The sequence below is a fragment of the Danio rerio genome, chromosome 21 (genome assembly GCF_052040795.2).
Source record: "Danio rerio strain M-AB ecotype USA chromosome 21, GRCz13ab, whole genome shotgun sequence".
Taxonomy (NCBI): domain Eukaryota; kingdom Metazoa; phylum Chordata; class Actinopteri; order Cypriniformes; family Danionidae; genus Danio; species Danio rerio.
The window spans coordinates 31,085,001-31,228,972 of NC_141041.1; the positions used below are offsets into that span (position 1 = coordinate 31,085,001).

At 36.7% G+C, this 143,972-nt stretch overlaps 8 protein-coding genes across 64 annotated transcripts in view; 4 read left to right on the top strand and 4 right to left on the bottom strand.

The window, feature by feature from the left end:
- Positions 1-3,153: 3,153 nt before the first annotated feature.
- Positions 3,154-5,330, top strand: bada (BCL2 associated agonist of cell death a). 2 transcript variants are annotated; one of them, XM_087301712.1, is made up of 4 exons: positions 3,154-3,522; positions 3,664-3,800; positions 3,901-4,115; positions 4,197-5,330. In XM_087301712.1, the coding sequence occupies exons 2-4, from the start codon at positions 3,668-3,670 to the stop codon at positions 4,284-4,286; spliced, it is 438 nt and encodes a 145-aa protein (XP_087157838.1). In that variant the 5' UTR covers positions 3,154-3,522; positions 3,664-3,667; the 3' UTR covers positions 4,287-5,330. The 2 variants fall into 2 exon arrangements, with proteins under 2 accessions (XP_087157838.1, XP_087157839.1); XM_087301713.1 differs by having other exon boundaries at positions 4,200-5,330.
- Positions 5,331-6,947: 1,617 nt separating this feature from the next.
- Positions 6,948-9,478, bottom strand: zgc:110782. The gene is given in 2 exon segments (NM_001013485.2): positions 6,948-8,018; positions 9,419-9,478. A coding segment is annotated over 1 exon segment (864 nt). The 5' UTR covers positions 7,902-8,018; positions 9,419-9,478; the 3' UTR covers positions 6,948-7,037.
- A 2,401-nt stretch (positions 9,479-11,879) lies between these two features.
- Positions 11,880-15,668, bottom strand: zgc:77262. Of its 4 annotated transcripts, none has more exons than XM_087299434.1 (3): positions 15,591-15,668; positions 13,477-14,449; positions 11,880-12,705 (listed from the first exon to the last, which is right to left on the bottom strand). In XM_087299434.1, exons 2-3 carry the CDS (start codon positions 14,366-14,368, stop codon positions 12,647-12,649), a joined length of 951 nt encoding a protein of 316 aa, XP_087155560.1. In that variant the 5' UTR covers positions 14,369-14,449; positions 15,591-15,668; the 3' UTR covers positions 11,880-12,646.
- Positions 15,669-17,779: 2,111 nt separating this feature from the next.
- mark2a (MAP/microtubule affinity-regulating kinase 2a) lies at positions 17,780-78,409 on the bottom strand. 50 transcript variants are annotated; one of them, XM_087301440.1, is made up of 19 exons: positions 77,281-78,409; positions 52,139-52,294; positions 48,744-48,797; positions 48,350-48,398; positions 48,027-48,092; positions 45,919-45,989; positions 44,345-44,401; positions 43,998-44,234; positions 43,179-43,298; positions 40,159-40,258; positions 39,396-39,508; positions 36,754-36,874; positions 36,543-36,667; positions 36,370-36,458; positions 30,880-31,017; positions 27,321-27,581; positions 25,700-25,726; positions 22,282-22,317; positions 17,780-19,376 (listed from the first exon to the last, which is right to left on the bottom strand). In XM_087301440.1, the coding sequence occupies exons 1-19, from the start codon at positions 77,329-77,331 to the stop codon at positions 18,941-18,943; spliced, it is 2,307 nt and encodes a 768-aa protein (XP_087157566.1). In that variant the 5' UTR covers positions 77,332-78,409; the 3' UTR covers positions 17,780-18,940. The 50 variants fall into 50 exon arrangements, with proteins under 50 accessions (XP_087157566.1, XP_087157563.1, XP_087157557.1 ...); XM_087301437.1 differs by having other exon boundaries at positions 22,282-22,320; XM_087301431.1 differs by having other exon boundaries at positions 40,123-40,258.
- A 4,414-nt stretch (positions 78,410-82,823) lies between these two features.
- si:dkey-175m17.7 lies at positions 82,824-93,624 on the top strand. Of its 2 annotated transcripts, XM_087301420.1 has the most exons (5): positions 82,824-83,106; positions 86,368-86,425; positions 87,711-89,869; positions 90,468-90,773; positions 91,272-93,624. In XM_087301420.1, exons 3-5 carry the CDS (start codon positions 87,727-87,729, stop codon positions 91,535-91,537), a joined length of 2,715 nt encoding a protein of 904 aa, XP_087157546.1. In that variant the 5' UTR covers positions 82,824-83,106; positions 86,368-86,425; positions 87,711-87,726; the 3' UTR covers positions 91,538-93,624. The 2 variants fall into 2 exon arrangements, with proteins under 2 accessions (XP_087157546.1, XP_087157545.1); XM_087301419.1 differs by lacking the exon at positions 86,368-86,425.
- Positions 93,625-100,373: 6,749 nt separating this feature from the next.
- On the top strand, positions 100,374-105,846 carry si:dkey-175m17.6. Its single transcript, XM_087301571.1, has 4 exons — positions 100,374-100,464; positions 101,231-102,349; positions 102,534-102,787; positions 103,416-105,846. The coding sequence occupies exon 4, from the start codon at positions 103,419-103,421 to the stop codon at positions 104,742-104,744; it is 1,326 nt and encodes a 441-aa protein (XP_087157697.1). The 5' UTR covers positions 100,374-100,464; positions 101,231-102,349; positions 102,534-102,787; positions 103,416-103,418; the 3' UTR covers positions 104,745-105,846.
- A 2,327-nt stretch (positions 105,847-108,173) lies between these two features.
- sart1 (spliceosome associated factor 1, recruiter of U4/U6.U5 tri-snRNP) lies at positions 108,174-132,245 on the top strand. The gene is given in 20 exon segments (NM_001002673.1): positions 108,174-108,618; positions 110,212-110,266; positions 110,370-110,425; positions 111,079-111,205; positions 111,328-111,433; positions 111,521-111,598; positions 113,658-113,757; positions 113,889-114,031; positions 116,355-116,561; positions 116,654-116,766; positions 117,824-117,969; positions 118,122-118,246; positions 119,563-119,727; positions 119,817-119,927; positions 120,091-120,178; positions 120,290-120,380; positions 125,257-125,392; positions 125,478-125,567; positions 131,800-131,921; positions 132,006-132,245. Coding segments are annotated over 20 exon segments (2,334 nt in total). The 5' UTR covers positions 108,174-108,362; the 3' UTR covers positions 132,025-132,245.
- Positions 132,246-134,892: 2,647 nt separating this feature from the next.
- hif1al2 (hypoxia inducible factor 1 subunit alpha, like 2) overlaps positions 134,893-143,972 on the bottom strand; it is a 23,249-nt gene continuing 14,169 nt past the window's right edge. For 2 of the 3 annotated variants that reach the window (XM_087299619.1, NM_001012371.3), the window contains 3 exon segments: positions 136,735-136,807; positions 136,329-136,449; positions 134,893-135,617 (listed from right to left, as the gene is read on the bottom strand). In XM_087299619.1, the coding sequence (XP_087155745.1) occupies positions 135,349-135,617; positions 136,329-136,449; positions 136,735-136,807 (463 nt within the window). In that variant the 3' untranslated portion in view covers positions 134,893-135,348. 3 annotated transcript variants of the gene reach the window in all.

Below are 143,972 nucleotides of genomic sequence, written 5' to 3' on the forward strand. Positions count from 1 at the left end.
AGTTTGGATCAGGAGTTTAGTAACGCATGTGTTTATTATGAAACCAACTTCTGCTTAAAAAAAAACAGTCAGCACAGGAGCGTGCCATCTCAAAAATAAGCGAATTTTACATAGTTTTTCTCTAGATGACATGTATAATCTATTTATAAATAATATTGTTTTGTTTGCGTCTAAACATAGCGACCATCCACACTAAATATTCTTTTTTTTTTTTTTTTGCTATCGTACCATGAATATTTTCTCAAATTAGCATTAAACGTGGAGCTAACAGATTACTAGATAAAATAAGAACTTAATCGGTTGCCATCAGCCGAGTCCTTGCCAGAAGCGGCCCGGACTCTACAGACAGACTCGGGCCGGATATGGTTGACCGGAATCGGGCCAGTGCTTTACAGCCGCATCACAACCGCATGTGCGCGAGCGAGCTGCGGGCCGCACTCGGCCCGGATAACACTCGCCGATGCCGAGTCGGAGCCGGAGGCGCCGGAGGGCAGCCGAGCTCGGGCCGATTACTGCCTGCTATCTGGGTTAGCAAACAGTAGTGGTCTAAAGGTGAACAACAGTTTTATTGAATATTTTGTTAACTAGGTAGCAGAATTTCTTCTGATGACTTATGCTTTAATTAATAACGTTGCCATGAAAACATTTACGAACATGTAATCTTTCATACGCTGATAAATGATTGTTTAAAAGCTTTGTTGAATTATTCTACTGGTAGTTTACAAAAAAAAAAAAAACTGAAGTTAAATTTATTGTAAGTAATTGGTTGAGGAATTCCATTCCTCTTTTCAAAAAAAAAATCAATTACAATCTTAAATTTGATTGATTTTGGGTGAAACTCTTGGCTAATTCTTAAGCATTAATAGCACTTTTTAACTTTTTTCTTTCAGTCTAACTTTTATTTTCAAGCCAAAATGTGTATTAAAATTTGCCACCAACATGGAGTAGAGAGTAAAATGTCGATAAATTATATTCAGCATAATCTTGATTCAAATGAGAGATGTAAATTGTTATATGGCATGATATGCTGCTTAATTTAAGCTATTGGACTTACTAGATTTGACTGCATTGCAATCATGATGCAGTGATTTCTAACAGTTTCTGCAGTTTAAACCGAGCATCAGAATGGGGAAGAAAGGTAATTTAAGTTACTTTGTCCGCAGCATGGTTGTTGGTGCCAGACGGGCTGGTCTGAGTATTTCAGAAACTGCGGATCTACAGGGATTTTAATGCATGACCATCTCTAGGGTTTAGAGTGAATGGTCAAAAAGACAAAATATCCAGTGAGTGGCAGTTCTGAGGGCGCAAATGCCTTGATGATGCCAGAGGTCAGAGAATAGCCAGACTGGTTCGAGCTGATAGAAGGCAACAGTAACTCAAATAACCACTCGTTACAATCAGTATGCAGAAGAGCATCTCTGAACAGACAACATTAAACCTTAAGGCGGATGGGCTACAGCAGCAGAAAACCACAACAGGTGCCACTCCTGTCAGAAGAGGAAAGTGAGGCTACAATTCACACAGGCTCACCAAGGAGACTATAAAGGATTGGAAAAAATTTTGCCTGGTCTGATGAGTCTCAATTTCTGCTGCAACATTTGGATTGTAGGGTCAGATTTTGGTTTTAACAACAAAAATGCATGAATCCATCCTGCATTGTATCAACAGTTTAGGTTGATGGTGTGATGAGGCATATTTGCTTGGCACACTTTGGGTCCATTAGTACCAAATGAGCATCATGTCTACATCCCTGAGCTTCCTGAGCCATGTCCATCCCTTTGTGACCACAGTGTAACCATCTTCTGATGGCTATTTCCAGCAGGATTACGCACCATGTCATAAAGCACGAATCATCTCAGACTGGTTTGTTGAACATGAAAACAAGTTCACTCAAATGGCCTCCCCAGTCAACAGATCTCCAAAAGAGCACCTTTGAGATGTGGTAGAAAGGGAGATTCACATAATGAATGTGCAGCCAACAAATCTGCAGCAACTGCGTGATGCTGTCATGTCATTATGGACCAAAATCTCTGAGGAGAATTTTCCATACCTTCTATGCTACGAAGGATTAAGTCAGTTCTGCAGACAAAATGGGGTCTAACCCAGTATTAGGAATGTGTACCTAATAAAGTGGCCAGTGAGTGTGCGCTTATAATTTATAAAACTATATATAACATATTAAAATACTCCGAATATAATTTATACAAAACATAAAGACATATTCTAACTATGTTCTTCCTATAAATATTCTACAGTAAATTCACCTTGGAAAAGTGAATTCCCAATTTTCCCTATCCACACAAAACAACAAAATGCTTATTTAGATCTATGCATTTATGTTTTAAAAGACCCATAGGCCTACTCTAAGATTAAGAATTGCTCATTCATGTGTAATAACAACATCTGAACATCTGTTATAAGGAATAACATAAAACATCAATCTATCTCTTAATTTTGTTGTCTTTGTTAAAAGATACAAAAAGAAAAGTACAGCAGCAAATGTACAGATGTACAGACACTTGACACTGTAAAAAGAAAGAATCTAACATTATACACTAACAGGTCCTATTAACCTATATATTCTGCAGGCATGAGTCATAATATACCCATCCACACAGATCTCTCCTGCCATCTACAGTTCAATCGGTGAAGTTGCGCCTAATGTGCCCAGGTTACCTAAGCAAACCTATCAACTATCAGTGTTGGCATCAAATTGGTTCGTTAGAGAGCTGATAATTTAAGACAAAAAAAGATATTTCAAAAACACTAAATCACAGCTGACCAGATGAGGAGAAAAAGTACAAGATAAGATTGATTTATCACGCTGAGTGCAACACTTAAATAAATGACGCTTTTTTTGAAATCCAATGAAGTGTTTATTTTGCACATTTGCGGTGTCCCGAAAGCGCGCGCCGTGTATCTTCACATGCTTCCGCGAGACTGGAGCCCGGATGAGGTAAACAAGTCACGGGACAGCCAAGGCTCGCGAAGCCCTATCGCAACAGTGACGTTACATCACCAAGCGCCCAAAACACCCTAGCAGCGGGCTCCGATTGGCTGATGGAAGAAGCCGAACGCCGTCTGATTGGCTAAGAGCCGGCCACTACTGTAAACGGCGACGGACAACAACAATATCCGAGCCGAAATGAGATCATACGCACCGTAGTGATAACAACAACCGGACTGGAAATTTGGCACGCTACTGCTTGCGGCGAGACGACAATCACTCCGACTAAATGTCACGAAAAACGGGATCATTTTTCCATTATTTCTGGCCGTTTTCTGATGACTCGCGTGACTCAACCTTAGATATATGAAAGTTATATGAAGTGGCAATTACAGCTATTGTTGATGTTTGGGTGTGTCACATGCCATGAGGCAATCAATATACGTTGAGAACTGGAGAAGTAACTCGTAATCGTACAGAAGTTAAGACGGAATAACATCTAGTTGCCACTACAAATAAGAGTCTAGGAGACGAACATACACACCTATTGTCCTGGAATTCGTCTCGATCCACAGGTATGTATTGGGGAAAACATCGTTAAGTAGTGTAATTTGTTTTTAATTGACTACATTTTGACCATGTGATACAAAATGTATCTGGTTATTGATTATTTGAATCCCAATGTCAATATTCTCTAACTACTCTCTTAATACCAGCACAATGGAGAACACCTCGCATGACCATCAAGATGATTCCAGCACCTTGGATGAAAAAGAGAGATCACATCTGAAAGGGACAATCAAGAACCATGGACAACATCAGGATCGAACATCGGCCAACATTTCTCCTCAAGGTGAGAACTTAAAAACACTACACTTACTAATAAATAGGTCAGTGTTGGGTGATGTATCATAGATTGACCTAGAAATATTTGCTGTCACATGCTTTTGCAGGGCGTGTGCGGCTCTATTCGGAATCTCAAGTGTATACAGTCAGCCGCTGGCAGGACACAGAGACCCAGGATGGAGCATCGGTGGAGGAGAACGGAGATGGACTTCCATTCAGGGGTCGTTCTCAATCAGCACCTGCTGCACTGTGGAAAGCAAAAAAGTATGGCCGTCAGTTGAGGAGAATGAGCGATGAATTCGACACATGGCTCGATAAAGGGGTGAGTAAGACACGCAGAATGAAATTTCATTGCTCACTAATGGTATTAATATCAAATATTAAGTTGCTTTATTTTTTCTAGGAGGTCAAGAGAGCGAACAGCCAGAAACAGACCTACCGAGGATGGTTTTCGTTCCTCTGGAGTCCCAAAGAAGAAGAGGGCAGAGAATGAAGAAGTCCTGCTTTAAGCACCAGGATAACAGTTAGTAGAGAGAAGCTGCTCTCAGATGAAGGCTGGTCTGATCACCATCATGGCCTTTTTGTAATCAATGTGCTCAAGCTATTGCAAAAAAAAAAAACAATCTGAGAGAGTGGTAAAAGTGTCGTATCGTAATTTACCACTGCAATAACGTACGTTTAATTAAAATAATTCAGTGTTATTTCAATTTAACAATCTTAAAATGGACAATCTCTCCTAAAAAGTTACAATTCATTGGACAATCTTTTAAAATACAGATTTTAAAAAATGAATTCTCTATTAAAAATTATTTATTGATATTTATTAAGTTAATATTTGGCAAAGAAATGTGTTATATGATGTATTTTATAGATGGATATATAGATGTGCGTTTTTGTTGTGCTAAAAGGCTGGAGCGGTTGTTTGCAAATTGTAAATATATTTCAAGGACTGTGAATTTGGGTAAAGTAAGTAAGTTGGTAATGAAGTACAGGTTAGTGACGGTAACAATAATACGGGTAATTTCAGTTCATTCTACATCTCAGGTTTGTTTGTTTATGCCAAACTGTTGTGGTGAATTACTAGTAAGAGTGAATGAAATCAGTTGTTCTGCTGTCTTTTACGCTGGATATGCCATCCAGAAAATTGAACATTTTAATTGATACTTTCATAGCTTTTGTAATTCATCACTGCCTTTCTTGTACATATTTTTTAAATTGTAAAGTTGTCTGTTGTCGCTATTGGATTTTCTTTCTCTTTTATAGCCCATCTGCTGGTCTTGTATGTAAAACAACATTAAATTCTGCCAAACTTGTGGGAATACAAATATGTGCAGATGGACAACACAAGTGCCGTTTCTGTACATGCAGCCTTGCAGATGCTTTATGTGCTCCGTTCCTTTTTTACACTCTTTGTACATATTTATACTTGTTGACATAGATTGAGTAATGGATGAATTGTTTAAATACTTTTTAAAACAATCAAGTTTTTATCTTTTTTCTATAATTTTGTTGTCAAAATAAAAATTTTATGGCTGAAGGCGGTGTTATTATTGGGTCAATATTTGAACGGGTTACAACCTCAATCAATCAAGCCATAAGAATGAATTAAAAATGCCATTAATCATTCAATGAACTTATAAACTGTAATGTCAATAGTATGTAGTTCCAGACATTTAGGCTAGACCACGGGTGCCCAATCCTGTTCCTGGAGATCTACTGCAGTTTAGCTCCAACCCTGATCAAAAGCATAGACTTCCATTTATACGCACCAAATCCATCAGACTGGAAATGCAAGGTTGTATGTTAAGTTTCACAGTTCGCTGCGTTGCAAAGTTCAAGCTTGGTGAACTTTGACCTGTGAAATCACATTACTTGACTGCCAATCAACCAATCGAGGATCAAAACAAGACCTTTCTGGACAGAAATTTTAAAGATGGACCAATTGTTTGCTTTATAAATTGTCTCATCATCTTGTTTAATCCCACAACTTTTCGCAGAGCCGTACTACAGATTTTCGCATTCTCAAACTCTAGTGTGACCGCAGCTTAAGTAGTACCTAAAGAAGCACCTGGTAACTAGACAGGTGCATTTGATCAAGGTTGCAGCTGAACTCTGTAAGAAGGTAGATCTCCAGTAACAGGATTGCGCACCACCGCAAAGGAGGTGATAACGTAGAGCTGGGGTGACCAACCCTGTTACTGGAGATCTTCTTTCCAGATCTTTTCCAGATTTCAGTTGCAACCTATATAAAACACACCTGCCTGTAATTATCAAGTGCCATTTGGGTGTTAATTGGTTCAGGTGTGTTTGATCAGGGTTGGAACTCTGCAGGAAGGTAGATCACCAGGAACAGGGTAGAGCACTCCTGACATAGACATTCATCTATATACAATCATTATTTCACTTTGTGCAACAAATACAAGAGTTACACAACCCAGCTCATTTCTATGCTTTTTAACCACCACCATCTTGGAAACAACATCAAACCACATCTCAGGGAAGTTGAATGTGTTGACTTTGAGAACTATTTAATGCATCATGAATAACTAATTTGGTGTAAACTAAATACACCTTAGACCACTAGTGTCAAAGGCAGTTTCTGGAGGGCCGCAGCTCTGCACAGTTTAGCTTGAATCCTAATTAAACACACCTGATCCAACTAATTGAATCCTTCAAGCTTGTTTGATACCTACAGGTTAAGCTGCGGTCACACTGGGCTTTTCCTCCCATAGACTTCCATTCATACGCACGCGAATGAGTCAGCCTGGAAACGCTGGGTCATGCGTTTCGCAGGTTGCTGCGGTGCAAAGTTTAATCTTGGTGAACTCCGACCCGCGAAATCGCATTTACTTGACCGCGTGAGAACAATCGAGGATCAAAACATGATATCTCTGGACAGAAATTGAAATCATGGAGCAATCGCTCGCTTTTAAAAATGTCTAACAAGCTTGTTTAGTCCCGCCCCTTTTCACAGCTCCGCACAACAGAATATCGCATGCTCAAACTCTAATGTGACCGCAGCTTTAGTGTGTTGGAGCAGGGTTGGAACTAAAGTGTGCAGAGCTGCGGCCCTCCAGGTACTGAGTTCGACAGTAGCACCTTAGACCTTGTTTTTATGCCGTTCAATAATACGCATGACTTCATTAATTATTTACAAAGACAATCTTTATTTGGATGCCAAAATTACTGTTAGTCATCTATTTTGGACAGGGATATACACAAATTTGTCATACAATCTTCAGGCTTAAGCTATTCTGCTGAAGTCTCGTTTACAAAAGCGTGTCCCACAATTCAGGTCATCCAGTCTCTTCATATCAGTCTCATTTAGCTTGAAGTCAAACACCTGTGCATTTTCCAGTACTCTGCTTGGCTGCGAAGACCGAGGCAGTACTGAGATGCCTTGCTGCACAGCCCACCTCAGGAGAACCTGGGCAGGGGTCCGACCACAGTGTCTCACTATATCCATAACCTCCGGCTCCCTCAGGAGAGCTCCTTTACCCAGAGAGGAGTAGGCCTGGAAGTGAATGCCAGTCTCCATGCATAAATCCCTCAGTTCCCTCTGGATCAGCTTTGGTTGACATTCTATCTGAAGGATCGCTGGGGGAACACGGCAACTCGCGAGCAGCTCCCTAATGTGCTTTGCAGTGTAATTTGAAACCCCTATGGCCTTGAACTGACCGCTGGCATGAAACTCCTCTAGAGTCGCCCAGCTCTGTGCCCGATATTCTGAATGGCGAGAATCCTCTGGGTCAAGACCCTCCATCCCTGGCCAGTGAATCAGATAGAGGTCAATGTATTCACAGTCTAGTTGCTCCAGACTCCTCAGGCAGCCTTCCTTTGCCCTCAGGCCATGGTCGGATGGGGCAAGCTTGCTGATGATGAACACATCTTCACGGATTAAGCCGTATTTGGGCAACAGCTCTTTAAGAACTTGCCCTAGATGTGCTTCATTTCCATAGACTGAAGCTGTATCAAAGGCTCGGTATCCTGCTTGAAGAGCACAGCTGACTGATTGTTTTAGTTGCTCATGGTCCTGTAGCTTGTATGTGCCCAAACCCAAAAGTGGCATCTGTGTTCCTGACATCAGTCTTACTGATGGTACTATCATTTTGATACAAGTAACAGCAATACAAATCTTTTCTTTTGTATAGTGATGAACAACAGAGAAGTGCAGATTATAATAGAAGAAAAAAGAATAATGTATGGAGTTGCAAACAACTAAGCCCTAAAAAGAAAAACAAACAGAAAATAGGTCATTTTTTTCTGGGAACTTTTTGGGAATTAAACTGTCAACAAATTATTAATGATCTGGAAGTTGCTGAGACTTATTTCAGAATGTTGATTTAATTCCTATTATAATAGAATATTGAGTATGGGGCAGGGCTTTCTCTTTGCACATGTCTTTGTAGCAAAGTAATGCTAGATGGCATGCTTAAGAATATTCTAGCTACAGCTGTCAAAACTGACGTCAACAGAGAAGAACTGCCACTCCTAATGCAAAGCAAAATGTCAGACTTTGAATAAAGATTAATAAAACAAAAACCAAAAATTAAGTGGATTAATTTGCATTGGATTAATTGTTCACCTAAAAAATAACAATGTGCACCAGCAAAATAAATATTGTAAATTTTGATTTTAAACAGACTTTTAAATCATATCATTAGAAGTACAGATCTTTTGTTTTGTCATGGTTAAAGTCAGATCTGGTATGAACTCGGGCTATTTGTATGAACTTATGTTTAAGCCATTTGTTTGCAGTAATTAATTTATATATGAATTAATATATCTTAAATATAGAAAAATAACAGTTGAATTAGTTCAAAAAATGAATATATTTTTAGATTCATTTTGGGTAGTTCTTTCCTGTATTAAAGATGTTAAGAAATAACTGTTATGCCATCCCACATTTGTCTTTTTGTCTAAGTTTCATAGACGTGTTTGCTTCAAAGCAAAGTTTGTAAGGCTGTGATTTGCTTCGTTTCTGTTTGGATTACTTTACAACAGGGGTCACCAATCCCGGTCCTGGAGGGCCGGTGTCCCTGCAGGGTTTAGCTCCAACTTGCCTTAACTCGCCTGCCTGTATATTTCAAGTATACCTAGTAAGACCTTGATAAACTAGTTCAGGTGTGTTTGATGAGGCTGGAGCTAAAATCTGCAGGACACTGGCCTTTCAGGAAAAAGTTTGGTGGCCCCTGCTTTTTGACTTCAGCGGCTTATTTAAAAAAAATAATTGGACAAAAAAAATAAAATTGGACAAGCACCAACCTTTTATTGTGAAGCACACCCATTTAAAATGGAACCCAAAAACATTTACGGTATTAGCTTTACCCATAGGAAGCTAGTCTTAATATAGGCTACAAGCTTAAATGTGATTATTGTAGACAATCCAAGATAATTATCAGATCAAACTCCCTGGACATGTTTAATAAAGTTTAAATTTAACTTGCATACCTTCAAACACCAACTTTGATCTCGTGAAAGTACAATAATCCAAACCGTATACTTAACTACAACTGACAAAAGTTACTATAACTACATACATTACTTGTTTGATAATAACTAATGACATTAACTAAAACATAAACTTTTTTTTTGTGATTAGGCAAGTTTGAGGTTTATACTCACAAGCGTACAACGTTGACAGGAACGTCAAATTATTAATTCAATCCCGCGTGCTCCTCCACTGCGCACTGACGTCACATCCGCTTGAGCAGTTCCCTATGATGCAGGCGCAGGGCTTGTTTTCGGGCAGCGGAGGGCGCGTTTATCGACGCTGTGATCATTGTATGGTCAGTTGTTCTTTTGTGAGCGTGTTCAGGGAATATGGGGTAGGGAACATTACAGGACCGCAGAAAATAGCAGAGCAATGATGAGGTAAACAAATCCACGACACAGTATTTTTTTAAATAGCCATCATGTTGCCTTTATTCACCAACAGATATGTAAAACATACATGGAAATGAGCAGTTAAGAAGCATATTAAACCCTAAATAAATCCAATTGCATTACATTTATCATTCGAAAGAACTGTCTAATCTTGAGAAAATGACACCCAGTCAATAGCTGGACCAAACTGCAGTTCTCACTTTTATTATTTCACATTTAATTGTCTACAGTAGTTCTGAACCCTCAAACCCTTTAACCCCCTGTCTTCATAAGTCAGTTCATCCACTGTTATAGGATATCATATCCCAAGTAAACTAATAATATTTTTGTGTCACTGTCAGAAAAAAACAGCTAGCTGTATTATGAGTGCTGTGTATGCCTACTTTGCATGAAACTTTATTCCATATATTTTTCCATACATATATTTTAAGACCCATAGGAGGACAGACTAAGTCAAAATACTCGTGGTTAACCCCCATAATACATCTGGGAAAATGATAATATATAAAAACAGTCATAATCAAAAGCCACAGTCTAAAATTTAAAGGAAAATATAGTTTGAAAATTAGTGTAAACTTTATTAAATTACTTTAAAATTTAACTCATTGTTCAAAACAATAATAAAATAAGAACATTTAGTATTTTGTATTGTACTTTAAAAAACTTTTAGTAAAAAAATAACACTAACTTGAGACAATTAAAAAAAAAAGATATTTTAACACGTAAGGGTTTCTCTATACATACCTGGCCCAAAATGACCCAGACATAAAATGTTGGGGTTTTTTATATCACCATTTTTAATAAATCATTTGCTTTGTGTTGTGAGGGTAATATGCAAAACTTCTATAGCAAAATAAAACTAGGATAAAGTACAGCTACTGTAAACTTTATATTTAAATTTAAAAAAATATTTTTCGATGCAACTCATTTAAATATTGTGGCGATGAATAGTCATCATTACATGTGACCCATTTCAAAAGCTTATTATACCTATATTAAATCATAGGGACAAACTTGGCACAATAATTAGTTTCCTGAAAATGACCCTGAAAGGCATGTTCACATTTTTATATCTTGAACTAATTAGATTTTGTTTGTTTTATTTTATTGTATTGTTTTTTTTTAACTTTCATTTCTAAATGTTAAAGCTAAAGCATCCTAACAGTAATAGATGGGTTAATACCAATAATGGACAATGCCGTTTATCAGTCATATAATAAGAGATTTTAATTAGAAGCACTTTCATTTAGAGGTTAAGTGGTTTATTAGATAATTTTCAAGTTCAAGTGTAGCTTAAAGCAATATTTAGTTTTTCACCTGAGAAAATGTCTACAATAGACTTATTTAATAACAGAAGAACCTAAAGTAATTATACAAAGTGAAGAAGCTTAACCTGGAAGCTTAGGGCTGCACGATTAATCGAAAAAAGATTGTGATCTTGATTCGAACCTATCAGACCTAATATTTTGTTGTTTTACCATGTTTGAGAAATAACAATAATAGGCTACTCGTATAACCTCAGAATCAATTTTACATTTATAGAATCATGAGGAAAAATTAGGGAAAGGGGATAAAATCTGGCAAAAGAGATTAAATGTAAAACCATTTGCAGAATATAGACAAGACTACAGAGTGTACACTTGTGTGGAATGTTGCTTTAATAATTAGTTGAGGAGAAATTAGGTTGATTGAACCATTTGACAGACATGAAACGCCTGCAATGACAATCAGGATTAGATGATTCAGGAATAGTATGTGACTGTTCTAATATAATCATCAGAAAAAAAAAAACTAAAACCCAACCAAATCAAAAAAGGCTCTGCGAAGCACATACAGTAACGTGCTATATAAAAGAAGCAACAAAATCCAAGGTGAAATGATACTTACCTTTACTTTTAACTCACCCATCTTGATGAGACACACAAAGCAGCTACAGTCATTGGGGAAAAAAGGGAGTATCAAACACTCATTCATCTGGGCCAAGAGTCATGGTGGAACTAAACAAAGACAGAAATTTACTAAATCCTCTGGCCTTTTGTATATGAAAGGTTCAGGCGGAAAGTGCAGTTTTAATGCGAATCTCTTTGGCACTTTACATTACACATGAGTGATCAAGTCAAAGGACATTTGTTTTAAACGAATGATAACGTGAGCGAGTGAGACATGAGGTAGAAATTACAGAGACTCGACATGAAAAACGTTGCGTCTAAATCAGTCGAAATTTTATTCAGGCGGCAAGATGACAGCGACTGGTAGAACATGAATCTGTTTTCATAGTTTTTTAATCAAAACAAACAACGAACCTGCTCGAGAGGACAGTATGAGAATGAGAGCGGTTTCGAGTGAACAGTCGAGAAAACAGGCTTCTTTCTTTTTTTAACAAACGTACAGTTTAAACAGAAGTGTACGCAAACAATAGGTAAACAGCAGTAGTACAAGTAGAACAGGAAACAACTGTTGAGTGTTCAGTAATTTTTCAATAACAAGCACGTCCATTGTTAATGTGAAGTCTTTAAAAACTTTCTGCGGAGTCGGCAAATCAACTATTTGTCGAATACAACGAGATCTAGAAATACAATGTAAGAATTGCACTACAGATTCAACGCCGGTTTTAATTTTATTAGGCGGCAGGTTGTCGTTCGCTTCCTTTGACCGGTGGAGCTTTTCCTAGGATGCGGCTGCGGATCCGAACGTTGAACGGCTGGTGGATGCGGTGTGATTGGTTAGCCGGTAGGATGTGATTGGTTGATCAGTCAGTTAGCATACAACTCCGCCCACAACCACCTCTTTACCCATTTCCTCTCTGTTCCTTCCCACTGGTCTCACATCCTCAACATTACTTCTAACAACACAATAGTAAGATCATTTGCCTACATCTAGGTAATCCAGAGAACAGCTTTATAAAAAAGAAAATTATAGAAATAAATGAAAAAAAAAATTATAGAATTTGGTTACTTAGAAAAATTTTTAAAAATTCGAATTATTCCAAAATGAATTGACTAACGCATGGGTCTCAAACTGGATTCCTGGAGGGCCGCAGCTCTGCACAGTTTTGCTCCAACCCTAATCAAAAAGCTGATCCAACTAATCAAGTTGTTCAAAAGAGTCTCAAACACCTTGAGTAGTTGGATCAGCTGTGTTTGATTAGGATTGGAGCAAAACTGTGCATAGCTGCGGCCCTCCAGGAATCCAGTTTGAGACCCATAAACTAACGCAAAAGACTCTGACAACACTTAAATACTCCAAAAACCAAACAGAAATAAACAGGTTAACATTCAGTACGACCAATATCCTGTAGAACAGACTATGCTATTCTATGTAATGCAAAAAATATGTGTATTTATATATATTTTCAAGCAATCTTTAGTTTTTTAGAAGTACATGCCAGAGTAAAATGAATGAAAATGTCATTTGCTTAAACTAAACAAAAAAACGATAAGACTGGCAAATATAGGACATCATAACATGCTATAAAACTCCGAAACACAGATGCATTTAACTTCCTATTTGCTGTTTCTTCATTGGGTGGAGGCAAATCTATTATTACAGTATTAGCTGATTGACCCGTTATCTAAAATAGCTACAACTATCACAGAATATTACAAAAAATATTCACCCCTAACTCCCTGAAGGTACGCCCCTCTTAGTTTACTCAGCTCTCCACAATAAAAAGGGACGGACAGACTTCAATGCTTAGTAGCTACGGCCGAAGCCATTGCTGTACTTGTCCTCCATATAATCATCCTTATCAAAGCCTGAGCCAACGGAGTAGCGCTGATAGTGGGAGGAAGGGGCACTAGGAGGAGGGGGGGCTGAGCTAGCACCATTGCGGGCGAAACTGCGGGCAAAGCCCGCAGGAGGTGGTGGAGGGGGAGGTGGAGGCAGGAGAGAGCGGCGACCACCGAGAGGGCTGCGTTCACGGTAATAGCGACTGGCGACAGGAGGTGAGACCGGCCGTTGAGGAGGCGGAAGGCGCCGGTCATAAGGATCCCGATCGTAAAAACGAGGGGATGGAGGGGCGTATGGGTCATGGCGGAGGCTCCTCTCGTACGGATCACGCTCATAGTAGGAGCGGGGCGGTGGCGGTGGGAGAGGAGGAGGCGGTGGAATTCGGCCACGAGGCGGATAGTAGTCACGGGGTGGCGGGCGAGGGGGGAGAAAGTGAGGATGGTCGTGCGGGTGGGGTGGATAGTGAGGTGGAGGAGGAGGATAATAGTCCTCCCCTCGGCCGTTTCTGGATGGATTACTGCGCGAGAGGGACACAAAGATCTTTTGGCCATCCACTTTGGAGTGGTTAAGCTTTGCGATGGCATCCAGAGCCTCGTTTTCCCTCTGCATGTGAACGAATGCATAATTCTTCACGATATCGCATTCCACCACCTTGCCAAATGGCTGGAAGAGCTCCTTAATTTTGGCAGCGGCAACGCCTTCGGGGACATTGCCCACGTAGATCTTGGTGGCATTGCGTACCTTGGTGGTGGCATACTCAACAGTGATGCGGGAGCCGTTGACCTCGTGCTTGTGCAAAGCGGAGACGGCCTTCTGCGCAGCCTCTTCTTCATCCATGTGCACAAAGCCATAATTTTTCAGAATGTCACAGTCAGACACTGCGCCGTACTTCTCGAATAAAGCACGGAGCTCATCTTCTGTGGTCGCTGAAGCTACATTGCCAACAAATATCTTCACCATTTTGAATGAGAAGAACAGCGGTGTGTTTTGGAATCAGTCTTTGGTTGATTTGCACATGTAAGGTCTCAAACAAGCTTCTTCCTGAGGGGAATAAAAACAGTCACATGGTCAGGCAAAATATATGCAAATCAACTTTAGTTTAAGAGAGAAATACAACCTCCCACAATTTCCCTGCTGCCACCGTGCTGCACCCTGCTGCAGTGTTTTTACTTTGATGTATTTAATAATACATTTCAATATACATTATTATATTAATATGATCCTTAAAACTCAGTGGGAGCTTATAAAATTAAACATAGATATTTGTTTATACAGAACCTTTGTTAGTCGTGGAAACAAATTAGGAATTTGTTCCAAAGACGACAATCTTCCACACTTTGTGTGCTAATTAAACATCTTATTTTAGACTAATTTGGTTACAACAGGTAAACAAATAGCAGAGCCACAATTTAGTAAAACGAGTAAACAGTAATATATCATATCAAAGTCACTGTTCATTATTTGTTCAGTCATTATAGAAACTAACAATTAATACTTGGACAAACTTATTTTCTATCATGACTGAGCAAATGAAGTAATGCACAAACAGTGACTTTAGAGGAGCTAAAGTAAACATATAATACAAGTCAGATCTGAGATACAGTAGAGTTCAAGACTAAACGCGACTGACCAATGAGAATCTCGCGTAAGTGCTTAATAATAATAATCTTCGTTGTTTCACTTTTAGGTTATTATAACGTATGAAGTTCAAACACGGTGCATTGTCTGATTCAATTATTTCACATTGTAATGTTAAACGAGCACAATTTCCGACGAAAATAAATTACTACATATCCTGAACATCTCATTTTAGTCACACTGATCTAAGTATCTCATCTCAATCACACAATGACTAAAGCTTAGCATGCTAATGCTTGTAGCTGTTAGCCTCAGATCAAGGAAGTATCTGAAAAAATATATACATCGGAAAGACTTTGTAGACATTTGTGGGACAGTAACATTTGTTAAAGTAATCATCTTACATTCTAAATAAAATCAGTACATTTATATTAAGATTTTACCGGTTCACATGAGAACAATACTCTGCATTGGATAAGATAGCGCAGCCGATGGGATATCAGTACTGCGCTCATTTAAACACTCGTGCCGTACTTATAATGTACTCGACTTTAGAAACCAATCTTGTTTAAACGTATTTAAAGGTATAATTTTGAAAACTCACCTCAAAATTGCTGCTATAGCGCAGACATGGGTGCGCTTTCTGTCAATATACGATGACGGCGGGGTCGACGGCTTGTCTGAGGGGTGGGGGAGGGTCATATGCGCCGCGAGCAGTCAGAGTGAGCGCCTCCTAACGGCCGAACCCAAAACCTGACTCAGTTCATTTCGAAGAATCATTTAAAAACGATTCAGTAATCGATGATTATATTTTACGTAATTTCGTCGATACATAATGAATTTCATGAATAGCCCATTTAACATGCTGTTGTGGTGTGTATAATGAAGTGATAGTTGAATTTATTTGTAGTTATCTTTAACCATATTGACTCGCAGAGTCAGTTTTGTTAGCCGACTCGGAATGATTCATCACTACAGCAGATGTGCAGAGGTTGCTTCCGATGTCACTTCTTTCATCCCTTCCTTTCATTGTTGAACTTAATGTAGAGCAAAATGTCGAATTATTTGGACAACACACAACCTACATATACATAAGAGCGTATTTTGATTAAGTACTTCGGATGCTGGAGGTAAAAAATCAAATAATGAATGTGTATTGTATAAATTTAATCGGATGGCGCATTAAACAATCATGTCCAACGTGATCAACCAGCTGCTGCATTACTTCACTGCCATTCAAAAGCCTCTCGATTGGCCTCATGGTACAGAACAGGCAGGGTGTGAATTACATATTGACGGTCAGGGGTGGTCAACTTTTTCAGCAACGTTATTTTGTGCTTCAATTAATCAAATTAAATAACATTTATAGTAAAAATGCAAGGTATTTATAGCATTTTATAGTATATTTATAAGAATAGTTTATGTATTCTGACCTACAATATCCTGTGATTAGCTATTTTAGGGTTTACTGTAGGACAAACTATACAAACTATTCACCTAATTTTACTTTACTTTTAGGCTATATGTAGAAACAAACACCTATTTTAAAAGACAAGTGTTTTGTGAACACTTACCATGTCTGTCGGATTAATTGACGCGTTTATGCATTCACAATGGTAAAATCCATTATAAGGGTGGTCAATTGTATATTTATATAACCTATTATTTATTTAGTAATATTAGTATTTAAGATGCAGATCAGAGCGAACCATCTCTTACTATTAAGACTAGAGATGCCCAAACTAGGGCCCGCAGGCCAAAGTTGGCTCATGGTAACCTTTGATTTGACCCGACATCCCATCAGAGAGGGCAAAGGTTGGGCCGAATGCCTTTTTACAGAGATCTTCATGTCTAATTTAATTTTCTTTCTTTCATTGAGCAAAAAAGCAAACTGAAAATAAATGTTGTGCATAAATCAGATTTCTAAAAATGTAAATGCTGTCACTTGAAGATAGAGGACAACACACAAGACATTGATAAGCAAATCAATAAAAAGTTGTAAAAGAAATCAATAAAAATGTAAAAAGCAAATCAAACTTTTTATTTATTTTATTTCATATAATTTGAGTTTGCTTTTTATTGATTTGCTTATTATAATCAATAGAAATGTATATATGTCACTTAGAGTTATACAGTAACTTCAGCCTGCCACCCTGAATCAAGTTTGGGTTTTGGCCCTTCATAAGAAAAAGTTTGGGCACCTCTGATTTAGACAGAAGACTGACCCCCAGCCCCCACATACATGTTTTCAATTACTTCAGGGGGATCAAGCGTAATTACGGTTGGTCAATACCCCCCAAACCCCCTTGTAATTTGACCTGAGGACAAACATCCCATACACACTTCAGAATCATATTGATTGTTGGCCCTTATAGTGTTGGTGTATCTGCATACTGTACATTTGGACAAACTATTGGTAAATGCTGTTTTGTCGCGTACTATATGGCCACAGACTTTGTGCAATTTTGTCTTAAAGCCATGCTACTTTCCTATTTCATATTTATACAATAAGTTGTCTTTTCATACATTCAAAAAGTTAATTGAAAACCAAATGAAAATGGCCAACACTGACAACTAGAATTATGTGACTAGTAAATAAATGAAGAATAAAGGTTACAAATGTTCAAAAACATGGGATTACATTGTTATTATTATTATTATTAGCATTTGCTACCATATAAATATGCATTTATCATCTTAAAATTCTCGGTAATAATATACTCTTACCCTAAAAATAAAGCAACAAAAGCTTAAACTACTACTAAGTTTCCAAATGCTCTCAGAAGGAAAGGGTTTAGAAAGTAAATAGTTTTATTTGTATTGCATGCTCTTTAAATCAATTAAAGAACAAAAGCACTTTAAAAGTTTCTTTAAGATGAAACAAAAATAACTAAAACAGTACACTAAAAAGAATAATGTTCATAAACAGTTGAACACAAATCATCCAACGTCTGGTTTATTCATATAATAATATTAATAATTATCTTCTCCAGAGAAAGGCAACGAAACACAGACTCATTCCAGTGCAGCAGATTGGATCCAACCAGCAATTCTTAATTACACTACAATCCACCAATAATTACTTAATTGGCCCTTAATTAGTTTCTGATATATAACCCCTGCAGTAGAGGAAAAACAAACAAACAACAACAACAAAATAAACTAATTGTCTGGGCGTAGGGGTGCGGAGAGGTGATTCACCTCCGGTGCACCGAGGGTTCAAGTCAACAATTCTATTTCAGCTCAAATAAGACACTGTACTGTGATGTAAAATGAGGCAGAGTATACAGATTAGCTACCATATCACTGGCTAGACCAGAACCAATCAGAGCTTTCAGAATTACAGCTCTACTGAATGTGCCTAGCCATTTGGGTCGTGATTTTGTGTAGTACATTCAGAGCGTCAATTCAACCGCCAATCTCTGCTCATCACAGCTAACCTGGATATGAAAGTAAGATCAAGTAATGTGGTGGTTTACCATTGTTTGTGTTTTGGGATGAAAAAGGAATAAGAACCAGGGTATGGGGGGGTGGGGTAGTTTCCAAGACAGTAGCTGGCTTACGTTCATAGAAAAAAGAAAACCACTGGCAAACATTTCCAGTTTATCAACACCAACCTCTTGTCGCCGTCTGAATTGAGGACAATTGTGAGTTCCAAGAAAAACCACAACATTTGAACGAAATTGCCACAAATAAAGACAACAACACAAAGTTTTTCGAGGGGGGGAGCTGAGAAAGGAACAGAAAACCCAAACCAAGACAGAACACCTCCCCCAAAAAAGAAACCCCCTGAAAAATGTCTATATGCACAAATGTCCCCCATGAACCTGTCTTACATCTTTTCCCCCTTTACAGCCTTGAGACTCTTCATTGCTGCCGTCGACTCTTCTCACAGTGCCTCCTCATTCCCAAAACATGGGCTCAAAATATCTTCCGCAGAAGCCGTCGTCTTCCTCACAGTTTTAGCTCGTTCGCGATCTTCGAAGCGATGTTCTTGAAGGCGATGGAGGTCCCGGAGATCCTCTTAAAGCGCACCCCATTGAGGGAGAGGCGAGGTAGTTTGCACACCTCCATCTCCCACTGGACGAAGTCGTCATGCGCTGGGTTTCCCGACATGCAGAGGAGCATGAAGCGTTCGCGCAACTCATACTCGCAGCTGTTGGAGTCCAGGACCTTCCGGATCTCCTTCATCATTTCATTGGGCTCCATGGAGGAGGTGGTCTTCATGCTCCAGGTGAAACGGAGGGAGCGTGGCTTGGTGTCTTTGGAGGCCTGGGTGGAGGAGGGTGTGCTGGACGCTGGAGAAGAGGAGGAAAAGGAGTCCTTGTTTTCGTCGCTGGGGTGTCCCTGGGTACCTTTCTCCATCTTGTCTGCTGTGCTCAACATGGGTCTTCGGTGAGGGGAGAGAGGCACAAATATGAAAATTGAAAGGTGAACATGAGGAAGACTAAGAAAGCACACAAAAAGCTCCCAGCAAGCATTCTTTGGTTTTTAAAATAATCTAAAATCTAATAGACGTCTAAACATAGTCATCTTGGCTAAAACAAGGCTAAATTTGGGCAGTGAAAATCGAATAGACGTCCAAGAATAGTCCAAAACTAGACTAGTCATCAAATAAACGAAAATTAATAACTACACATATAAAGTCTGTCTAATTTGTTGACTAGTTTAGTTTTAAGCTATTCTAAGATATCTATTAGATTTTCACAGACAGCCCAAGTTTAGCTTTGTTTTAGCCAAGCTTTCTACGTGTAGGTGTCTATTAGACATGTATTCAACACAAAATAGTTTGCTGGGCTTGGTACATACAAGATTTTTTGCTTTGACATCTTAAATCAACGATGATTAAATGTTTTTATCATCAACACAAAACACCAATGTGGTGCCATGGTGGAAGACTACAATGCAGTCAAAGTAAAGGCATCTAATCAGACATCTGTAAGATGCTTGGGGAGGGGTTAAATATATCAATATGAAATAAAAATTTAACTGGGTTCAGAAGTAATTTATAATTTTTTTACAGACCTATAATCAAGAAATATGAAGTTATGGAATACTAGTTTGTAAAATTAACAAATGAAAACACTACTGTTCAAAAGTTTGCTGTCAGTAACATTTTTGCATGACCAAATCAGTGTCTACACGCGGGGTGCCCAAACTTAGTGCTGGAGGGCCGGTGTCCTGCATATTTTAGTTTCAACTCCAATTAAACACACCTGAACCAGCTAATCAAGCTCTTTTTAGGTTTACAAAAACTTCCTGACAGATGTGCTAAAGGAAGTTGGAGCTAAACAATACAGGACACCAGCCCTCCAGGGCTCCAAGTTTGGGCACCCCTGGTCTACACTAAAAGAAGTCCAGTCAAATGTGGTTTTCACTACCTATTGGTGGGGTAGAAAGTGGACAAGCTCAAAAATGTCTTTTATATGTATTTAGTGTCTCAATACAGATTTAAACAAAATGTAAATTATATTATTTCACATGGCAATATTAGTATTTTGTTTTAACACAGTGCATTAGTAAAATATTCTTAGTGCTATACTTTTTTCAAATTTTTTGTTTGTTCAGCCTTCTTCCAAAATGGGTTTATTTATGGGTTTATTTATATTCTACACACAATATACCATTATGAAAATATGCAAAAAAAAAAATTTGAAATTTTGCAAATTTATTAAAAATAAAACACCTAAAAAAATCACGTACATAAGTATTCACAGCCTTTGCTGTGAAGCTCTAAATTAAGCTCAGGTACATTCTGTTTCCACTGATCATTTTTGAGATGTTTCAGCAGCTTATTTGGAGTTCACCTGTGGCATACACCTGTCTATATAAGGTCCAAGAGTTGACAGTGCATGTCAAAGCACAAACCAAGCATGAAGACAAAGGAAATTCCTGTAGACCTCCGAGACAGGATTGTCTCGAGGCACAAGGCTGGTGAAGGTTACAGAAAAATGTCTGCTGCTCTGAAAGTTCCAATGAGCACATTGGTCTCCATCATCCATTATGGGAAGATGTTTGAAACCTCGAGGACTCTTCCTAGAGCTGGCCGGCCATCTTAGCTGAGTGATCGGCGGAGAAGGGCCTTAGTCAGGGAGGTGATCAATAACCCGATGATCACTCTGTCTGAGCTCCAGCATTCTTCTGCGGAGAGAGGAGAACCTTACAGATGAACGACCATCTGTGCAGCAATCCACCAATCAGACCTGTACGGTAGAGTGGCCAGACAGAAGCAACTCCCCCCCCCTGGAATTTGCCAAAAGGCATCTGAAGGACTCTCAGACCATAAAAAATACAATTTTCCGGTCTGATGAGAGTTAAATTGACCTCTTTGGAGAAAATCAGGCACCACTCATTACCAGTCTAATACCATCCCTACAGTGAAGAATGGTGGTGACAGCATCATGCTGTGGGGATGTTTTACAGCAGCAGGAACTGGAAGACTAAATAGAATGGAAGGAAAGATGAATGCAGCAAAGTACAGAGACATCCTGAATGAAAACCTGCTTCAGAGTGCTCTTGAGCTCAGACTGGGGCCAAGGTTCATCTTCCAGCAGAGGACATGGACCCAATGCACACCACTAAAATATCAATGGAGTGGCTTCACAACAACTCTGTAATTGCTCTTGAGTGGCCCAGGCAGAGCCCAGACCTAAATCCTATTGAACTTTTCTGGAGAAATCTGAAAATGGCTGTACACCGTCGCTTCCAATCCAACCGGATCGAGTTTGAGTTACTGCTAAGAGGAAAGGGCAAAAATTTCCAAAGACAGGTGTACCAAGCTTGTGGCATCATATTCAAAAAGACTTGAGGCTGTAATTGCTGCCAAAGGTGCATCAACAGAGTATAGAGCAAAGGCTGTGAATACTTCTGTACATGTGATTTTTTAGCTTTTTTATTTTTAAGAAATTTGCAACAATTTAAAAAAAAATGTTTTTTCACATTGTCAATATGAATCATTGTGTGTAGAATTTTGAGGAAATAAATGAATTTAATACACTTTGGAATAAGGCTGTAACATTAAAAAAAAGTGGAAAAAGTGAAGCGCTATGAATAGTTTCAGGTTGCACTGTAAATGCTGCCTTGTTAATCATAGCAAGCAACTCAATATTCTTATCTTACAGGCCCTTAACATTTGAGCAGTAGTGTACATTTGATTATCTTAGACTGCTCATACCCATTTTGTGCTTTAACAGAACAGGAATCATTCAATTTAAAAAAATCTCTCAGTAATTAAGTAATGATTAAGTGATTTGAGTAGTACACGTTTGGACAATTTTATTAGTTGTTGTCCTCACCTGCTGGCCTCATCTCGACCCTCTCCCTCATACGGACTCCTCAAAGAAAACCAACAAGTTTAGTCCCTCAATTCAAGTTATCTTAATATCTAAATATATCTGTCCTGTTCATGTAGATTAACTGTTTAATTATGTCTTAATCCCTTAATTCCATCAGTAGAATGGCAAAAAAAAAACTTTAGCATAAGCAAACTGCCTTCACCAACTTCTGGTCAAGTTTGCTTTACAATTCTGAACTTCAGGATCAACACACACTCACATTAGCCACTTTCTTATTTGGAATTAACAAATGAGCAGACAAGTGCTCTAGAAATATGTGGAAATCTGTTTATATCCAAGACAGACGTTTTATGTTCTAACATCACTATTAAAATGACCCCCAAAACAATATGTATTAAAAAAACTTAATAAAAGCTCATCATATAGTGTCTAAATCAAGGCTACCAACTGTCCTTATTCCTATTTGCTAAAATTAAAATCTTGTCTTTCAAAGATGAAGCCAAAAATGTGCTTCTGTTGCAGGCAGTTTAGAATTTTGCCAACTCGTGTGAATTTTGTGACAAGTGACTTGAATGGAGTGCGTGTTGACTGATGCAGTTGGACGGGGAGACCAGCCACCTCCAGCATGAGGACGAAGGGACAAAAGCAGCACGTCTGTTTTAGTGCAGCCATTTAGGAACAAGCAGTAGACCGTAAGAGGAGAAAAGCAGGAGTCACCCTTTAAAACCCTCACCATGAAAACACGACTGATGTCCTCAATTCACCCTACCAGCCTCTGCTTCAATCTGCCAACTGTGAACCTACCCGACCCATAGCAAAATCAACAGTTTTTTTGGGCGAGCGTTTAGTTCCCATCAACAGAATATAAACAGAAAGAATCGTTTGTCTGATATTTCTGTATGCTCTTAGATATGATTTTTGTCTTTTTTTTTGTCAAAATTGATTTTATTGATTCTATTAAACCTTTAACGATACTAAAGTGTCAAGAAACCACTTAAAAACTACACTAGTTTTAAACACTCAATTGAGCTACAGATCACACTGATTCTCTCATGCCATCTATAGGTACCAAAAACTAAAACAATCTCCAACTCTTAGGCTACAAACTCTTAAAAAAAATTACATTTTTCAAACGTGAACTTCAAACATTTCTCTGTCTCCACTAAAAGTGTATGCATGAATAATAAACTGTGTCATAATTTGTCTCCATACTTTTGTTAACGGTTTAAAGCTTTAAAGTTTTGGTGAAATGGACTTTAAGAGGAGAGAGTGAAATGTAGAAATTCATCATAAACATTTTCACCTGTGTTCCAAAGACGAACCAACATAATATGGGTTTGAAGTGGATAATTTTTTTGGTCCAACTGACCCTATTTGTTAGTTTAGAGTCATTTAATATGATTCATTCTGACTGATTCCTTAAAGAGCCCCTATTATGGGTTTTTGAAAATGACCTTCCATGCATTCAGCTGAGGTTTAAATCTGAAAGTGCACAGTTCACTGAAACTATTGATTCTTTAACGAAATAGTTTGAATCTTTTGCCTGAACACATTAACACAGTACATCACCAAATATCTAGTACCGAATCCGCTAAAACGTGAACGCGCCTTTCCCTTTAGTACACTACACAGACACTAGCGGAGCATGGGGGATCACGGTACTGATCATGATGTGAAGATGACGATCACTGACAGATTGAGATTCGGCTGCGGGGAATAAACAATTAAAGTTCATTTTTACAACAATACCACAGCAGAGCCAACCTAGTACTGTCTTTGTTTCTGTCGTTGTTGATACAATAACCTATGCTGCAACGCGGGATTTGCCAGCCATTTGCTATTGAAGGAGCAGCAGAGACTATGATGTATGGGACTTTGTAAGACTTTGGTCTTAGTCAGTAACTGTTACAGTTCATAGGGACCCCTTTCTTCTTCCTACAGATCATATAACATGTAAGTGTCATTAAAATTGTTGCCTCATTTTGTGTGGTTTGCAAAATTTTATTAAATAGTGTATTCTAACTTGTAATCGCTCCATACGTCTTGCAATCGCATATCTATAGTAGATTAGGCCTTGTAATGCATCTCAGGTTAAATCTGAATGGAACTGTTCACATATTGCGTCCAAAATCATGTTGAAAACGCGGCGCATGCTTCTTCCTTTACTGATTTAAATGCGTTTCTGAACTCGCGATCTTGTCGTTTGTCTTTGCTATGGCCACCATCAGCTGTTCCTACACACACGGCGCAGTCAATTTTCAAAATAGTTCAACATTTGCCACTGTATTACTGCTATTACTTGGGGTTAGCGTTAAGAGTACAGTAATATGCAGGTGTTGAACTGCATTGCTTAATTGCATTACTGCACTGGACTCTCACATACTCAGTGCTACTTCAAAGCCGTGGTGGGCATTTCTCTCAGTCTCGCCCTGAACCCAGTTGACCAACACAACACAATAGACTGGGTCATCGGAACAATCACAGCAGATTAGCCTCACGCAAAGAAGGGGTTTGGGAACAAATGAATCACTGAAAGAATCATATGGGAGTCGTTGGAATAATTAGGTAAAAATAAACGAATATTATGACAATGAAAGTGTTTTTTTGACCTTCCTTGCATATTGGCCGGTTGTTAAAAGCTCCTAAAACCAAAATATGACTTTTTAAAATGCAAAATAGAGGCTCTTTAAAAGGAAAAAGGAACCTGTTCAATAATCTTTTGCTCACAAATTATACCACACTTAACAAATTTTGTTGGTTGTGGACACATCAACAGAAATAGCTGTTACATGTCTATTTATAGCAGCACACCTCTTTGATCTATCAAATGTAGACTACTGTTTTTGGTACAGTAGATTTTTCTTTAGTATTTCACAGGACATGCACAATGGAACTTTACATCATTACAAAAACCTTGCTTTTAGAATTTAGGCATTAAAAAGATTCCCCATGAGTTTTTCAGTACTTAAACATTATTCTAATGTGATAATCTATGAAAAGTGGAGGTTTGGAGAATGTATCACGCTATTGTTTAACTGCATTGTAGGAATGTAGTCATGTTGCATGATGACAGCACAGACGAGGGCGCAGGAAGACCATTCAAAAGATCTGCAGCACAATGTACAAGACCGGACTCCATGAGTTCATATGAGAAAGAAGCAGGGATGTGATGCAATTGAGGGATGTGTTATTCACCGAGGGAGGAGGAGGAGGAAGAAGAGAGGGCTGGCGGAGGAGTGAGTCAGGCAATGTACGCAGAGCATTAGTACAGAACAATACCATGAAAAGATATGCATGTTCAACAAAAATATACATGTCGGTTCCAGACACAAGACACCACAGAAAGAATATAAAGCACAAGAGGAAAAAAAAGACACTGTCTTAAAAAAAAACACGCAATGATAGCGTTATTGCCTACCTTCTGGGAAATCTGAATGAGAGATTTCTAAAAAAAAAAGATTAGAAAAAATGGTGTTTCTTACAAATGCATGAACCATTTCAAAATCTCTCAAAAATAAGAATGTACTTCCTGTTGGGATGACAGGGATAGAGGTTAAAAACAGTACTTTTAGGGTGCTTTCACATCTGTGGTTCGGTTCATATGGTCCGAACTAAGGACAACAAATGATACATTGTAGCATTTTTATGCCATTTTTGGGTCCTTTTCACATCACACTAATTTCTTTGGTCCGAACTCCGAACCAGTTGAAAAGAACCAAAATGCTGTCATATGACAAAATTGACATCAATCATTGGTCAGATGTTATTGAACGCATTTCCTAAACTGCTTTTCGATTGGTCAGAATTAACGTGCGGGGAAATGCCAATGGAACTCCTGCAAGTAAACAAACCGGCAGACACAAAATGTGGCTATTTACTATGAAGGGAAAACTGCACTGGCTGATTGTATCCCTTGGTCATAGTATTCTATATAATTTCTATACATCACTTTAAACAAACTATACATTGAGAATGATGCAGAGCTTCAGCTGGAAAACAATGTTTTAATGCATTGCAAATGGCGAAAGAGCATCGCAAGTCACTTCAGGAGGAAGCCTGAATTAATTTAGCTAAACGGCGACATGGTTATCTTCTAAAAATATTACCAACGAGGTCTCCGATCAGGTAATGTTTTTCCCTCTCTTTCTCTCGGGTTAAAACTGTTGGTAAAGCGCAGTCAACAATTTTTTTTTTTCTCCACATCCTATAACGCACAGTGCATAAGACTACGGCAGCTGGATTAGACCAAAAATCACAGTACTTTTTGTGGTTAGGCCTGTTCTAGTTTGGATCATGCTCTTACCACATTTGAACCGCTTCAGGGTTCGTTTGAAAGTGTATCAAGACGTATGTTTTTTTTAGTGCACTTTTGGTGCGCACTCGAGTCTGCTGCATTCACACCTGCCTAAACTAACCGCACCAAGAGGGAAAACGAACTCTAGTGCGATTCAACCGAACTAAAAAAGGTAAGTGTGAAAACACCCTTAGAAACCTACGAAAGGTCCTCTTAAAAGGATTTTTGTTAGCTGTGGGGGCTGAAAAGCATTTGTAGTCAGATTAAGGAATTAAAAGTCTTTATGAGTTACACTTGGGATTGCTGAAGAATCTGTGAATTGTAAATGCATTGCATGAATGATGGATGTTAGATTAGGGTCCGGTTTGCAGGGTTCCCAAACTTCCTTTGTGATATTCAGATAGTTTTTTAAATGTATAGAAAAACTGCAATTTCTGTACAAAGGTAGTTAATTTCCATGTCTATCCTAGGCATGGAAATCAATCCCTAATATTTCTAGGTATTCCCTAACCATGGGAACCCTGGATTCAGAGTTAGTTATCAGTCACTTTGCATCTCTCACACTTAAAACCATCTCTGCTCCAGCAGCCCTCAGTTTCAGAGTTCATGATCTTAGCGAATATAAACAGTGCCAGTCCAAACCATGTCGTCCTGAAAGAGGGAGCACTGGTGAATGTGTGCATGTGTAAACCTCAACTAATAGCTCTCCTAAAAGTGTCGTCTTGTGGATGGATCGGAAACTCACCTGCGTACAAATTTAGAAGTAAACTTGCTGAAGATGCCCGTCCCGGGACGGCGCACCTGGCTGTTGCCATGAGAAAGGGAGGGAGAGGCGGAGGGGTCATTGTACGCTGACGCTTGCTGGTCACGAGTGGCTCTCTGCTGGCCTGCGTGGAAAGTGCTTCTGCTCGTCACCCCTCTGGAGAAGTTGGTACGGTCGGCCATTGAGGAAATGTTGATGTTTTGAGCCGAGGGCGACACCACTGGGGCTCTCTGGTTGGCTGTGCTGTTGTGGTTTTTTAAAATGTGAAAAGAGAGTTAGCTCATTTATTCAAGTTCAGTTAAGCTGCCATTAAAATGGCATAAGTAATATTAAAACATGCAGCTACAATAATCAAGCACCAAAGCATGAACAGGCCATTTCATTATGATCACAACTGTAGCTCTTGCTGCTAATGCGTTGTTGCTGGCAGATAAATTATCCTAGTGGACAAGGGCATTTAATTTGAGATTGATTTTCAAATGCGATGGAATAAAACCCAAGCATGCAGTAGCATGTGAAATCCAAGAATAATTCCACCATTCGCTGGTCCTGCATCATGCAAGACATGTGAATAGCTGCAGGCTCAAATCAGATAAGAACCACATTGTTTTTATTATATAAAAACACACACACATACAAAAGCATACATAACCAAATAGGTTGATGTTAATTGTAACATAGCAGTCAATGGTGAATGTGTAATCAATGGATTTGCTCTTGAGTGTTTTGAATTTCAGCAGTGAAAATTAAATCACACTGAACTGAACTTCAACTCTGAAAACTGGACTGACACAGTTTCAATTTACTAGAATGTCTATGTGAAGCTGCTTTGACACAATCTAAATTGTAAAAGCCCTATAGAAATAAACATGAATTGAACTGAATTTCTGCTTAACAATATTGTGCGACCAAACAGAATAGGTAAAATTACTTGTAGGAATAATCTCTACAACTCTTTGAAATAAGCATGTTTCAGTTTTTTTTTTTTATCATTTTTCAGCCAATGCAGGTTAATGGTTCTGCACATTTGTAGTAATCCAAGAACTCTAAAACTTCAATTAAACATCACAGTTCTATGTAATCTTTAACAAACTTGAAAATAAATGCTTTTCATAATATGCATTATATTGCTGTGATGACACTCAATGAAAATGTTACAATATCTATTACCAAAGAGATACCAGAGATACCCAAAGTTGGAAGCGAGAGGGAGAATAATTGGGGTGAATGCGTTTGACAGAAATCGTCATTTCAAATTTAACATAACCTTTTGTTTCTTTGTTTTATACAAAAAACTGAAATTAAATGATTTAATTAAATGTTGTAAATGAATCAGGACTTTTAAAATGTAAATACTCTCACTTGACAGATTGAGGATAATGCACAAGTTATCTATGAGCAAATCAAGGTAAAGGCAGGAGCAGCTCGAATACTGTCTTCAGCATTGAACCCCATTGTGTTATAAAGGGAATTGTTTGCGTTTTAACAGTAATAAGTTTATTAGAAAATGACACTGGTTTAGTTAATACAGAGTTTCTGCAGGTTACATCAAGTCAAATTTAAGACTTTAAGACACTATTAAGACCAATAAGAAGGAAATTTTAGACTTATACAGGGTTAAAAAAATTCTAATAGCCCAGTATTCTCATGAGGACATCGTGTAATAATTTTTATAGTTATTTTTTTCCCTGACTTCTGTGAGGAGTTTGCATGTTCTCCCTGCGTTCGCGTGGGTTTCCTCCGGGTGCTTCGGTTTCCCCCACAGTCCAAAGACATGCTGCAGGTGAATTGGGTAGGATAAATTGTCCGTAGTGTATGTGTGTATAAGGGTATGAGGGTTACAGGCCCAGATGACAGGCCGTCCGGTGTAAAAAAAAGAAAGAAAAAAAAAAAGTCTAAAATGGAGGACTTTTTACAAATAGCCGACCCCGCAACCATACGGGACTAAGGCCAAAGAAGAAAAAGAAGAACACAATATGTCAGTGTATTTAGGACTTTTTAAGGCCTAAAATTTAGGTTTTGAAATTTAAGACATTTGAAAACTTTAAAACCCAGACTTTAAGACCCAGCTTGTAATTTCATTCAAAGCAACATTTTCTGTTTTTTAATTTTATTTTATGGAATAAATTAGCAAATTCCCCTTGTCAAATTTATTGTAATACTGTTTGCTATATATTTGTCCCACAGCCCTCTTTGGCCCTTTAAGCTCCCCCTGATCTAGACAAACAGTTACATTTGATATATTTATTATTTATATTATAAACATAAAACTCTTTTTTTCAAATTTAATGTGCAATACCATTATTTGAAGTAATATCAATATCTCCTGTGTAACATTTCAGGAGTGACACCCACATTTAAATTCAGGAGTAACTCCCCAAAATTATCATGCCAAGTGTGTACAGAGCCTGAATCACTGCTGAATTTGCAATGAGAAGAGCGCTGTAATCACGGCAATGTCATGATCCTCCATTTAATACTATGAGGGACACATTTTAAGTGTCTTTGGACTTCAGCCATTCAGCTCAATGATTTAATAAAGATGGTGTCGGCAGGTTGCAATACCTTATGAGGCTTATTTATTCTATTTACATTTAAATTTTAGTTCATTATTGTCTGTTTTTACTAGCGAAATTTGCCAAGTCAGAGTCCAAAATAACACACATCACCCTTAACAGCTATAATGCAACAATATACATCAAAAACAAACAACAGAAACCTTATAAACTGAAGGAAATCTTCAGGGAGAGAGACAAAACCATTGTTAGCATGCACACAATCATCTGTGAAACAAGCTTTTAACGTTCCAGGGTGGCAAAAACATCTTTATGAAAGATACACGAGTGGTGAGACGGGTTTTAGAAGGTATTATTTGCCCTGTCTAGTCTTTCAGCATGAAAAGAAAGGGTAGAGAGAGTGAGGAACGGACCTAAAGACTGCCAAACGACAGAAAGCAACATCACACAAAACACATGCAGAAGTGAAGAGACAACAAACATAGAATTAAAGGTACAGTTCACCCAAAAATAGAAACTTGTTCACTATTTTTTTTCCAACCTAATCACAAAAGAAGATATTTAAAGAAGGTTGGAAATGGGGATCTAATGATTCAAATAGTATATATCTTTCCTATGGATGTAAATGACTACAAGTTCCCAACATTCTTTAAAATATCATAAAAGTTAGCACTTGAAGGTGAGGGAATGTCCTTATTGGGTAAAGTGTCCATTTAAACCATGCATGTGTATTATGGGTTAGAAAGGAATGGATTTGTCAGATACGTGATGGAGACGATGTGTTTTTATGGAGGGGAAAGTGGGACGGCGGTGTGAGACGGAGTGTTATTAGTGTGACGGACCACGAGTGAGAGAAAAGTAGGCAGGGTTGTTAAAAAATAAAAATAGGTTTGTATATTTTTCGGCCCTCCATCCAACAAATCTGGCACCTCTGTCTAAGCATCTGCCTAAAATACACATCAAATAGCTCATCTTTGGAAGTCGAATCCCCCAATCGGAAAAGTCTTGTTTCGACTGCCACTTGCCTGGGCCGATGTGCATGGAGGTCAGGGGGACTGGGGTGGGCGGATGTGGACAAGGACTTGTGGTGTCGGGTGCGGGATGAGGCGGCAAGGACTGCAGCCGCTGAGGCAGTGGAGGCACGGGACCCTGGAGTGTGCAGGCTGGGGGGGAAAAGATGAATAACAACCCCCACGCATGGACACCCCCACGTACAGAGTGGAGGGAAGTGTGGGTGAGGTGTAAAGCAGACAGGTTAGAGTCAGCAATGATGGAGGGATGCTTGAGAAAGTGATGGAAGAGCACAAAAAGCACGCACACACACACAGCAGGAGATAAAAATACAACTCTGCATTTCGATAATGCAAGTTTGGGTTCTATTTATAAAAGATCAAAGCTTGTCAAAGTGGGATTAATCTTGCATTATCGCTGGAAAGCTCGCTCTGCCTCAGTGTACTGAGGGAGAATTTGAAACGAGATGCTGTGATGATCAAAAGCATCTGACAGCATGAGCCTCGTGGGCATGATGTGCATTAAAAAGCGACTCGTATCTCAATTATTAAATAGGTACAGTTCATCAACTCATCATTGTGTATTCGATAAAAGCAGATGGAAGACATCTGTGAAGGGTGATCTGCTTTCATAATGGCATTTATTATTTGCATGACCTTGCACACACACATTAAAAGTTTTTCTGAGTCAGCATTCTGACTGTCACCTTAAGCAAAGTTAAACATCAATATAATATGGGTACTGTTTTTTTGGTTTGTCACATCCCGTTTGTGTAATCTGATTAACGGGGTCAGGCAAAATAAGGAAGGAGTTTCACTTCAAATCAATCAATTAGTTTTAATTAAATGCATTAAATCGAGTAGTTGATGTACGTTTGTATGTATGCAAATTAGGGTTGCACGGTATACTGGTACTATGGTAGTATCGCAATAGCATGGCTACAAAATACTGGCGGGGCCACAGTAGTTTGTAAACTGCAGTATCGTCATTAATAGTTTATCTACAATAGATAATGATGCATGTATAAAAAGTCATTAAAATGCTCACACGTTTGTGCAACAATAAACCATCTTATTATAAGAGACTGTGAAGCCCTTTAAGGTTACAAAACTGTGTAGAATTTGCACCTTTTATGGTAGCCTATTGCACTTTTTCTAACGCTTCAGTTCGAACGCACATCTGAATCAGTTCATTTCTGTTACTGTTATTATGATTTATTAGTGATCGCAAGAATCTTTTTAAAAGAACGACTCACAAAGTAAAATTTTGAATTACTTTGGATTGTTACCTGAGAAGACTGAACAAAAAAAAAGATAAAAAAACCATACATAGCAACAGGAAACATTGAAACAATTTTGACCACTTTATATAGTCTAATTTTGTTGTAAAAATGCTCTTTTGTACTTAATTTAATTCTTTAAAAATTGTATCTTTATTTTAATGCATTTTTTGTTGGTTAGTTATCTACAAATAAACAAAAAGAATGAATAAATTTTAGGTGAAGTGATGGCAAATACTTCTCAATAATAAGGGAATTCTAAATTACATTCAAGTAGGCCTATTATAACACAAAATATAGTATTTCTGACAATTTTCTTTATAATTTGAGTTATGAATTAGTGTGGCAATACTACTTAATATCGTGATATTTCAGCAGGTATAGTATTGTAAGAATAATTAATGGTATAGCGACAACCTTAATGCATATACGTATACACAAACACACACTTTTTTTATTTAATATTCATGTAGTTTATGTAGTAGCTCTAATCCATTTATGTAGTTTATGTAGTAGCTCTAATCCATTTATTACCCTTTTCTTAAGCATAAACCTTTAAATGAAATTTGCAACATACTGTAGTAAATCTTAAATGCTTTGAAGCAGACTTCCTATTGCTCTGATTTCAAAGTGAAAAGAAGAAAAAAGGTTAAAAAAAAAAAAGAGTAGATTTTAATTGTAAGGACATCCAATGGAATAAACAATCAAATTTGAAAGAAAAAAAGGTTAAAAGTCAGCAAGTGGAGAATCTTTATCTGCAGACAAGTTTGACTCACTTGCTCATTTGTAATATTCGAGATCTAAGCCATGTTAGACAAAAATATTAAATAATTAAACTTATTTCTTTGATTATTTTAATGATAAATTCAACTAATTTAAAACTTTGGTGAATAGAACAGTTATGCAATTGCTTAGCGCAAGCAGGTTTACATAATGGTGAGATTAACATGCTAAATTCACTTGTAATTCTGTACATTAGCTGTCAATAAATTCAAAGTAAGCAGTCAATGACTTCCAAAGTGAGTAATCAATAATGACAGTAGTGAATGCTCTCGCTTCGATCCACTAAGCTATACTGTTGTCATAAATAATAACCATTATACACACACAAGCATGGCTAAATATTTTATTCTGACATAGATCTTTGTTTTAGTATCAATTTGGTACTTAAATAAAAGGCTAATTTGCAGTGGTCTAATAGCAGGAATTCATCCCAGCACATATTTATGGGACCCTTTACAGGAACTATTAGATCAATGTTCGAGGCGATTTACAATGTAGGCTTTATCGACTGTATCCATGGCATTTTGTCGATTACCACAGACAATAATTTTCACTTGTCCCCGAGTTTGTAAAAAAAAAAAATGAACTAACGCAGTTACAGTAGTTGGCACGATGCCCAGACGGTTTAAGAGGACATTTGGTGCTCACGCTTCTGTAAAAAACACTTACAGTTGTCTGCTTATATTGTGCAGTTATCCAGACCATCTTTATGGGGTGAAATTATTTTTGTAAGAGAATCAAAAATCCTGTTACAGAATCTGTAAAACTTGTTTACTGAGAAAATAACCAGATTATCATTTAGTCGGTCATAACTTTGGACAGGCACTGTCTGAAAACCCAATGTACCACATTAGACTTGCGCTAACACACTTATTTATTTTTATTATTTTAGTTTTTAATAATTTATTAAGCAAGATGTTTTAAAGTGATCAAAAAAATCAGAAAGGACATTTATAACATCCCTAAATATTTATGTTAGAAATAAATGCATTTTTATATTCAAAGGGTCCTGAAATAAAATCTATGTCAGTTTTCACTAAATGATTTAATGTCTTTAATAAATATTATTGAGCATCAAATCAGAAAACTGAAAACAAGAGTAATGATGCTTAAATAACTCTTTAACTGCCTGTCCTACCAAATGGTTGACCATATTTTGACTGTTTTAAATAATGACTGTTAAAGCCATTTAACCTAGAATGACTTTTTTAAATAATGGTTCACACACACACACACAGCATTGTTGGTCTATAAAAAAATTAAATTAAAAAAAAAACATATTCCATTGCACTACTATCCCATTCCCTAACCCCATTGTTTTTTTTAGTTTTTTGCTTTTTTTATACAAAAAAAAAAAAAAATTATGTGAAATATTTTATGGCATACTTAAAAAAAAAATTATTTTATGTTTTTAAATAGATTGGTTTTACATATACATATTTTAAGATTATTCATAGTATATGTATTTATTCCGATACATTTATCATATCAACCATTTGGTAAAGGCTGATATTTTAGAAATAAGTGGTTAATTAGTAGTTAAGAAATGCAATCTAAAATGTTTTGTTTCTTATCTATATATAAAAGCAGATATATAATTTAAAATGAATGTATTAAAAATGATGCTTTTAAAATTGAGTTAAAAAAATTGTATGTATATATATATATATATACACATACACACACACACACACACACACACACACGCACATATATATATATATATATATATATATATATATATATATATATATATACATACATACATACATACATACATACATACATACATACATACATACATACATATATATATATACATATATATATATATATACATATATACATATATATATATATACATATATATATATATATATGTATATATATATATATATATATATATATATACATATATATATACATATATATATATATATATATATACATATATATATATATATATATATATACATATATATATATATATACATATATATATATATATATATACATATATATATATATATATATATATATATATACATATATATATATATATATATATATATATATATATATATATATATATATATATACATACACATACAATTTTTTTTTAACTTGAACTCAATTTTAAAAGCATAAGTTTTAATACATTCATTTTAAATTATATATCTGCTGTTACTTTTTTAATAAAAAATACAAATTCAACCATATCCAAATGCTGGAGTCTAGATCATTCTCATTCAAAAGCTTTATCCACTTTGCTACAATTGTAATCATACAGCTTTACATTTTACAGCTATATATTTTACAGCCAGTGCAATTTACTTAAATCTGGGCTTCTGCAGGTTTCACCAAGTTAAATTTGACATTTTTAGGACCATTATGAATTAAATTTATACCTCAATGCTAAAAAGTTTTTCAAATGGCACAGATGGAAAATATTTATATTTGCCATATAAAAAATATTATAATTTATTACATTTAATAAATTACATTTGATAATTTAATAATAATAAATTAAAAATTAAAAAAAATTACTTGGCAAAATATTATAAATATTGTGCCAAAACAAGCAAGCTCTAGTTGTAAACATACAATTTGTTTTCAATGTAAACTTTCTAAAAAATATATTTTAAAACATGGACAATTGTTTTCAAAGTTTGAAAAACTATAATAAACTCAATGTATGCACAACAGTCTCTCCAGTTCTGTGTCCTCAGCAGTAAACGCATGGGGAACTGTTAAACAAATATTATTATGAGCAAAATAATGATACAATTATGCTAAATAGAGTTAAAATGACATATTTAAATAAAAAGTTAAAAGTTTTATTGAGATGGAATGCTGGTTATTGCATGGGTGGTTAAGGCCATATTGGGTAGCTATACATGATCAAAGAAAAATTAAGACCCGTTTAAAAAGATTTAAGACCTACAACACAACATTTCAGTAAATTTAAGACTTTAAGGCCTAAAATTCTGTTTTTGAGATTTAACACATTTTAAGACCCCGTGGACGCCCTGTTAAATGCCACTGACAGACATTACGTAGCAAATAACTTTATAATTTTTGTGTATTTAAAGAAACTCAAGCCGACAAGCTTTTTAATCACTTCCTTTAAATCCTAGTACTTATTCCAATTTCCCGAAGGCGTTGCAAATGTTACTGAACAGATTTCAACTTTGCGCTGTGCTCCAATGTGTTCTTGAATGTGTGCGATTGTCAATGTGTGAATGTATGTGTGTGCATAACAGGATTATGTTTCCCACGCTGGCAGGGCAACAGCCCGACAGAATGAGTCGAGAGCAGAGCGGCTTTCCAAGCGAGTCTAAATATACACATACAAGCATACACTACTTTTAACAACGGTGCAGAAAAGAGTTTGATGAGTTCTTCCAAGTGATTCGTTGCATGGAGAGAAAAAAGGCAGTACCTGTCCTTGCCATTCTGTACTCCCAGAGTGGCTCTCTCAGTGATTGGAGAGTTCCTGCTGCGGCCTGTGCCTGAGGACAGGATGCTGTTCTATAGGGCACATTGAAAAAGCACACAGAGATCAGTGACATGCTGCAGATCACTCATCGGCTCCTCAAGAGACTCTTCACTCACAGTAGAAGGGGTGGGTGTTTTCTTGTGGTCTCCAGAGATCAGAGGACTAGGAGGGACTTTGCTGGAGCTGCCTGAACTGCCTATGTGCTTACTGTCGCCCTGAGGACGCTTGCTGGAAACGGAGCCTGTGGTGGAGGGACGGGGAAAAAAGCAACATGTGAGATTTATGTCCATCTGGTGCTTGACATGGTGCAACAGAATGATAGCTTACTTTGGTCTGTAGATCTGCGGGACTTCAGGTTGGAGGTACTGCGTTGTCCCTTGTGAGAAGGTGATTGGGCGTTGTTTGTGATGTCAGTGCCGGGACGAGCCTTTATTGATAGTTCATCCAGCTAGAAAACAGAGAAAATGGGAAAATGGTTTCAGGGAAATAAGCATTTAATATATGGGATTAGCATTTCAAATCTTAATAATCACACTACTACTGTTAAAATGATCAGAAATAAGTTTGGTATGCAAATCCACAAGTTTCTAATATAAAGTCTATATACAAAAATTTGCAGTATTACTTGTAGTGCTGGACGATAAATCAATTTAACTGAATAACTCAAGGGTGTGTTTACATCGATTTGTTTGAATGAAAATCGGTTTTCACCCTAACATGTAACACTAACCTTTAGGTTCCCATAGTTCCCTGCGCATTTGCCACAGAAACACACAAACAACAGGGCCAGCGAGCTGGGAAAAACTTCGAGAAATGTTGCACACTTTGAAATTAAAAACAAGCACACCCTCCAAAAATAGCATAATTGAGGGCTGTCAGTCACATATTTACCGTCAAACACGCACATTTGAACCTGCACGTGCATGATAAGAAGTAATGCATAAGACAATGGAGAAGACGTGGATATGAAAGAAACTGGTACCGATCTGATCATGAAATCCAACATTGCTGTTTCCGGATATATGACATGACCAAGCCGCATTGACGTTCATTACTGTAAATATTAACACTGATAAAACTTGCTCACTGCACTAGACTAATGCCGAGTTCAGACTGCATGATTTTCAAAGTAGTGGTGTCACAGATGTTTCCAGACTGCATGACTATCTGGGCTAGCGTTTCACATTGCATGACTTTACTATAGGAAGAATCGCCGACAAGTAAAGGGAATTAGCCATTTCTCCTCAACGTTGATAAACTAATTTCTTTCTGTATGAAACGTCAAACAGACACGGTTGCTCCCAAGTCCTGTCAAACCTCCATTAGTTTTTCCTCTATTTCGTGGGTCCAAATAAACCGAAAATGAGCGCTTTTAACTTCTCCCTCAACCACCCGCTGGCCTGCAGCAGGTATACACACACGCACACACAAGTGAATGCTGCTCTCTCATTGGCTGTAGGCGATCGCCGATGTTATTTTCAGTCAAAACTCAATTCACACGGCATGATTTGAATCGCAGACAGCTCCAGATATTTAGCACGCCAAATATCTCACAGGCATCGGCGACTCATCGGCGATTCTCTCAGATTGCATCTTTGATAGTTCATACTGTTTGATTGTCACTCACGTGCACGAGCAGCGATTTTGTACGAATTTATACAAACAAATACAACACAGAACAAAAATGAATAAAACCTCTGAATGCATGGTCATTAAAAAAAATAAATGAAATCATCTTGAAAAAGGTCCCCATTTTAACAATCATTATGAGCTTATTTTCATTGTAAAAATGGAAAATTATATTATTATTATTACTATAAAAGTGTTGCATGCAATTATAAAGAAGTTGTTAAATTTGATCTTTTGTGAAAAAATCTAGGATTTTTAAAAAATGCCATATTACCCAGCCCTAATTATTTGGTAAAATCTGCAGTTAAAGTAACAATAATAAAAAACAAGAATACAAAAAGAACAAAGCAACTTTTTCCACTGCACAGTATGATACCTGTTGTGGTCTCTAACATAGGTTGCTTCTCATAGAGACCCAGGCAAAAAGTGGTGCCCCTTGCTGCTCCTGTATGCTAATTATGCATTTAGGTGAGCAGATAGGACATTTAGGTGGAGCTATGAAACCTGTATCACCAAAGCTACGTGACAATGACAACATAACATTATAATTAATCGTAATTATTAATACTAGTCATACAAAGCAAAATATTAAATAATATAAAAAGTACAAATGGCTCCAACAGTATGAATTGACACCTATCAGCTCGGTTTGGTTTGCATTATCACTGCAATTTAGTACAGGTTAAAAGTTGTGGGAATAATGCTAGAGTTGCACCGCATATACTGCAGTGACTTCCTGAAAAACCTTTCCAGGTCATCCTATCCAGCTATTGGCTTCCAAAAAGTCCAATCAAGATGCTGCCACTATAGATTTTCTTGTCATAGTATAAAAATCGTTTAGTCGTGTAAACCAACAACACAGCACTGGTTGTGGCTGACTGTTTAAATACATCAGGTTTGGGGTCTCAAATCCAATGAAGCTGGTAGTGACTATTCTCTCAGTGATCTGAAGTGTGTATACATCATGTTTTGGTAATGATACAGCTTAGTACAACCAACTACTTGGTGAGGTTACAAATGATTAAAAAAAGCAGCAGGTGGTAGGTATAGTGCCCAGTGGAAAAGCCCCTATAAATAAGCCATAAAAAAAAAAACAGTGCCGTTCCATGCAGTGGAAAAGGTTCTAAAATTAGAATAGTAAAATAAAAAAAAAAAAAGATCAAATAAACAAAACAACTTAACTAAATACAGCAAAAATAGACCAAAAGTGATCAAAACTACAGAAATCAAAAGCAAAATAAAAACAAGAAAATAATACAATAAAACAAAGCAGAAAGCTATTGCATCCATTAAAACTGCATGCACAAACATAAAATCACATGATCTTTAGAATAACATACCTCTGAGTTCCTATAGTCCAGTAATAAGTAAGTTGCCATGACATCATTATATTTTTGGTTGATAAGGGAGTCTTGTATCTCATCTAGAGAGTATCCCATCCGTATCATAATATCTAACAAGGTAGACAAAAGAGTTCAATAAGAAAACAGCTTACAGGATTGACAACAGTGTTTCATATTTACATAACCTTTCAACAAAACTGCGGTTTCATTGGTAGCTCATGTGCATTGTAAGGAGTTTTGGTGGGCGTTTTCCATATTTATCCTAAATATATCCTTAAATGCTATCCAGCAGTAAAAAGCTCTGCTTGCTTAAAAATGTAATTTAATTTAGTGCATCGTTCATACCTGCACTGCAAATACTGTAATATGAATAACACACCAAATTTTAATACTTCGGGTTAGAGATTATCATCCCTAATCCCAAGTATATATAATACAACTAAATATAATCATTTTGAAAGTAGCTACAACCAAAATAAAAGGAAACCTTAATCATGCACAAACCTCTCACAGACACAAGACAGAGAGAAAAGAAACAAGAGATTTGTTAGAAAGCAGGAAAGGTATTTATAACTCACAAAATAAAAAAAAAATGAATTCAGATGAATTCTGGATTAATTCAGATCCTGTCCCATCACCATGATTTATTACCCAATCAAAACCAATCTCTGTCTTAGACCCCACCCACCACCATCACCACAGCCCCGGGCCGCGTCTGCCCCACCTCTCTTCCAACCCCCTGCACTGCTGGGGTGCTGACCTGTCCTCTTAGGGTCCTTGTAGTCAGGCTGGGGTTCGATGTAGGGCTTCAACTCCTCGTCCTCGTGGCCCACATTCATCCACCGGTCCTTCATGATTTGCTGCTGAGTAGAAGCAAGGAGAAAAGGTACAAAGCAATAGGGGTCAGATGAGGTAAAAAGTAGTGTGCTGCAAAAACAGTAGGTTATCAAAGAAAAGCACATATAATCAAGACTTATTCAACAACAACAAAAACAATGGCGAAAAGCTGAATCACTCAATCAGAAAACACACCAATCTGCAAACAGTTGCTCGTGCAGAGTCTAAGCTGTAGACTGTACGCCCACAGATTGCCTATGAACAGTCTGATGCATATTGAACACAAAAATAGCAAAAGCTGCCTAAACCCACCAGATCTGATCAGCTGGCTTTTATGTAATTTCCAGGAATCAATGTTCAAATCTGTCAATTGTGTTTACCAGGTAGCTGCACAGGAAGAACTAAACACTTGATCTGCAATAGTTTGAGGACTAAATTGAATCATACATAAGATGCTCAAAAAAGGTCAATTCATAAGTAGCATTTATTGGGAATCCTAGTTATGCTAATAACTTTAATTATATCTGTTTGGAAGTTTTTCCAAAATAAAAAGGTTACATTTCATCACATTGTTTTAAATAACAGATATGAATATGTTTATTTAAATGTAAAAAAATGTTGCTTATGATACAGTTCTGTATTTTAAGAGAATGGTAAAACAAAGAAACACAATAACTGTTATTGCACACTGAATACGAAATTTTTGTGCGCAATTTTTGCTTGTTAAAGAATAAATTGAACCTCACATTGTGTGAATCATTCAAACCAGGTTTTATTTTTTTTCTCTTTCCGCATCCGAAAAAGTGATTTGACAAATGATTGACAGTTCAGAGCCACAGTACAAGGGAAAAGCTAAATACAGAATGCTGTCATTTGAGCTACAGATAACTTTGACAAACATGCATAAAATAAACACAAAATGTGATGTGCTAACTTCAGTGACTGGCACACCTCTTCCCTGCTGCTACTTGGTGTGTGTGTGTCCATACATTTGACATATTGCCGCGTGATGCCCTTAGACATTATATTAGAAAGCATGGTCCGCTTTCAGTCTGTTGCTTTGACATGTCAACGCGACCACTATTTATTATAATGTCTATAGGTACTGCCAGTCTCAGTTCAAGATTTGTTTACATACGTCAATGTGTGAAGTATCACAAGCAATGCATCAAAATTATGCTGATTTCCTGAAATAAACTTTGCATTTTGGGATAATCATAGCACAGCTCTTTGATAATGGGCTGAACTCTCCTTCTTCTCTTTGCAGTATTAGATGAACACACTTTGTAGAATATTCCTCTTTCTTTTGCTACTTTGGAGAAGAGAGAAGAACAAAGTATCACTGCTTGAACTGACTGTGAAAAACCGCATACGGAAATTACAGACTTCAGTGTGTAAAGACCTTAAGTCTTAAAGTTTAAACCCTGAATAATAAAAGTGACTTAATCTTGAATAGCCAGCATTTCCAGCTGACAGCAAAAGGTCTAGACTTACTTTGCAGCTTTCATCAGGCAAGAAGAGACCACAAGCTGATTGACTAAGTGTCATGTTTGAAAAATATTGTCCTTCCAATAACTAATAGCCACGCAACCAGATGATCATATCTAGCTATATTCAATAGAAAAAAAGAGAGAGCTGTTCAAGAAATTTCTCTTTATTTTCAGCTTTAAATAGAGATCCCTAGTTTGAACTTCCAAAATGCAGATTAAATCTGCCTTAAAAAAGATTTCAATAATTCAAGCAGAGTAATAAGTATATATTTTCTTGTTTTTTCCTGGAAAAAATGTATACCTTTAAATCACAAGATCTTACCTGTCATAAACTCTGGGATCCAATATTAAGCATGAGGGAATTGGTCACATATGCAGAACTACTGTTGCATTTAAAAGTTGTTTTCAACAGACAAGAAAAGACCATTTCAAATAACAGTCTGCACAAGTCTGTGGAGTTTACGTTTGGTTTAGTAAGTCATGGTGTTATCAACCAATCTCTCAATGTAACATATATGGGATGTACAAAATCCTGTCATTCCAGCTTGTACAAATTTAAAAGACCAAGATGCAGATCTGGCAGAAATCCAGAGTGGGCACCAGCAATACCCATACAGTCAGGCCTGGCTAGACTACAACACGATCACCGGCAATAAACAAACTGCTAATATCTTCAGAAAATGACTGATCATTTTGCTTTGCAACACCCTTATAAGCCACATTTTAAAGGAGCTCAATTGAAGTCCACTATATGGAAAAGAATGATGGAATATTTTGCTCAAAAAATATCATTTCTTTATGACTTGAAAGAAATTAAAGTATTGGATGACAAGGAAGTGATTAACTTATCTTTACATTTTTGTTCTGGAACTGAACTTTCCTTTTAAGAGTCTATACTAGCAAACAAAAGTGTCATAGTTTGGAAACGGGTCATTTAGTTCACGTTATTTTTTTATAAGGCAGAGGTGTCAAACTCAGTTCCTGGAGGGTCGCAGCTCTGCATAGTTTAGCTTTGAGACTAATTTAACACACCTGATCAAACCGACTGTGTCCTTTAGGCTTGTTCGAAACCTACAGGTAAGTGGGGCAGTGTTGGAACTAAACTCTGTAGGGCTGCACGGTCATCTTTGCAAACATGATAGCAGTTTCATTGTACTTCTGCTTTGTTCCCAGACAAGCTATTTTAACAATGCATTATTTGTCACTGCAATCCAACAAAAATCAACCACTGTTAGAATGACTTTGAAACAAATGCTTTAATTTTTTGTGCCTTGTGTATCTGATATTTACAGTCCATGAGCATGACTTCCGAAGCGAAAAGTGATGAATATTCAAGGAAAACCATTATGTTCTTGGTAAGAATTGGTTGATTGTAGTTCAAACTCAACACAAATAGACTCCACACTAAACCTCAAAACACAAGCTTCCATTAAGTATTTACTCATAAACAAACCTCAAGGCTCCCTCGCTTGGTTGGGTTGAGAACGAGGAATTTCTTCAGTAAGTTCTCACAGTCGGTTGACATATAGAAGGGAATCCTGTACTTGCCCCTCAAAACCCGTTCACGAAGTTCCTGAAAAGACCATAACAAAATTACTCAGTGCTGAATTGTTGTGTTTTATTAGAAAATTTTTAACAAATCAAACTGCAAAATTATACATGCACACAATGATATCCTCACACTAGCCATATTGCATTACATCATGGTCACAAGCCTCTAACAACACTGAAGCCAATAGATTCGACATATAAACAAGCAGTTGAAAATGATGGACTTAAAGCCTATGCAATAGCATCATTGTGAGGTTTTAAGTTCTGATTAAATTAGTTTTATTAAAATTAATAATCTTAAATTGTTAAATGTTTAAATCATGCTGTTTTCTAAATTAATCTGTAGGCATCAAACCTCTCAGAGTCACACAAGCAACTGCTAATGGTGACAGTCTTGTACCAAACTGTAAGACCTCTTTTGCTCAATCTGTACCAAATTGTGGAATGATTTACCTGTTAGCCTAACATTAGAAAGTTATATAAAAGTTTTTAGTAGTGCTCTTAAAAATGTTTCCCTTACAGCAATTTTATGTAAAGAATTATAATGTTGTGTATATGTATCTATTTTATTTTTATTTTATTTCAAGCTTCCCGTGGACAGGTGCAAAAACACTTAAACAAATGCATTTGGTTCTCCAGTGTAATTGTGATGTCCACGTCAAAATTAATCAATATAAAATTGTAAAAATACTGACAATTACTCTCATTTCGCAATGCTCACCTTTAGGTTCTGTCCATCGAACGGCAAAGAACCACTGACCAGTGTGTACAGTATGACCCCAAGGCTCCAGACATCTACCTCCGGCCCGTCGTACTTTTTCCCCTGAAAGAGCTCGGGGGCAGCATAAGGAGGACTGCCACAAAAAGTATCCAGCTTGTTGCCCAGTGTGAACTCATTACTGAAGCCAAAGTCTGCAATTTTGATGTTCATGTCTGCATCCAGAAGCAGGTTCTCTGCCTGAGAGCGAGAGAGGATTTTTAGCTATTATGTATTTAGGGGTGAAATTAAATAACTGCATGAGCACAGAAGATTAAACTCTCAAAAGCTGGAAAATATATCATATGTACCTTGAGGTCTCTGTGAACAATGCACTTCTGGTGACAGTACTGCACCGCTGATACAATCTGAACACACAAGCACAGACAAATAAAGGATTATTGCACACAAGCGGACTTCTAAAACAAATAGCTCAAGCAAGCAAGGTTGTGTACTGAAATCCAGTGTATCCTACAAAATAGGGTGTCAAAAGTAATTGTATCGATTACAGTAATAGATCATAACAGACTGACGTCATTTATCAGACATGCGCTATATTGCGGTAGCTTACTATGGCGAGGGGGGCGAGAGTGAGTATTTTAAACACACAAACTACTTAAAGTTACAGCAGAAGTCATTTCAATGTAATGGAGAAAATAAGAAGCAAACTTATTCTCGCTCTCTCTTACTGTGGCCCTTTGACCTGCTTGCGTGACTTATTGTTTCCTCTCCTCTCAGCTGTTATGGCGATACTTCTGGATAGACACGAGTGTGTGTCGGCAGAGTGAATTTTCTCCACCGCTTCTATCATGAATCAGCTGTGATAGACGCTGCAGTTTTATCAGTGTCAGATATCGGTGAACAGCACCAGAGTGTTGGAGCCAATCGCAGCCCTTTCTGTTGAGCGTGTGACCAATTGTAAGGGTGTAGGAACTCGCATGACAATGATCAGAAAGCGAGTGGGATATTTACATTTGTTTATTTGCTATAAATGCTCCTGTTGTTTTGTGCATGTATTTGAGGTTTTAAAGGTTAAGATACAGCCCATATATCTGACTCTTTGTATTAAAGGACACATTTGTATTACAAATAATATATAAACATATTTATACATTTAAATACAAAAATTCTTGTGCAGTGATGTAAAATATAATTGTGTATTGAAAGCATCGTCAATGCAGCATGATATCGAATTGAGCCGAATGGATGACATGATAATTGTAATTGAACCAAACCCTGAGACCAGTGTAGGTTCACATGTCTACTATAGAACCTGCAGGATTTGGTGCCATTTAAATACAGTTCTTTAGAAAGAAATTACAGACAAGAACATTAAGCAATGTTAAAGAGTTTCTTGATATAAAGAAATCACCAGGTTACACTTTAAATCAGTAAACCTAAAAGTAATAAAAACCTGTTTGCTATACTGGATCATCTCAATTTCTTGCACAATAATAAATAAGCAGTTTGTAAAAAAAAAAAAATGCAACTAAGCTGTTCAACTGAAACAACATTTTTCAATAAAAAGCTGTTCCTTAATATTATCCAACATAGTTTTGTGCACCTTTGTTAAAATATTAGTCCAGGCACAGGTACCATTTTAAGCGTCAATTTAATTACAACTGATTGGAATGAATAAATTATTGCTTGAATTAACACCTCAAAAAGAGAAATCTTAAGCGATTTACATCTTGTTTGAACTACGTTTAGCTGTGATCATACAAACTATACCAAGCATACGTATATACATCCACTATATCAGCATTAAATATTAAAGCTAAACAGCTGATGTGTTTATGGTCCCTTTGGTGCTTTGTTCTCATGCAACAGCAATATCAAATATGCACAAGCGAGCGATTAAAAACCCAAATGCACAGCATCTCACCTGTCTGAATTTGGCTCGGGCCTCTTTCTCTTTCATTCTGCCATGGGCTACGAGGTAATCAAACACCTCACCTGCAAACCAAGAAGAGAAACAACAGTCACGGTTAGAAAAGAAACAGCTGCACAAACTAAAAAAAGCAAGCAAAGGTCTGGCTCTAGCATTATCCAAGCCTATAGTACCTTACCATTTAAACTTGAGAAACAAATAAACAGCCTTAGGTGACTGACGCAATAAACTTTGTTTGACTTAGTTGTCAAATTCAAAGTATTGGATTCTGGACTGTATTTACATGACATACAAAATAGTTTCCTATGAAGTTCTGTCTCAGCAGTAGGATGTTTTTGCAGCTGTTTCCTAAAGATCCTCTCAATGTTTGTGTAAAGAAAACAAAAACATTTACAGCCAATATACCCACACAAATAGAATAGAGATATTGTTACAGATATCCCACCTTAAAATGAATATTGTATCATTTATTTGATTTTAGGGTTCCTGCAAGTTTCATCAAGTAAAAATGTAAGACTTTTTAAGCCCCTTTTAAGAGCAATAAAGGCCGGTTTACACAGTGATTTTTTTATAATCCTGAACGATTGTAGCATATCAGACTGCACAAACATGGCTCTCATGTCGCACTGTAAGATTTTAGCTGTCAAAGTCAGACTGAACGACGTTGAAGACACGCTAAGCACGAAAGAAAACACCCCCTGGAGTTTGACATTCATCCACCCGTGACACGTTCACTATACCGCGTTCTAAAATGATTCCTCATAACAAATGTAAACAATCTGTAGCAGCAATTTTGCACCCGGCGTGTCTTAGTAAAAAAAACAGGAAAAAAAAAAACTGTTTCGACATTTCTCCGTGGTCGTTTGAATTGTCGAATGGATTGTGTCACATAATACGGAGCTCAAAATGTTTCTTGGATTGATGTTTACTGCAGAAAAGTGTCTGAAATCTTCTAACACTGCCAGAATTTCATCGGAGGAAAAATCTGATCACAACAGGCACTAAGCGGCTGTCAGTGAACATGTCAAACCAATGATCAAAGACCACCAATTTTAGCCTACGATTTCAGAAATCTTAGGATTTCCCAAATTTGTCTCAGATGACAAAATCGTGGCTGAAATCTCACAGTGTGAGCAGGGCTTAAGAATGAAATTTAGACTTATACAGAATTAAACACTAAGCATTTTTCCTAATGGCCCGGTATTATAATGAGTAATCAAGTAATTATTTTTAGTTTCTTTTCCCTGATTAGGGAATTTTGTTTGGGGATTTTGCTGTAAAAATGTCCAAAAGCTGTTGCTCGTCTCTTTGCAACAATAAAAATGATTTTATTGAGATGTATTGTTGATCATTAGATGGATTAAGTAGCTTTACTCGGACAAAGCAAAACTAAGATCGTTAAATGATTGAGGACCTACAGCCCAATATTTCAGTGAATTTAAGACTTTTTAAAGCCTAAAATGTAGTTCTTGATATTCAAGATATTTTAAGACCCAGAAGTCACTCTGGATTTATAGATGTTGTTCCAAAACTGTATACATGTCTAAATCTATAAAAAGAATATTGTGAGAAATGTTGGTAACAAAGCAGGTTGGTTTCAATTTAAACTAACTTACATTGCTAGCACAGAACTAAAAAAAAAAAAAAAAAAAAAAAGTATGTAACTTTTACAAAGTATGGAACTAAATACTTGTTGGACTATATAGATGTAAAAGTATGGAAACCAAAACAATTCGTTTTCAAATATTTTCAGCACAAGAATGAAAAAAGTTGTGTAGTGTAAATTACCATTTCCGAGTAGACTATCTTTATACTTTATGGTTAAACATTCCAGGTGGATTAGATTTAGATCGATTACTTTAAAAGAATTTCATGCATTAGTATGCAGTAATATTTGCATTTCAGTTCACAGTGCATTTTCATTTTCATAATTTTGATAATTAACAGGGACAGTGATCAGAACTATAGCCACATCCTGTTTATTGTAAACTGCAGAGGTGTTCAAGAACAGCTGAACATCCCTGCATAGTGAGAAAAGAAACATTATTGCTTGTGGAGGGGGTGGACAAAAGGAGGTTAGATTGAGTTTGGCGAGCTCTGACCTCCGCTGGCATATTCCATCACCAAGTAGAGGGTCTTCTCAGTCTCAATCACCTCAAATAACTTCACTGCATGAGAACAAGAGGAAAAAGAATGTAAAAATGTGACACGTTCTTTTGTTTAAATTTACAAATCAGCATTGTTGGATGAACTCTACAAATCTATTGGATTAGAGTTATTCCCAAGAGGTTCCATGCTCACCAAATCCAGTTGCACAGAAAAACACTGACATTTGGGCAAGGATTAATGAACCCAAATTAAAAGGGGAAACCTGGAGATTCAAGCTGAGAGACTTAAGGGTGATTTGTCTGTCGGCTAAGCTCACCGATATTTGGGTGATTCAAGAGCTTCATGATCCTCACCTCCCGAAATAGCTGAAAATGGAGACAGGAGATGTCAATGTGTGGCAAACAGATGATGTGTTTGTCCTTCATAGAGTAAATATTTCAAGCTTGTGAACACATGAGTAAGATGTGGTTATAAACTTCCCCACCGGCCCCCCAACCAACAGACTCTTCATTTCAGGAAGTATTTGAGTCTAATTTCCTATAATTAGCTGCTGTTGGCCCTACAGAGAAAACATTTTGCGTCTTGAAAGTCATGAGGCAACAGGAAGAGACACAACTTAACCGGGGTGGGAGAGTTAAAAGAAAACAAACGATAACTTCTGAAATTGCATTCTGACCCAAGTGAACCTGAGTAGGACAGGTCACGCTCACCTTTTGAAGACTGGAGGAGTTGAGCTGAGTCTTGTCTATGATCTTCACCGCCACCTGAAGGAGAGGGTGAAGAGTTTGGTTAGGGTAAACGCTTGGGAAAAGCCCCGAGGCAGCAGGCGCAGACAACAGCCTTGCTCTGCCTTCATACTGATCACAATCTCACATCATCAGGAAACAATTCACCGCGCTGCATTGAGAGATTAAAGTGAGCTGCTCCTGTGGTGAACACACACACACACACACACACACACACACACACACACACACACACCAACCAAGAGTTTCACCTTCGCCCCCTTTTCTCTATCGGTATTAAACCTCTCTGTGGCCAGGAGTCACATGGTGTCTTATCGGTGTCTCAGACACCAGGCAGTCTCATATTTGCAGGCACAGAGATCCAAAAACAAGCCTGGCTGAATGTTAAGTGCGCTGCAGCAATCAGAGTCTAAATGAAAACTACATTAGAAAATGTCCCAGGATCAGCTCACTTACAACGCACTGTACATGTATGGCTGAGTAGAACTTGCATAGCATTTGTATGCATTCACAGCTGACAACATCCATCTATTACATGCAAATTAGTAGGGCTGGGAGATAAAATTGGTATCAATATTAATTGACCAAACGAAATTGTCAATATTGATAAAAAAAAGATTCGGTATGTAGTTTCGGTATGAACTATGAAGCGATATAGTTTTATTAAAATGTGGCCACTGAGCGTGCGCCTTGAAAGCAATGCCAATAAGCTCAGGGTGTAGTTTGTAATTTCCAATGGAGGCTAACGACTTGCATGACACAAGTATGAGCACATTGTGCAAGCGGCGCACGACATGCATTTTTCAGGCACACCTAGTTGAAAACATCTGAACTTTTCCAAATGAGATTCATGCAAGTACATATCACTAATCTGCTTGTACACTTTGTATGGAATACACACATTTCAGTAATAACAGTAGACTAACACAACGCATCCAAACACTGCTGCGATTTTTACTTTTCTCCATAAACTTGTCATCACGAAACCATCTTGATGGTTGCTTAGTTATGAGAGACGCCAGGGGAGTGCGAGCACAACGCCCTTTGTAAAGGTCAAGGAAACCACGCGCTCCCGTTTGCCACTTTAGGTCAAAATAACAACACATGCGAAAATGATTGCGGTGGGTAGTAGCAGTAAGGAGATTGTAATTAAAAAAGGATGCAAGGATGTCCCCAGAGTGGCTTTTTTGGTTTCTTTACTTGTGCATCCCAGTCACTAGCTCCCATCTAAAAGAGTTTTTACCATAGGGGTAATAATATCGTCATCCAACTTCACAATTTTTAATGTTTAGTATGTATTTGAATAATGAGGCAGGTTCCTTTACCTAAAAGCTCAGATTTTATTATCATCATTTGTTTTGTTAACAGAGTTTGAGGTTTACTGTATCATTATTATTCACACCTTTACACCTTTTCAACCTTAGTTGCACAGATTTTGTAACATTTTATTTATCAAGTTTGAGAATCTCTTAAACATGTTTACTTTATTTTAAAGAGATCGGATATCGTTTCAATATTTTTGCTTTTGACTATTAAAATAAATTGCCTTAGTAATGTTGGTAAATTTAAATATAGTGGTTAAATAACAAAAAACCTAATATTTCTAAATGTATTTGTAAAAAATATTCAATTTTCGATATCGAATGATATGAAACATACCGTGATTTTTTTGTGCAATATCACTCAGCCCTACAAACTACTGCCACTTTTTTTGCACAATCTTTAGCAAATCAGCGAATCTATTTGATAATGAGAAGTAGAGTAACAAAGCACCTTAAATTGAAAAATTGAAAAAATGACAATCCTGGTCTATCTCAGTGGATAAAGAGGATGACCTCTTGCCTTGCTTTAGAAAAAATAACCTATTTTTTAAGAAAGGAAATTAACATATTTGGACTATTTGAAATTTTTTAGATTTTTTAGAGAATCTAAATGGAGACTGATGGGTACTGAAAGTATACAGATTAGATAAATATGTTATTGCGGTATTATTGAATATTAGTATTAGTATTTATATATATTTTTAAAGTGCATTAAGTTATTTTGAATCTATATTATTATTTTTGATTTTGCATTTTTTTGTTAAACTGAAAAATTAAATCTTTATCAACTTGTATGATAATGTTTAAAATAAAAATGTTGTTAAAAATAAATAAAAATAAAACACCTTAAAGTAATGAAAGAACAATACTTGTTGATTGTAGATTCAGATCTGATAAAAACTGATTGGCTATAAATGTCACAAGCTGGAATATTTTTTACAAAAATAACATGCACTTATGTAAAAATCATAATAAGATCAATAATATGCATTTATAAAAGAGATGGAATAGAAAAAAATTGACAAATTCCAAACGCATTCCTTTAATTTCCTCCTAATTGTGAAATTAATCAATGAAAAACTATTTGTTAATGAAGTTGAGCAATAACCTTTTTCTTGTTATTTCATGTCTCATTACCTCACTTATGTTGTTAATTTAAAAAAAAAAATTAAATATATAAGATTTAGAATCTGTTGTAGTCTTTATTATGAATTAGGCCCACGCGGAATCTGCATGCAGACATCCGCAGATTTTTAGCCCATCATTAAGTCTATGAAATTATTTGTGTAAATTGATATTTATTCAACTATTATATTTAGTTAAATTAATATTATAATGATATAATCATTAAAATATTCCTATTATTTATATACAAAACAGTTTGTAAAGTATTTTTCTGTCTTTTAGTAGATATATCAATGCAGATACTTGCTTTGTTTACCAAATAAATAGATCTAATTAGATTTGCATTGTAAACATTAAATACAAGATAAAATGTATTACTTTTTATTACATATACTCACTTTTTAGTTGTCATTAATCATTCCGCATAAATCCTCAGATTTTTGACAAAATTCTCTGCAGAAATGGCAAAAAAAATGTCCGTAGATTCTGTCTGGGTCTAATAATGATGTACAAGCAATAGCAATTGCTAATTTCCCTTAGCAGTACTGAAAACGCGACTTACTGTTACACCCAAAACAATTATGTGCACATGATTTATTCGACACCTGACAGATACCTGATAACCAAAGAATTCTTAGTAACCTGAGCAACAGCCAAAGCAAAAGTTAGGTCAATGTCATCCCCACTTTTATGTGTACTCTTTTTTTGAGAGGGCTCAGGTGGCGCTGCTGCTGTTGCTTTCAGATCTAATAGTCATCAGACCTGAGCTAACTGAACAGCATGTTATTTTCTTTTCTGCCTTATGGAGATCAAAAAAATGATTCAAGCGCATTCCACCCAGCAGTTAAACCGCATGCCTTTTAAACAGTTTAATTAGGAGCATTTTTCTTCAGGGCTCAATGCAGTCCTCACCTCTTTGCCGGTGAGGATGTGTTTGGCCAGTTTGACCTTGGCGAAGTTGCCTTTGCCGATGGTTTTGAGGAGCCTGTAGCAGCCGATGTGTGGCTGCTCGTCTGCTGTGGAGTGGGGCATAGTGCTGCGCCCACCGGGCTTTGAGTCCGAGTGAGACTGCAAAATAGGAAAGAGAGAGAAAAAAAAAACAGTTTAGGCCAGTGTTTGTTTTTTCCGACTATTCCAGACCACAGCTCTTCACCTGGGAACAGTTATGATGGCTGAACCTAAAATGCACAGATGGGGAGGTTTGCAGAGCACTGCTGTAATAATATCCTTATCAGAGCTCGGGTAATTCTGATTGGATGGGACTGTCGCCAGTCGCCATCTGATTCTCACACTAAGCAGACATGCAGAGGGAGGCAGAGATGAAGAGTGAGGTAGAAAAGGGAAGAGGCTGTGAAAGAGTGGAGATTAAGGATGTACCACAATTTCAGCTGAAAATGACTTTTGGTTTTTGACTGAAAGAGAAAACAGAAATCTTGGCCAAAAATAAGAACCGAAAACACGTTGACAAACAATAAATAAAATGCTTCAGGTTTAGTTCAAGTGCACAGACAAATTTCATGTCGTTTAGACACACACACCACTTTAGACAAGAATAATGTGGCAAATCCTCTACAGTCAATATATTAAACAGGAATGCAGAAGTATTCTCTATATTTAACATAATCAACTTAACGTACATCTTTACGTCCCAATGGCAGAATAACACGCACTACCTCATGGTTATTGCTAGCACATTAATTATTATTAAAGAGAATTTTCCGATTGCATTTTAGCACATCTTACCAAGCACATCAGATGATTAAGATCATATTTTATATGAGCAGGAAGAGAAGCATCTAACATTTCTACACAAAAGTATGACTTTAGACTATTCTGGATGATATTTCACACCACATTCAAACCTTCTGGGTCAGTAAAAAAAATGTTGGTGAAACTGAATTTTGAGCAGCCATTACTCCAGGCTCATATGATCCTTCAAGAATATTTAAAAGAGTCATTAGAGCCTTGTGAGATCCACTTGCTATTTTCCCCATTTGTAAGTTTTCTGGACTCCTTTTAATAGCTAAAAAGCATTTACTCAACAAACAGCAAGTCCAATTAATGTAAATTATAAAACCCATTTAATCTAAGCATTGAATTAGATTTATCAGGGTGGCTATGGATTTCATCAAGTCAGATTTGAAACTTTTTAGACCTTTTTAAGACCATTATGAATTACATTTCAGATGTATACAAGGTTAAACACTAACAATTTAAACTAATGGCCTAGTTAAAACATGTTTAAAAAATGTAATGTTATTGTAAGGAAGATTTTTAAACCTATTGGCAAATGGAGTAATAAATAAACCTTTATTGAGATGCAATGTCTGTGATTAGATGGGTGTTGGCCCTATTGGGTAGCTTTACATGGGCATAGGAAAATTAAAGGTGATTGTCTTCAGAGCCATTTTTTGTTGTGCTGGTTGAAATTGTTTTTGCATTCCAATAGTAATGATTCAAGTAAATGATCTAAATGTATTTATATGTATTTTATATTCTGGGTGAGGCATAAGACAAAAAAAATGTCCATCCAATTAAATATTGTCAGGCCAACAATTCCCATAATTCTGATAATGTTGATTTGTACATCTCTTCACGCAGATCCGCCATTTGTGCGTACACGAGTGAATGCTCGCTGCACATTCACATGCAGACGATACAATCACAGGAGTAAAATTAAATGCTGAACTGAAACTTTTCAACATCTTGAATGAATATTGGAGTTACTTTTGCATGCTGGAGGAAGGATGAATGTGTTGTTTTTTTGAATGTGTTATATGCACAGAAGTGTTGTTCATCCACTGAAATCCTCTGGGGAAAGATTGATGTGACCATTTTCATTTTTAATAAGGCTTTTTACAGCATCGATAATGTCGATTTTTAAGTTTAACAACAAAACATAAGTAAATAGCACTATTCCGCCTAGCTCGCTTTACTGAGGTCAAGTTGGTTTTATATACATTTGTTTATTTTTTAACAATGACAACCTGTGAAGCACTATACTGTTTAGCTAAACTGAAATGGCATATACGTATATCTTAGTAATAAGTGTAATACCTGCATGTCGCTGGCCAAACACTAAGCATATAGTCGCTTTAGGACAACACGCATAAGAGAGTGAGACCATAATGACAAGTTCTGCTTGCTACTCAAGTGAAAACATTCTAGATATAACACAGTTTTTCATTGAGAATTGTAGTATTTTAAAGTACTTTACAATTTTCTAACTGGCGAATGACATGAAGGCAGGGGAGGGATTGTGTTTCAAAGATATAATGCTAAACCTTTAGCATTTTTGCTTTTAAAAGTTAGAAGATATAAGACCCTGCAGATACGCTGATTTATGGGCAAGACAAACGGTGTCGTTCAGAATTCATAATTAAAGAGTTCATCCAAAAATGACTTTTTACTCACTATTTACTTGCCCTGATGTGGTTCTTAACCATTTTAAGTTCTTTCTTCAGTTAAAAACAAAAAATTATTTGATGAAAGCTGAAAACCATTAACCATTTTTTAGAAAAAACAACAACAAAAAAAGTAAATGATAACCAGTTTTCAGCTTCCTTCAAAATAATATGAGTGAATGATGACTAAATTTTTTGTTTAGAGTCTTGCATTTTGATAGACAACAATACATAATGAGCTTTAATTAGGTGTACTGCATTGCCTTTTAATTATTAATATAAAAAATGTAACAAATTGTGTCACATTCCATATTATATGGCTAATTTCTTTCATAATTTTTATGGTTGGATTCTGCAATTTCATAATCCACTGGGATTTACTAAGAAAGCGGGTATGACAGCTGCCATGCACAAAAGCTGCCCTTATTTAGAATAGAGGCTAAGATCAATATTTCTATGAACAACACTTCAATAATTATACTGTTTTCACACCTACATGCTACTTCACTACAATAACAGCCTCCAGCAACCTTAAATATTTATTATTGCCAGTGAAAAATAATGCAGGACAATTTCAGAAATTCCAAACAAAGGCTAAATTAACTCCATTTTTAATTTTAGCCCTTTGCATTTGAATTTGAATTTATTGAATGGGATAGCCCCTTGAGATGAATCATCTCATTTTCGAGGGGGTCCCTAAATGTATTTATATGTATTTTATATTCTGTATTTTATATTCTGGGTGAGGCATAAGACTAAAAAAATGTATTTGAGTGCATCACCAGCTGATATATATATTGAGTGGGAGAAAAAAAAAGGTTGAGATGATAATGCATTTGGTCAACATACAGACAAAACAGACAGCGGGCCAATGGAAAGAAAGAGGAAGTTGATGGGAGAGCGAGAGTGTGTTTAACAGTGGGGATTTCTCTTGAGCGAGGTACACTCGGTTCTTTCTGTGTTGATTGGGAAACAGAGCATCAATTGTGGCCTGTGCCTGTGTGTGCTCACATTAGAGCTGCAGTCTGAGGACAGGCTGTTGACCGGCGAGGTGAGCACATCATTCCAAACAGATACTCTATTGTCTGGATCGTTGCACATGTTCACGACAAGGTTAATGCCACCATGTTCACATTAGCCCATGTGACATGTCTGCGTCTGAACGTCAGTATGCTAAAGGTGCCTTTTGTCTATGGACAGCAAATATCCTTTTAAAAACTTAATTTCAAAGCACTTAAAAATGCAGTGGGTGATGTCTGAGATTTAGTTGACGCATCTTCCTCACAGTACCCTCGTGGAGGCGGATTACTTCACTATTGTTTAACACACCCATTACTAGTGATTCAGTCATAGGTTACTACAAAAACCGCTATAAAAAGTGCTGTTTAAATACTACACAATGTGCATAGCAAATACCCCTCTGCTATCTTAGAGTGATCATTAAAATAAAGTAATTTAGTTTTTTTTTTTTATTCGGAATGACTTTTACCTTAGCTTAGATCACATCTATCAGTCCTAGTACACATTGTAACTACAGAAGAGTCTAACTTTAGATTTAGAAAATTATCAAAACTTTTTGAAGTGAGACGCTAATGGCCTAATCTGATGATCTATGCACAGCAACTAAATTTACAGCAAGTCAAAAACAGCATGTATGAGTCAAAATTATTGATTCTGTTTTTGAGCCAAAAATCATTAGAATATATAATCATGTTCATTGAAGACATTTTGAAAGTTGTATTCTTTAAAAGGAAACCTATTATGCCCCTTTTTAGATGTGAAATAAGTCTCTGATGTGCCTGGTTTGTGTGTGAGGTTTCAGCTCAAAATAGACAAAAAAAAAAAAAAGTTAACTCTTTGAAACTGCCCATTTTAGGCATTGATCCTAACTGTGCCCTTTTTGTGACTGTCGCTTTAAATTCAAATAAGATTGTGCTCCCAGCAGTCTTTCCAATAGAGGGTAGCGCTAAAAATGCAAGCGAGTCAGCATAGTGGCAGATTGAAAAACAGGACTAAAGTTCTATGCTAGTGAGGGAGAAATCATCAGTATTGGCTGGGGCGTTCCCCTTGTGATGACACTTACAAAGGGAGTATGTCAATCAAAGTGTTTCTGCAGACTGTTTTCATAAAGTGTGATTATAACAAATAAAATTAATAATTTTTTTCATTAGAAGTTGGATATATTACAGACTGTTGTCACATTTGTGCTTAAACCCCTTATAAAAGTGATTTTTGTATAATAGGTCCCCTTTAAACATTTTGAATTTAACATTTTTGTAAGAGATACTGCAAAATCACATACAAAAAAAATGACAAAAACGTTCTGCTACCTGCACTTTAGGAATTACCCACTCAAGTTTGGGATCTATGTAAAGCTTAGGAATTCCCCTTTCAGGACTAGCTAGTTTCCACAATGTCATAACAGCGGTAAGCCAATAAATAGGAAAAAAACAAATTGGTCCTGCATGAACAAAACTAGCTTCCCTTAAGCAATGGCCAGTTACAGTGCCTCTGATTGGCTGTTGACAGTGTAAACAATCCGCAGATTATGGCTAAATTTAAACACTAATGACCACAAAAAATTTAAGGGCCTAAATGAATTTATAAAAGATCATTTGAAAGATGACACAGAAAACCCAGAGACCATCTTTGCAAAAGAGGATTGATCAATTTGATCAATATTTAAACCACTATATGACTGGAATACAAAGTTTTTACTAAAGATTTAGAATTTGAGCAGGTTGAGTGGTATAAATGTCTCAAAGTTCAAGTGAGTCTGCTACAAAAATTCCTAAATAGCTTCTTTATGAAAATAGTGAGCTGTGTTAACCAGAAACAGGAGTCGGAATGGTTAAAGGTCAGATGTAACTTTAGAGTTAGATTGTAAGTGCATCCCATACGGAGCAAATAATGTGTAAGGTCATGTAATTTTGTATACAGTGGTCCCTCATTAATCATGGGAGTTACGTTCTAAAAAAATACCCCGCAATAGATGAAATCAGCAAAGTAGTCTGCTTTGATTTAAGGCTGTAAAACCCCCCACTACACTATTTTCTCTGACAGGCATTAACATTTTCACACTTTTCTCCCTTGTTTAAACACTCATGTAACTTCTACCTTCCTTTAGCATGTCCAGAAGTCCAACTTTTTGGGAACTACCGTGGGTGCAGAATGTTTTGTCAACATTATTGGGTTTGTTGAGGAAAAACTATAGTTGTATGTTTGTTAATTCAGTGTACAATTCATTATTACTATTCATTTAATACTAATATGCACTGCTGAGGACTATATTTTGACACAACCTCAAGTTGACACCTACAACGGTTTTGTTGTAGAAAACTCCACTTTTATTTTCCTTGTTGTAAAATGAGCCTATTTCCCTATATCAAAGTATTCCTTTATCAAAAGATTAAAATAACAAACATTTTCATTTGCTGAGACTAAAAACTATTGCTAACATTAGTATGACATAAATCCGTTTAACAGTCAATAAACAATTATGCCTTATAATTTAAACATTAGCAAGATGCAAGACATTCATAAATCTCAATCAAATCTTAATTACATATAAATAATAATTAAAGCTTTTTTCCACGGTGAAACATCACTCACATTCACCCACATACAGACAATCACCCGCTTCACACAAGCAAGTTTTCCTCTTTCATGATAAAAGGGAAGTGTAATGATCCTGCAGAGAGTGTATGTCACGCTGAGCTGATGTGTGCTGCGAAGGTCTGCAGTGACACTGAACACACACAGCTCTGACCTTCAGAACAGTAGCACTGCTGCTCAGACACCGATTTACACACAGATCACATCACCAAATCTAGAAAACCCCTTCATCGTACATGCAGCACAGGAAAATCCAACATGAATCTTACTGCTTAAATCTTACACATTTAACACCTATGAGAGAAATGGCTAGACGTAACAACACACACGACAGGAAGAGACCTGCCTTCCTCTCAGAAGCTAATAACAATAGAGGTAAATAAGCAACACGCTTCGGGCATTTTAAGAGGCCTCCAGAATGAATTTAGAAAAACATCAACATCTCGCCAAGCAATTTGAAAAAATATTTAACACAAAACAGTCTTGCCTAAAGCTTGAAATTGACTTTACATAGTAGTTTATCCATAATGTACTCACCCTCGTGTCACCCAATAATGACCTTCCTTCTTTCAATAGAGCCCACTATTTCTTTTGACCTAATTTTCCTTTATCAAAGAAGCTATTTTTTAAAACCACTGACATAGCGGTGAGGGCAAAAATATATTAGATGTGAACCATTCCTTTAACAACTATTATTCATAATAGGATAGTAATAATAAAAGAACACAGAACTCGAATAACAATATTCCATACATATTAATCAATGTATACAAATTCAAAGCAGTTATCTGAATGTAATGTAGGGCTGGGCGGATAAACGATATCATATTGAATCACGAATAAATTTATGTTGATAACAATAAGCTAAAGACATTTTAACTTGATATTAAATGTCACCCAGTATTGTTTGGCAAGCTTGATTGACTCTCCCCCAGCAGTATGTGTTGTTAAAATTTTGTTTGTTTTAATGACTATTTTTACCATTTTTAATTATTTAATTTTAAAAAGTTTCTTTAACTGTTTTAGAAAATGCAATAAGTATTAGGGCTGCACTATTCTTGCAAAAATGAGGATCAAATTATTTGCTTAAAATCAAAATCATGATTTTCTCACGATTGCGTAGGTGTAAAATAAAGGTTAATATCACTGAAAAAAAATATTTAAAGATTATACCTTGGATTTACTCAATTTATTTTTAAGTTAAGTGGTTGTAAACAATTTATGTGTGTTGAATTTAAACAAACAAATTAAGTTGAAGATTATTAAACTTAATATGTTTGTTTAAATTCAACACAAATATAGTGCTTGCAACAATTCTGCATGCAACACTTTTTCAGATAGGCTGCTACTATTCTTATTCTCAAACATACGGTAAAACAAAAATTTTAATAATATTAGGCCTATGTGTGGGTCTATTGTTGCTTAAAATACTACATTTTTGTATAGACTAGGAATGGTGGACTTCAACAGACTTTAATTATGTCCTGGTTTTTAATTCATAATAAGGTGATGACATCAGAAAACAACTATTCATAATTCTAAAGTTGAATATTTATTTCTGAGACTTGTGCTTGCAATCGGTCATTGACAACATTTAGATCATTTTTTTTCACTGGTAAAATGAGACATTTGTCATTATCAGATTCCCTCATTAATTATATTCAATATTATATAGGCTAGAAAAGTTATACTGACTCGGTAAACATTTATTTTCATGCACAACACTTTGTGTTTGCAATGAAAGAAAAAAACATATCAAATACTTGTCATAATCATAACTCTATAATGCAATATGATCATTTAAACGATGTGCGAGCTTTCGGTTTCACTTTTCACTGCTGAGTGCTGCTTTTGTCATGGCTGTCACACCTTTGGGTTCAGTTTGCAACAAATTGAACTTTATTTGCAACTTCATTACCTGTTATTCACAGCCTATGCATGTTCTGTTCACTAAAGTAAACATCATTGGCTGGCAGGCACATGCTCGTCCTCTCTGTAGTAAACAAGCCGCGCGTGAGGATTTTGCAGATGCATCATTACATTAACACAGAAAATACAGTTTTGGGTGAATTATACAGTATGTGACACTTTTAACACCATTCGGAGGTGTCCATGTTGCTGAGCATTGTTTAAAAACAATGTGAAGACTTGTGCATCTGCCTTTACGCTTCTTTACTGACCTTGAAAATATAATTGGCTGAATCAAGGTCATGTGTAGAAAAGCTGAATTAAGGTCATGTGTAGGGTCGAATCGAGATTGCGATCTTTTTTAGATTAACTGTGCAGCCCTAATAAGTATCTTTTTGTTTGTGTACAGTATATATGCTGTGAGTTACAGTTCCTTCACAATATTATATTTTGTATTGGAAATCATAAGTATATTACAGAAAAATCTCCAAAAACATCTGAGCAATGTGTAAACTGTTTTTGTTAACAAACAACACTTATAAAATACTAATATTAAACTGTCCTATCCCAAAAAAGGTGAAAACCCCTAAAGCATAATTATTACAAAAATGTTTTGAAACATAAAAGATGTGCTCTAGCATTCAGAAACAACTAAAAGCCCAAAACAATTAAACAAAATGTAAAGTCTCAAGAGATTTGTCAAGCATTAAACTACTTTTAGTTTTTATGTAGCTTATTTTCAAGTCACCTTTTACAAAACGTAATGCAACTCTCAGTATCAGCACAATGTATCTGTAAAGTTTCCACTCAAAATCCTCCGCTGGTCATCCATTATGCAGCGCATTCTCCACTTCTAATCTAACTCTAAATGTGCCAGTATTGGCATCTTCAGAAACAAATAGTGCAAAAACAACTTAAAGCACAATAATGCAGCTCTACATAGCATTTAGCATTTTTTTGATTTACTTAGAAAATAAAAAGAGAAAATATATGCTGCAAAAAAAGCCAGGAACAGACTAAGAATTAAATAAACAGCAGAGAACATGTCTTTTTTGAACATCCCCTCACTCCAATTCATGCAAGGATGTCATGACTTTGCTTGTGTTTATGCCTGAAAACTAAAGAGAATATGAAAAATAGTAGTACTTGAAGTAGTTAATCCGGACAAATGTCCAAATACAACATAAAACCGGGCATAAATCTTGGAAAAAATCCTCACAAAATGACAAGACATGCTAACTTGGCTAAAACATTTGGCTATAACTCTTTCTGGGTCACACCAGCACGCCGTAAAACCTAAGAGTCTCATGTGTCAGTTTGGATATACATGTAATAAAACAAAAACACAGAACACAGCAAATAAACGGCAGGTTAATTTCACTGTCAATATTAATTCACCTTGTTAAAATACAAAATAACTAAACCAAAAAATACACAAATATACCTCTAGTTGTAGATGTCTGGGTCCATAAAAATACCCATCATGAAGAGTTTAATCTCTTCTAAGGCTCGTGACAGAGGTGAAGACAGATACTCCAGGACTGTTTCAAAACAAAAGCCAAGCGTTGATAGCCGTAGACGAATAACCCGGAGGAAGGCTTCAGGGGCCAGGAGGTCTCAGCCTAAAATAAGATCCACATGCTGACCACCCCGGGGGAGCCGAGCTGGGAAAAGCAGCTTCCTCACAAATCGTAGCACAACAGGAAGTTGAGCTAATTCCCGGAAGTACAGTGATAGAGGAGAGTGAGAGACACACGAAAGGAAAGAAAAGAGCCAAAATGGTTTGGGTTTCAGTTGGTGCACAGGAAGCGACGTGTCTGGGTTTGTCAGGAGGAGTGGCTGCTGGAGCGAAAGGAGGCCTTCAAGAATCTCTCTGGAAACGAGAGCTGACATGCCCGAACAGCTGGGAAACAAGACAATGGAACGGAGTGAGAGAAGACTCACTGCAGACTGAGCCCTTCTGAAGGTTTCCACAGTTCATCTGATCCTTGAGCACTGAGGCAAGGATACAAGAATGACACATCAATGATGTCATCATTGCGTAGAAGTGGGGCTGCGTTTTAGAGGAATTGAAGGGATTAAGGAGCTTATCGTAATTAAAAGTGGATGTCAGATGCAATTCTCTGAGACTAAATGAGTAGCATTGGGGGAAAAAAACTATTTTAATGAAGAAGGAACTACATTAACCAGTAGGATTGCAGAATCACATTGTTCAGCAACAAAATGAATCTACTGATTGCTGACAAGTATATTTATTGTGAGGGGGAAAAAAATAGTGTATTTTGGCTTAATATCTTTACTTGATAGGGATGCTCCAATCTATCAGCATCAACTGATAATCACATGTAATGACTCGATCGATGCTCATCAATCTGGCCGATGCCATGAACCGATTACAAGTGTTTGTTTAGGAGTTTACAAGCAGAGGAAGATGCACGTGCACTCCTGTATATTGTACATAACCTTAGTGCTGTGCCATTAATCAAAAATCCGATTTCGATTACGATTTTGGCTTCTAACGATTATGAAAAACCATATCGAGATAAACGATTATTGCATCATATACCAAAAGCGCGAAAGACCGCATGCTTATGTGTGTGTGCAACACGCGCACACACACATAAGCACGTGGTCAGCATTCGGTCTCATTCGCACACTGAGACGAGCAGAGGAGCGCAGACATCTAAAGTAATCTTAACGTGAGCGCTTTAATGGTCAAATAGGTGTCAAAACGCGGTGTTTAGTGATTATTCATATTAACCCTCATTTGTGTAATAAACAAGTTGAGAATCAAAAGACACGTGAAAGAGAAACCATTAAAATGACAGTGCGAAAATATTCCTGCCTCCACCTGTTTTTACGATTAATCAAACAACGAGAAAATCCCTCACTGCTCTTGACTGAAGGATTTGAAGTCAGAATTATTAGCCCTACTGAATATTAGCAACCCTTTTCCTGCCCAATTTCTGTTTAATGGAAAGAATTTTTTTTTACTTATTTCTGAATATAATAGTTTTAATATATCATGTCTAATTACTGATTTCTTTTATCTTTGCTATGATGACAGTACATAATATTTTACTAGATGTTTTTAAAAATACAAGCATTCAGATTAAAGTGCAATTTAAAGGCTTAATTAGGGTAATTAGGCAAGTCATTGTATAACAGTAGTTTCTTCTGCAGATAACCAAAAAATATATTGCTTAAGGGGGCTAATAATATTGACCTTAAAATGGGTTTCAAAATATTTAAACCTGCTTTTATTCTAGCTAAAATAAAACAAATAAGCCTTTCTCCAGAAGAACAAAAATATTTTACTGACGCTGTGACACGTTACCTGATAAATTCAAGATCGAAGAGTCGATAGATAGAGACAAGATTAATAAAATATCACGTTTAACAACTATAGTGAGAATCGATCCAGTAGTAAATTCTTAATAAACTGTCCAATGTGCACTGCTCTCTGGGGTTTTGTGCTCAAAGCACCCACTGACTGCTGGAGCTCAGATGTGCACATATGTTGGAGTGCACGACAGTGCGTGTGTGTGTGTGTGTGTGTGTGTGTGTGTGTGTGTGTGTGGTCACGTGATGTGTGTTTTTAGCGGTACAGTGTGGAAGGAGGGCTTCTCAGAAATGCTACGTGAAACACCAGTGTGGAAGTGGAACACTACAGGAAACTAACTACAGCAAAGCATTCATTTTAGTTAACATTAATTTGTAACATGAACAATTACCACATTGGATTTTAATAAAGTATTTATTAAAACATCAGTTTGCTAGTGAATCTTGTCGTAAAGTTTTGCCAACATTTTAAATGAAACTAATTGTATACTTGTTAATAATTTTCTAATTATTAATAATAAAAGCTCAAACAACATTAACCTACATGGTCTTCACAATGTGAACATTGTGATGTAAAACAAATTGAGAGCTAGTAGCAGTGTGCCGATTGTCTTTTGATCTTTTGTTACGGTGTTTATTTTTGATAGAGCACCTGCCTTTGAGATTATTAGATGTGCACACATTTGTTTCCTAATTATTAATAATAACATTCAAATAAGTTTAAAACCTATGAATAAACGCATTTAAATGAGTAATTACTGAAATGCTCTTCTAAACTTCGACTAAAGAAAAGGACCTCTAAATTATCTACAATTATTTATTTAGCGGTTTTTAAATATTTTACCATTCATACAAGTCTATCAAACTGAAAAACATTTCAACCTCTTGTCCTATTAATATAAAAAAAGCTATTTAATTAAACTTAGACACTGAAGGTCACTTTAATTTGAACTGATTCACTCCTGTCTCAATTCCTACTAATAATAATCCTACTAATAATATTGTAATAACTATAAAAGCAATAATCTTTAATCTATGACAAATTTTCACCCAAATTAATTGTTCTGTGATATTTAAATTGAACATGTTTTGATATCAGATGAAAATACTGAGCATGTTTTAAGATCAGACATTTCTATATATATTGACTCTTCTGTATTCTCCAAAAATTACCACAGTGCAGAGGAAATTTTGTGAGTCACCCATGAGCAGAGTAATCCTTTTAAACACAGGATCGACAATGATTTCTCCAAGACAACAACTTTAACATGAATATTTACAGCTTCCAACCAATTACTCTAAGCCACCTCAACCGAGCTGACAGAAACTGTATCTTTGAGACACGTGGTCTATGTGCGTGGGCTTTTTTCTGGGATCTCTGAAAGACAGCAACCGACAACATCTGATGTGTTATAACAAGACAAACGCAATGAGTTCTGCTGTGATTTCACAACATCTGCCCAAATCAGTGGCGTTCACAGTTGAAGCACCACACCCGTCAGTAAACATTAAACAGCCATTACATGTGCCACAGATTACTGATCACTCAAAGACAAATCAAACACTATGAAAGGGACAGACGGTTATCAATTTAACCATCTTTACAAGCTAAAGAAAGCAAGCGGTATAATAACAGTGCACTTTCCTGAGCTACAGATCAACTAGCTTTACCTGTCTCCTAGAAAAACCAGTTTCGCCCAGCACCTTTATTTCCTTTAACCTAGAACCAATAGGAAAACCAACCAGATGATCCTGCTCCACATCTACAATACACAACCCTTCATTTAGGCCATTTAGCTAACTAGACTAATACTGTAGTTCACATGGACTTGAGATTCCTCATTATGTCATCGGTCAAACCGGTTGGAGTTCTCTGATTCCTCGCTGAACAATCGGAGAGTGTTTTGAGCAAGATTGGTTTCATCGCTTGTCGCTGCTGACGTTTAAGGCCCGGTCACAGACGTCAGAGCTAACAAACATCCAGGAGAGGTTTGTTTTATTGGGATGGTAATCTGTTCAAACCAGCTAAAAGCCATTATTTCAGAAAATAAGGTCATAGTAGAGTTACTATGATCTGACTGCATTCACCTTCATGGTATAACTATGAAGCTTTGTGTTGCTATGGAGACCTGTTGCTCAAAATGTTCTTTTAATACATGCTCACCTGAGTCTTCAGTGTCTACCTCAAGAGACTTGCAGTTAAATATGATATCTGTTAATGTTTCTAAACATACACAAAGAAAAGCAGTTAAAAATGTGACAGTGTAAGCTTGCATCTGCTGCTTAAAACAAATTGTGCATGACTTTCTTCAATAATTTTAGGTATACACAGTAGTGGTGCAACAGTTCAATCTATTCACGGTTCAGCATGTATCACGTTTTGGTATTGTACAGTATGTTCTATGTTAGGAACAATTTTTTTTTTTTAAATAAAAAACACGCACGCACGCACACAAAAGCAATATAGAAATTTATTGTGAAACAAAGCTGACAATGCAACAGCCTTCACACATATGACTAGATTTGCACGTTCTCTTAACTGAATAAAAGTAGGGCATTTTAAAAATTGTATATGTTTAAATAAAATGCTAAAGAAAAACAGAGAGAAATAGCTGAAACTTTCCCTTTTTCTGTTTTCTATCTTGACTCAAGTGTCAACCAATTATGAAGATAATAATTATGTCAACACATCTTAATAATTGAGTACTTTTAGACTATTTAGAACATATACTAAAAAAAAAAAAAAACATATTTACGTACTAAGAGGTGATTGGCGTAAAAGGTAATCGGAAACGTAAAAAAGGCAGAACTTTTTTGCTTTGTTGCAGTTTTTAACACTAAACCAATATTAATAATGCATATTGTGAACTGCAGATCACAGGGCGCACCAAACCGTGGGTGGACAACGGGATGATTCGTTTTTTGTTTTTTTCCGAGAACCATTGCACCCCTAATACACAGTGCTTCCCACAGGTTTGAAATATAATTGTGGTGGTAGCCGGATTGAAAAACACCTTTTACTCACAGCACATGGTTACCTACATGCAACAACAATAAACAAGAGATTTTTAACAATATTTTTTATGATACACTGCTTCTTTTAAATGGATTGAAGTTGTTGTTTTTTTTTTTAATATTGTTGAAATACATAAATAAATCCACTATTGGTTTTACTTTTATTCTACTCAGGAGCCATGTGCACCCACTGATAGTTAAAATCTGCTGCTGACATTTTTTACAGTATTGCCAAAGCATGTTAGACATGTATAAAATATGTAATATATCAACATTAAATAAAATATAGATATATATAAAATGATAAATAAATGACAGAAAGGAAATCTAAAAAGAATAATAATTACAAGAAAAAAATCATTTTAACCTCATTTAAATAAGGCAATTGACTTGAATAATCATTTCTACCAGTGTACAAAAATTTTGCAGTCAGAATAGATGTAATTTCGTCCTCTCAGAGTAAATAGAAAAGTTTATTCGAGTCATTTAGATCAAATAATGAATTATAATGTTTCGCTCAGTGTTGTGGCTGTGTACAGCTACGAAGCCAATCTAAAGTAAATCAGGCTTGAAATAAAAAAAGACGATGGCTTAGAAAATGAAACCAAAAGCTGAATCCTGCACATTTTAGAAGATTTAGAAACACTGGACGGATGCATTTCAAAAAGTCTCAAAAAGGCGCGTTTATGTGAGCCTCTGCAGAGCACATGAGATTGTCTGTGGGAGTGTAATAGAATAATATTTAGGGATGCTCAAAATAATCGATTAACCGTTAACCGAAAGGGTGCGTTTATGACCGATTAATGCTATCAGTTAAACGATTAAAATTATTATTTTATATATTTTTAGTTTGGCTGCATATCGGGCCGATTGAATGCGCCTTTGCATTAAGAGGGGCATCTTTTGCACGCGGCTCATCCCAGAGCAGCAGTTTGTGTTGTCAAGACAACTACAGAGAACTTTTAAGGAGCTTGGTTTCCGCTACATTCATTCTTCCATGGCGGGAACCAAAATGCATCCCGCCACGGCTACATTACCCATTCAGTTATTGTTGTTGTTGTTTTTAATAGCGGATTATAATCGCACCAAAACGTATTAAAAGGTAAGTGGATTATAACAGCGCAAACTTTTTTGTAACCGTATAGTGCTGTGCGCTATTGTTTAATCAGTACGTGCTGACTGACTGACTGACTGACAGGTGCGCGATGCTTGAGGTCAGCAAACACGCAGAAGCTTTCAGTTAAGATGAACACAGTTTCTATAGTTATACTTTATTTATAGAAAAAGTATGACTCTGCATATAATCACTCTATCATGCTGGAGTTTATAGCCGTTTCGCCATTTGCCAAAGAAGCTAAATGGAAGAAGAATATTGCTTGAAACAGACGTGTTGATGCCAAAAAAAGCGCTGATGTTGACCTGGATCTGCATCATAAACGCAACAAATAGGCTTCACCTTTTATTTTACAGCTTATAAAGCATGTATGCACATTAATGCAATATCATATTTAAACAACAAAACTGTTTACAAAAAGTCAACATATGCGCGCATGTTGTTGTCTTTTCATCACGCAGCGCGCGCACTTGAACCGCGAGGGAGAGAAAGGAAACCACGTCAAGACATAATCTTTAAAATAATGATTTCTATTAAAAATGCAAAAAGGTTTTGTGATTATAATAATACAAGCAGGGCATTAAATAAATGCATATTTTCCGTGGAGCGAGCGATTTGAAGAAGTCTGCTATTTTATTTGATGACAGCCTATGCCGGTTTTTAAACATAATCAGTCAGTGTTTTCGATTTGTAATATAAATTAATTATTTAAGTGGAAAATAATTTAGGGCAGTCCTATTTATTTTATTCATTTTATTCAGTTTATTCTGTTCTTCTGTGCTAAACACTGCAGATGTGTGAAAATGCTCTGTTGTATTGTTCTATTATTAATATGCTAGCATATAAAAATAAATCAGTATTTTTTGCAATATTTAATGTGCCAGACACAAAATAGACACGTCAATTTGTTTTATATAAAATTAATAGTAATCTGACCAGTTAACCGTTAATAACCGATTAATGAGCGGCGGTTGTCGGTTAGCAAAATTAACCGAAATGAGCATCCCTAATAATAATAATAAACAAATAAATGTCACCAAATATACCCGAGCGGCCTGCCCAAGTACTCTGTGTGGGAAGCACTGTATACATACACACGCAGTTACTATTTTATGTCTAATGCATGATGCATGTAACTGAATTATGTTATGCGCATGTAGACATATGTAAATGAACGGTGCTACTACGGCAGCAAATAGTGACTAATTCCAGCATTTGAAAAGTACTACATTACAAACATATATACAAATATACAACAACATAATAATAACACATTGGAGAAAACTTGCACCTCAGGCACGCTCATGTCTGGATGCACAAGTATCGCTTTAACAGCCAAGAGAAGAAGAGAAGTTACCTTAGGAATATGCCAACAGGTCAAATGTCCAAAGTGAGAGATAGAGAGGCAGAGATGGAGTTTTCAGCAAACTCACAAGCAAACTCACAAGCAGTTGAAGCAGTTGAATTGTGCATAATTATCTACCTTTTAAGAAGTTGGAGCGTTTTATTTACTCCCCTCTCCTCCTTCGCTACAGTATTGTAGTGCGACATTGCGCATAAGAGATAAATGATGTCAGTATGTAATAACCGGTTATGATCTATTACTGTAACTGAACCCAGATCGAATTTTCCCTATCTGCATCACAGTGCACCGAAGAAACAATTAATTTCGACGCCCCTAATGTGTGTGTGTAATCCAAGCCATTTTGATTCCTCTATTAAATGTCTATTCAACTCACCAACATGTTGATAACACAATAAAAATCTAAATGAACAGATCAATTTAACCATGTCTTCAGAAGTCGCACAATTGCTTCATAAGTCAAACACATTAATTTAGCCATTTATTCACATATAAACAATGATCAGCAAAATAAACAGAAGATTCAACTATGCATGCTTGACGTAAAAGTTGAATGGGATTGTGTGCATTACAAAAGTTATTTCCCCTCACATATACACATTGAAAATATATATAAACCACTAACAAATAATTTCATTTCATAAACACATGATTACAACATAGCTCTGTTTGTTCTAGGGCTGCATGATACTGTTAAAATATGCAGTACTGCTGTTGAGTATTGCATCATCATTATCATATTTCTTGTAATATAACAATTCCCTAGTGAATGCTTTTAAAATATAATTTAAATATATAGGGAAACACGGTGGCTCAATGGTTAGCACTGTCACCTCACAGCAAGAAGGTCGCTGGTTCTAGTCCCGGCTAACTTAGTTGGCATTTCTGTGTGGAGTTTGCATGTTCTCCTCGTGTTCTTCCAGGCGTTCCGTTTCCCCCAGAGTCTAAAGACATGCGCTATAAGTGAATTAAATAAACTAAATTGGCCGAAGTGTTTGTGTGTGAATGAGTGTGTCTGGGTGTTCCCCAGTACTGGGTTACAGCTAGAAGGGCATCTGCTGTGTAAAACATAAGCTTAATGTTCGTTCTGCTATTGTGACCCTTGATTAATAAAGAGACTAAGCCAAAGGAAAATGAATGAATGAATTTAAATAACTAGCTATATATTTCGTTTGATTCTGTATTTATTTAAGTGAAGATCATCCTAAGATAAACAGAGAAAATAACTTAAAATAATAATCTAAAAGTAACCTAAAAGTAAATCTCATTCAGAATCAAGATAAAAAAAATAAAGGTACAAACATTCAGACTTCAAAACACTATGAATGAAAACCTCAGCAAATATTCGGATTCTTGTTCCATGTTATTTTCCTCTTGTCTCTGCCATTAGTAGCTATTTTCAGCTCTCTGCTCTGAAGCTCTAGGTTCACCTTTGGGTCGGTCTCGCCAATAGCAAAACAGAGAGCATCACCTATTGGGGAGGCAGTTATAAAGATAGTAAGCCCCTAAACCAAACAATCCATCTGATTTGGCTAAATTTGGCATAAACAAACTAAGCATGCTTGGCATAGATCCTAGTTACATCCTATTTTTAAAGTCATATTTCTATGGCCATGCACAAAAAAAATTTTAGATAATAGAAAGAAAACCTCAATCTCATTTATCTGTTACAGAGAAAATCGTTGGTTAAAAAAATAAAAAGTAGCACATCTTGCTCCCCTCTCCCCTATATGTAAACAGAACTCAACAAGCTGGCCAGGACACAACTTTGTCACAGTAGTGTCGATGAGGTGCCATTGGTTGAGGAGCAACTACACATGGTGCACACATCCTATTGAATTGCTTGTTTTTAATTACAGAGTCTTGAAGGAAGATATTCAGGTCTGTGAGAATGACTAACATCTGACAAGGATACGAAACCCACCCTAAAGACAGAACAAAACACACCCAAAAGAAGATCCCAAATGCGGGAATGTTGCTGAGCGACAGATCACAACCGCGTTCAACATGGATGGTTCATGGACTAGAAGGTCATGAAGAAGCAGAGGCTCCGCTTGAGGGCCAACTGTCTGAGACGCTGGGGGAAAACAGCGGGGTACGCTGGCACACGGGGGAGGGGGAATAAAGGAGGGGTGTGAGCCAGCTTGTCATTTATCAGTATTTTTATCACAACATGACTATTTCAAGAGGAGGGAGGCAGCAGCCAGTACACAAATAGACGCCAGCTGAACATCCCCCCCATTGGTGAAAGACTACGACACTTCAGCCTCAGAGTGACTGTGAGCATGTGAAGCTCAAACCACAGGTGATCTGCTAGAAACAGGCCTCTAACCACCATAAATGAGACAATTTCTCACAGTTACAAATGGCCGAATTGTACCCACTCTCTGCTGTTAAGATGACACAAAGAGGTAAGTTACATGTGTTCTGCATCAGTCTAACAGTGCTCTTCTTCCTCAAAGTAATTGCCAATCGCATTAGTGGGCACAGATTACAGTTGAGCACAAATGCAAGCACGATGTGTACTTTTAAAAGGATCGTTCAGCCAAAAATGAACATTTACTCGCCCTTCACATTATTCAAACCAGTTTGGGTTATTTTTTTCTTTTGAACACAGACTAAGTCATTTTAAAACACTGAACACAATCATTGGCATCCATAGTAGGAAAAACATATTTTAGTTAATAGTCACAGGTGTTCAGTTTTCTTGAAATTAATCATTTGTGTTCAGCAGATGAAAGAAACTCAAATAGGTTTGTAACATGTAGGGTAAAGGCTGATTTTTTACTTCTGTGTCAAGCACACGCAAATAGTCCAGCACACGCTTATGGTCCGGCGCGCGGTCGCATAGTCCTTGCCATGGCTGATGTTGACCTCTGAAAAAAAAAAAAAAACTTACTATGCATAACAACAACATGTAATGCAAGCTCTTTGATTGGTCAGCTTGGTAGCTGTGATGAATGTGGGCAGTGCTAATAACCGTGGCCCGTGTTTACAAGTATGGAGTCTCATGAAGAAGCTCTAGATGGAGACTTTTATTTTGTGTTTACTATAAGATTAAAGTTGTTGCACGTCCGCTGGCTCCTGCCTCTGAATGAGCAAGTTTTAGCTGCTTGTACATTAAGGTAGTGTTGTAAAAACAAAAGCCCCGCAAAGAAACTCCACACAAAAGAACATAATAGCCAACTGCCAGCTAGCGTTTTGGAAGTGTCATTGCAGAGCAACACAACCAGCATGCAGAGATATAAATGAACGACTGCGCAAGGCAGAAGCGCCATGGGACACGCCGATCGCTCCACACAGAATTATAAACCATCCATAAATAATGACAGTATTTTCTTTTTTTGGGTGAACTATCCCTTTAACACTTGAAGAGAGTGAGGTATTTAATGCACCACCATGACAGATGCAGACAAATGCAAACAAAAACACCAGATTAGAGCATTTTACTTCTGACAATCAACAACAAGCACTGGTTTAAAGGGCCATGAAACCTCTACTTTGGAAAAAGTCAGAAAAGTGGGCGTGTCCAGCTCTGTTTAGGGGGGAGTGTCGGAGGAACTAAAGTGGGATGTTGTGGGAGTGTCTATTTGGACACGCGCGAGTTTCAGAGTCAAAACACACACACACACGGGAGAAAGTGTTGGTGTTTACATGGACATCTGTAGTCGAATTATTTGCCAAATTATTAAATGGTGGACGTTAACTGCAGTTTGGCTCTTTCAATTAGGGAATTCATTCATGCCCCTCGCGACAAACTAAATATTTGATTCGAGGAACTGCTGCAAGCGTGTATTTTTTATGCAATGTTTGATACCGCACGGCGAATGAGAGAAAAAAACCTCCGCATTTCCTGGAAACTTAGATGCAAACAGCAGGTAATGTCAGAAAGTCACGTGTGTTATTCCCGTCAGAAAATGCGGCGAAAATCCTACACGAGGTTAAAGTTTGGTTGTAGTGCTAACATGTTTACACTCCGTGCAATAGTTAACTTAGTTTGATACGAACAAACTGAATAAACAAAGAGCACTGGTCGCTCACTTACCAAATCTGTAGAGACAGGACAATCACCAGCAACTAGAGCCGCGTCTTTATTAAGAGAAGACTACAAGCGAATCCGGATCTCAGCGTTTGCAGATGAGAACAGCTCTCAGGTAAACAATAATCCTCCTTAGACACGCAAGTTATTGTTGTCGAGCGTCGCGTACACTGTTAATCCACACGTGACTCCAGCTGCGCTCTCACTGAGAGAAAATGAAAACAAAACTTAACAGCAGCAAACTATAAAAGCAACACTTCACGCTTGTTTTGCCAATACAACGTGGCGTCTCTGTCGTCTAAACACTGTGACAGTAATGAATATTAATGAAGTTGCACAATAGAGCGCGCTGATTGGTTTGAACCAAGCCTTACTCATGCATTAATGCATCACACTGTAGGACGTAATAAGACACAATCTGGCACAGACGCCCAGTCTGCACGCTGGAATACATGCTATTATGTCATGGCCGTGACGCAGCTTCAAAAATTCTTTTCAAACCGGAAGTACGAATTTGCTTGAAATAACGCAAAAACAACCAATTTAAACTTTTTAGCGAAATATAGGTGTCCTAATAGTGTTTTTAGCAGCGTGGGACACATATACGACTGTCAATAGTTAAAAAAAAATGTGTTTTGGTGTTTCGTGACCCTTTTCAAACGCTGAAAAAGAGCTCCAACTGATGCCACCAAACACTAACAAAACCTGTGCAAATGTCTGTTAGAACAGCTTGAAATGAGCTTCAAAAGACCAATGGTAACGCCCAGTGATGCAAACTACTTTTTTCCTTCAAATTTCTATATTTGAATTTAAACAATGGTATGTTATGTGATTATTGTAGTTTCTGTCTGGAAAATATTTTGTGTTTTCACAAAAACAAAAACAAACGGATACCCCTCAACGTTCAAGACATGATTATGGCCTTGGCTTAAAAACCTGATAGAATTTTTTTAGGCAAATTCTAGTTGTAGATTATAAACTTCTAGTCAAATGAGGAAAAAAAATTCTTAATGGTTAAGAATACAACTGGAAAACAACAAAAATCATGACTACTTTGTAAGGGACAAGATAAATATGTGTATGTAAGAATTGTATGTGAATTAGTGTTGGCACAGTACTGGCCTTAAACTGGAACTTAAAATTTCAGCACCAATTGGTACCAAATTCCAGTATCTTGACTAGGCATGGGACAATAACCGTTTTTAAGATATACCGTTGTTTGGAAAAGTTTTTAAGATTTTAAAACCGCCAAAATTTCCTGCTATACCGTTCCTACGGTATATGTATGATTCTTTTTTAACGTTCAGTTTTTTAAGACAACAGCATCTCCAGCAGTTTTAAATTGTAATGAAATCTGTGTTTTTGAAACTAATGAAGGCAGCAGAAGTCAATGATTTATTTGAATTATTTAGCCTGGCATGTTTATTGCTCCAAAATTTTTAAGAAGTTTCTCAAAATAAAATAAATTGTGTTCAAAGTGTGTTTTTGTTGCCTGACATTTAAAAAGAATATATTTTAGAGCAGTAATCACAATACCACAGTGATATTTTTATGCAAGGTTTTCATGCCGTCAAAATCTTATCCCGGCCCATGCCTAATTGTGACAACACTAGTGTGAATGTGTGTAATATAGTGGTTAAGACAAACTGAAAAACAACAAAAATCATGAATACTTTGTAAGGAATATGTGTAGATGTGTATGGATGAATGTGTGTATGTAGGAAATGTGTGTTAATATGTGTAATAATCTGGTTAAGACAACAACTGGAAAATTGACAAAAATCATGACTATTTTGTAAGGAATATGTACACAAAACTGTGATTTTCACCCATCACAACAGTATCTGTTTAGTTTGCAAAGCATTGTGCACAAAGATTAACATTAAAAATAAAACATACCTCCTCCAATGACACTCCTCAAATCATGCCCGACTGGAAATGCCAGTCCAGATTGACATGGTTGTGGAACACAAATCTCCAGAATCATTACACCACAAGTCCAAGCAATGGTTGTGGAGTCAATAAAATAAGCTTTTATCGGATTTGAAAAAGAAATTTACATGGAGAGCATCCCGGGATGATTAAAACTCATTAAACGACATCAGGCCAAAAAGATTATATATGATTCCCTTAAACCACATTTTTTTGAGAGAAAAAATGCTGACCAACCGTTTCAGACTGAAAAGCACAGTAAGACTGGGTACAACTTGGCAACTGAGAAATTTAAGCAAACATTTCATCTTCACTATAAACAAACCACACACTCAAACAGACTCAAAATCAGTCCCATGAGATTTCAACTGCAAGCTGCTTAGTGTTGGTACTATTCTGCCAGTGAGTCACTGAAAGAGGATCAGTCTTTTTCGGTTAAAACTGGCCACAGAAACAAGCTACCCACCATTATTTATTTTAGAGAGAGCTATTGAGGTTCCTTCCATGAGTTTAGAGAACTAGAGAAGCAAAAAAAAATTCAAGATTTTATTTCAAGTGTACAAAGCAACAAAACTACTCCAATGCCAAGAATAAATTTGACTTTAACAAGTACCTATGACAAAAAAAGTACAATTGGAGCATTTTTTAAACCAGTGGTTTTAAAAATCTTTGACCCAAAGTCATACACAACTTAACATAAAGATACACCACATATGTAATCTAAATTGCTTAATTGTATGGCTGCACAATATTAGAAAATCTGACATTGCGATATTTTGTTTTGCTGCGATAAGAATATAATTTCACCAGATCATTTGAATAGCTCTAATTTGAAAAGATTTCATTAATTTAGACCAACTATGATGGTAGTGTTTTTTATGCGGTGCCTATAATAAATTACAAGCAAAAATTAATAAATAAACAGTGCTTATGGTCTTCTGTTGAATCGAACAGTATTCAAGTACAGAAATTAATTTAATTAAACAATCAAATATAAAATAACACGTAACATTGTATACATAATTTTTAAAAATGTTTAATAACATCTTTATATTTCAATCTTTGATAAATAATCCAATCCTGCGATGTGACTGTACACATTGGAATATCCATGCTCAAACAATATATTGTTCAGCCCTACTTTGTTCACATTAAAATAAAACAAAGTGAAATTGTTTCTATAAAATTTGATTGTTTAAACATAAATACAAGCCTAAACTTGAAGCAAACAACTCAATTCATTTTGCTTTATTTTTTTTCTCTCTCTTTATTAATGTTTGAAAAATCTAAATTTTGGGAGAACAAACTTTCAATGAAAAGAAAGAAATTTGCCAGATTTTATTAATCTAATTTGTGTTCAACAAAAGCCTAACAGGCTTTGGAATGACATGTTTACATGTTGTGTCATTCAAACTATGCCAGGACTGTTACCTTAGTGTAAACTGGCACTTTCAAACATTTACTGTTGGAAAGAAAGTCGATAAAGTGCAGCAAAAGTAAAATAGGACCATGCATTGTATAATAGTTTTCCCTTATCATTAATAACCAGCCACTGATTTGAAGCAATGAGTCTTTTTAAAAGCACTAAACTGATATGACAGATTTTTACTTAAATCAACAAATGTTTATACTGAATCTTCCCAACCACTTAAACTTGCAAGATTACTTTAAGTAAATAAGCGATCTCTATCTTAGCATTACACACTAAAGAAATCACAATATAGCCAACATGACAAATACAAATCTTGAATACCTGACATCTCAAAACAATATTTGACAACATGCGTCTCTTCAGTTTGTGGTAAAGAGGAGAGCTATTAGCCAAGACTGTTGCACTGTTTCCTGTTTACACAACAAATCTAAAAAGCATTTTTGCATTACTTGCATCGTTTTAGCAGAGAAAATAAGCAGCAAAAGAGGTTGATGAACTGATACATGGCCTGCTGCACAGTAAAAGAGAGAAGGAAATTGATTAAACATGTTTATAATTGTAGAGTATTGTAGGTAAAGTTAGTTTTACATTCGCACATTCATTCAGTGACAACTTGTGACATGCTCTCTGTATTGTTTACTATGGTACTGTGAATATTCGGTCTGAAATCACACGCAAGTATAACTTCAAAACCACATTAACACTATGTATTTGACTGAACAATGTTGTACCTTCATTGTCATTTACTGATATGATTTCACCATTTAGAAATTGCAAAGAATACTTTTCTGAAATTATAACATTAAGTAGAAAGTCTAAATGTGAAAATATAAAACCAACTTTACCTCAATGCGTTTATAAATGTTTTTGAACACTTAAATTAGACTCACCTGGCCTGAGGAGTGGTCATGGATGGCTAAAAGGGGTATCCTGGTCGACATCGTCTTGAGGTTGAATTAGACAGTTTATTATCAGAAACTGGACGTCTTCACAGCTCTCACAATTCAATCAGATGTGACATGGACAGAGCACAATGAGAAGTATCCAAAGTCCAAGTTGTAAAGAGCCCCCTGAGCTCTTTGCGAGACCCCAAACCCGATACAGAGTTGATTTTAAATTACGTGAAATCCTGACGTTAAGTCATAGTTTGTTTACTATTTTCGGCAGGAACACGAGGTTTATTGATAAGAAAAATCGACTAACACTATAGCCGGTTGTCAACATTAAATATCAACTTCCTATGCGATTTTTCTTGGGTTAAACTAACGAATTTGCTAGGGAATTACAGTATTAAATGATCTAAATCCGACAGCTGGTGAATAAAATCAACAGAATTGCCCCCAGCACAATTATGCGAAATCGAGTCCGAGGACTCACAAGTTTTATTAGGCCGGGAGGCAAAGGGTCCCTAATTCAGCCGTAACTACTAATGTTCGGCTTTATATAGATGTGCATCTGTAATCTCAAAAGTTAACTCCTGTTTTCTTCTTCCGAAGACCCAGGAAACACATATGAAGAGTCCTGCTTAGCACACACACGAGAAAACTTCAGGGCAAGTTATCGAGCTGCTCCTTTAAGTTAGCCAACTCAGCAGCGTTCAGATCGGCGTTACTCGCAGTAATGTCCGTCACACAGGTGTCAACATGTCTGTTTTTAAAGCAGATCAAACTCTCGATGTCGTCTCGAGGAAACAAACTAAATAATCCAAGCCCAAAACCATGAGAGATGCTCGTATGCTAGCTTTCTGCGCCTCTAAAAAATCACGTCTAACCTGCTAACGCGCGCTAGCTGGTCGGGTGACTTCGGAAAAAGTCGCTGATATTTAGACAGTGTGATGGTAAGAATATGTCCTAACCGTAGCCAAGCTGTGAATGGCTGTAAATTGGTCGGTTCCAGTCGGTGATAGGCAACGAATTACATCTGTGAGCCGTGAAAAGCCGAGCAGTCGGGCGGTCACGACTGGTACCGCAGCAGCAGCAGCGCCCGGACGCCAGTGTTGTTTGCGTTCAAGAGAAATGTGAAACCAGAATAGGCTGAGGAGCGACTTCCTCTGCCTCAGACTCAGAGCTTTAAAATAAAAGTCTCTCATTCATACGCACTTTTACTATTAAAGTCTTGTTTGTTTGACATTTAAAATAAGAATTTTATTATTATCAAGTTTTAGGATACCACTTACATCAAATGTTAAAAAATAAGAGTGTGTGCGTCTGTAACAGGTTATTCATTGGTTATTCTTATGAGAACTACAATCTTAAATATCTTGGCAACCAACTAGAAAGGGCATTTTACCCATCCTCGCTATTTAAAGACTTAAAATAGACATAAAGTGGTGATTCATTTTAATCTAGTGCTTTGCATACTTTAATTAACCTGATAACCTCATTTTAAAAGAAGTGGAAATCTCTACAGAGCCCTCACTGATACAGTTAAAACCAGCCAGTGTTGCCCAATAAGGAAAATATTACATATACTAAAATAATTAACAGTACGTTTAAAGAAACATACAGGTTTTCTGTATACTGTAGGTCTAGGTTTGAGTGGAATGATAGAAAATAATGTTTGTTCATTATAGAAACAACAGAAGTCTTGGGAAAATCCCCACAAATTACTGAAACCTAATGTGTGTTTGAGCTTCTTAAATCGATAGTACATCCAAAATATAAATTCTGTTATAAATTTCTCACATTCATGTTGTTTTAAATGTCTTAATACATCTTCAGAATACAAATTAAGATATTTCAAGTGAAATCTGAAAACTCCCTCATCATCCCAAGACAACTTTCCCGAAAAAATACAAATAAATAAATAAGTTTATTCAACAGTTTCTTCTCCTCATTGTTAATATGTTCTGCACATTCAGGTGCACAATGGCATCATGTATACTGCTGAATGAAAAAAAAAGCACAGGTGCATCCAAGAAATACATCAGAGGCTCAGCCAAACGCTTTGGTGATTGCGAACTCGATACTGACCCTAAGAAAAAGAAACTGTGGAATAAGGTTTTTCTTTTGTTTTATGTGCACACAAAATTATGTTGCAATATGGAATTTTGGAAATTCTGTCAAATTTCAGTCACTGAAATTTTGTAGCCAATATAGTACCATAAATTGTCTGATTATCATTTTTAGACAGATATAATATTTTGGAGAGGAGGGTCAATATTGATTACTGATGTTATTAAATCATGAAAATCTGTGTCGCCACACCGGAATGAACCGCCAACAATTCCACCATATATGTTTTATGCAACGGATGCCCTTCCAGCCGCAATCCAGTACTGTAAAACACTCATACACTCTGGCATTCACTCACACACTCATACACTACAGCCAATTTAGTTTATTGAATTCACCTATAGCGCATGTCTTTGCGCTGTGTGGAAACCGGAGCACCTGAAGGAACCCCACGTGAACACATGGGAAGAACATGCAAACATGCTAACCACTGAGCCCCCGTGCCACCCTTCAATGAAAACGTTTACTGCCTAATACTGAACAATCATGCAGAATAAAGGTCCCATTTCATTGTTACAAATTCTTTCATTAATTTACTTCCACAACACTATAAATAGTTACCTTCTTTCATTTACACTTTCAGAGGGTGAATATTAATCTCTGAATATAGTAATGAAATTATGGTACTTTTTCAGTTGAAATATTAGAAGCTTAATACGTACAACAATGCTGAATGTCCAATATAACACATTAAATGAAAGAACTGTTTATGCACTGCACTTTTCTTTTGCAGTGCAACATACTTTTTTGTTTCTCAGATTTAAGTCAGTTATTAACTTTTACATGGGATCAGATGAGTCAGATCAGTGCTATTTAAGCATTTTTATTCTCCATGAAATGCGTTCCTTCTTTGCGGTCATCATGTTTAGAACACTAAATACAGCAGGGAAAAGGGTATGGAACACGTCACCATTTTTCTCAGATAACATATTTCTAAAGGTGCCGTTGACTTGAAATTTTCCACGAATGTTGGTAACAACCAAAGAAATACATATGCAAAGAAAACAAATACAATTTGTTTACTAATTAAGTTATGCATAATAAAATGAAATGACTCAGGGAAAAAGTATTGAACACATAAAGAAAGGGAGCTGCAGAAAGACAGCGAAAGCCCAGACAGCAGCTGAAATTTCTCAGTAGTTCTTCAGCAACCCTCTGCCCTTCATCATTGTAAATTAATATTAGCTGCATCAGTCAAACATCTACATTACCAGGATGAAACCAGGATGGGCATTTCAGCAAGATAATGATCCAAAACACAAACAAGGAAAAAAAACTTTTTGTTTTTATTAATTTGTTTTTTTATGTTTGTGCTGTTTGGGTTTTTACCTAAATATGGTTCAGTTTCATGTCAACAGCTCCTTTAGAAATAGTATTCCCATGAAAATACATGACATGTTCAATACTTATTTTCCCCACTGTAAAAAAATCATGAATGACAAATACACCTGTGAATAGATTCTCTGCATTCTGTTTGCAGTTTTGTGATTCTCCGGCCACTGCAGCATTTAATCCTACTGTCATATGAGCCAGTGGAATGTAAAATGAGAAAAAAGGGGGGAACACCTGATTACTCCAAAAGATGCACATCATTCACATTTGACAGATAGAGTGTGGATTTATGTGGCTATTAGGAAATAAGAACACTGCCTAAGCAATTTACTCTAAAATGAACAACTCTAGCAGGTGAAAACATCCACTTCAATGTGTTGTCCTATTCAGTAAAGTCAAATCCACAGTTATTGCAAACAAAATGCACAATTGTGGATAAATTGCACCGTTTCTCAGATCTCCAGAGGAATGTGTCATTATTCATGCTAAATGCAAGCCAATGAATCAGTCTGTAATGATCATTCAGCCTATACGGTCAGAGTGTTTACTAAAGGTGACTGCAGTATATGCAGTTTAGCAATCTTACCTGCAGTGTCTGGAGATTGAAGCTGTTCCGAAGTCTGACTGACTTGGATGTACTGTTGCTAGAGTGGAATCTAGATGAAACAGTTGTACTAATCTAGATACATTATATACACATTTTCTGTATATTATGTTTAGTAGCTCAGCTCTATGCCATTCAAGATCACAGTATCTAATCATTCCTTTTTATTAGACAGTGAATGAAGGACTGAATACTTTGCTGCCATCTCTAGGCGTTTGAGGGAATAAACTAAGATGGAAAGCAAAAGAAAATATTCCTTAGTGTTTTTTCCATTGAGGAACCGATTTGGACAAGGCCAGGTTAATGTTTTAAGATGCTACACAGTCTTTGGAGGCTCTCTGTAATTCCCTACAAACCCTAGTGGCAAGACACCTTGTTATTCTTACTTTAAAAGCAAGCCCAAATAATTTTTTTTTAAAAAGATCAAAATATTATAATAATAGGACAATATAATATAATATAATATAATATAATATAATATAATATAATATAATATAATATAATATAATATAATGTAATATAGAGCAACACGGTGGCGCAATGGGTAGCACAGTCGCCTCACAGCTAGAAGGTCGCTGGTTTAAGCCTTGGCTGGGTCGGTAGTGTATGAGTGTGTGTGTATGTGTGTGTGTGTATGTTTCCCAGAGATGGGTTGCGGCTGGAATGGCATCTGCTGCTTAAAAAAAAAAAAAAAAACGTGCTGGATAAGTTGGCGGTTCATTCCGCTGTGGCGACCCCGGATTAATAAAGGGACTGAGCCGACAAGAAAATGAATGAATGAATAATAATCCAAATAAATAGGCTACTTTACTATCTCCATTATTTTTTTTTCTTATTGCGATACATATCCTTCTCCTTCTTATTATTAATTATTAATTAATGTTATTATTATGTTATTAATAGTATAATAATAATAATAAATAATTATTATTATTTATATATCAATTTATTGTCTTACTGAAAATGATGATTAATATTTATATGTTAATAATTTAAAACAACATTATTATTGTTATGTTTTGTTATTATGTTAAAAAATAACAACAACAACAATGATAAACAATAATAAATATTATAATTTTAATGACAGTAATAAGAAGTATTGTATTATTATTTTTATTAATTGACCGTCTGAATATTATTATTCTAGATAATTTCAATATTGTTAATAATGATATTATTATTATTAATAATAACAATAAAATATTATTTTAAAATAATTTATTTATTTATTATTTATTTTCAAACATGCTTTTAAGAATAATTTTGAGGAACATACAAATAAAGGGTCTATTCATTTTTTTAATACTTTTTTTCATGGTTATGTGGCTAATTTTATTTAATTAATTAAATATTTTAAAGCAGCTACGTTAATCGGGCAGCATTTCGTCACATTTAGTTTGTCATTGGCCTAGAATGATGTCATCTACACAGAAACCCCGCCCCCGTCCCCCACACAGCGCGCTGTCTCATGCACACGCACAGTACACAGAAGCGCACGTTGCATTGCGCTGTCGTACACATTGTTTTTGTATTAACTGTGCAAACTGATCATTACAAGCGCTTTGATCATTATGAGGGTAAACTGTCTGCATGTTATACGCTGATGGTCATCGCTGGATTTTTAAAGCGCAACCCGCACATTAAGGCAGACCATAGATAACTGCAGCTATGTAAATGTCTCGCGGCGCTGGAGCGGAATTGAGAAACACAAGGACCTAATTTATCACAAATAATGACGATACAGCGGACGTACAGATTATAACGTAAGTCATTTATTTTTTTATTTTATTTTTGAGGCCTTATATGCTTTGTGTTTCCTAGTTATAAAGAATGCTTAATGGCTACTTATTTTGTGTCTATCTGTTGTTGTCTTCAACAAAATGTCGTTTAGGGGGAAATATATGCATCTATTGTTTTTATTAATTATGAATTATAATTAAAAAAACATAAAATCGTAAATCTTGCTAGCAAATAACGCACCAAAATGCTTAGCAAATTGTTATAATTGTAACGCAGCTGCATTAATGATATAATTAGCATGATTTCTCTTGGCAATGCTAATTTAAATGTTAAGTTGAGCCCAGATGTGGAAATATACTGACTTACGTTAAAAGCGTATCCGAAATTGCGCGACAGCATCAGTATGGCCTAACAAAGTGACAGTCAATACAGTTGCAATTAAGTGGCTGACGCTCTTGTTTTCTATTTCAGTGAGTAGTTAGGCTTGGATAACATTACTCTATTAGTAATGCTTATTTTTGTGAACCGTCTAAATAAGCGTATTTTTAGACGTCGTAAAAAGGGCAGTTTTGCTTGGAGAAACAAAGGCTCGTGATGACTGCTGTGATTCTGCTTTCAACTGAGAGAATTTGTAAATTTAGGGGCAATGAACGTAATGACGTGTGACGATGCGCGAAATCATTCCGCTGGATTTCACCTCCTTATCATGTTTACCTCTTTCCACAATTCATAATGGATTAAAAAGAGCAACCATTTCATTAGGCGAATAGTTAGCGGGCCTAGATGCTTCTGTCGCAGACTTCAATGTAAAACATGCCTGGAAATGATCCACGTGAATGTGTGTGCAGATTTGGGATGCTAATTTTATCGTTAATAGCTTATGTGGGCTTTTTGGCACTTTGTTGTATGAAGCTCGCTTACACGTTCAAATAGGCCAAATTAGCAATCAGTATTTGACAAAACACTAAAATTGTAATTACACATTGATTTGGGGGTGAGGTCATTCTAGTTGACTAATTCAAGTGAACTCATGTGACATATTGTCATTTTTAATTTGTCCTAATATAGCTCTAAAATGGACAGTAAAGCCAGAAAGGAAAATGTTGTTAATTTACTCACCTTTAGACAATCTTTAGGCAATCTTAGATGCAGTTGGGTTTTTCTTCAGTAGATTTTTAGCAAAAACCGTCATCCTTTGGCAGTTCATGAAATTCAAATCAATGGCTACTGGCACATTGAGTGTCAAAACTATACATATTTACTGACTAAATAAAAACCTGTCACTTCTTGGTGAATTGTTCAGCAAAACGATCGATCAATGCACGCAACTGACATAACATTATAACATAACTACTTTTAATCCACAGCCTCAGCTCATGATCTTGAGCATGCTTATGACAGTTTGTGAACTGATGATATTAGCATAAGAAGAAGAAAACTTGTATGCTTGTCTTTATCTGGGATGCTGCAGCCTATGCATGTATGATTACATTCAGGAAGAATGACGCTTCACAGATTCCCAGCATTTCAAATGAGCTTATGCCATCATGCAACATAAAGCTTGTGCCTCAGACTGTCATAAACATCCTCAGGACTGCTTGTAAGTGGGTTAAAGGCAATAATGTTGTTAATAAGGTTCAGTTTATTGAATATAATGATCATTTTCACTTTATAAGACCTCAATGTATCAGCAGGCATTTGTTTTGTTTTTTCTTTTCATTTCAAAGTGCTGATTGTGTTTTACTTGCATAATACACTGCTTGAAAAAAGTATTTTCGTCAATCCCAGTTGTAAGAACAACAAATAATAACTTGACTTCTAGTTGATCATTTGGAAAAGTGGCAGAAGGTAGATTTTTCCAATTAATCATCTGTTGAGCTGCTTCTCAATCTTCACAAACACTGCAGAAGACCTGCTGGAACCTGCATAGACCCAAGATTCTCACAGAAATCAGTCAAGTTTGGTGAAGGAAAAATTAGGGTTTGGGGTTACATTCAGTATGGGGGCTTGCGAGAGGTCTGCGGAGTGGATGGCAACATTAACAGCCTGAGGTAGACAAAACATTTGTGCTGCCCATTACACTACAAACCACAGGAGAGGGCATAGCTTCAGTAGCATAGCACTCCTTATACTTCAGCCTCCACATCAACGTTCCTGAAAGCAAAGAAGTTCAAGGTGCTCCAGGATTGGCCAGCCCAGTCATCAGACACGAACATTATTGAGCATGTCTAAGGTCATATGAAGTATCCGAAGGATCTTGATGAACTCCGGGAGTCTTGCAAGAACGCTGTCTTTGCCATTCCAGATGACTTTATTAATAAGTTATTTGAGTCATTGCAGATATGTATGGATGCAGTCCTCCATGCTCATGGGAATTAAACACAATATGAATTCTTTGTCCACTGCACCACGACTTTTTATTCTATACTGTACATTATTTCTGTTAAGTGACAAGACTTTTGTCTAAGCAAAGTCAGACCTTACTGTCCTAATTAAATCATTAAAAGTTAAGGCATGATCATATTTTATTTTATTAAAATCAGCATAATCTAGAGGCATTTGCCTTTCATATAAGCCACTTCTTATACCAAATGATCATCTAGAAGTCAAGTTATTTTTTGTTGTTTCTAAAACTTGGATAGCCGACACGACTTTTGGCAGGTGATGTATATACTAAAAATCCTCTTTCGTTCTACTGAAGAAGAAAAGAGTCAGAGCTCGGATGCCTTAAAGAAGAGTAATTTACCTACCCTTATAACTAGAAAAATTAACTTATTCATTTATAAACATCTATGCTTTGCCAAAAATGAAAGTATCTCTGCATTTCTCTGTTTACATCAATCCCGAAGAGGTTATAAAAATGGAAGGGACGCATTTAGCCACGACTGTCTTTCTGTAATATCACACACCAAATCAGATCATGTTTGTTTTCATTCATCAGCTATCATTTTGTTGCAACATTGCTGTATTTGTACAAGCACGTACACACTGTTCTTTGTGGTGATATCAGTGAAACCTAATCATTGTTTGTAGTAGCGTTACTCAGCCGATACCTGAGCTCATCAATGCTGATGCTGTACATCTCTGACAGAGGCTGACACTCAAGCATGTGATGCTGTTTCTGCTCAAACGTGATTCGCTTAAAAAAAACATTACACATGGGGTCTGTGTGTGAAATACTGCTGATAAGGTGTTTCATGTGATTTAAAGTGATTGGAGTGATGTTGACTTGCAATATGACAAATCTGGGTCAATGTAACCACCCACCCCCTTCACCACCACAGGCTACAAAAGGCAAGACTGAAAAAAGCAAAGAGGATGAGGATACCATCATCAGGCTCTGTGCGTGAATGTATGCATGTGGAAATAAGAGCATGGTGTGCTGGCTCTGTCCTGGGGTCTGTGTGTGTGTGTGTGGGTGTGTTGTGGTGGGGTATATGTCTGAAGTACTGTTGTGCATGCCTCCCTCATACATGAGGTCAATGGATGATCCAGCCATGTCACATCATGTAACCGTTCTCTCTGTGCTGCTTAGTTTTTCTTTTACATACACATTTTCCTTTGTTCTATCTTTTTGATTTTACCCGTTGGTACTTATTCCTAAAGGAATAAAATTGAAAACGCTGGTCATTCATTCTCCAGCCATTCCAAACTTAAATTGCTTTCTTTCTTCCATAGAATACACACTGAGAAAAGTCAAGGCTGTTTTTCACACACTTATAAAGGACACTTATTAGAGTGGTTAATATGACTTTCACTTTATATTTCATGTCAAATTCATGTAATTCCATCATTATTAAAACTCCATTTATTGCAGTTGCTCAGAAAAGACCTCTTCTGTTTCATTGAGGAAAGAAAGGTTTATGGGTTTGGAGAGGAGTAAATGATGACTAAATGTTCATTAATAGCTGATATATTACTTTAACATTCTCATGGACTTTCCATTGACATTCCATAATGTTGAACGGTAATGTTTCAAATGGTCATTATTTAGAATAATGAGCTGAACTGCTCTGCAGAGGGGTTATTAGAGCACCAGAATGTATCTATTATTAGACAAATTATAACAATAACCCATTTACATTCCATTACATGTTTGCCTTTAGCATGTTTTCAAGATAAACTATTTAAATTCACGTCAAGACAATGGTAATAATACAAACTACAGAATTCCATATCAAATTAAGTCAGTGTTTCCCTGATGCAACATCGTTACAAAGCTGTCCCCTAAATTATACTATTCTTCACATGGTTTGCATGTGTGGTCATAATGAATGGCCTACTTTATGCGTTTGACAGATCTTAAAAGGGTAATGGGTCAGAAGGTTTTTCTGTTATATTAGGATTTGACAAGTCTGTGGTGTACCCTGTGTGCCGTTCTTTATTGTTTCACAGTGTTTAATTAAGAAAGGTTGTGAATGACTGAAAACAGAAGATTTCCTTCTGTGTCGAACTCATCACAATTGTTTGTGTAATTCTGTGTGCTGTGACTAAAATTAACTGTGTGTGCAGTACTCACATAATAAATATGACTTCTAAGTGCATATTTCTATAATTATATGAGTACAAAAATAACGGGCACTGTAATATTCATTTGCCTTTTTTCTGTTTTCTCCAAACCACATAGCTTTGCTCAGCCCCAGATGCCTCCGCTCCCTCTTGACGAGCGCATAGTGGTTATTCAGCGCCCCAAAAGTTTGGCCTTGCGTGTGGCCTCTCCTCCAACCACATCACAGTCTTCCTCACACCGCCCAGGCACTCACAACGAGCCCCCACCCCGCTTACCACAACCCCAACCCCCACCACCCCGTTCCTATCCAGGTTCCAACTACCTGTCTCTGGAATGCAAGCGCAGGCAGCCGTCCCATGTTCAGAGAGATAAAGGGGAACGAGGTGCTCTCTTCGAGGAGAGTGACCACAATGCTAGTCATTGTCACAGCAATGGGACTGTGACTTTAGGTCCCAGACCTCACAAGCACACACATACCATTGACATTAAAGTGTCTTTGGACAAAGGTGGAAGAGGGGGATCTTACATAGAAAAAGGTCGCAGCAGCAGTCTTACCCGAAGTGGAAGCATCAAGGGGAGCAGAACTAAAAGGGTGTCCCTGCACTTGGACTCTGGGCAAGGTGAAAGAAAATGCAAAGGAAAGTCTTCCGAGTTAGTGGAGAAGCATCAGAACTATCATCAAAGTCAAAACAGGACTCCGCACAGTAGCCATCTTACAAACCAACTTACAGTATCTCCTGGAGGAATATTGGAGTTTGTACCAGCTCAAAGACAGCAGTCAAAATCCAAACCAACAAGAGAGAGAGACTTGTCATCAAAGACTTGCTCTGCAACTGCCAGTTACCCATTGCACAGTGAGAGGGACGCATCATCTGTTGGAAACAAAGAAAACTCCAAACTGGGACCCGGCCACCAGCTGCCCCACGCCCACAGCCTATCCCGTCACCACAGTTCAGCCCCGTTACCTCATGCTGCCATCCTAAACCCTCAGTACCCTGCTGTCCCACCCCCACTCCCTTCCAGAGCCCCTTCCTCCTACCAGCACATCAGTCAGCCCCGTTCGTCACGAATTAGAGAACATCGGCCACAAATTCTTCACGCCTTGCCTCTCTCACCTACATCTTCCCGGGGAGGCTTCCCCAGTCCTGACCATACATGTACGATTGACTTTTCCCACCCCTGTGGCTGTTGGAGGTTGGTGCGTTGTAGAAGAGGTAGAGGTCACACGGCTGGCTGCCACAGTCATAATACAAGCCCATCCTCTTCATTTTCCCACGCCCAAGGAACAAGTGCTACCAACGGAGGTGGCGGAACCATGGGCCTGAAGACTTTAGGAGGGTGTCTATCTACTGCTTCCACCACCAACACCTCCTCTTCCAATAGCACTGTCTCAGATTGTCGTACAGGACTGCTTAGACCATTAGGTTGTGCATCCTGTTCTGGGGAGGCTGGAGGTTTTGAGAGTCCTGCTGCTTTCCGTAAGAAACTTGTTGGGGGTTGTTTACCCTGTGCCCCCTTGTCCTCATCTGCACCTCTTCGAGCACTCCAGAGTTGCGTCAGTGGGTGCAATCCCAAAGCAAGTCAAACTGGCAGCTCCACATGTAGCTACTGCAGTAGTGACCCCATTGTAGTTACCTTTAACCCACACAGAGGGAATCCTCCTAACATGGGCCATAATGTTGGCGCACATACCATGGGCGGATACCAGCCCGATGATGACGATTACAGTGTACGCACAATTTGGCCAGAGGAACTAGCAAAGAAGATGACTCGTTCGAAAACCCAACCTATCCACCACAATTCAGGCTCAGGGAGGACCTGCATGGGCCACAACCAGAATAGTGGCAATGGTGGCAATCCTGTAATCCTTGACTGTCGGAATCTTATGGAGTTCACTCGTTCCCAGTTGACAGATCAAGCAGGAAGAAGAAGGCTCCAGCAAGGCAAGATGGCAGTTTTAGACTTTATTGGATCAGGGAGTAGTGGGGACCAGGGCAGAGATTCCCTCAAGAGGCTATGGAACAAAGGAGCAGATGCTTGCATGGGGGATGGCAACGGTTTTGATGATGAAGTGCTTCCACAATCCCCATCCCTGCGCTCTCCTTCTCCAGATTCACCTCCATCCTTCTCGCCCCCACCCTCTGCTCCTACCACACTTATCAAGCCTAAGCCCAAACAGAGAGAGCGGGAAGGAGGACACACCTTACCCTCCACACAGTCGCTCCACTTGGTCCTGAACTCACTCAACCGAGAACAAGATGAGGAAAATGGAAGAGGTAAAAAGACACTAATGTACAAGTATACAGCAGGTTGAATGGAATCTATATTATGTGGTTTTAACGATTTACTGCTCAGAAAGACGAACACAGTCTCTCCACATTGCCAATCCCACATGAATATACTGACCTTGATTTCATTTTCTCATCTTCCATTAGGCTGTACGGCTTTATGCACTGATAGTATTCAAATTAAAATTATAGTTCAGTTAATCTGTCGGGTGCATAATCCTTGTTAGCCTAGCTTCCAAAGATTGCTAGAGTTACATTACCCTTGATGTTGTAGTTATATAACTAAGTTCAGTCTGCAGGTTTTGCAGGTCTTTAAGTTGTTTCTTTTTTTGAAAGAACTAAAGGATAATAGCCATTCTATGGGGGAGAGTGAAGAGTCTTCAAACAGGAAAGTTAAGGAGGAGGGATTAAAATTAGTAGAACTATTCGATTTCCTTACATAAGGGCTCTATGACATTATGTTTCAGCAGCATTTTAACCTGTGCCATTTCTAAACGATTGAAAAGAGTCTAAAAAACTTTACATTCTTATCTCATTATACAAACTAATTTAAGCAACATTTTATTTTATTGTTTGTTTTTTCCAGTGCACCTTTCGCTCCCTCTTTCCTCCTCACTCCCAGCATCACTGTCTGACGAGAGTGTGATGACTCCTGATGTGGAGAATGCTGTGATTAGTCCCATCCTCCCTTTCCTTTTCCTGGGCAACGAGCGAGATGCACAGGATCTAGATCTACTTCTTCATCTTAATATTGGTTTTGTGGTCAATGTCACCACCCATCTTCCCCTCTACCATCTGGACACAGGCTTGGTGCGTTACAAAAGGCTCCCCGCTACTGACAACAGCAAGCAGAACCTGCGACAGTATTTCGAAGAGGTTTTTGAGTTTATAGGTAAGAGAACGTGTCAACTTTTGTATTTGACATATTCCCAGACTCCATGAAAATGTCTTGGTATGGATAAAGTGTATCAAAAGGCTTGTCTTTTTCTTTTTTAAACTGTTAATAGCCTTTGGCAGTGAACAATTATTTTTAGTTCAGGGGTGTCCAATGCTGCTCCTGATGGGGCAGAATTTTAAAAAATTTAAGCTCCAACACATGTACCTGGAAGATTTTAGTAAGTCTGAAGGCCATGATTAGCAGATTTAGGCTTGCTAGTGTTGGTTGTAAACTCCTCTCTTCTGGACATCCACCCTCCAGGATGAGTTTTGGACATGTTTAAGCTAGTCCGGTACAGGTGGTACTATGGAAGTGGGGCATTTTATTTGGCATAGAGAACCAAGACTTGGCAAGATGTGTCATCCACAATGTCGGTTTGTGTTCTTGAAAATAATGTTATCAGAACGTCTTTATAGCTAATTTGAATTCATTATTTTCCCTATTTTATTTCAGAGGAAGCTCACCAGTGTGGACGGGGTGTTCTTGTTCACTGCCAAGCAGGTGTGTCCCGCTCAGCGACTATTGTCATTGCTTACCTGATGAAGCACACACTCATGACCATGACTGATGCCTATAAGTATGTGCGGGGTCGCAGACCAATAGTGTCCCCCAACCTCAACTTCATGGGCCAGCTGCTAGAGTTCGAGAGGGACCTCAACTCTGGGGTAACACCTCGAATCCTCACCCCCAAACTGAGTGGCCTGGAAACACAAGTTTAAAAGGGTGGAGCATGGAAGAAAAAGTTAAATAAGAGAAATACGAGAAGAAAAAATGGAGTAGATTGAGAGTGAGATTAAATATTAAAGCAGTTTGAGACTGAAGACATAGAGAGAGATGGTAGAAATAACAAAACAGTCTGAAAGAAATAATGGAACTTAGTCAATTTTAATTGAATTATCTCCACTCTTAAGTCTTTCGGTTTCATATAAATAGCACTTACAGACAGTTGGCAACCAACTCTTCTAATCTGCTAATGACATGATATAAGTTTTATTCTATAATAATATCCTGATTCGCTTAAATTATTATTACTATTATTATTACTTGGCTAAACACAAAAGTTATCAAAAGTATTTGGAGAAAAACAACTACAATCAAAGAACTCTCTGGCTGTCAAGCACAGAAGAAGATCCAATGTTTTGAGACTCTCAGAACTGTGACATGCATCGCATTCGAGACCCAAAAGCTGTAGCAAACTTCAAACTCCTCTTCCACTGTGCAAAGAACTTTTCTAGACAGAGTATATTTTGATTTCGGTGATCAGTTCAAAGTGCTTTTTTTGGGTTACCTTCGCATTAGCTGCCAACTATTTATAAAATTCTCCAATGACATGAAATTCATTTTGCCTTTGAATTTTTTTTTTGATACAGCTATTTTTGTTACTTGATTTTACATCTTGCATCTTTTATCTTTGGTGTCTTTGTGTGGGATGTGTGCAATAGAGACTGATGATGATGTTGATGTAGAAGTGGAAGTGATTTCATTTATATTTGCTCAGACTAAGATTTACTTATGGACATTTTTTCATGGGGCATGAACCAGCCGTTTTAATTACAAATGAAATCCAAAACTCTTTTTTTTTTGTATTTTTTGCTTGTGTGAAATTGGACAGAGGGCAGTTTGTACTAAGCACTGTGCTATGAAAAACATTTTAAGAGCAGAAGGTGACAACAGATTACAATTTGTGTTTATTATTCTTTTTTATTCAACTGTGATTTTGCTTTGTGCAAGCAGTGCAATGGCTAACATTTACACAGATTTATTTTGTGTGTTCTTTCTTTATGATTTATCCCAGCAAGCCTTTTTTGTTTTTGAAAGATGTCTAGAAGATGTCTAAACATACTCGTCTTGGCCAAAACAAGGCCAAACTTGGGTTGTCAAATCTAATAGACATTTAAGAATAGGCCAAAACTAGACTAGTCATCAAATAGACAGAAATGAATAACTACACATATAAAGTCTGTCTAATCTGTCTATTTGAGGAGTAGTCTAGTTGTGGGATATTCTTAGATGTCTATTAAATTTTCACTGACAGCCCAAGTTTAGCCTTGTTTTAGCCAAGCTGTCTACGTTTAAATGTCTATTAGATGTCTATTAAACACAAATTTGTTTGCTGGGATTGCTTTTTCATGCTGCATATGATGTTACGGAATTAGGAGGAGAACGATTTTGTGGATTCAACTAGCAAAATTTTGTAATAAGGAATATCTACACTGTTTATTACTGTGCAAAATGACTGTGATTGGAGCCGTCCAGGTCAAGTCATCATTATGACCCTCTCTCTCTTTTCAGATTTGTTTGGATTTACATTTTAGACCTGCACATCAAGTTGATAGGTAGATATGTGTAGTTTATGCAAAACTTTGTATGACAAGTGGAAAGTGTGCAGGTGTAGCTTAAAACATTGAGTGTCTACCATTTTATATTCTGTTCACTGCTTAAAAGGATAGTTGACCCATGAAAATTCTGTCATTGTTTACTCACACTGTAAAACCCAATAACTCAAACCATTTGAGGAAACTGATTGCAACAAACCATTTAAGTTCAGAAACTAATCTTAACGAGTACTGTGAACTTAATCCATTTGATTAAACGAAGCAATTAGAGCACAGTGAAACCCAATAAATGAAGAGAACTTAAACTAACAGAGTACTGTAAAACACACAAAGTTAAGGCAGCTCAAACCATTTGAGGAAACCAATTGCAACAAACCATTTAAGCTCAAAAACTAATCCTAATGAGTACTGCGAACTTAATCCATTTGAGTAAATGAAGCAATTTGAGCACAGTAAAACACAATAAATGAAAGATCTCAAACTAAGTGAGTACTGTAAAACCCAACAAGTTAAGGCAACTCAAACTGTTTGAGGAAACCGATTGCTACAAACTATTTGAGTTAAAAAAAACTAATCTATATGAGTACTGTGAACTTACTCCATTTAAGTTGAAATAGTGAGGTATTTAGTTAACTCATTGCCTTTAACACTGAGTTCAAAACTCAGTGCTAAAACAATTTTGAGTTAATAACATTCAGGTTTTACAGTTCACCTTTCACTTGTTGAACACAAAAAAAACATATTTTGAAGAACCCATTGACTTTCAAAGTATTCCAAACTATGGAAGTCAATCAGCATTATTCGAAATATCTTCTGATAAATATCTAAAGGGACTCATAAAGGTTTAAAACCACATACAGAAGAGTAAACAATGAGGTCATTTTTGGGTTAGCTATCCCTTTAAGAAAAGTGAGCACCCTTATCAGCTGTAATGCCTGTGCTATTTTTAAACATCCTGCCTAATTTGACCATGATCAGATTTTAGTGCTCTCAGGACTGTAGGCAAACAGTCTGGTTTTGTATTATGTACCACAAAAGGAAACCAGAGCCCCTTCCTCCATTTTGATCCTTCATTTTCCTATACTGTAGCTTCATGATGTTCTCTAAGAGACTATGCATTATTATGCGAAAAAGACTCATGCAGTTCACTGTGAAACACATTCTTCTTCCTGCATATTGTCAAGTTCTCAGCCTTGGTCCTCTCAGCCTCCTCTCATCAGTCTTGACATGCGGGGAGTTTGTCTGCCGTCTCGGAGCTCTTATCTGCCTCACTGAGCCATTGGGCCTTCACACACCGCTGCTGCGTCTCCATTAATCTGCTCTGCCCAGCAGCGTGTGACAAAGTATACTATTTTGCATTTCATACGCTTTGGTTCAAGCCTTCCAACAGTAACGACACGTGAAGGTGTCTTCTTATAGGCGCAAGATCACAGAAATGTTCTCAAATATGTCTGATCCTATATGGCTTTTATGTATAACAACCTCAGTGCCGTAGCTGTGTTATTTTAGGGTCAGCCGCTGCTTGCATTTGTCACACAGTGATGCGCTGACTGTTTTATTCGCTCTCTCTGCTGACAGTGTTTTTGTCTGACACTGTAGCTTGATTATACCCAGAGGAAACGATTAGGTAAGCAACACCTAATAAATAGGGCTCAGTGAGGCGACAGAGCAATGAGAAACCAGACGATTCTTAATCTAAAAAGCAAGTTAGTGCATTTGAATTGGCCACACGCCATAGTGTATTGAATTGAAATGGTGTGAAGTGGAATTTAAAGAGACTGTACACAGTTGCGTGGCCTGGTATAAATAACGTGTTTTCACACCACATTCGCATAATGATTCCTAACTAACCTGCATTTTAGTGAATTGGTGGCTAGTATGTTCAATATTGTTTGTCGTTTTTGTTATCTGATCAGCCCAGTTGTAGTTATAATAAGGGCTGCCTGAAAAACTTCTTTTTTTTTTTTTTTTTTTTGTTGTGAAATTGGGATTATTTCAAAATTAGATATATCTGTTGAAGAACAATTGAAAATGGAAACTTTCTCTGGATTTATTAGATATGGGTTTGAGTAAAATGTTAATATTGGTTTTATTCTATGGACCCTTTTTACATTTTCAGTGTTTTTTCAGTAGCGAAATCAACATAGATGGATAAAATTGTGAATGGGAGAGTACAACAAATAATTTTCACAATTGGGGCTGGGCAATAAATTGAAAAGTAATCGAAATCAACATTCAGAACCTATATTCCAGGTCAAATTTTTCAATTACTTTCCCTACTGTGTGTGGAGCTCCCCACTCTGTTAAGGCTGAATTACACTTATTATGTTATGATTTATACTTATTATATTAATTATGATATTATACTTCTGCCAAGGGGGCATGAACAGTCCAGCGCAGCCTTCGCATACCCACGTACCAGTCAAAAAAACGTACTTATATGTCACAACAACGCGTAGCGCAAGCTTTGGGATTGGTTGTTTGGTAGCGGTAACAACAGTGGGCGCAGGGAGCCACGTTTTAGGCAATGCCGTTTTATTTTCAGTTGTTCAACATTGATGTTCAATAAATAGTCATAGATAGTAGATAGTGTGTGTTGACTTTAATTATTTTAATATCAAGTAATGCACCCTACATTCAAAAATCTTTCTCTTGTAATATGTGAGCATATGTACTGTATACAAAACTTGTCAGTAAACTATGAGGGCAAAAAACACTAAATAAATAAAAAGATTTTTCATTAATCGTAATTGAGTTAAAATGTTAAATTAATTAAGATTAGAATTGTAGGACAAATCGCCCAGTTTATCTATAATAGTGTTATCAAGACTTTCAGAAAAAGGGGAAGGGGAAAAAAAATAGTGTGAGATTAATAACCAGAAGAAAAAAACATGTCAAATTTACTGTCCTGTCCATAGACACTGCATTAGAAATGCCTTGCATAAGCAGTAATTCATTTTTGTAATTTGATGCAAAGATGATATAATACATACAGTACATAAAAACATTTTTATATATAAATACTTTTAAAAAATCTATATATTAAAATGTTTCAAGGATTTAAGATGATGATGACCATTAAATGCACCATAACTCGCCTCGTGAAAAGGGTCCATAAAGGTCTGATAACATTTTCCTCCAATTGTACATAAACATATTGTCATTTAGTGCATTTCTTTTTCCAGAAAATGTAAATTGGTCAGAATAAGAAATATTTCAATTTGTTGTGATTGAAAGTCATATTTATTACACCAAATGATTTGGGATGAACCGAATTAATTTAATTTCAACTGTATAACAAATATAAACATGTCTGAAAACATGGCATTTGTCACTTCATGCAGATGAATGCTCAAAATGACAACATTTGAATTTAAATTTGGAAGAAATAATCATCAGAGGTTCACAGAATTAATAAAAAAATACGTTTTACACAAACATATATCTATAAATCATAAATGCTGAGAAACTGAGAATTTTTGAATTGTCTTTTTTCTGCTGATTTAAATGTATTACTCGACTGAATGGGCCTTATCAGTGGTTATTAGCTGATAGAAATGGGCAAGTAGTGGCCTTCTGCACTTACTGGCAGGCTCAGAAGGCTGTTATCATTCATCCACATGGTTAATTAGCAATAGATCACATATGGCTGTGGCCGTAAGTTAACAAGAATTATTTATATTATTTACCCTAAATTGTTTATATTATCAACCCTAAACCCAACCATCACAGCAATGTAAAAACAGATCTGAATATTCTCTATTAGTATAGCTGAAAAAAAATATCTATAGTATTCATTAAATTTTCCATTAGTTGTATTTTATTAACGTCTACCCCAACCCTAAACTCAACCTTCTCAGTAATGTAAAAACAGATCTGGATCTAAAGTCTTCTCTATTAGTATAGCTGATTAACCATTAACCTCCCCCACTGGCCAGTATCTATCAGATGATAACCACCAATAACTCCCATTCAATCGAATGATATCATTCGAAGCGAGTGCTTTTTTTTTGTGACCTTGTAATTATACTTCCTTAAATTGAAATGTGCTACCTCAATTCAAATCTCGTTATTAGATACAATTATTTGAAACCAATCCAATTCAGCACGTTCTCAATTCAGCTACGAGAGTCGCACAAACCTTGTTAAAACATGGATGCTGCTGATTAGCATTTAGATTAGCAATATGCCATTTTAAGACTTGAAATATTGCTATGTGTATATTATAAATGCTCTCCTTCGATGTTTGGCATCCTTCTTTTTCCATTTGTTTCTACTTTATTGTTTACCATTTCACTAAAACTGCCAGTTGCCCACTTCTTCCCCCTATTTGCATGAGTAAATGTATATAGAGCGTGTTTTAAGACAAAAGAAATGCCAGGGATGCCTTTTGGTACAATAATTGTCTTCCGAGTCAATGTAGCACCTATCAACAGAAAGAAATCGAAGCACTTGGAAGTCTTGTAATTGTTTGGTTCTGTGTATTAGATTTGTTTGCTCAAAAGTGTGTATGGACAAGACAATTGAATTAGTGTGCGTGTGCTAGATATGTGAAGATTTGAGCGTAACGTAGTTGGAACTTTCCTAGCATTTCTATCAAGAAACCCAACCTCAGGCCTGTTCGTTATCCATTGGCACTCCTCAAGCTTCGCCTTGAGCTTGCATTTGTCGATGCCATGAGCCACTGCTGTATGCCTTCTTTACCCTGGATTTGCTCTTCCAGACATTGTAGGGAAATTTACCTCTTTGTACTTTCAATCATACCTTTCACTGTAGAAGTAAATACTGCATAAGCCTACCAGAATCACCTGGCAACACTGAATGAATAGCACTGGACATCATAGGCAGGAGATGTTTGCTGTTGGCTCTCCACATCTTGAGAATCTCAGTGTATGAAAGCTGAGTTTGTTTATAAAACGTGTGCAAAGCGTCAAAACTGGATACTATATATGACCAGTAGTACTTCCTGTGTTGAATAATCTTATATACAGTATATGGTTTGCACATAGAAATGAACTAAATGTAAAGTTTTGTGTAAAATTTGTTGTAAATTTGTGAATTGATTCTTTCTGTGACTTTATTCATGTATGTAATGCTTGTTCTTTTTTTATGATTATAATTATGGCTATTATTATTCTCATTTTTGTGCCAAATACCCAAACGAAGGTTGGCTTAGAAGGTTGGCATCTTAATATTGACAAAAAGAAGTGCCCTCCATTATAAAACATGTTTAAACTGCTCAGTTATCAGTGTCTTACCTTGTTTTTGGGCGATATGATGTTGTCATACTCTGTTGCTGTAACTTTACACTTTACCTGCAGATTTTCGTACCCACTAAACTGCTAAACTGCCCATTGAAGATGTTATATTTTCATATGTTGGTTTGTTTTGTTTTAATCATGGCAATTCTATCAGTGACTTTTTGCATAGAGGTTTATAGCGTTCCCTCAAGGGTTGTACTTTGAATGCATGTTGCTCCAAACTGAACTTTCAGTCTTCTTTTCCCTTTCTACTGACTCAGCCGTTCTCCCCTGTGAGAGTTCAGTACCCACGCTGCTTCTGAGAGAAGATGGACACAGCAGCCTGTGCTAGTTTGACCATATACTTGTGTGTACTTTGGTTTTTATCACTGACAAATGATGGGGCTTCATCTGTTTTCCTCTTTAAAACTTAACTGTGAGAGACTGTGATACTGTTGTGAAGCAAAAACGATGTAAGGCTGATCCTTGCCAGTAATGACTACGAGAAAATCTTACCTCTTTAAAAGGATTTAGAAAATTGGCTTGTAATACAGCTGTTCATCAATATGATGTTCTCGCAAAGCTAAAATAATTTGTTGAAATAAATTTTTTTACAACAAATAAGCAGTGTTTAGTGTCTCTTTTCAAATGGCCCGTGACAAGTTACCCAACAAAATCTTCTTGCATTAATCTAGCTCTCCCATAAGCCCACCCTAACCAGGACCAGTTCATTCAGAATCAGAGATGTTGGTTTGGAAATTATTGGTTGTTACAGTATAGTCAATGAGCTGTCAGATTACCATTGACACATCAGCAATGCAGTCCACCAGTTACATAATGGCTAGCTGTACTGTTGTGCGACTGCGCTGTGATTTGGCAGCCCGAGGGCTTGGATCAATAGTCAGCATGGTCTAATACAGGACACCTATCATATCAAAGTGAAACCTAGTGAGTGCTGCTTTCTCTGAGAGAGGCCGCTCCAGACTATCCAGTGGTTTCTGGCAGCATACTCGATGCAGTCTAATCTACTCAGTGTCAGAGAGAAAAGCTGGGGGAAGTATGCCTCTTGTGTCCGCCTACTTACAGGCCACTTCAGCATTAAAGTCAGAATGATAGAACAAAGCTAAAATGGTGGTGTGCCTGAAAGGGACGAAGAGAGAAACTGGGGCAAAAGCTTTCTGAGCGTGTGTGGATTTGTGTGCACGTGCAAGAGGCCAGAATAAGAATGCTCAAGGCAACGCTGCTGATCCATGTCCCCAAAATCCCCTGTAATATTGGTGAAACTTGATGACTCAATTGTGCTGCCTGCTCTTCAGGGCATGACTGTAAAGTGATAAGTGCCTTTGATTTTGCTAGAAGTTCTCTGTTCTAATGAGACATAGACGCCTATACAACTCTGGCTAGCTCAAATTTGATTGGCTGAACAGCACTCCAGAAATTGTGATATATTGGTGTATATATTTTGTCCTGGGCTCAAATCCTGGACAAATGGCCTCTGTTATGTCTTACTGTACCTCGGGAGTTCGAAATGAATTTTGGGCTCATCCAGATGTGTCTCCACCAGAGAGGAAACAAATTAACTTTAAGACTGTAAATCACCATGTTTCACTAAATTCCTCAGGAATCATCAAGAATGTTGCCCAGCAATACTAGCTAACACGTAGCTGATGCTAGCTCTAAGTTTATTGGCTGAATGGCATTTCAGGAGTGTTACCATCTGCCAATAAAATTCAAATCCCAAACAAGCCCCTAGTTTCTGATTTGAGTTACACCAAAATTCATAACAAAATATATTGGCTCATCCAGGATTTGAACCCAAGACTTACTTTTCAAAAGGAATAAATAAACCCAGCCTGCCTGGGTTCAGGCAATCCCTCTGGGGTCATCAAGACTGTTGCCCAGCAATACTAGCTAACATGTAGCTGATGCTAGCTCAAACTTTATTGGCCAATGGTATTTCAAGAGTTCTACCATCAGTGGCGGATTTATGAATGGACAACGTGGGGGACCGCCCAGGGCGCATCTTCAAATCCCGGACAAGCCTCCAGTTTATGATTTGAGTAACCCTGAGTCAGGCCCGGATTGGCTAATCGGGAGGACCGGGAGAATTCCCGGTGGGCCGGTCTGTTTTTTGGCCACGAGGGCCGGTGTCCCTAGCTGCTTGCACTCTCAGCAGTCACACTTTTTTCTTCTATTTATTTATTTGACCATAGCTCTACTCTTTTTAATCATTATTTTGCTGCAGTGCCGCTCTTTTTATTTATTTTCTCGCAGCCCTGTGAGAAAAATGCAGCCTGCAGGTTAATTAACGTTAATGATGATGATGTAATGTAACCATCGACCCCAAACAGCGGCACCTTAGTGAATATAAGAATTCGAATAAAATGAATAATACACCTGCTCAATGAAAATCAAATGATTCACTACATTAATAAATCTGACATAACTTGATCAGAAATCTAAAAATAGGAGAAAAAGATTGAGCCATCAAAAAAAAGTGCTGTGTCTTGAGGGTCGCAAGTCATAAGTTATTTTTTACTCTGCCTGCAATAGCGCCAATGTGGTCCAGTGGTAAGCACATTGCATTTCAATGTGGCTGCCCTGTGATCGAATCTGCCAAGAGAAATCTTTTTTTTTTTTTTTCTCGATTTTATCGTTAAGACATAAAATACTGTTAGGGCTGTTAAACATTTGAATTTCTAAAGCAGCAGTTTTCTTGAAAAAGACGTGATAGTGCCATTAGTAACTGAATTGGAATCAGTCGTGAACTGAGGTGGACCGGTCTGGCTTGAAACTCCAGGGCTGAAAATGAGTCCCACTCCGGCCCTGCCCTGAGTTCAAAACAGAATCCATGGGCTCATCCGGGATTTGAACCCAGAACTTTATCGATAAAGCATGAGCTACATGTTAGCTGGTAATTTCAGAATTTGGGGGCTTACCCAAATTACTCTCTACCACATAGAGGTAAAAGCAAACAACAGATGCTTATTTTTCATAAGGAACACATAAACCTAGCCTGCTTACCTGGATTGAAATGTCAGTAAATCTGAGTATCAGAAAGACTCTAAATGTGATTCACTTTTCATGATTCAAAGCATGTTTCACTAAATCCCTCTGTTGTCATCAAGGTTGCCCAGCAATAATACCTAATATATAGCTGATGCTAGTTAAAATTTTATTGGCTGAATGCATTTCAGGAGTGCTAACATATCATATGCCAATTAGATTTAAATCCCGGACGAGCCCCCAGTTTCTGATTTGAGTTACACCAGCGTTCATAACAGAATCTATGAGCTTATTTGGGATTTGTACCCAGAACCTTATTGACATATTGTAGCAGTCCATGCCATGGCAATAATTTTTTTAGTTAGCATGAGCTACATGTTAGCTGGTATTTTCAATAACAGAAATTGGGGGCTTACCCAAATCAGTCTCTACAACACAAAGATAACAACAAAGTACAGATGCTTATTTTTCTTAAGGAATACATCACCCTAGCCTGCCTCCCTGGATCGAAATATCAGTAGGTCTGAGAATCAGAAAAACTGTAAATGTGATTCCCTTTTTGTGATTCAAACATGTCTCACTAAATCCCTCTGGGGTCATCAAGAATGTTGCCCAGCAGTACTAGCTAACATGTAGCTGATGCTAGCTCAAATTTCATTGGCTGATTGGCATTTCAGGACTGAAATGCCATTCAGATTAAAATAAGATTCAAATCCTTGATGAGCCCACAGTTTCTGATTTGAGTTATTCCAGAGTTCATAACAAAATCTATGAGCTCATCTGGAATTTGAACCCAGAACCTTATCAGCATATTATAGAACTCCATGCCTGCCTCCCTGGATCGAAATATCAGTAAGTCTGAGAATCAGAAAGACTGTAAATGTGATTCACTTTTTGTGATTCAAAGCATGTTTCACTGAATCTCTAGAGATGTTCCCCAGCAACACTGGTAAGTATAGAAACAACAGTGCAGTAGAAACTGATATATAATCTCAATTTGCGTTTTATACAAATATAAGGAGGCTTGTGGGTGTAAAACAGAGATTATTCAAAAGGGCTTGATGTGTAATGTAGGTAGGTGGGGCTTATGTGCTTCTTCAAATCACCTGTGGCATGCAAATATTTCCATTTAGTATCTGCACCTGTGATGAAGTTGAGAGGCAATCTACTCTATGGTTTAATATCAACACTTCACTGACCGAACCAGAACATGATGCAAGAAATTGAGAAATTAATACTTACACATTTCTGGAAAGCACCGCAACCATCATGAAACAACACCAGGGACCTGTTTGGACTTGTGAAGAAAGGAACTATGTGGAAAGAAAATTCCAGATAAGCAACAGGAATTTGTTCAAATCAGAGAAGCTGAACCTCTAATCTGAAGGTATTGTGAACAATTTCTCTACAGAATAATTTATAACATAAGATTATCTTAAAGTCATTTTACAGTATACTTTACACGTCACTTAAAAAATGAGTGTGATTTTAAAAAATGTACTTTATCTTGTTTATTATTTAATATGTATCCAATAATTGCATTCAATTCATATCTGAGTTATAGCTCGTAGTATGTCTGAAAAATTATGTAATCTTGAATTCTAGAAAATAGTTCTCTCTGTAGAAAATATTTTTTCCTAAAAACTGAATATTTCCTCCTTTCCAGATTAGTGTACTTTGTTTGTCCGATGGAAAATAGATGAAATTGTGCTATAAATAAGGTGTTTCCATAAGCAGAGTAAATGTTGTGGTCTTAAAGTACATGATGTAAATATCATGGGTGGTAGGATGCTGTAGACGTTACCCAGTCAGGCTCACATAACGAGTCTCAAGAGGCAAAACCATGGAGACTGACTTCTTCAGAGATTTACTCCTAGTGGCAGAAGTCACAGTATTTAACTTTAACAAAAACAGCTTGTCATTTCTGACATTTCTGAGAAATGTATGGTACTTCTTAAAATTAATTTACTTATAATAATTTACTATTCTCCTCAATGTCTTTGATTCTCTTCTAGTCCATGGCACGTTCCAGGTGCAATGGAAAGCTGCTATGTCTGTGTCTCTTGCCTTGTGTGATGGTAAGTCACCTGTTGGTGTACATCATGGTGTCTGTATTTGTAGCTGTCTCCTACTCCCCTCCTGTACCACAGCTGCCCCTTCATTTCATTGCCACCGGAGCCTCTGCAAACTCAGGGGCTCTTGCATCCCATCCGGTCCGCCCCTTCTGGAATCTCAGACTAGAGGATGGGGCACTATGGAACCGCCTCCAGCACATTTGGGACAGGGAACACAACCCCATTTTGAGAGGAAACAGCACAAGGTCCACAAGTCAAAGTCTTGATGCAGATCAACCCCAGGAGATGATAAAATCCCATGCCTGTGAACAAGACAAGGCTTGGGCATCTCACCTACCTGACTTTAACACCCTTCCTAATCAAATGAAGGATTTTGTCCTGTCCATGCACTGCAGGCATTATGCTATCCTTGTGGACCAACCTGACCTGTGTGCAGGACAGGACTCTGAAACACCATTTCTTCTGATGGCGATTAAGTCACAAATAGGGAACTTTGAAAACAGGCAAGCCATCCGAGAGACGTGGGGGAAGAGTGGTCCTATTCAAGAGGGTGGTGGAGGACGAGGGTGGCTTGTACGCACCGTCTTCCTGCTTGCAAGGCAGGACACTGAGACAGGGCCTCATCCTGATTTAAATGCCCTGTTGAAGTTAGAGAGCAGCACCCACAAGGACATCCTCCTCTGGGATTTCAAAGACTCGTTCTTTAACCTTACCCTGAAGGATGTCCTCTTTTGGAACTGGCTTTCAAAGCACTGTCCTCAGGTTCACTTCATTTTCAAAGGAGATGATGATGTTTTTGTTAGGACTAAGGCTCTCCTGGATTACCTAGACCAGATTAGAGTAGAAAAGACACGTGGGAATAAGACAAAAGGGCTGGTTGATTTTGTTGTGGGGGATGTTATTGCTAATGCCTGGCCTAATAGGCAGCCCAATACTAAATATTACATACCTGAAAGTTTCTATAAGGGAACATATCCGACATACCCAGGAGGTGGAGGTGTGGTTTATAGTGGTGCTTTGGCCATGCGTCTGCAGGAGGTTTCTCGTTGGGTCAGCTTGTTTCCTATTGATGATGTTTTCCTGGGAATGTGCCTTCATAGACTTGGGGTTCCCCCCACTCATCATTCAGGTTTCCTCACCTTTGACCTTCCGGAGGATGTGCGAGATAAGCCGTGTGCATATCATAATGTTCTCCTCGTGCATAGACGCACACCAAAAGAAATGTTAACGCTTTGGAAGGAACTCCAGGTTCCCCCTCATGAGTGCTAGCGTAAAGCATGTCTGCTTGTTCAAGAATTCAAATGAAGGTAAATGATACTGAGGGGACATGGAGTTCAATGTTATTTTAATTTTCACCACAAGGTATTTTCATGCCAATTGGGCATGTTCATTTGCATAAAAGGCCCAGTTTTATTTGTGATGTGCTCAGGGCTGTGTGTGCAGTGGTCATTTTAATAAGATCAAATTAGAATGGCAAGCTTAAAGTGGTCATAATGTTTATAACATTGGTAACTTCACACAAGTCTGTTGTTGGTGGAACAGCATTTGTTCAATGACAATATGCTCACGGATGAATGTATAGTAAACCAGGGCTTTTTTTTTGTAAATGTAAAGGTTTGTAAACCAAACACTAATGGAGTGATACAATATGTCATTAACATAATTCCACATTGTATTTAAAAGCTATGTTACTGGTTGATGTTTAACAAAACGTTATTATTAAGTTTGTTGTGTTTATTTTTATTAGACATATTATTTGCATACTTGGGATCTATATGCATTTACTGTTCCATTTCATTGGCACATATGTTCTCTTTTTAACTGTTGTGAAAGAACTGCCAAAAAGCTGGAGATATGTTTTTCAGGTGCTTCTCTGAAAAAAACGGATGCCTGAAAACCCTATTGGCATAATCATCTGGTTTAGGCCTTGTGGGCCTATTTATAGCCTGGTGTTGTTGATGGCATAATCTGAATTGCAACAATAAAACAATAATGGGGAATAATGGAAAACAATAATGAACAATGCATGATTTGTTTGATCGCTAGAATTTATTTAATTATTTTATTTTTTATATCTTTATACATTTATCTGTTTTATGAAATTTAATTGTTAAGAGCAATTTTATGACATCAAATGTTGATCATGTTTTTTTTACTTATTATAAGCTGCATTTTCCTTGAATGACTCAGTCAGTGTATGGTACTGTATGTTTAAAATGACTAGTGAAATGTTCATTTTCATGTTTGATTAAAATGTGATCTTCATTCTCCAATACATGTCTGTAATCATGCCAAATGAATCATATATATTTGTTATTTATTTATGTACAGTCAGATATTGGAATAAAAGCTGTTATTGTCGATAACCTCCACTAATTTCTTTTTTTATTCATTCATTCATTCATTCATTCATTTTCCTTCGGCTTGGTCCTTTATTCATCAGGGGTCACCACAGCGAAATTAACTACCAAATTATCCAGGATATCCACTAATTCACACACATTCATACACTACGGCAAATTTAGTATACTCAATTCACCTATAGCGCATGTCTTTGGGAGCTGTCTTTGGGAAAACTGAGGAAACCCACGCAAACACGGAAAGAGCATGCAAACTCCACACTGAAATGACAACTGACCCAGTCGGTATTCTGACGATTTTTTCTATACCTTACAGATTGTCCTACCTCCTATTCAAAAAGTAGGTAGCACATTTTGTTGCAACATGCTACCCATCAGATTTTGCTACCAGTGTAAGTTTTAATGTGGAGTGTGATATGAAGCTGTAATATTGCCGTACCCTAGCTAATCCCTAACCCCAAACTCAGAACCATTCGAAGTAAAGTGTTGGTAGCATAATCTGATGAGTAGGAAAAATATCAGGACACCTGGACTCAAACCAGCAACCTTCTTGCTGTGAGGCGACCGTGGTGCCCTGATTTCTTTTTTAATCAATGCAAACAATTGGCACAATTTTATATATATTTATAATGTGTCTGTATAATCCTTATTATACTAACAACAATAACCTATTTGATGTTTGCTACATACAAATTGCAACTGTGTTTACTACCTCGGTTCACGATGAGAAAACAGTTAAAAATTGTAAAAAGTTACCAATTTTAACATTGGAGATTTTGTTTATGGCACATGCAATATTACATTCCCTGCTATTTCTTACATACTTTACTATTCCACGAGGCCACATGCAATTATTTGTAATAAAAAATAAATAAATAAATACATTGGTGTGAAAAAAATACATTTATTTCTGAACTACTTTTTTGTTGATAGGGACTTTTTAAATAAGTAATTACATTATAATTACATAATAAAGTGTTTATTTACAAATGTGCATTTAAACTGGTTATTACAGTTTCAAAAATAATGTAATGAGATTGGAACAAAGAAACTTGAAAACATTTTAAAATACAAATGTATTATCATGCATCATTTAAAAAAACTAAAACAATTAGGAATCTGTTTAAAACTTGTTTTAAATCAGAAACAGTAGACTATAGGCAAAAAAAACCAAACTTTTCCAGCTCATATCATTTATTTATTCATTCATTTTCTTTTCAGCTTAGTCTCTATATTAATCAGGGGTCGCCATATAGTGCAATAAACCGCCAACTTATCTAGCATATGTTTTACACAGCGGATGCCCTTCCAGCTGCAACCTAGTACTGGGAAACACCCATACACTCTTGCACACACTCACATACACTATGGTCAATTTAACTTATTCAGTTCACTTGTACAGCATGTCTTTGGACTGTGGGGGAAACCAGAGCACCTGGAGGAAACCCACGTGAACAAGGGGAGAACATGCAAACTCCACACAGAAACGCCAACTGACCCAGCCAGGTCTCGAACCAGCAACCTTCTTGCTGTAAGGCAATTGTGCTACGCACTGCGCAACCGTGCTGCCCGCCAGCTCATATCCTCAGTCGGAATTTGTCCATTTGAATAATTCAAAATTCAGTTTGTCTTACAGTCTTCTTCTATTGGTTATTTTCACAATTTATGATGGAATACTGGGACAAATGAGCTCCTATAGCAACCAAATTCTGGACTTTGTCAGTAGGGACGTGCATGGGTCTTTTGAATCATCCAAACCCCCCCTGGCTATAGGCCTGCTTTTAAAACCAAATATTTGTAATAAAAATAAAAATGATAATATTTATAAATTGCTCATTTATTGTTAGATGCATGAACCTGAGACATTTCTAAAATCTGATTGTTCAAAATAATCAACTAAAGCCTGATTTGTAGGTCTAAATCTCACGCTGCTAGTAGTCTTGCAGAAATTAACCATTACTAAAAATAAATGAACAAACATGGCTATTAAACCACAGTAATCACCAATCAACCAGGGTTTCGCCACATTAGCTTACTCATGGTGATTGCAGTTAAACTGTATTCAACCAATATGTGCCAAAACATGGTTACTTATACAACATAATAGTTTCATAGGAGAAATTCATAAACTACAACTACAAAACTACATTTTCTTCTTCTGTAACTCAGAGAGAGCATTCATTATTTTATTAAATTAAAATATTTACGAACACAAGTCAAAACCTCCATACCATTAGGTGGTGCTGCAAATCCATTATGCCAGTTAACCCGGACGTTATCAGAACAGCACCGCGTTCATCATACGATCGTGTTGTTGCAGTAGAGCAAGTCGCTTTGGCTTAACGTTAGTGTTTACATTTTGCTGCTCAACTACATACGAAATAATGAAATAATATAAGTTATACCCAATACTATGATGTAATCGTACAGTCAATATTCTGTAAACGTTAACCTGTTCGTCGAGTTATTATAAACAGAAGTGCTTTAACGTTAGACAAACAGCATTTAATCCGCAAACAGACCCAACATGGGATCATCAAAGAAACACAAGGAAAAGGAGAAGGACCGGGATCCCGAGGAGCGGCACCGTGAGCACAAGAAGCACAAACACAAGGACCGAGATAAGGAGAAGGACAGGGACCGAGAGAAGAGAAAGAGGTCCCGCTCCAGGGAGAGGAGCAGTCGGGGAGCGGAGAAAGACCGAAGTGGCAAATCCGAGAAGAGCAGCGCGGAGCCCAGAGTCAAGAAGGAGAAGCTTGATCCTGCTTTCGAGGACAACAGCGGTCAGTCTTCCTAATTCAGTATAGCTGTTTTTATATTCGCACATTCGTTTATTTGTGACACAGTGCCTATATTGTACTTTGAATATTCGCTCTTAAATGGCATGCGAGCATGACTTCAAACATTAGCACTATTTAAATGACTGTGAACAATGTTGTACTTTGATAGTCATTGACTACTAATGTAATTTCCCTATTTAGAATTTGTAAAGAATACTTTTCTGAAATTGTTATGAAGGAGAAAGTCCTGGTCTTCCTGTCCAGCCAGTGCCAAACTACCTGTAAAACGGTGCTGATTTAATGTAAGCAAAATAAACATTAAAATGACACCATTTTTGTTTCTCCAGCATACTATCTTATATAACACTTTACTGAAGACTATAGTTATTGTCAGTGTTGGCTAAAGTTACTTGGAAAAGTAATATGCTGTATTACATTCATAGGCCATTTTTAAAGTAACATAAAAGAGATGGTTCATGCAAATATGAAGAGTTTGCTCTAGAGGTAAAGTTGGTTTTATATTCGTATATTTAGACTTTCTCCTTAATAATATAATTTCAGAAAAGTATTCTTTGCAAATTCTAAATAGGGAAATCATATTAGCAGCAAATGACCATCAAAGTACAATATTGTTCACAGTGAATTAGATAGTGTTAATGTTGTTTAGAAGTCATACTTGCATGCTAATTCCGATCGAATATTCAAAGTAACATAGTAAACAATATAGGGACTTCCAAACGAACGAATGTGCGGATATAAAACCAACTTTACCTCTATGAGTTTGCTCACCCTCAAGTAGATACAATACAAACCTTTATGAGTTTCTTTCTTCAATTAAACACAAACAATATATTTTGAAGAAAGCTATAAACTAACAGTTGAGTTCATAGTAAGAAAAATATGAATAAACTATAAAAATTCACTTTTTACAAAAGAGTTTCTTTATGTTTTGTTAAACACAACTTGAGATATTTTGGAAAAAAGTTGGAAACCAGCAGTTATTGACTTCCATAGCATTTGTTTTTCCAGCTTCATTCATTTTCTTTTCGGCTTAGTCCCTTTATTAATCCAGGGTCGCCACAGCGAAATGAACCGCCAACTTATCCAGCACATTTTTACACAGCGGATGCTCTTCCAGCCGCAACCCATCTCTGGAAAACATCCACACACTTATTCACACACATATACTATGGACAATTTAGCCTACCCAAGTCACCTGTACTGCATGTCTTTGGACTATGGGGTAAACTGGAGCACCCGGAGGAAACCCACACGAGCGCAGGGAGAACATGCAAACTTCACACAGAAATGCCAACTGACCCAGCCGAGGCTCGAACCAGCGACCTTCTTGCATTTAGGCGACAGCACTACCTACTGTGCCACTGCCTCACCTGTTTTTCCTACTATGGTGGTCACTTTTAATGGTTTCTAACAGTCTTTAAAATATCTGCTTTTGAGTTCCAACAGAAATAAAAGAAACTCCTAAAGGTTTGGAATGACTTGAGTATATTATAATATTTAGGTGAACTATCCCTTTAATTCTTTGATAGATGTGTTTGCATTGAGTGATACTGATGTCAGCGTTTTGTCTTGCAGAGCCAGGTCCTAAATCTGCAAGTGGTGATGCTTCACTCAGCATTGAAGAGACTAAGTATGTATTAGTTGGGTATTTTTATAATGAAACTTCCAATGCAATACTTGTACATGTATATGCAAATGTACGTTGCTTAATGCCATTACTCATTGCTTTGCAGTAAGCTGAGAGCCAAACTTGGTTTGAAACCCCTCGATCTCAATGAAAACAAGAAAGGTAAGAATTTGCTCAGTCAAATGTATTTTTGTATACACTGATGTTTATTTTCTATTTTGATAGTAATAATTGATTGTTTCATTGATTTTATTAAATTGACAAATAGTGACAGTTTGAATAAATATTTAAGCCTTTCATTGATCTATGATTTGATAGGATGATGGGACAATATTTGGCTATTATACGAGGGTTCCAAAAATAAACTGACCTGACAGATATACTGACACACTGACCTTAAAGTTTTCCAAATTAACAATCCGTATTACTTATCAAAAATTATGTTTTATAGATTTACAGTAGAAAACTTTAGCATGATTTTTACTTAATGCTCAAAATATTTTTGATAAAAAAGAAAAATCTCTAATTTTTACAAAAATCTATTGCAAAAAATATACATATGCAACATTTATACTTTTAACACCATTCTAGCATCTATATTCATGGCGAGAACCTGTTTTAATTCTATCTTATACACAAGTCGGGGAGGAACAGTTTAGAATCTCAACTTCATCAAATCTGAGTAACAGACTAAACCCATCCTGACAAAGGGAGAAAATACAAACTCCACACAGAAAGGAAATATTTTATTTTACTTTATTTAAAGCCTTAATTCTAAATTTCTGATTGTTCCATGTTTTTTTTCTTTTTCTCAGAGGCAGGAACTAAGGAGGAGCCCCTCCTTGCTGAGACCATTAATCCAGTCCAGCTCAAACAGCAGGCAGAGATGCGAGAGAAACTGGCTGCTCTTAAAGAGAAGCGCCTGCTCAATCAGAAACTGGGGTAGGACTTTTTTTTGGCTGCAACAGATAAAAAATACTGATATTGCAATTCTCTTTTAGCCCAATTTGCATTGAATGTATTTGAATGGGTAATTCAGCCTGTTTGTCTTTGTATGATGTCAGGAAGGTGAAGGCGCTTGGAGATGATGAGCCATGGCTGGATGACACAGCAGCCTGGGTGGAGAGGAGTCGCAAACTCGCCAAAGAGAAGGAAATGGCAGAGAAGAGGGTAAGGAAAGACAGAATAGACAAATGACTAGCTTTGGGTCTCACTTGTAATTTATCAGTGTTTCATTTATTTTCTGTCTGTCTACAGGCCAAGCTCCTCGAAGAGATGGATGAAGAGTTCGGTGTGAGCAATCTTGTCGAGCAGGAGTTTGCACAGGAGAAGCGGGTGTGTGATTTTGATTTTGCTTTTTCTTAGTATTCCAGTTGTTCTCAACATGTTTGGTCCTGTTTTCACCTGGTGTCAGTCGCTGTTTTTAGGAATATGATCACAAGTGTTGATATACACTGCCTTTTCCACATGCATTCAAATGTGCCTGTTGTGATCACTTGTGTTTAGGTTTCAGTGAAGTATGAATACTTTTTTTAATGCTCTTCTCACAACACAATTCACAACAATCGTTCATTAGGTCAGTAGGTCCTAGTCCCCCTCAGATGGTATTAAAATGTCCCTCTAAAATGTGTCTGGTACTTGGTAGTAGCCAGTGTCAATATGTCAATATAATGATAAAGGCAAACATAAACATGCATGCATATAGACGTATATAAATACACACGTAAAGAGTTCAAATCTTGATTTCTAAATAATTTTGAAATTTTTTTGTTAATATGTATAATTCCATACATTTATTTTTTAGATTGAATTTATACTCAATGCAATATTTTAGAGTTTGGCTTATTTATCTTTTTTTTTTTAACAAACAATTTATTTAATAATGAATGTGTATGGCTTTTTGATGTACATTCCCCCATAGATGTTTTCTCTCCTGTAGACCTTAGATCAGGGGTTCTCAATGTCTACATTAAAAGATCCAATTCTGAATTTTTATCAAGGTAAAAGGTTTGGAACTGTTAATATTACATAACTTGTTTTTAATAAATATCCATAACATGCATCAAGTCAACACTATTTTTCTTTAGATAAAGTGGCATTTGCATTTAAAACACATTAAATACAATACAATGCAAATGTGGCAAAACCACTAATATAAGTGCAATTTTGTACAAAACACAACACAAGGTAGGACAATAGTATATGGATGCAGCCATGATGATGCAAGCTGAGGCCCCGATTACACAAATGCATTTTCGTTTTAAAATGCATAAGTTTTGCTACGGTTACACCATCCGTCCGCTGCCTCCTTTCATTTTTATTGATTCATCTTTGTGCTCAGCCAAGAGATTGGATCCAGCGGTAGATCCTTGATGATCAGTCCAACGAGCACAGCTCTCATTTGGTTTGATAGGCTGCAGCAGTGTGGTCTTGTGATGTGCGTTTTCAGTGGTTTGGTGTAAACTGAGAGCTGTTCAGAAGCGCTGGGTGAAATGCTAGTATGGACGCAAACAGTTTTCATTCTAAATCGCCATTTAAATTTAAAACATACTAGTTTAAACAGGGCCTGAGATTGCATAAATCAGAGAAGCAATGTCAGACACAATGCACTGAAGCTAGGGACGTCACTGTCAGGGGTAGGATTTGCTCTGTGCTTTAAAAGCATTGCATGCAGCTCAGATTGCAACTGCACCAGGTCTGCATCCAGACCTCTATCCAAAAAAAGATTAATGAAATGAAAAAGATGAAATGCAAAAAGTACAAAATGAAGACTTAAGGGCTTGTAGTTTTGCGGTCATTATATCTGTATTTTGTGGATACTGCCATTCAGAAATGCTTTACAACTTCAATTGTCTCTTTACTAATCAAGCACAATGGCTTTGTGCTGAACAAATGCATACTTTTCTGTCCGTTTAACTTTGAACTGTCGATTCTCTTCATCAAGTTTTCTTTACCGTCTTTAGTCATGCAGGAAAACTTTGAATATGTTGCCTTTTAGTCTGTATTCTTTTATTTTTATAATTTTTTTATACAAAAATACAACTGAACAGTTGATTTACAAGGTTTATGCATTTTATAAATGAAGGAAATCCACAATTTGAATCCTTTACGTATGGTCTTGCAATACGAAATGGAGTCGGGTCCGGATTGAATACCCTTGCTGTCCAGTTCCAGACAGTAATCCGGACTTTAAGAAGCCATGCCCTAGATCTTTAATGTTTAATTTGATAAATAACCACTGCTTTAATTAGCAGATTACACAAATTAAATTCAGCGAGGACATAAACTAGGTTTTATCATTTAATTTTTTGTTAGAGGTAATGTGTCTAAATCTGTCACAGTACTGAAAATCTGTGCATGTACTGAATTCAAATCATCTGTTTTTCATTTCTAGCAAGCATACAGCTCACACGATCTCAAAGGGCTCAAGGTTCAACACAAGGTGGAGTCTTTTTCAGAGGGGCAAACAGTTGTGTTAACTTTACAAGACAAAGGTAAGCCAACATTGTTTCTGGGTATGGGTAAAAGTACTGTTCTGTTGCTTTAGATGAACCAGCATCTGTTAACACCTACACACTCTCATGTGGGCGCACTTACAGTTTCTCTGTGTGGGTGATTTTCACAGGCGTTCTGGAAGAGGAGGAGGACGTACTGGTCAATGTTGGTCTGATCGACAAAGAGAAGGCAGAGAAAAATGTGGAGCTGAAGAAAAAGAAGCCAGATTATAAACCATACGAAGAAGAGGAGAGTGTGGATGACATGATCGTTGTAAGATTGCCCCAAAGTTTGAGATGATATATTTTCTAAATGCTTTTTTCAGGGCTTTAAATGAACCTTTTTGCTTTACTTAAAAAATATAGGAGCACCAGCCAAAATTTAGTCGTGACCACCAATTACGAACACAGTTTCTTCAAGTTTCATAAAAAAAGGTTAATGCATTTAAAATCAACACTAATCAAAACTAACATACAAAAAATCTGTGACCACCAGCCCTGCATGCACTGCTTGACATGAATCTTAGTTAAGAGTAATAACTGCTATTTTCAGGGGTGGTGTCTGATATTGCACTGATGTTATTGAAATATAACTTATTATTTGCATATGTCATCTTAATAGCAATAACAGTCTTTTCATGAGCTGCAAAATTTCATCTTAGTGAATGCAAGTCCTTTTGCGATGGTGCACACGGTGTTACATTTTACATACAGCTTCCACTTCCATGGCTGACGATTAAATGGATTAAATAAAACCTCTCACACTTAAAGTGAGTAGATTTAGTGGCAAACGCTATTACCTGCAAACTCCATCACACCTGCTTTACATTGAACGTTTCAATCATTTTATAGCGGACTTTAACTCAATGAAAGTCTTTTATCCACTTTTTTGAAAAGTGTAAATGGTGGATTAGCATTGACCACATGATCACTAATCAGATGTACCATTATTTGTAAATTTAAGTGTTTTCTAGAACAAAATCTGTCAGTTCTCTCATCTTCAGCTCTTTCCATTTTTGAGCCTGTCATCTGAAGGCAGAAGCTATTGTTTGAGCGATTGACAGTTGATATTAACCAGTCCATTCACTTACAGTTCTAGAGCAGTGGGCCAATCAGAAAAGGGCGAGAGTGGGGCAAGCATTTGGCATTTTAGGTGCAAAGATGGATTGTGCATGAGTGCCCACGCATGTGGTGAACAATTTGCAATGAAAACTGGTTGCACGGCAACAATTTTATGCATTCGCACAAATGCTTCCGATTATATTTTGAGTGCGCATTGATGAAATTTCAGGCACATATGCGACCAAAACAATTTCGAGCAAGCTAGATTATTTTCATAAAATTTGTATAAACTACTACAAAAGTTAGTGTGGGTGGGGACATTTTAATTTTGCTGTCATCAAATGTCCCAACAAATGTATGGTCTAATTCTCCTTTGCAGCGAAATACCTAATTTTATACAGGTTTTTTTTACACTTATTTTTGATTTGTATCAAAAGAAATCAGCACATGGAGTTATGAGTTGTCTTCTTATCGAATGAGGACACATTCTCTTGAATAAATATGATACAGTGATGTATTACAGTGTAATCTTAAGTTCCAGTGCTATGCTTCATGCAAAAACAAGATTACGAGCTTTTTATATTCAAGAGCTTTGTTTTGTAAAATACATGATTTGTTGAGGATACAAGTATTATTCTTATCTATTACTCACAGAAATAGTGTATTGAAATATTTAATTTAAAATTAAATGTAACATCCCGTTTTTATGACAACCGTATACACATCCATGCTAATTCCACTGTCGAATAAAACTAAATATGCTTCAAATGGTTATCAAAATGATCAGATTTTCAGATTTAAACTTGACCAAGAAACTGTTTACAATAATTTCAATATCGTATGAATGCAACATAAGCATCACATTCTCCTAAAAGGAAGCAACCGAGCAAAGCCAAAATTTACAAGGGAAGTCTGATGTCATGTCATCTTTCCTGAGCATTTAAATAAGCAAATATTTCCATGTAATATGCAAAATGGTGCTTTGTTTACAGTTTGTGTGTTGGAAGTACTAGTTTTTTTTGAATGAGCAACATTGATTATTTTAGATAATTTTCTGTATTTTATTCGCATGTAGTTCTTTTTGGTGTGTTAGAGTACAGCTGTTGGTCATAATTCCAGCAACAAAAGAACACCATAAACTTTTGTCCTCACTAGTTCTTCAGATAAACACTCCACCTTTTTTGGAATTCATTTTACATCTCCCCTAAAGTTAAAACGGTTGAGTTTTACCATTTTTCAGTTCCTTCTGCTAAGCTTCGGGTCTGGCAGGAGCACTTTCAGCTTAGCTTAGCTAATTGAATCATTGAATATTACATTAGCATGTTCCTCAGAGTTTTGATCATTTTCCTATTTGAAGGTTGACACTTCTGTAGTAGATACATTGCCTACTAAGAATTGAAATTAAATCAATATGGCTAGGAACAATATTCTCATTCTGGCACAACAATCAAGTATTTTTGCTGCAATAAAAATAATTTATTGTTATTTCCACTGTAGTTTTTTAAACTTTAAACCTTTATGTCATCTTTTTCCAGTTTAAGCCAAAGTCTGTGCTGTCCAAGTATGATGAGGAGATCGAGGGGGAGAAGAAAAAGAGCTTCAGGCTAAGTTCTGGAGGTTTTGTTGGAGGTGAGAGAGAGCGAGAGCTGCAGGCCATCAGAGAGAGTCTGCGCGATCAGGCCCAGTCTCTGAGCACGTCTGCCCTCACTCTTGCCACTGAATACTACACGCCACAGGAGATGGTGAGAACCACATTTCAGCAAGCTTGAATTCAAATTGTATTTTATTTTTGACTGATGGTTTTCTTTTTCCCCCCCCTAATGTGTGACTTAAGGTTGGCTTTAAGAAAACTAAACGTAAGGTCAAGAAAATCAGAAAGAAGGAGAAAGTACCCAGGGCTGACGAGCTCTTGGTTGACGACACTCGAAACTCAGATTTCGGATCCAGGTGAAGTTTTCACTCAGTTGTGTTAATGCAGGACACTGCAGGTGAAAATGGTGAAAAAAATTATCAACTAATAGTTAACATCTTTACTAGTTGATGAATTACATTGAGAATTGCAAACATTTTTATTTTACATAGCAAGTTTTCTAAGGTGCTGTATTAATATTCAAATGATGCATGATTTAAATAAACAAGCTAGTTTGCATTTCTCAAACTAAAATCTAAAAATTTGTTGAACTCTGGTTCAGAATGCTTATATTTTTATCAGTGTTAGAATTTTCATCATGTATTCACCCTAAAATCTTATTTATGTATTCATTTGTTTGTTGTTTTTAATTGTATATTTATTAATGTTCTTGCCATAAAAATAGCCTTGAAAATTAGAAATAAAAATTAGAGGTTTCATTTAAATGTATTGGTTCTGGTTAATATAAGACATTTAATTTTAAATATGAATCTTTATAAACAAATTATTTACACTCCTTGTATCATTATCATTAGAATTATATTTTTTGACAAATACGAATAGTAGATTTTTATAGGGGGGATCTGGGGAATTTACTTTTATCACTAATCATTTCTAAAGTACTATAAGCATTCAGAAAAACAATATTCATAGCTTTTTGTTTCATAAAAGTAATATGTATAATCAAACAAATAGTGTATGATCATATTCCTCTGCAAAAATCTTCAGAGTATAGATTTAGTGGTGCTAAAGTTTTATTTTGAGAAGATGGCTTTTGAAAAAGAAAATAAATACATTGTAATTAAACTGTGAGTGACATGACACACTTAAAAGTGTATTTTAAACGTTTACTGCACTTAAGGTTGAAAAATAAACACTATAAAGCCCACAATCTCTAAAATGATTGAAGGTTATGATAAAATAATTATAATCTCTAAAACATGTTGATGTAAAATGACAAGGTGCATGTAAAACATATTTTCCTGCATTATCTTGGCTTAAATACTCGGGCAACAATACAGTTTTCCTGCATTTCTTGGCTTAAATACTCCAGCAACAATACTGTTATTTTAACACAATCATTCTGGCTCTCAGGTCTCGAGGTCGAGGTAGAAAAGCAGCAGATGAGGAGGAAGAGGCAGTGCCCGGTGATGTTGTTATAGAAAACATCAGCAAGTCCAGAAATGTCCTCCAGCAGTCAGATGACATTAGAATGGCCGATATGGACATTAGTGATGAGGGTAAGAGAAAACGTCTTCATGTCCAAAGTTAAAACTCTTTTTCCTTTTTTCTTTTAAGGCATCTGTTTCTCTCTAGGGGTCTTTGCTTTGATATTCAAATGAGTTGCATCACTATTCTTGGCACTCACAGTGTTTCTCCTTGTCTTTCTCAGAGGATTTTGTCCCCCCAGAGCCGTCTGCTTTAGAAGAGGATGAAGCTGAGCAAGAGCTCCAGAAACAGCTTGAGAAGCAGAGATTACTCCGACAAAAACAGATGCTTAAAGATTCCGGAGAAAGGGTGAGCACTGGATGCTACTAAAGCAAAATAACAAAAAGAATACATGTTTCCCTTATCATTTCATAGTCATTTCATTTTTTTTATATTGTTTCATGCAGTGTAATGACATCAAAATCTGTATGACTTGCTGTGGGTGGTCATTTGTTTGTAACTTTATTTATTTATGGTTTGGTTATGGGTAAAGCAAAGACCATGTAGGTCAGGTAGTGAAAACGGTAGGCTACAATGAACTAATTAGTAATGAATTACTTGATATTTAACAACCTCACATCCCGCCTATGACGATGATGGCATCGTCCATTGCAATGTTTCATATTAGACATCGTACAATGCCAAATTGGTCAACAACGCCCAACCTAAGAGGCACCTTAACATCCAAATCCAATTTCTGGCAAATCCTTAATGCTGAAGTGTGCAGAAGTAACTGCTTTCCAAATGTGGTAAATCTACTCTGAAGTGTGTTGATATAGAGCAGTGGTAAATAAAATTGATTCTACTTAAAATCGAAGATTTTTTAAATGCATTACTATTGTTTCTTGATGCTGAGCTTAGTTTTTAACAGCAGATGGCACTCTAGGCTAGTTCTTAACCATATACTCAAATGCTCATGAAGAAGAGAGCTAGCAAGCTGTGTCTAAAATTGCCTATTACTCGGTAGGTACTGCATTTGTTAGGAAGTGGATGGAAGCAGAATGTGGCTGTTAGTAAAGCTTAAAGTGCCATCTGATGTTGCAGCTATGCTCAGAATCCATTCAAGACAGAATAGCGATGCAATTTGAAAATCTCAGAAAAGATGCAAATGGACTCCTAGAGCAATATTTCACCACAGCTCTCCTTGAAAATGTAAACATATATGATTTTAATAAAACGATTTGACCAAAAGAACTGGGCATTAAAAAGTAGATGACAGAATAATCTGGAATATAATGTGTTTATTGAACTTCTATTGTGCGATTAATTATCATCGCACAGCCACACAAACAGTATTTTCCCAAATCTGGTCAATTATCCATTTCTGTTTTTATAGTGCCTATAAAAGTCATGCAATAATTTGCAAGCTAAAACCATTTTAATATTCTGTTTTTATTTGAACACATGAATAATATTTGCACAAAAATGGTAAGAGCTGTTTTTACTTCAATAGATGTCATGCAAATGAAGCTGTCTTTAGTCAGGGAATTGAATATTTGTCTTAAAGTGGAGATCCTGTGAGCTGTATCAGTCTTGCAGGGTTTTATCAATATGAATAAAACTATCTTGTTTAGGATTTCCTTTATTCAGCTCATTCCATTATTGTTTATATTGTTGATTTTCAGGTGATTGAGCGCATGAAACAATTGCGAGCGAGAGGAGACGATGACAACGACCCGGACAAAAGAAACAACATTGTCTTTAATGCCACCTCCGAGTTTTGCCGCACTCTCGGAGACATTCCCACCTACGGGCTGTCAGGCAACAGAGAGGACCAAGAGGATATAATGGTAGAAATCAATTAAAAGCCTTCCCACTCAAGATTGATCATTTCACCAGCTGGACTTGAGATGGATGTGTTTTTGTTTTGCACACACAGGACTTTGAAAAGGATGACGAGAAAGAAGGAGGTGGACAGTCAGACTCTGATATGGATGACAACGTGGGCTGGAGCACCGTCAACCTGGATGAGGAGAAAAACCAGGCTGATGTGAGTCTTCTGCAGCTTGTTCAAGCTACATATTTAAAATGAAATGAAACTACACAATTCTTGAGTTTTTTTAGGATAACCTTATTTTAATTTTATGATCAGTCCAACAGTAATTAAGGTTGGGTGTAAAATCTTTTCTTCAACATGTTCTTTTCTATTGTAGTTCTCAACAGCTTCTACCACTATTTTGGATGAAGAGCCTATTGTGAACTCGGGTCTCGCTGCTGCTTTGCTTCTGTGCAAAAATAAAGGTAAGATTTTAACTAAATCTCTGAACTTGACCAGTAATGTCTAAATGATTAAACATCTAAACATGTACATTTTAATGATTATATTTAAACATGTACATACTACTATTTCAGGACTGCTGGATACACAGATGCAGAAGGTGGCTCGTGTCAAGGCTCCAAAACCAGTACTAGCAAATGATAACTACTGCATCGAAGACAAAATGTGAGTAGGAAAAGCAAGAATTTGCTCTTGTTTCTTCTTTCTTTTTTTCTTAACGCGTTTGTGTCTGTCTTGACCTTGATAAGTACAATAAAAATTTTATTAAAGAATTGGTTCCCCTAAAAATGACAATTCTGCCACTTACTTACACTTGACTTCTCTAAAACACAAAAATATGTTATTTTGAAGATTGTTGAAAACCTGTAACTATTGACTTTCATTGAAAAGCTAAAACTGTGGAAGTCAATGATTACAGGTTTCCAACATTCTTTAAAATATCTTCAACAGAACAAAAAAAATCTAAATGGTTTTGAACAAGTCAAAGGATAAGTAAATGAAATGTGGAAAAAGCACAATTATTGGTGTTAAAATAACAAAGATTAACTTTGTGTTAGAACATTTTTGTAAACTATATTTAGCCTTTTCCACAATCTAACACATTCGGGACTTTTATTTTGTTTAGTGAGCGTGTTTATGTAAATGTTCACCTGTTGATAAACCATTGCTGCATTCATTTAGTGATATTAATTTCATGATTATCAAACATGACTTTATAATATCTATGAAATGTGAACATGATTTATTTCACTGGGATTAATGCTGGAAATTTATGTGTATTATGAAATAAAATGTGTATATATATATATATATATATATATATATATATATATATATATATACAGTGGGGATCGAAAGTTTGGGCACCCCAGGTAAAAATTTGTATTAATGTGCATAAAGAAGCCAAGGAAAGATGGAAAAATCTCCAGAAGGCATCAAATTACAGATTAGACATTCTTTTAATATGTCAAAAAAGTTAGATTTTATTTCCATCATTTACACTTTCAAAATAACAGAAAACAAAAAAATGGCGTCTGCAAAAGTTTGGGCACCCTGCAGAGTTAAAATCTTGTACTGCCCCCTTTGGCAAGTATCACAGCTTGTAAACGCTTTTTGTAGCCAGTCAAGAGTCTTTCAATTCTTGTTTGAGGTATCTTTGCCCATTCTTTCTTACAAAAGTCTTCCAGTTCTTTGAGATTTCTGGGCTGTCTGTCATGCACTGCTCTTTAAAGGTCTATCCATAAATTTTCAATAATGTTGAGGTCAGGAGATTGTGAAGGCCATGGCAAAACCTTCAGTTTTCCTCTCTTGATGTAATCCATTGTGGATTTTGAGGTGTGTTTAGGATCATTATCCATTTGTAGGAGCCATCCTCTCTTTAACTTTAGCTTTTTTACAGGTGGCATCAAGTTACCATCCAAAATTTGCTGAAATTTTATTGAATTAATTTCTCTTTCTACTCGTGAAATGTTCCCTGTGCCACTGGCTGCAATAAAAGCCCAAAGCATGACTAAACCACCTCCATGCTTAACAGTTGGACAGAGGTTTTTTTCATTAAATTCTGTGCCCTTTCTTCTCCAAACGTACCTTTGCTCATTCCGGCCAAAAAGTTCTATTTTAACCTCATCGGTCCACAGAACTTGTTTCCAAAATGTATCAGGCTTGTTTATATGTTCATTTGCAAAGTTCAAACGCTGTTTTTTTGTGGTGAGGACGTAAAAGAGGTTTTGTTCTGATGACTCCATGAAGACCATATTTGTACAAGTATCTCTTTAAAGTGGAATAGTGTACCACAGTTCCAGTGTCTGCCAGATCTTTCTGGAGGGATTGTGCAGTCAAACGTGGGTTTTGACTTGTTTTTCTCACAATCCTGCGAGCTGTTCTGTCTGATATTTTTCTTGGTCTTCCAGATCTTGCTTTAACTTCAACTGTTCCTGATGACTGCCATTTCTTAATTACATTCCGTACAGATGATATTGGCATCTGAATACGCTTTGCTATCTTCTTATAGCCTTTTCCCTTTTTTGTGAGCATCAACTATTTTCAGTTTCAGTTTTCTAGACAACTGCTTAGAAGAACCCATGATGCTGATTGTTGGGGCAAGGTCAGATGAGTTGGATGAGTTTGGGCATTTAAAACCTTTAAGATTGACATCACTTGGTCTTTGCTGACGATGATTGAGAACAATCCATGACACTGTCAGGTCTCAGATTTCCAAAGGGGGCAGTGCATGCTATAAACTCTGCAGGGTGCCCAAACTTTTGCAGACGCCATTATTTTGTTTTCTGTTATTTTGAAAGTGTAAATGATGGAAATAAAATCTAACTTTTTTTGACATATTAAAGGAATGTCTAATCTGTAATTTGATGCCTTTTGAAGATTTTTCCATCTTTCCTTGGCTTCTTTACGCACATTACTACAAATTTTTACCTGGGGTGCCCAAACTTTCGATCCCCACTGTGTATATATATATATATATATATATATATATATATATATATATATATATATATATATATATATATAAATATATATATATATATATAAAGGATTTGTTGAATAATTTTTACAAAGTCATTTTTATTTTACTTCATTTATTTACTTGTTTTTATTTTAATCTGCTTGTCGGCGGGGTCTTAAATTGTCATAAAATGTCTTAAATTTAAAAAAACTAAATTTTAAGCCTTAAAAAGTCACTTAGATTCACTGAAATATGTGTTGTAGGTCTTAAATAATTTTAAACAGATCTTAATTTTCCTCTGTCCTAGTAAAGCTACCCAATCAAGCTGACATCCATCTAATCACCAGCAATCCATCTCAATAAAATCAGGGAAAGAAAACTAAAAATAATTACACTATTCCTCATGATGATAATAATAGGACAATGTATCCCTTTCTTATGTTCCATTCATACAAAAACTACTTGCAGAGGTTAGGGGGAGTAGACATATATATAAATAGGCATGACACTTTAAAGTTTTATAACATAAATGCATTAGTTTGAGTGGAAGTTATAGTCAATAGCTGCATTTCCACTGTCAGGCCAGTGCGAGCCAGGGATTTTATCGGGCTGGGACAATCACCCGGGAGGTTGAGCAGTGAGGCCGAAATCATGTCGCGTTTCCACTGTTGGGCTAGAAGTTTGCAGCGCGTCATGCAAACCCGCCTCCAGAACGTCCCCCAAATCAAACGTCACACAACCCGCCCACTTCAGCAGGAATCAGGCAGATAAAGCACACCATCGCATCATCACGAAACTATTAATATGAAGACAACCAAATCAAACAAATGACGTTATTGTACAGCAGTACATTTAAGGGTGCTCCATATTATTCTGTGATCTTAAGTAAAGGAAAGTGTTAAGTGTTTCAGCAAATAACATATAGGTTATATATCGTTGCGCTCAGCAACTGTCCTAATAAAGCTCTACATGTATTTAAAATTTCATTTGTAAATGTTACTATGCCATATAAAAACATTAATGTCCTTGTTTGAGGACATAAAACACATTTATACTTGCAATTTCCTAATGCGTTTGTAAAGCAGCGCTGGATGACAGAAAAGAAGGTCTTTCTGCTTTCACTCACCCCAAAATGCTCTGTTTGCACGATTCAATTGATATCATCGTATCCAAATATAAATAATATTTAAACCACCTCCGGTGTTTACTGTTTTTAGAAAATATCTAAAATCTTTTTTTTTTCAGAGAGGCTTTTGTAAAATGAAGGTAATATATGGCTTAAAAATGGGTTAATTTATAAGCTTCTAGCTAGCTTTTTTTTTGTTTTATATTTGGTTATTTAATGTTATTTTATTATATTGGATATTTGTAATTCTTGTAATGATTTCAATATAGCTTAGGCTATTTTATCAAGATATGACACTATTGTTTTGAGCCTACAAATGTGGAAAGGTAATTTGTAAAGTTTTATGTCTTTCTGTTGTATTCATATTTTGTATTATCTCCAAAATAAATTAAAAAGAAAGAAGCTGCAGCTTGCGGCATCAACAGAGGTGTCAAGCAAGCGCTCTTTTGCCTGGTCTCTCGCACACATACAGGCATCTGACGCGCACACATCAATCAGAAACACACCTTTTAAATTTGACAAAAACTCATGACAACCTTTACTGTCTGCTGTCTCTTTAATATGGTGTAAAGATTATTATGCGTTATTGAAACATCAAGGAGGACGCAGCAAAGAAAAGTCACTTTTAAATAAAAATTTTATTTTTTTATGCAACAGCCTTACATTTTAAAAGGGAAACATAAGGGCGATCACCCCTAGCCTATAAGGTGTTTTATGGAATAGCCTATCTTAAACTGACCAGCTTTATGTTTTCTTTCCCTTATTTATTTATTTGTTTTGCCGCATGTACTCGTGTGCGATAGAAATACTAGAGTAATTATGGCATGCCCAAGGTATTCGGCAGGCCAAAAAAGGCCGACAGCTGACCCCGAGAAAGCCCCGCTTTGGCCCGATCAGGGACCAGAAGTAACAGTGGAAACGCGACTGGCCTTGGCTCGCTCGCTTTAGGTGCGATAGTGGAAACGCAGCTAGTCAATTTGCACCAAAAGCCAATTAATATATATTTTTATTTAATGTAATTGTCTACACAATAACTATATTTTTAACAATTTTAAACTTGTCATTTTTCTAACAAAGAAAAAGAAAGAATTAAAGAAATGCTTTGTTGAAAAAAAAAAGTGTATGCAGCTTCAGTTTTCTTGTTTTGACGCATTAAAGTATGTTGTTAAGGAATAAATACATTTCATTTTTGTGGCAAGCAAAAAATAAAAGTTCCATTGGGCCAACCAGGCCATAAGTCATTTATAATGGTGTTCAAAAGTCTTAAATTTGAGTTGATAAAAGCTGCAGAAACCCTCTTTAATTCATAATTGTTTTATGCAATGATAGACTTTTTTAGAACAGAAAAAAATTTTTTGGGTCAAAACAAAGGGTGTACAGATTTTTGAATGCATTTTAAAAGTTTAAAAATGCATTTAGAAAAAGTTGTTTGTTTCCATTTTCTTCATATGCAGGCATATTGATGACAAGTACAGCCGCAGGGAGGAATACAGAGGCTTTACTCAGGACTTCAAGGAAAAGGACAACTACAAGCCTGATGTTAAGATTGAATACGTTGATGAATCGGGGCGCAAACTCTGCCCTAAAGAGGTCTGTGCACATGTGCTTCCTCACACTTCACATATATAGTGCAATTATGAGAGATCACTGCTGTAAGAGTGTGTATCTTCTCTAGGCTTTCAGACAGCTTTCTCATCGCTTTCACGGGAAAGGATCGGGCAAGATGAAGACGGAGCGGAGGATGAAAAAGCTTGAGGAAGAGGCGGTATGTTTTCTGCAGATTGTTGAGCATATTCGCATCATTATTATTTGACACATTCAGTTCACAAAATGACTGTGAAATCCTAATTGATTCAGGATTTTATTAAGTCTGGGTTGTGTGAGAATTGTTAAAGAGTGCTGCTTTTTATGTTTGTGTTCATAAATAAGGAGTCGACATTTTTATAACTAAATTTAGGAATGCTCAAAATTACCGATTAACCGTTAACCGAAAGGGTGCATTTGTAAAAGATTAACGGTATCAGTTAAACGTTATAAAATATATATATTTTATATATTTTTCAAGTTTGGCTTTATAAGGGGCTGATCACAGCGAACGCGCTTTTTGCATTGAGAGGCGCATCCTTTGAATGGTTTACTAATGGCCCTGAGTGTTTTGCGTGCTGCTTTTGCACCCATCGCGCCTCACGTTTTTGCTGTTGTACATTGTTGTGCTTGCAACTGAGTCAACTTTGAGCGGAAAAAGCCAGTTACGTCAGTTGCGTCTTTTTCATTCTTCGATCAAATAAAAGCAGAAACAGGATTTCTGTTGAAGTGACAGCAGTGTTTGTGCTGTTAAAGCCTAGTTCACACTACAGGATTTTAAACATCAGCAGATTGCTGTGCCATTCACACTACATGACTCGACTTTGTGTCTTTTAATCTCTGTGGTGTTCACACTACGCAACACTCTGTGAATGATCCACAAGAGGGGGGTCACACACTACATGATCTGACAACAACTCATTCCCCAGCAGCTCATTAAAGCTACCAAACCACAGCCAATAAAATTTTGAGGGAGGAGTCGTCAGAAAAAGCTGAACACTATTTGCTGCTTGTGTGCTGATTACATCACTGACAGCGTTTCAAGCTTTGGAGAAAGCATTTAAAAACATCGTCAAATCAGCTGATTTATCAGCGGATTAATCACTCATCTGCAAGGTTCCAGTGGATAGATACACAGAGAGTTTTTAATTTTTACATATTTATAACACCCTGCCGTTTTCTAACTATCAGTGTATTTCTTTTTTTATTACAAAACAGTAAAGAACTGAGCATTTCTGCCTGAAATTACCATATTGGTTAAAATGACTGCATGCATGTCTGATACTTTTCGCTGTGACTTTAAATATGTGTGCATTTTCTTGCCTAGCAACTTCCTGCTAACATAAACAAAACTTTCTGATGGCAAAAACATCAATGTACTTCAGATATCTTTCAAAACAGCATATTCTGTTCAGTGAAATAGCTCCTGTTTGAAAGTGAAAATGAAAGCCAAGACCTTTAAGTGTTTATCTTAACTACATATTTATAGGCTGTATTACCAAAAAAATATATATTTTTTATATTTTTATATTTATATTTTTTATTTAATGTGTCATTAAATATGATGCCAGACATTCAAAGCTTAATTTTAATATCTCAATAATAGCTTTGAATGTAAATATGTTGTGCTATATGGCGTTTTATATGAGAACAGTCAGAATGAGCAGTATGGTAATTCTAATAGTAACAGAATTCTAGTTCCACTGTTAATATAGCCTACTCTCATGTCTGTGCTAACGCAGAATGAAGCGAGTGCACCGATGCCCATTCTGACCAATCACAGATGTTTCTGCTGAGCTCCTGAGCACACAGACATTCAGCTCATGCTGATATGATCTCTCATTGGCTGCAGCTCGTCACCACATCAGACCACATGTGGGGTTGAGTCGGCCGACTTTTCTGGAATATTTAGCATGCTAAATGTTGGATTTCCGTCTGCGAGGTGTCGGCAAGGTTTCGGCGACGCGTCAGCGAGCCTCGTTGATGCGTTGTTCAGTAGTTCACACATAGCGAGCGGCGAGCACCCGCAGATTTCTTCCCGATCACAGCCCGATCTGTCGGCGAGCTCGTTAACTTCCAAATCGGGCTCAAATCAGGCTTAAAATCCTTTAGTGTGAACTAGGCATAAGCTGACTACAGAGGACTTTTAATGATGGAGGAGAGACTTGGGGTCGCTTTTCAGGTTATCCAGAGCTGTATGACTTTACAAATCAACACTCGCGCACGATACGGGTCAGCTGAATCAGTCGTTTCCTAATTGTTTCCCTTTTTGGAACGGAAAAGCGTGTTTGGTGTGATCGGCCCCTGATGTGCAACATATTTGTTAATTTGCGGGACGGTAATATGTGCTACCACACGTGCCTACAACACGTTTGCCAAAGAAGCAAAATGAAAGAAGAATATTGCAGTTTGACACAGACGAGTTGCCAAACCAGTGCTGATGCTGATTGTCTCTGTTTTATATCTGTGTCATGAACTCAACAAATAGGCTATAATTTTGAAAATGTAGTGTACAACTAACAAACCAACCTTTTCCATTTAGAAAACTACAGTTAATAATAGTTCTTATATAATACATTTTTAAAATAGCCTGCATAGCCTAATCTACGAATCAAACTAATCCAAATGTTTCCTTGATTTCTGCATAATGATAACTCTGCACCAAACTGAGGCTTTTATTTTGTAGCTTATAAAACATGTAAATTAATGCAATATCATATGTAGAAAACAAAATTATAATATTCTATAGTAGCCTTTACTTTTCAAAAAGTCAACATATGAGCCTAAAGTTTCATTTCACATTCAGCGTGTGCACGCATGAACTGAGATTGAGACGGATGAGAAGTCATAATCATAAGACATTGGGCCCTATCATAGATCCGGCGCAAGGCGCAGCGCAATACTTGTTTGCTAGTTTCAGCTTGGCGCAAGAGTCGTTGTGAGGCATTGCGCGACGCTCTTTAAATAGCAAATGCATTTGCGCTCATATGTGTGCCCATAGGCAATCTGGTCTAAAAAAGAAGGTGTTCTGAGGCGCATAATTGCTATTTTGAGGAAACTATAATAGATTTTTCATTAGACCAAAACAAACCCGGTCTAAACTCCAGCGCAGAGTTGCGCCTAGCATACACACTGCTTAAAAAACCTAGACACAAGATGTAGAGCAATATGCAAATATCTTTACATATGAAAAAATTTAAATATTAAGGATAGGCCTATATATAGGATATAATAAGAATAGATATAGGATATAAATATAAAGGATTAAAATATTACAAAACATATTATTTTCTAGCCTACATAAATATGAAAAACCACAGTTTTTTTGCCGCCTTCATCTCGGGAGGCTTTTTCAGTTCATTCATAACAATTTGCTTTTGTATAATGTTATTATTATTAGCAGTATTATTTATTATATCCATATTTATATTTGTTCTATTAAAAACAAGCTTAGATTTGCCCACCTGCAGGTTTTAGACCATATGGGGCACAGCATGTGTATTAGGATATAACTCCTAAAACACACACTTCGTTATTTTTGAGCACACTTCGTTATTATGGTTTATTTATTCGTTTGCTGGAAATTAGAACGGAATTTAGAAATAGTTTTAAAACAAATATTTGCGCGTAACAAACGAAATTAATTATTTATAGGCTAATTGATGTCTGTGACTAAAGGTTTCACTATCCAAGAGCGAAAGTGAAAGTAGATTGATTATCTCTCATTCTTGAGCGGTAGATGCTCTGTTTAACTGTTTTCTGTAAATAAAAACTGTTAACTGTTTGCTTGTGAAATGCTCAGTTTTTCCACTTACTTTACGTTCTGTAAATAGCAAATACGCTTATGGCGCGACGCAGCTGGCTGATTGGTTTATTCTCAAAACACACCTATAACTCATTAAGAAAATAAACTCAACCCTTTTAGACCATGCGGCACAGCGCAGTGCGGATTTTCCCGTCCTTAAATTAGCAAATATGCATTCTGACATGCCCTGAAAGCATTTGTTCCCTGCGTTTTGCGCTTTGCGCATGGACTGTAAAAATAGAGCCCATTACCTTTAAACTAATGACTTCTATTAAAAATGTTGACAAAATGTTGTGATATAATCAAAGCGGAGCATTAGTTTAATGCATTTTTCCATGGAGTGATCGATTTGTGGTACGTTAGCCTGATATTTTTATTTGACGGAAGAAAAAAACATGATTGGAAAAAAATGGTTCTTAAAAATATTTCAGTCAGTGTTTTCGTATTGTAATCAACTTTTTTTTCATTTAAATAAAAAATATCTAGGGCAGGCCTACTTATTTTATTCTTTTTATTTAGTTCTTGCTTTTTTTCTGTGCTGTTGGAAACACTGCATCTGCATGAAGATGTGCTGTGATGTTCTGTATGCTGCTGTTTGCATTTTAAAATAAATCTGTATTGTAAAACACAATATTTATGGTGTCACACAAAATAGACACGTCAATTTGTTTTTTAAATTAAGTAATAATTTAATATTTATCTGACCAGTTAAAGGTTAATATTTGTGTCATGAATGGGTTGGCAAAATTAACTGAAATGAGCATCCCTAACTGGATTGTTTGCACTTTGCAGGATTAAGTGTAAGATCATTTTACTTTGCTTAACCAGACGATTATACCAATTAAAAACGTCATTAGCTAGGAAAGGAGTGGTTTATGTTTTAAAAATATATATTGTTTAAAATTTTATAATAATTGCTAAATACAATGTATTATATAAAATTATTGTATTATAAATATGAATATAAATTAATTGACACTTTGACGCTACATATGGGCTTTGTTAAACTGTAAATGCTGCTGCTTCAGTGAAAACATGGAATTAGTGGTGATTTCTTTTATGATAACCCAATAGCATTTATTCATTCAATACAAAAATTATGCTTTTTTAAAATACTTTTAATAGTTTTTATTAGGAACAAATAACAAGTGGAAACAAAACAAATAATAATATTGATTAAAAACAAAAACAATATATAAATATACACATACATGTCTGTCTGTCTGTCTGTCTGTCTGTCTATCCATCCATCAATAACTCATTTCTAATAGCTGATTTATTTTATCTTAGCCATGATGACAGTAAATAATATTTGACCAGATATTTTTCAAGACACATCTATACAGCTTAAAGTGATATTTCAAGGCTTAACTTGGTTAATTAATGTTAACTAGGCAGGTTAGGGTAATTAGGCATGTTATTGTATAACGATGGTTTGTTCTGTAAACTATTAAAAAAATCTAGCTTAAAGGGGCTAATAATATTGACCTTAAAAGGGTATTTAAAAAATTAATAACTGCTTTTATTCCAGCCGAAACAAAACAAATAATTCTCCTGAAGAACAAATATTATTAGACATACTGTGAAAATTTCCTTGTTCTGTTAAACATCATTTGGGAAATGTTAATAAAAGAAAAAAAAATCAAAGGGGGGCTAATAATTCTTACTTCAACTGTATATTTATTTACACAGACACACACACACACACACACACACACACACACACACACACACACACACACACACACACAAATGCATAAATTCCACACATATGTACATACAAACATAAATATTACATTATCCTCTTCAAGAAATAAATAAAAAAAAAAGTTTGCTAAACTTAATTCTCAATGGTTCATAACCTCTAAAATTATGTCAATGTTAAAGTATGGAAAATTATATTGTCATTGTTGTGAAAGTCAGCCATTAACTCCCTTTTTTTTTTCCAAAGATCTCTCTTTGTAATCAAAATGCATGTGTCATTATTTCAATTTCAAAGATGATGCATTTAATAGTTAATCAGAATGTGTAAAAACTCATTTAATATCAATTTAAGAGGGGAAAATATCCCAAATATGCGGATTTAAGTAATTACCAGCTGATATACAACACTGGATAAATTCTGCTTAATTATATTTAATAATCATACTTCCTATTTGGACAGATCATTTTTATTCCTAGAAAGTCTGAATGAGAAGCACATGGACATTTCTGAATAAATAAAGAGATTCTTCACCCAAAAATACAAATGTACTCTCAATTCGCTCTCTCTTAAGATCTTCCAAAAAAAAGAGGATATTTTATTTCTTATGTTCAACACAAAAGAAGATGCTTTGAAGAAAGATGAAAACCTGTAAACACTGACATCCATAGTAGAAAAAAAATACTATGGAAGTTTATGGTTAGCGATTTTCAAATTTTTTCAAAATACATTCATTTGTGTTCAACAGAAAAAAGAAACTCAAACAGGTTTGAAACAAGGGTTAGTAAATTGATTGATTTTTCTTTTTTTTCAGTATAGGGTGAACTGTCCCTTTAAGGCTGAGCTCTGTATACTATCATTGTTGTCAAACTATAAAGCTAATGTCCATTTTGCTTGTCCGTGCAGCTGCTGAAGAAGATGAGCAGCAGTGATACTCCTCTGGGAACCGTGGCACTTCTGCAGGAAAAGCAGAAATCACAGAAAACTCCTTACATTGTGCTGAGTGGCAGCGGGAAAAGCATGAACGCGTACGTATTTTATTCACACTTTCCTTTTCATTCTGTCTGTATTCTGTTCAGTAATTGGTTTTATCTTCTTCTTTTTGTTTACAGAAATACCATTACAAAATAAATCTTTATTCTGGAACAGAAGGACAGAAATCACACAAAATGCGCTCATTTTAGCCGTCTCCTAAACACAGTTGCAACTGGTGATGTATATACAGACATTGTCTTGTATGTGAATTTAAGTCCCTTATTTGGTTTAACTTTTTTTTTTTTTGATTGACAGTTCTCTGTAGAACCTTATCTGTCTTGTTTTTTTTCCCCTCAATAAAAACTGTTGCGATTTAAGACTGGGCTAATGTCATCTGAATATATATATATATATATATATATATATATATATATATATATATATATATATATATATATATATATATATATATATTTTTTATTTTATTTATTTTTATTTTATTTACACTGATTAAATCTGGTGTGGCACAGTGGCTCATTGGTTAGCACTGTCGCCTCACAGCAAAAAGGTTGCTGATTCGAGTTGGTGTTGGTTTAATCCAGATGCTCCGGTTTCCCCTCACAGTCCAAACACATGTATTAAAGGTGAAATGAATAAACTAAATTGGCTTTAGTGTATGAGTGTGAATGTGAGTGTATGGGTGTTTTCCAGTACTGGGTTGCTACTGGAAGGGCATCCTCTGTGTAAATCATATGCTGGAATATTTGGTGGTTCATTCTGCTGTGGTGGATGAGGGACTAAGCCGTAGGAAAATGAATGATTATATCTTACAATGTTTTTCACTCAAGTTTAGATCAGTTCTGTTTCTTGTCAATTTAAATCTAAAATCTTCTGGTTTGAAGGTTAGTGGCAAACTATAAAGATTTAAGATGACAATTAGTATTACGGCTACTTGTAATTTGTCAATTTTTTTTTACATGATTTTAATCAACATAATATATTATGTTGTTCATAATTATAAGGAAAAATCGGTGGCAATAGCCTAGAGGTTAAGCGCGCCAACATATAGCACCATAGGGCTCAGGGTGACCCAAGTTCAATTCCCGACTCGAGGTCCTATGCCCAACCTTCCTCTCTGTGCTCCCAGTGCTTTTCTGTCTCTCCTCCACTATCCTATCCCAATGAAAGATGAAAAACCCCTAAAATTCTAATTATAAAGAAAGAAATGAATCCACTTGATGAGCAAAATGTATTTTTTTGGAACATTTGCTAAACTATTGCTAAACATTTTAGCATACCTGTCAACCCTCCCGTTTTTCACAGTATTTTCCCATATTTTACAATTCTGTTCTGCTATCATCTTGTAAAGTGGGGATTAGGGTGTCTCTTATTTTCACATAACATTGTTAACAGGTATGCATTTTAGTGGTGTCTTCTGTAAATCGTAGTAAAAATGTATCATACTTGTTTTTTTGCACAAAAGAAAATAATAATGTAAACAATGCAAGACCGCATATAAAGTAGAATGAAGCTTTTAGTGTTTTAATGCATCTCTAACCCATAAATAAAACACTGTTTATGGAAACCTTACATTTCATCTCATTTTAATGACAGCTCACAAAATGTTGTTGTTGTTTTTTCATGTGTAAAGAAAAAACTGCATCAAACTGTGAGATACATTTGTTTCTTAGTAAAGAAATTATAGAACATAATACTTCTATTTACCGAGAATTCTTTAAATCAGAGATGCCAAAACCAGCGGCCAAAGTTCGCTCTTTGTATTCGTAGATTTGGCCCGCCAGAGGGAAAATGATTAGGAGATTCTCATTTCTATTTAATGTAACCTTTTGTCTGTTTGTTTTATTGTCGAGCTACAAAGAACAAACTAAAATTAAATGTTTTAATAGAAAGTTGTAAATAAACCTTTTTTTTATGTGCTTACGGTCACTTAACGAATAGCAGAAGACATCAGCGTGAAAATCAAGGCAAAGTTTGTTAAAATAATATACATTTTTGAAAAATTTGAATGCATTATATGATATAGTTGAAGTAATCTTTTCCTTTATTTATTTTTTATCACAATATAAATTAGGAACTTACCCATGCTAACGTTAATGTAATACTGTTTGCTATACTTGCCTTCAGCCCACAGCTCTCAATCAAGCTTGCATTTTGGCCCTTCCTAAGAAAAAGTTTGGGCACCCCTGTTTTAAATGAACCAAAAGTGATTATGAAGACATTTATGATGTCACAAAAGATTTGACATATAAGCTGTTCTGAACCAAAGAAAACTAAAAAAAAATAATAATAATAAAATGTGATGCAGTAGGTAGTGCTGTCGCCTCCCAGCAAAAAGGTCACTGACCCTCAGCTGGGTCAGTTGGCGTTTCTGTGTGTAGTTTGCATGTTCTCCCTGCATTCGCTTGGGTTTCCTCCGGGTGCTCCTGTTTCCCCCGAAGTCCAAAGACATGTGCTGTATGTGAATTGAATAAACTAAATTGGCTTCAGTGTATGAGTGTGTAATATGCGGTTCGAGCCTTGGCTGTGTAAGTTGGCGTTTCTGTGCAGAGTTTGCATGTTCTCCCTGCGTTCGTGTGGGTTTCCTCCGGGTGCTTCGGTTTCCCCCACAGTCCAAAGACATGCGGTACAGGTGAATTGGGTAGGCTAAATTGTCTGTAGTATATGTGTGTGAATGAGTGTGTATGGATGTTTCCCAGTGATGATGGGTTGCAGCTGGAAGGGCATCTGCTGCAATCAAAAAAACAAAAAAAACATGCTGGATAAGTTGGCGGTTCATTCCGCTGTGGCGACCCCAGAATAATAAAGGAACTAAGCTGAAAAGAAAATGAATGAAAAAAAAAATTCTACTCTGCTGTCTTCAACAATAGTAATAAATGACAATGTTTTTAAGAAGCACATCAGCTTTCAGGAGGATTGTAACGAGTAATGAAGCTAGAGGTCTGGCAAAGTTTTGAAATCAGGAATAAATTACATATTAAAATTTATTCAAATAGAAAAGAGATATTTTACGTAATAAAAATATTATTTACTGTTTTGCTTTACTTTGGATCAAATAAATGCAGGTTTACTGAGCATAAGAGACGTTTTTAAACACAATCCTATTGTTTTAAACTGATTCTTTGACCAGTCATGTGTATCAACAACATAGTCATTTACAATCTCATTATTAGATGAATAAAAAAATGGGGTACATGGACACAGACTTTTAATTTCAGTCAGCCAGCCCCAGGGCTTCTGGTTAATTGTCATCCTATACAAAATATTTTAACTACATTACAACATCAAGGCTGTAAAAGAAACCTTATGAAATTGAAAATAGTCACACCAGAATAGACTTTCATCAGACGTTCATCGTTGACTGAAAAACACTATAGTCCATTACTCCTATCGCACAGGCATTGATATAATAAAAGCGTATTGCTGACCAAGCATAAACATTAAGTCTTTTGTTTTGCATCATCAGCACCAAGGCACTCTGGAGGCCACTTGGTCCAGAACGGCCATAATCTCTGTCCCTTGGAGTAAATATGATGTGTGTTCGAGAGGAGCGTTGACTTCACACTCCCATCCGCTCAACACAGGCAGAGTCAAAAGCGCCGCGGCTGTTTTTACTTCATGTTGGTGTCTTCTCTTTTGAGGAGGACAATTGGTTTTCTCTGGAAGTGATCTGAACTTCGGTTCAAGATGATTCAAGTGTCCGTCACATATCCATGGTGGTGTTGATCCATCTAGTGGAAATGCAGCACACACGTATATAAATGTTCACGTGTTCTTTATTGACATCGATGGTTCCATCAAGAAACTTTAAATGGATAGTTCTCACAATAATGACCTTTTACTCACTATTCTTAAGTGTTTCCAAACCTTTATGAGATTTGAAGAATGCTGGAAAATGTAGCCATTGACATCCATACAATGTAAGTCAATGGCTACTGGTTGTCTCATTTTGTGTTTAACTAAAGAAAGAAACTCGAACAGGTTTAGGTCAGGTGGAAGATATTAATGTAAATGATAGCAGAGAATTCATTTGTGGCTGAATTACCCCTTTAAAAAATTTTGGAACCTTTTCATCGCACAAAAGGTCATTTATATTGAAAAAAAGATGGTTTAGATCTTTGTTTCTCAACCACATGTCTGGAGGATCACCAGTTCTGCATGTTTTCCATGTCTCCTTAACCAAACACACCTGAGTCAGATCATCAGCTCATTAGCAGAGACTGAAAGACCTGAAATGAGTGAGACAAACAAAGGAGACATCCAAAACATGCAGTGCTGCTGGTCCTCCAGGAACATGGTTGAGAAACACTGGTTTAGATTATTAAAATATTCTTTACTCTAGAAAAAAATGGTAATTTAAAATACACTAAAATGTCCTTTGGGGAAGCACTATAGCTTCTTACATCAAATCGCTATGAAAAGGCTGTTTTGGAAACTCTTACCGATGTTCCAATGAACTCTGTTGGGTTGTGGAAATTTCAGAGCCTCCTCCACCCAATGATTTGCCTTGGTTTCAGATGAAAATAGTTGATAATTATGTTGTTTATGATCATAATCATAAACCTGGAGAAAGAAATGAGTCCAATTACCAAATGACCAAAATGTAATCAATTTAAACACTCATACTTTCTTACACTTTTATACAACAGTTCAATGAGCAAAGATAATATTGTCTAAAATGTAGAGTGAATAACTTTCTAGACACAATAATTTCTTTTTTGTAATAAAGAATTAAAATGTGGGCATTTAAGACCACCCATAGCTAAATGAAATTCAAATCAATCAAATGCAAGGAATAGAAATAACTATAATACATAGGTCATTAATAGGCTCATAAGCACATTATACCTTTGAAACTTTGTTGACAAGGTCAAAGCTGTCACTCCACTGCTTGGTTGATATCAGGTTAGTATCGCTGATTCTACAATGAAAGAAATGTTAAGGAATTATAGGGAGTGGTATGCAAAAGCTAACATCGTTACCATACACATCAACCTGATTTCTGACTAATTTGGATGAATTTGCCACTGTTTTCCAGTAAATCCATGTTGAATTAATTATTGCCCCTGCTTTAATTTAACAGTTTCAGCTTAAAGTCCATGTTAAATTAAACTACAGTCTTTATTTTGCTAGCACACATTGTTATTATTCTTTATGTAAACAATTAATCCATGCATGTTAGTTCACTGAACAAAAAGTTTGTATAGGTGATCTTCAAAGTCTGATCATTTGCTTCTGCATTTGGAGTGGTGTTTCTTCTCTTACCATTAGTTTGCTGTGAGGGAAAGATGGTCAAAAAGAAAGCCCCACCCCCTACTCAATATTCCATTTCAGTTGGAAGTACGTCAACATACTGAAATAAGTTTCAGCAACTCCTGCTTCACGTGGACTTTGTTGTGTACTTTAACTACAAATTATTACAGTGTGCCCATTTACTCAAAGTTACTTAGGACAAGGGAACAGATTTGTAAAAAAAAGTTGACATAGAAGTTATAAAGACTTAATATTTAATTGGTCAGAATGTACGTATTTGTTGTCATGTGCAAGGCTCTGTATATTTGTCCAAATATTTACAATATCTAGAAAAAAAATTACTGAAGCAGGGATGACAGAAAAAAAACATTTAGTAAAGTTTTATAAACAAATTTCGGGAGGTGTATGTACAGATGTTTCAACAATTCGAAAACATCATTGACAATCATTTTATTATCCAATCAGCATTAGACCAAACCCCTATAAATACTGTTACATGCCTGGGGGTGTTGCTCTGTTGTTCCCTCCTCCCCTCTCTGTTTCTATTTGCTGTCTCCTATACTTCTAAAATCTAGGTGTTCCGATTGGTTGGCAGAGTTCTCCCGAGTGGACCAATCAGAAGAGGATGGGTGTTATTTAAACGCTCCAGTGATGACTCAGCCCAGATGAGAGGGGGATCCATGTTGCTTGTTGCTGCTGTGTTTTTGTAACTTTTGGTACCTATCTTGTGCTCGGGTTCGCTTTAAAGAGTTTTTGTGATTTAAAAATACCTAGAGGGAAGTGAAGGGAAGTATGTCACGTGACTTACATTTTACACACACGTAGTAGATTTTTTTTGTTATTCCACTAGGTAAGAGGCGGGTGCTACCATATGTATGTTTGTTCCAGTCAGTGCAGTTGAGTAAGGGGCGTGTGACGCTGAAGATGTTTTTTTTCTTATTTACATATTTCTCTTTAGTTATTTAGAGGTGGGGGAGGGATTAGTTAGCGGGTGTTTAATTTGTTATTTTCTTTGATTTGGCACCGCTTATTCTCCTTCCCTCCATCAGGTATTTTTGTTTACTTTTTGCATTTGCATTTTGTTTTATTGTACATATTTGTAAATATACTTTGGGTGATTTAAATATTCACTTCTTTATCTTTATTGTAATAAAGCGAACCAGTTTTTTTGCAACGTCGTTGTCTGTGTTGATTCATAGCAGTTAACATCTCAGAGGAATTCTTAAAATATTGGGTTGTCATAATTATGTTAAGCCCTTTTTCATCCTCCGAGCCACACGGGGCGTAACATAATTTGGGGGCTCGTCCGGGATTCTTCCTTTTGTGTAGAGGAGGCCCGGATACTTTTGATAGCCTGTATTTTTCCCTGGGAGTAGCTGCTGTGACCCAACACAAACTTTGTAGAAATATTGATGATAGGTGAGTGTTACAAGTTTGATATTCCTGTGTAGTTGGTTGTTAACGTTAAGCTCGCAATGTCTTCATTGGTGCTTCAATTTATTGAGAATCCATCATTGGATCTCCTCGATAAAATTCGTAAAAACGATTTGTTACTATTAGCTGATCACTTCCAAGTCTCTGTTAATCGGCAATTGTTAAAACGTGAGATTAAAGCTGCTGTTTTGAATGGATTGGCAGAACAAAATATTTTCAGTGTGCCTGAAGCGGTTAGAGAAGCAGATCAAATTAGTGAACCTAATTTAGACGAAGGCGCTGATTTAAACAGTGTGGTGGAAGGGCATGTTGACGTGGATGTGGAGGCAAAAGCTAAAACAGGTCTTCCCCCCTTTGAAGCATTTTCTCCGGTGTCACCGGGTGCTAAAGTGGATGCGCAGTTGAAGCTTCGTCTTGCTCGGCTTCGCATTGAAGCGGAGGAAAGAGCTCAAGTCCGACGTGCTGAATTTGATCTGCGGCTCGAGATCCGACGGCTCGAAATTCAGTCTGAGAAAGAGGTACAGATGAAACGATTAGAGTTAGAGGAGAGAAAGCTTTCATCTGTCTCTACTGGCCTGCCTGCTTCTGACTCGACTGGTAAACCAACAGCACCATGTGTTTCGACTAACTCTACATTTGATGTAAGTAAAAACATTTCATTAGTGCCATTATTTAGAGAAATGGAAGTGGACAGTTATTTTTGTGTGTTTGAGAGAATTGCTGCTTCGTTGAGCTGGCCAAAAGAAGTGTGGACATTGCTGTTGCAATGCAGATTAGTTGGGAAAGCTATGGAAGTGTTTTCCACACTGTCTTTGGAAGACAGTTTGAAATATGAGACTGTGAAGGCATCTATTTTGCGTGCATATGAGTTAGTGCCTGAAGCCTACCGGCAGAAATTTAGAAACCACAGGAAGAGCAGTAATCAGACTTATGTGGAATTTGCACGGGAAAAGGGAGTGTTATTTGATAAGTGGTGTGCTTCAAGTCAGGCAGAGGATTTTTCTACGTTGCGTGAGTTAATGCTCCTTGAAGATTTTAAGAAATGTGTGCCAGAGCGAACTGTGTTGTATTTGAATGAGCAGAAAGTTACAACTTTGGCCTCTGCTGCTGTGTTAGCAGATGAGTTTGCTCTGACACACAAAGGGGTGTTCAGTTCTGCTCATGGGGATAAAAGTAGTTCTGCTGTTTCTTTACGGCCTGCACCTCAGTTAAAACCAAAAGTAGAGCAGCCCAGAGAAAAGCGCGAATGCTTTTATTGCCGAAAAATTGGTCATTTAATTGCCGATTGTGGCCTGTTGAAAAAGAAACAACTAAATTCTAACAGTCCACAGCCTATTGGGTTGATTAAAACAATGCCAATTGCTGTTGACTCTGCTTATGAGCCATTCTTATCTGATGGGTTTGTATCTTTCAGTGACCAACCAGGTGATCGAGTTGGAGTCCACGTGTTGAGGGACACGGGAGCAGCCCGCTCATTTATACATGGGGATGTATTATCATTCTCTGATGACTCCTACACTGGTTCCAGTATTTTAGTGCAAGGTATCAGTATGGAAGTTGTGAAGGTGCCATTACATCGAGTGTATTTACAAACTGATTTGATCACTGGATTTGTTGATGTAGGTGTGCGACCTGCTTTGCCTGTGCCTGGTGTTGATGTGATTTTAGGTAACGATCTGGCTGGTGGTAACGTGATACCGGTGTTGGAAGTATTGGACAGGCCTGTTATAACTTCTGTTTCAGAACAGTTCACTCAAGAGTATCCTGAAGCATTTCCGGCGTGTGTTTTAACTCGTGCTCAAACAAGGAAGATGGGGACAGACTTTACACTTGATGATACATTTATGTGCACAGATGACAACATTATCAATGCAGCAAACCACCGTAGTGAGGAAACAGGAACTGGAAAGGTTAGTAGTTTACCTCTACCTTCATTACCCATTACCCGTGATAAGCTAATTGAAGCCCAGCAGCGTGATGCCACTTTAGAAAAGTGTTTTGAGGCAGTGAATAATAGGAAAGGAAGTACACTGTATTTTCTGGAGGATAGTTTATTGATGCGTAAGTGGAAGCCAAGGGGTTCAGATAGTGAAGAATGTGCTGCTGTTTGTCAAATAGTAGTTCCTGTTGAGTATCGTGCATCTATTCTTTCCCTGGCCCATGATCATGCCATGTCTGGACACTTGGGTGTTACAAAAACCTATAACCGTGTTCTACATCATTTCTTCTGGCCTGGTCTAAAACGAGAGGTAGCTGCTTATTGCCGTACATGTTCTGTCTGTCAAGTCATGGGGAAACCTAATCAGGTAATCCCTCCTGCGCCATTAGTTCCCATTCCTGCTATTGGTGAACCTTTTGAACACGTCATTGTGGACTGTGTTGGGCCACTTCCAAAAACAAAATCTGGAAATGAGTTTTTGCTCACGGTAATGTGTGTAGCTACTCGCTACCCTGAAGCAATACCGCTGAGGAAAATAACATCTAAGGCAGTGGTTAAGGCTTTGGTCAAGTTTTTTTCCACCTTTGGTTTGCCCAAAATTATACAAACTGACCAAGGAACTAACTTTATGTCTAAGTTGTTTACGCAAACGTTTAGTTCCTTAGGTATTCAACATCGTGTTTCTAGCCCGTACCATCCTGAGAGTCAAGGTGTGCTAGAAAGAATTCATCAGACACTTAAATGTATGCTGAAGAAATACTGTTGGGATACAGGAAATGAGTGGGACGAGGGAGTACCCTTTGTTTTGTTTGCTATTCGGGAGATTCCACAAGAGTCTCTACGATTTAGTCCCGCTGAATTGGTCTTTGGCCATAGTGTTCGAGGCCCATTGAAGGTTCTAAAAGAACAAATGCTTGGGCTGAACAATCACCTGAGTTCAAAGGAGAATGTTCTTGATTATGTGGCCCGTTTTCGTGAGCGTGTGCAGGAAGCTTGTGCTCAAGCTAAAGATGCTCTTTCAAAAGCTCAAGTACGAATGAAGCATCACTTTGATAAGGCATCTGTCTCACGATCCTTTTCTGTAGGGGATAATGTTCTTGTCTTGTTACCAATTCCAGGGTCTGCATTGTCTGCACGTTTTGCTGGTCCGTATGAAGTGCTGGGTAAGAGAGGTGAGACTGATTACATCATTAAGACACCAGATCGGAAAAGACAAAAACGCATTTGCCACATTAACATGCTTAAAGCCTATCATTCTAGGAAGGAAGCGCCATCTCCCTGTTCAAAAGTGAACACAGAGCCTGCAGTGTCTGCCATTGCGGTGAACTGCGAGACTGTGTTGCCTTTTTCTCAGGATGATGAGCTTGAGATGGATGAAGTTAAAGTGCAAGTTGATCCAATGCCTTTTGCTCGTTTAAGTAATTCTGAGATTCTAACTGACCTTCCTAAGTTTCTGAGTCATCTGGAAAAAGATCAGATAACAGAATTAGTCACACTCATTCAGAATTTTCCTCAGATCTTTGGTGACATACCAAAACAAACTAGTGTAGTTTATCACGATATCGATGTTGGTAATGCCACCCCTATAAAACAACATCCTTATCGTTTGAATAATGTTAAGAGAACTGCCATGAGACAGGAAGTGGACTATTTGTTGAGTGAGGGTTTTGCAAAACCCAGTGCTAGTCCTTGGAGTTCTCCTTGTGTTCTTGTACCAAAAGCTGATGGAACTTTTAGATTTTGTACAGATTATCGTAAAGTTAATTCTGTAACTGTACCTGATTGTTTTCCACTTCCAAGGATGGATGACTGCATTGATAATGTGGGGTCTGCTGTTTTTGTTACCAAGCTAGATATGCTTAAAGGCTATTATCAAGTGCCGTTGACATCAAGAGCTTCAGACATTTCAGCTTTTGTGACACCTGATGCCTTTCTGCAGTATAATGTTATGGCTTTTGGCCTGCGAAATGCCCCAGCAACATTTCAAAGGTTAGTTAACATGGTGCTAGCTGATGTATCTAACTGTGAGGCATATCTGGATGATTTAGTTATTTATACATCAACTTGGCCAGAGCACTTGTCTGTGTTGACTAAAGTTTTTCAGCGACTCTCTAATGCATCCTTGACTTTAAACTTGTCAAAGTGTGAATTTGGTAAAGCTACAGTAAACTACTTGGGTAAAAAGGTAGGAAAAGGTGAGGTTCGCCCTGTAGAGGCAAAAGTGGCTGCCATTCAAGAATTTCCAGCACCTAGTACTCGACGCGAGTTAAGGAGGTTCTTGGGTATGTCAGGGTATTACAGAAGTTTCTGTAGGAACTTTTCATCTGTGGCTAAACCACTGACTGATCTCCTTAGCCCGTCAAAAAGTTTTGTTTGGACCGCAGAAAGTCAGGCTGCTTTTGAAACGATCAAACAGCTACTGTGTAGTTCACCAGTGTTGGCCGCTCCTAACTTTACTCTTCCTTTCAAGTTGGAGGTGGATGCCAGCGCAGTCGGGGCAGGAGCTGTGTTGTTGCAGGAAGATGGAGAAGGGATTGACCATCCAATTTGTTTTTTCTCTAGGAAATTTAATAAGCACCAGTGTAACTATTCGACCATTGAGAAGGAGGCTTTGGCGTTGTTGTTGGCGTTGCAACATTTTGAGGTGTATGTTGGGTGTGCCACCTATCCAGTCATCATATACACAGACCACAATCCTCTCACCTTCTTGTGTCGAATGTATAACCAGAATCAAAGGCTGATGCGGTGGGCTTTAGTAGTCCAAAACTACAATATTGAGATTCGGCACAAGAAAGGAGTGGACAATGTGGTCGCTGATGCACTTTCAAGAGTGTAACTAACTCATTCTTTTGCTTGTACAAACATTATTATTGAGAGTATAATGTTTGATTTTAAGTGGTGGGGTGTTACATGCCTGGGGGTGTTGCTCTGTTGTTCCCTCCTCCCCTCTCTGTTTCTATTTGCTGTCTCCTATACTTCTAAAATCTAGGTGTTCCGATTGGTTGGCAGAGTTCTCCCGAGTGGACCAATCAGAAGAGTATGGGTGTTATTTAAACGCTCCAGTGATGACTCAGCCCAGATGAGAGGGGGATCCATGTTGCTTGTTGCTGCTGTGTTTTTGTAACTTTTGGTACCTATCTTGTGCTCGGGTTCGCTTTAAAGAGTTTTTGTGATTTAAAAATACCTAGAGGGAAGTGAAGGGAAGTATGTCACGTGACTTACATTTTACACACACGTAGTAGATTTTTTTTGTTATTCCACTAGGTAAGAGGCGGGTGCTACCATATGTATGTTTGTTCCAGTCAGTGCAGTTGAGTAAGGGGCGTGTGACGCTGAAGATGTTTTTTTTCTTATTTACATATTTCTCTTTAGTTATTTAGAGGTGGGGGAGGGATTAGTTAGCGGGTGTTTAATTTGTTATTTTCTTTGATTTGGCACCGCTTATTCTCCTTCCCTCCAT

Excerpts from the sequence above, each read along its gene's own strand:
- si:dkey-175m17.7 (XM_087301420.1), top strand. The coding sequence starts at position 87,727 with ATGCCTCCGCTCCCTCTTGACGAGCGCATAGTGGTTATTCAGCGCCCC. Across the intron at positions 89,870-90,467 it reads AGATGAGGAAAATGGAAGAG|TGCACCTTTCGCTCCCTCTT; the intron begins GTAAAAAGACAC and ends TGTTTTTTCCAG. Across the intron at positions 90,774-91,271 it reads AGAGGTTTTTGAGTTTATAG|AGGAAGCTCACCAGTGTGGA; the intron begins GTAAGAGAACGT and ends ATTTTATTTCAG.
- bada (XM_087301712.1), top strand. The coding sequence starts at position 3,668 with ATGGAGAACACCTCGCATGACCATCAAGATGATTCCAGCACCTTGGAT. Across the intron at positions 3,801-3,900 it reads GGCCAACATTTCTCCTCAAG|GGCGTGTGCGGCTCTATTCG; the intron begins GTGAGAACTTAA and ends ATGCTTTTGCAG. Across the intron at positions 4,116-4,196 it reads ACACATGGCTCGATAAAGGG|GAGGTCAAGAGAGCGAACAG; the intron begins GTGAGTAAGACA and ends TATTTTTTCTAG.
- si:dkey-175m17.6 (XM_087301571.1), top strand. The coding sequence starts at position 103,419 with ATGGCACGTTCCAGGTGCAATGGAAAGCTGCTATGTCTGTGTCTCTTG.
- mark2a (XM_087301428.1), bottom strand. The coding sequence starts at position 77,331 with ATGTCGACCAGGATACCCCTTTTAGCCATCCATGACCACTCCTCAGGC. Across the intron at positions 52,295-77,280 it reads ATGACCACTCCTCAGGCCAG|TCTCACTCGGACTCAAAGCC; the intron begins GTGAGTCTAATT and ends CCTATTTTGCAG. Across the intron at positions 48,399-48,743 it reads ACTCCTCCAGTCTTCAAAAG|CTATTTCGGGAGGTGAGGAT; the intron begins GTGAGCGTGACC and ends CTCCATTTTCAG.
- zgc:77262 (XM_087299432.1), bottom strand. The coding sequence starts at position 14,368 with ATGGTGAAGATATTTGTTGGCAATGTAGCTTCAGCGACCACAGAAGAT.